The 144,179-nt window shown below is 39.3% G+C and overlaps 1 protein-coding gene across 4 annotated transcripts; it reads left to right on the top strand.

The window, feature by feature from the left end:
• The first annotated feature begins 26,231 nt into the window (after positions 1–26,231).
• RBM33 (RNA binding motif protein 33) lies at positions 26,232–131,080 on the top strand. 4 transcript variants are annotated; one of them, XM_042802284.1, is made up of 19 exons: positions 26,232–26,483; positions 36,812–36,890; positions 41,753–41,801; positions 43,789–43,865; positions 45,891–46,191; positions 47,330–47,440; positions 53,797–53,968; positions 59,525–59,733; positions 61,555–61,711; positions 66,786–66,844; positions 83,581–83,740; positions 84,935–85,275; positions 86,092–86,343; positions 87,161–87,448; positions 94,957–95,595; positions 108,666–108,872; positions 110,279–110,467; positions 124,038–124,126; positions 124,323–131,080. In XM_042802284.1, the coding sequence occupies exons 1-19, from the start codon at positions 26,456–26,458 to the stop codon at positions 124,369–124,371; spliced, it is 3,456 nt and encodes a 1,151-aa protein (XP_042658218.1). In that variant the 5' UTR covers positions 26,232–26,455; the 3' UTR covers positions 124,372–131,080. The 4 variants fall into 4 exon arrangements, with proteins under 4 accessions (XP_042658218.1, XP_042658217.1, XP_042658216.1 ...); XM_042802283.1 differs by having other exon boundaries at positions 61,396–61,711; positions 108,669–108,872; XM_042802282.1 differs by having other exon boundaries at positions 61,396–61,711.
• The last annotated feature ends 13,099 nt before the right edge of the window (positions 131,081–144,179 follow it).

Raw genomic sequence — 144,179 nt, 5'->3', positions numbered from 1 at the left:
AGATCACTATCTGGCAACAGCACTGTGAATCTCAGACACAGAAAAAAATCCAGTCTCAACTGTTGCCTCTGTGGAGATGCTGCAGCTCTCAATGAAAGCTTGGTGTGTGCTTAACCAAATACCACGTCTCTAGTGCTCTAGAGAGAAGGAAACTGCTCTGCTGACTGACCAACTGAGTCCTACAGGAGAAAAAGCAAACACAAAGTGAGAAGCAAGCCCCACAACAGCTATAAGCAGTTATTGACTTAAGCATCAATAATGCTCCTTTTTTTCAGGGGTGATTATCGCACCTTTTAATATTGAACTGACATTTTTCCAGTGTGACCGGGTCCATTCCTGAGCCTGCAAGTTGGAAGTTTTAAAGGGAGGTTTTACAGAAAGGGGGCTGTAACTTGAAGTTTTATTGAATACTGGAAGTTTTATAGAATACTGGAAGTTTTATAGAAAGGTGACATTGGTTAGGAAGGGAAGTTTTACAGAAAGGGGATTTCATTAGAAAAGAAAGTTTTACAGAAGGGGGACTGCAAAGCCAGCCCATTCTGATCACTCTCCTATCCTGGGTTTGAGTGAGTGGTGGGGTTCTTGGTAGCAGGGGAGGGTGCTATAGAGATGGTACCCTGTGAAAAGTTTCTCGAAGCTCCCCCAGTTCCAAACAAGACCCACCTTTGTCCAAGGCTGAGCCAATTAGCTGTGCCTCTGCAATAAAGTATTTAAGAAGGGACCTGGGAGGAGGAGTGGGACTTGTGAGGAGGAGTTGTGACATCTATGTGAACACCAAGGTCAGTGGAGGAACGGAGGAGGAAAGGAGGGGTGAGGTGCACCAGAGCAGAGACCCCCCTGCATCCTGTGATGAGATGGCAGGGTAGCCCCCCATGCCACCCATGGAGGTCTACAGTGGAGCAGATGCCAACATACAGTCTGTGAGGGGCCCCACGACATTTCAGGTGGCTGTATCTTAAGAAGGCTGGGATCCTGTGGAAAGAAACAGCTCCCACTGTTGTAGTTCAGCACTGGGAGGATTGCAGCATGTGAGGGTGTCCCACACTGGAGCATCTTGGGAAGGATTGCAGCCTGTGGAAGGGACTCAAGTTGGAGAAAAGTTGTGGAGGACTGTCTCCTGTGAGAGGGGAACCATGCTGGAGCAGGGGGAAGAAGTTCCAGAGGTTCCCCATCCCTGAGATGGAAGAAGCAGCAGCAGTGACTCCACCCCCATTCCCTGCCCCTGCGCCACTGAGGGGAGGAGGTAGAGATGTTGGGAGTAAAGCAGAGCCCGGGAAGAAGGGAGGCGTGGGAGAAAGTGTTTTCAAGATGTGATAATGCTTCTCACTGTCCTTCTCTGTCTGTTAAGTGTTATTGTTAGTGTCTGTATTAAATTTATGCTCTTTTTTTCTTCCCCTAACAAGTCTGGCTTTTGCCTCTGACTGTCATTGGTGAGACATCCCTCCCTGTCTTTATCTTGAATCCCAAGTGCTTACTTATTTTCTCCTTCTCAGCACTGAGGGCGAAGGAGGGAGTGAGCAGCTGCATGGTGCTCAATTGCCCTCTGAGCTCAAAACACGACACCTTCACTGACTGGTCTCTTTGGGGCAGGTATTTCACCCAAGCAGAATAAGACCCGGTATCAGATTTATTTTCACTGGAAAGCAAATGGTTGCTCCACTCTCATGACACTACTCCCGTCCCACAGGCGGCAGCACTCAGTGCCATTTCACAGTGCTGCTGTCCTCCAGGAACTCCTCCCAGGAGCACCAAAACAGCTCCCTGTGGGCAAGGAAGCACTTCAGAGGCTGGTGGGCATGCCAGAAATTCTGTCTGAAATCAGAACCAAAAAAGTATAAATTTTCCCACTATCGTTAGAAAAATCTTCCCCTTCCACCCCCAGCCCCACTCCTAGCCATGGGCGGTGCTCAGCCCTTCTGCAACCCTGCTTTCAAAGCTCAGACCTGGGATGCTGCCTTGGGAGGCAGCATTTTAAGATACCAGCAGACATCTGCATCCATCACTTCTTACAAAAGCCTGGCTGGCCTCAGTGAACGCAGTGCCCCAACTGAGCCCCTCACTTCTGCAAAGCTCTGCGAGCTCCTGCTCCCTGTGCCCACGCCGGCTGGGCTCCATGGGCCAGCAGATGTAGGTGAGGTGGCCCCAGCTCCAGGGGGATCAGGCAGAAGCCCCAGAAACTACTGGGGACAGTGGGGGACCTGGAGGTGCCAATGACCGGTTCTGAGGCACCAAATGACCAATACTTGCCCATCCTGGATTTTTATAGCCAAATGCAACTTTTGACTGATATCCAGTTCGTGCAGCAGGAAGGCATACGTTCTACACCAAGATTTCACTGGCGCTCAGTCTGGACTTCGGGCTCCTTCCTCCTGTCTCACACTCCAGGACTTGTGCTTAATTTACCCAGTGAGGTAACCAAATAAAAAAGTTAAAGCGCTTTAATATAATACTGTGACTAATGGAAAGGATATCTTAAATTACAGATATCTTCTCTACTTCTTCCATAATTTAAGTTTGCACATGCCCATGGAAAAAAAAACAACTCATAAAACAGTTTTAAAATAAACAAATATCTTATATTATGCATATGTGTCTTTAAGGCATGTAAAGCTCTGTATCCAGCAGAGCTCTGCTTGCCATGAACTCTCAGCAGGGACTGCCTGTGCGTATTTATTCTGAGTGCCCACGTATTGCACCTGAGTCTCTGATGGCATGGCAAGGAGACAGCTGGCAGCATCCCCTGGCTTGGGGATGCTTCAGCCAGGGACCAAGTTCATCAGCACTTATGTGGAGCCCCATGTAGCTGAAATTTTCCTCCATGTCTCTTGCAACTGGGAGACTGCCAGTGCTACATCTGCCTCTACAAGTTACAAGTCCTGTAACAAATATTTGGACTCCAAAAATAGGGCCCCAGGAGAGAAAGGATTAGGCGCAACCCTTAAAAAAAAAATGGTCTTTGTGTTTTTATATCTGCATTCATATCTCAGCCTCTGTCAAGCTTTTCACGCAGTGTTTTGGGTGGGGGGCAGCCAAGAGTCATGGCACCTCAGAGGAGCTGCTGGTTGAGGGACCGTGTCCTTAGATACCAGCAAGGACAGCAACAATGCAGGCCTTCGAGAGGAGAAACACTTGGTCCTTTCTGCACCTGTATAATTCCGCAGATGGACACCCACTGGGGTTGCCAGATTTAAAATCTAAGAATATGAGATGCAGCAGCCACAGCAGCTGGAGGAAGCTGTGAGGAACTATTTTTCCATCATGTCAATGAAAAAAAAATAAAAAATTTGAAATAGAAGAGAAGATGGAGTAGAAATAGAAATAATTAGAAATGGAAGAGTAAAAGCTGTGAGGAAGCCAGGATGGAAAGGAAAGAAGTAAGTGAAATCTTATAAGGAAAAAAACATACCCTTGCAATTCTGAAAATGAGTAAATGTAGAGAGAAATAACAATTGTTCTCTTACAGAAAATTGCAAAAAAAACACCCCAAACAAAACCCCCTGACTGGGCAAAAATGCTGGCCCAAATAAAACCACACGGTCTCCTAAATTTTTTAGGCAAATGACCAGGAACATGGCAACTTCTGTGCATCGATCCTTAGGAATCCTTAGGAGCGCTCTCTCTGAGTCCTGTCAAGACAGACAAGGGATTAGCTCAGGCACCGAGGAGCTGACATAGTTAAACACTGCTGCTGGCAGATACAATCCAGTTTATGACTGAGGTTGTAAAAACACGCATGAAAGCAAATTTGTAAGAAAGATACTCTAATGAAGATGTATAGAAGGGCTGTAATGCCATGTAGCCTCTTGATAGCTAAGGCCCTGATCCTGCAAATTAAGCTAAGCGGCAAAGTTAATCAGATGCATAAGCATTTGCAACATCAGTGGTTTTTTTTCTTCCCCAAATGAGCTAAATTCAAAAAGCCTTGGTTTAAATTACACGAAGATATTAGCAACATTGGTTCTTTATTAGAAGCAGTTTATTCATTCAGGGTGTACGGTACGGAGCAACACGCCTGGCATGGTTAGTGATGCGTGAACCTGAAGGGGAAGAAATCCCTTTGCATTCCCTTCACAGGCAAGTTGCACAACAATTCAGGCTGCTGCCTCAGCAGCCAAATGGGCAATTTTCCAAGCCTAAAAGTCAGCAATGAACCAAAGTGTTAAGGCAGCTTTGTTTACCCTTAAAGCTGACCAGATACCCTTGGAAAGCTCCCTCGGATAATTCTTCTTCCTCCTCATCTTCTCCCTGACAGCCTCTTTCACTAGGACAGTACAACCATCATGTTGCATTTCCCAGCCCTCTGCTCTGAAGTGAGGGGTGAAACCTCACTCAGCTTCACAGGGTCAATGGCAAAACCTTTAGTTTGTATCAAAGCTATAAATTACCTGGTAAGCTTGACAAAATTGGAGTAATGCATCTGAGGGATGAAGAGAAGAAAAAATTCAGGCTCTCCAACAGCTCATCTCCTATCTCAGGGGTAAGTTTAAAGCTGTGGCAAGTGTGTGTTAGCAGCAGGCATGACAGGGTAACCCTCAGGAGCCATCCTGTGCTTGTTGTCATGGCAAGGAATGGAATACTAACTCAAAACAGCAAATCCTGCTTATAATTTGCTCACCTCAAAGACATCATTAAAATAATCTCTTTTGTATGATGCAGGACATCTTGTTCAATAAGAGAGAAAAAGCTGAACAAGCAAAGGAGAGTGAGAAGCCCTCTCCATGACTGTAATATAACACTATCAAGGCTGGGAAGCCAGGGAACCTTGTTGTCCTCTCAACACACCCACCAGTACCTCAGTAAGACTTTTTGCATTAATCAGTTGAATGGTAATGGTTTCTCACCATTTCAGGAAATTTTTAGAGAGGATAACAAAGCACCTGAACATCATCCATCAGGTATGCTCATGAGATATCGGTTTTAGGGAATCAGGGACAACCTCCTCTGCAGTGAAATATAGGTAATGTTGAGGTGGGATGTTTAAGCTATGCTGCAATATGCAGAAATGCTGTATAAAGGTGAAAAAAATGTAAAGACTTTTAGAAAGAAATTACTTGATTCAGGAAAAAATATAACACCAAAGGGATAGAGGAATACAAAAAGAACAAGCAAACAAATGGCTCTTGTTTTTTAAAGAGGCTTAAGTGAAAATTTCTGAACATAGTTTTCAGTTAATTTCCAGTTTTTCTCAATATATATCTTCTCAATTTTCTACTGGCTCTGATAAGATTAATTTCTCATCCAAGCATTCCATCAACCTCCTTGACTAGTATCGCCTATTCAACAAATACTTTCATCCCACACCACAACTGTACTCAGGTCTTTCATAGCCAGTCTATATTGAATGTCCACAACGCATTTAGAAGCCAAAAATGTCTATAAATATTTCACTATGCATAACCTGAAAATTAGGGGACTTCCCCCCCTAAATTCAATGGCCACTTGTGGTCATTCATGACTTCAATTTTGCAGCAGGAGCAAAGGTTTTAACCTTGTCTTTGAACCCTGGTCCCATACCAAGTGAAAAGGAAGGTGGCCATGACAGAAGTGAAATAGTGTAACACTCCAAGGTATCACTTCTAGTCCCCCAGCCACAAATGTCTGGAAAATATTTTGAGTACATGTAACTGTTCTTGCTCCCTTTTTCAGTCTTGGCGCTATGTACCTCTTACTGGTCATTCTTGGAGACAAATACCGTGCCAGATGGACTTTTGTTCTGACCTGGTACACAACTTCTTACGTGGTTGTAAGATCAAGACTTAGCTTTTTAAAATTTCCCAGGTTTGGAAGTGTTTCAAAGGGAAAATAGAAAAGCAAAAGAAATGCCATCAATCTAGTGACATTTTTAAATGTTTGGGGGGGGGTTGTTTTTTGGTTTTGTTTTTTTTAAAACATTCTTCCTTGCACCATTTGTAACAACCAGAAAAGTATTAAATAGTTATAGAGTGGCAAGAGGCAAAGCAGATGGAAAAGGAAAAAGAAAAATCCCTAATATCTCTTGTTATTTCCTACAAGGCTAAAAGAGATGAAGTGAGTATTAAAATCATTTTAAGTGAAAATAAAAACTAAGAATGGTATAAAAACCAAAATGTTGGTTTGTTTCGAATTTGCAAGAGAAAAAACTGCATTTTCTTTTTTTACTTAATTAAAAAAGAATTAAATTAATTCAATTCATTCATGAGGTAACCTCTTCATTCCAGTCTAACCCCTCCACATCAGAGTGCCGGATGAAGGAGACATGGAGGGAAAAGAAGAGGGGGCTTCCTGGAGTGCTTTGTGCCGAGGCTATTTTGGGTTGCATAGCAGCTAGTGGGCAACTGCGGGCAGCAACTACAAGCTATAGCAACGCTTGGGGTGATGGCTGGCAGCTCTGTCAGCCCTTGGATCAGTCCTGAGGCCCAGAAATGCAAAGACATCATGAAGCAGTTTTCTTCCCTCTTGTGTTGAGCCTCCTGGGAAGCATGAGACAAAACCTGGCACTGACGTTCTTCTTGATCTCTATCAGCCAGAGCTCCCACACCCAAAACTCTCAGAGACATAGACCCCATATGCATTTTCAGAATTGGGCCAATGTGCTTCAGAGATCACTTTTTTTCTTACAGTCAGAACGATAACAAACTCTACATGTATGTCAGCTCTTTGGAATAACTGCTGGAACAAGATCAAATTGGAAGGCAGGATGTTTAGTCCAACAAAGCCTGGCATTCAAATCAGAAACATTTGATAATAGCACTCTCTTAGCTTGCTGCAGAAGATCCCTTTTGCTAAATCCAGGCACTAACAAGCACTGCTGACCTGTTCTGTTTATGGGATACCTGGCATGGTCCAAAGGCATGTTCTGAAATAATCTGTTTAACACAACTCCACGGCTTCTGTGCAAATTTAAGGGTTGAACATGAACTGTTACTTGTGAAATCACTAAGACATTTGCTCTTGAGTTGATTCATGTTGACAATATAAATATATGAGAGAGCAGGTTCTGGGAGGTACAATACAATGTCAGCATCATTGGTACAGGAGCAGGCAGCATTGGTTCATGACTGCCAGCAAATGTACATTTCGGCATAGCTCCTGCTGGAAAGGACTGTGACCATCAGTCCCTGGCTTCCGAATAACTACACACAAATTGTTGTCAAAAAAACAAAACAACAAAATTAATCTTTTCTTTAAGTGGCTGCCAAACCTGATGTAGACAAAACATTAAGCAGGTGAAAGATGCTGCAGCTTTCCCTGCAAATCTCTAGCTGCAGAGAGCACTCGGCCATGGCTCTCTCCCAGATTAGTGAGGTCAGCTGCTCCTATCAAAGAGCACCCATCGCTCCACAGCTACAGCCTGGCACCTGTCAGCTTCATCAGCTGGAACTGAAACCGTCCCCAAACCTGCCGGTTCTGCCCCGGAGCAGGCAGCCTGACCTGAGCTCAGGCTGGACTCATTAAGAGCCCAACATCGATCGATAAGCATCCTTCCTCCCATTGGCATCTGCAATCTGACACCTACACTGGAGAGAAACAGCACTTGCTGGCATGTCATGGGTCTGCTCCAAGGGCTCTCTGCTACTGCCAACACCCTGGGACGTGACACCCGGGACCTAAATTAATGGAGAACCAGGGAGCCTTGGTGGCAGAGCCTCCTGCCTTGCCTGCACAAAGCTCCAACCAGGTAGCATCACTGCGAGGCTGGAATTGGAGTTACCATGGCAAACTACCTGGCATGAAATGACCTCATTGGAGACTTCCTTCTTACAGGATTTTTGAGGGGATGTGGTAAAGCTGACTGTAATGCTAATTTTATTACAGGACCTCAGTGCTGTGCTTATGTCAGGTGTTGAGCATCAATGTTGCAGGATTGGTCCCCTCCCCCTCAGGGACTGGCTTGAAATCATGAGTAAAAATAGGGTTTCACTAATCCCCAGTTGACTGCATCACAGTATCTTGCACATGCACACACAGAGCAGTGTTTGCTCTGGAAAGATTCAGAGCAAGGATTTTGGGGCTGTAAGGAGGTTTGGGTTGCAGTTTGCAAGGGCTTCAGCATTGGTGGCTGAAATCAACTCTATGCTTTCAGTCTTACAAGTGCACTCATATTAAGCATAGTCCCTTCATCTCACAGCAGAGGTGAAAGCTTCTTCCAAAATAACCTTAAATGCAACCTGAACGGTTGGATGTGACTGGTCTGCTTGGACAGCAGTTTTGGAAAGTGTTTTATACGTGTGTGTGTGTGTGTGTGTGTGTGAAGGGATGTATGTGGGACATCTCGATATAAACAAATATTGGAAATCTCTGCCTTTGTTTCAAGATTCATCGACATACCTCAAGGTGTAGCTAAGGTTGGGATTTTTGTTATTGTACCAACAGTTGCACCAAGATATTTGGTGACTGAATGATGTCCCTTCCATGACCTTACCCTGCACCAATCTCATTTATGATTTGAATTCCTCTGATCTCATTGTGCTTAAATATACCTTGAGTCCAAGGCAGGCACACCTTTTGGAACCTGGCTGTACTGGTTCCTGGTCTCAGGCAGTCCTGCAAGCGCTGCTAAAGCACACAGCCTTGCAATTAAGAGACAACACACTTGAACAGGACGAAGAGTTCAAGCTCTATGAAGGTGTGTAGTCAGAGGGAAAGCAGCTGCTCCCACATCAGTGGGCAGCCCTAGGGCATTTACACATCCAGAAAAATTGTTCTGATTTCACCCAAATGAAGTGCAAGTTTTTGCTTAAAAGAGCTGTATGACACTTGGTAGCATTTATCTGTTTTAAATTTTCTTGTCTCCTCTCTCTTATGTTGGTTATTTCTCAGCTTCTCTTTCCATAGATCTCCAAGATCAGAAGGGATGGTGGCAAATGTTTTGTCTCATCTCCTGCACCGAACAGGCGACAGAGTTTCATCAAGCCCTCTTCTGAGGCTATTATTTCTGGCAGAGCTAAGAAATATCATTGAGTAAACAACCTACTCCTTATTTAAAGACTTCTATTCATGAGGAAGCCACCACATTTTCAGGTATAAGCACATACGTACATTTATGTGTGCAAACATTTATTTTAGAGATTACAGCATTTACAGATTTACCAACAGGAATGACCCAAAAAGGTCCAATCCAGGAAGGAATTGTGTGATAAGCTTCTGTAGTTAACTGAAATAAATATGTGGAATATGTACTGAAAGCCCAGTTCTCATCTTGCTCATTAAGTAATGGGCATTCTGCAGCAAAGGAGTGTGGTCCCATTTGTTAATGACTGCAAATTAATCTGAGTGGTCTATTTGCACACAGCTATCAGCAGTGTTCCTAGGGCCAGAGGTGGATGCAGAATTGCTTCCTAACATGAAAAAACCCCCACCAATTTAAATGAGCTATCTTGCCCAGAGCAATTTGGAGAGCTACAGAGGAACAAGGAAAGGTGTCACCTATCTAATCTACTAGACATCATTTAGTAATCTAAATTATCTAGTAATCTTCCCAGTAACAAGAACAACAAGATCCATGAGATACACAAAGATATCAAAATTCTTTTTACTTGAAAAGTAAATCATGAGCATCTAGGGAAAGGTTACATGAGTGCTCATACACAGAAGATGAGCTATGCTCTACTTTTACAGACATGCCTAGGTTTGGAGAGAAGGCCAAGCAACCAATTAAGGAAACTAAAATGATGATGAAAGTGTCACCTAAAAGATTTAAACAGCACTATTGTTTGTCCTAGACTGCTAAAAGTTCAAATGAACATCTCTGCAACCCTGGCATGGTCTTTATAATACCTGAAAGCCTTTGGTTGTACTGGGGTGAGGCTGGATGTAGTATCTAAGTGGGTGTGAAATGCTATCTCTTCTAGGGGCTATGGTGATGCCTTAAAACAGTTTTTGCAGATACAGTTAATTTCACTTACTAAATTGCACAAATTGCACTAACTACAGCATTTATTTGATAAAATAAAGTTTAATCTAGCAAGGTGGATTCTGTAGGGAAAAATATTATGCATTTTGACTTCTAGAAAATCTTGAGTTCATGCGACTAGGTTGAGATCTCTGTTAACTTTGGGGTTCACATATTTACATGACTCTGTTAGTTTATTCACAAGGACTACTCATTTAGATCCACACAGCAGACCCTTAAAGCACCCTCACAGTATCTCCAAACATGGCCATACCGTGTCTGTGCCACCTTCAATTTTTCCACAAATCCTCGCAGCATCCATTCTAAGGCACTTTTCCCGCTTGCTCCTCTCCCAGCTCATTTGTATCACTCTCCAGACCTGCTGCTTTGCTCATGTACTTATATTCCCCTGCGGTTCCTTGCCCAGCAGAACATTGCAGAGCTGCAGCTCATCATGGTGAGGGACAGGGTAAGAGTCTCTCAACAGCTTCACACACTGTTTGCAGGATGGTGTTTGCAGAGGAAGCCAGTTAAAGTATTTCTCAGCACTACGACCTGTGCTAGCAAGCCACTCTTCAGGACTCCAAGAGCGTATTTCAACAGGACATGTCTCAAATCTCAAGTACACTTTGGTAAGTCATCCTTCCCCATTTGACACCAGGGGAATGCTGATTTCAGGCTGTAAGATGCCTTCTTTGTTATATAATTTTAGGTGTCAACTTGGTACAAAATGGAAGAGCTCTACTGGCTCAGAACAAACCACCTCCAGATATTCTACACAGTGAAGTGAAAGATTGCTGGATAAATCTGGCTTGCATTTTGTCACAGATGCTAGTGTTAGGCAGCCCTAATTGATTGTTCCCCCAGTTTTTTGCCTTTAATATCTAGGAGACTGCTCAGAACTGGTGAGGCTACACCTGGAGTGCTGTGTGCAGTTCTGGCTGCTCAGCACAAGAGACATGGACATACTGGAGAATCCAATGAAGGGCCACAAAGATGATGAAGGGACTGGAGAATTGTTACAACTCGTACTGGGTAGCCCAGAGAGTTGCAGAGGTTTCATGATCCCCTTGGGTTAAATTAAGGTGAAACAACACCAAACAACCGGTTAAAATGCTTTATTTGTGTTAGAAGCAACTTAAACTTGGAATGAACAGTTTGTGATGTGATATCCTATTGAAAATCTATAAAAAAGGAAATAAAGGAAATAAAAGGAAGGAAGAGAAAGAGAGTCAAGGAATTCGGATCACCACCCTGGGTTACAGCATTGTCTCAGGTCTGGTAATTTTGGATGGTGAGTGCACACCCAGCAATTTTCTTTGTCACTTTTTAAGTTTGTCTTACCAGCTAATTTGCATACTAGACAAAGAGAGGCAGGTTTTCCATGAACTCATTTGCATGAGAGGTGAGGAAAAGGTGGAGCATGGGTCCTGCACATGTTGAGGTGGGGATCAGATGCATTAACCCTTTTGTCCAATTGAGTTGGGACTCACGATCTCCCCCTGCTGCCTTTACCTTTTCCTCAGTTACCACAGACTTCAGCTTCTTGGGCAATCATCCAGCCTTTGGCTCCTTCTGGGGCAGCGTGTTCCCCTCTTATCAATTTTTCAGCTCTTCATCCAGTATATCATTGCTAGCAAGGCCTGCATTGTTTATACAGCTAACAAGTTTACACAATAGAGCCAATGTTCAGCATTCCTCCTTAGAAGATCAGTGCACTACATTCAATAACTTGGCAATACAACCACGAGGGAGTGGAGCCGTTCACCCTTTAATGCACTCTGCACTTCCTCAGGCAAACAGTTCGTTCCCTGGGTGAATGTTTGAGGCATTAACTCCTTCAGTTCTTCACAAGCATCTCTCTTATAAGGAAAGGCTGACATTGATGGGACTGCTTAGCCTGGAGGGGAAAAAGCTCAGGGGGGAACTTATGTGTATCACCTGCAGGGAGGGTGCAAAGAGGACAGAACTGAGTTCCTTTCAGTGGTGCCCAGTGACAGGACCAGAGGGAGTGGGCACAAACTAAAACTACAGGAGGCTCCGTTATCATCAGGAAACACTTTTTTTTTACTGTAAGGTTGACTGAGAACTGGCACAGGTTGCCCAGGGAGGTTGTGGAGTCTCCATTCTTGAAGATATTCAAAAGCTGTCTGGACATGGTCCAGGGTAACTCGCTCTGGGTGGCCCTGCTTGAGCAGGGATGTTGGACAAAATGAGGTCTCTGCCAACCTCAACCATTCTGTGATTCTGTGAAGCTGCTGCCTGAAAATCTATTGCCAGTCTGTGAATTAAACAGGAGGGGGACATGTTATTCTTCACTTCTTATAATCCAGTGTAAACAACTTTGCCTTTTGAGCCTTTATTCTTTTTTCCCATTTTCCCTGTTTTATCTTTCAGACTTTCATTTTGTTGGGACAGGAACTACCTTACCCTGAGTTTGTGCAGTACCTTATGCAACAGGATGATGCTGTCACTAAAGTCTTTATATTGACACTGGGCTATTGAAAACAAAAGGAGAAAATGTAAATCTAATGTTAAGTATCGCTGCTTCATTTTTCCCCCTACTTTTGAAGTAAAAATGAAGACTTTTGTTTCACCCACCTTGGCTTCCCATCAAAGTTGAGTCAAAGGATGTTTCTGAAGCTGTGATTCTGAACACAAACAGCCACCGAGCAAATGGCCATGCATCTGGTTCTGCTCTTGTCCCTGGGACTGCCCAGGAGTTTGGAGCATGGGTGCTTGCCCCCCTAGACCTCAGCTGCCACTGTTCTCCCTGGACAGCAGGGTATGAAGTCAGCATGCTGGACAGCAGGTGCTGCACAGTAGTCTCCATACAACCTTCATATGGACATCTCTAGTCCTCCGGTGCCTCTCAACTCATTCACTTTTCTTGTTTAAGCAGATGAGAAAATGGTGGGGTTTATTTTGTTCTAACAGGCCACAATCAAATTTGTCCCATATCATTAAACGAATTTTTAACTGCCTTGCAGCTATTAGAAGAATTTTCAAGGTATGTTGCTGTTTGAGGTTGAAAAGTGTTCTTGTCTTGAAATATTTTGTCTAAGCTTAGTTTCTTCGACTAAGTAAATCAGTAAACTGATGTGTGAACCAAACATAACGACTGCATTTTCAAATCAGTAAAAACTTCAAATAAGCACATTCATTGAAGACTACAAAATTATCATAGAATATTAACTGAGATACTCTACATCAGGAAACATACACATAGTCATTAGCAGGTTTTATTTATCTTTAAAACACTACAGTTCTGAAAAAGCAAATCAAACAGAAGTACAAAAAGCCTGTGTATTCAGACAAGCCTCATCTCAGGAAATGATTAGTATTACTGCAGTTGTATTGAGTAGACAGGACTATTAATTAAGACATATTGGTTTGCTCTGGTGCGCTCTATCCTCAGCAGAAGATCTGTCAAGGTACTGTGGTTTGTACAAAAGTTTTATCTGCATACCATTTCTCATGTTTTCTAAAATGAAAACTCACTCACGGTCTTCATGCTTTCAAATTTCTCAGGGCTATATTCACTGAAAACAATGGCAAAATTCCAACCAACTACAGTCTTAACAGTCTCAGTCTAGAAATGTATTTGTTACAGATTTAAAAGCATCTTTCTGTTCACCCAATAGATAACCACATAATTTATTTTATGGGTCTTAAAGTCTGGGAACAACTGCCAGCAGTCTGTGTTCTGTGGAACAACGGTCTTCAGGAGACTCGTGTTTGATTTGCCACAGAAATGAAACCTAATCTTCTAAAGAAAGGAACAATGAGTCAACAGTCCTGTATAAGGCTGAGATTTAGGGGAGAGGAATTCAATTTTGCCATAAGGTCAAACTTCGTGTGTAACGTTGGACAACTCCCTTGTGATGGTCTACACTGCACTGTCTGGAAGCAAACTGACTGTGATGGATTGGTGTATCTGGAGCCCCGTGCTATTGTGACTGGCCTATTTCTGGGTCCTGAGCCAGGTCCAAATGAATTATTGCTGGTATCTTCACATTGTAAACCTGAGGGTATATCTGCAGTTGTGGACCTGAGAAGACTGGAAAAATAGCCTAAATTGAGTCCTGTGACCCCAGATTTCTAGCAGTAGTTGAGATAACTCAAATATCTCTATAGATCATTAGTCCTCTTGTATCATTTTATTCTTCATTTTGTAAATGGGGATGGTAGTGCTGACTGGTGAGGTGAGTCTGGCTACCTTGTTTTGGGGGTAATGGAGTTCAGTGAGCTGAGGCACTCATCCCCAGGGCCAGAGTATAATCTCTGATGTCTTCTCTTTATTGATACAGGTGTAGTCACTCTCTTCATTCAAGGACTCATTTGCTTTTTAATTAATGATCCTAAGGTAAATGGTGTGAAGCGAGACTGTGCTGACTGAATAAATGGTGTGTGAATGCATTACAATCTCAACACTTCCTGACAGTATTGATGCCTAACAGAAGGAAATATCTATTTTCTCTGAACAAAACCTGCAAAAAAATATACGGAAATTCGATCCAGACTTCAATAAAAGGCAGTAAACAAGATATTTCTTCTGTTTCTTGAGCCACTTTTCTCAGTAGCCGCTCAGAGTAGAACTGCATACTGATTCTTAACTTTCTTCAAGCTTTGACCAAAGTGATGCTCTTAAGAGGTGTTTGTGTTTTTCATGGTTTAACCTCAGTCAGCAACTAAGCACCACGCAGCCGCTTGCTCACTCCTCCCTCCTCCCAGCAGCATGTGGAGGAGAATCAAAAAAAAGTAAAACTTGTGGGCTGTGGTAAGAATGGTTGAATAACTAAAATAAATTAAATAAATAAATAAACAAATAAATAATTATTAATAATAATAGTAATGAAAAGGAATACAATTTTTAAAAAGAGAGAACTAAACTCTTGAGTGAGGCACAACGCAATTGCTCATCACCTGCTGACCGATGCCTGAGCCATGAGCCCCTCCAGTCAACTCCCCCCAGTTTCCATACTGAGCGTGACGTTCTGTGGTATAGAAAACCCCTTCAGCTAGTTCAGGCCAGCTCTTCTGGCCATGCTGTCTCCTAGCTTCTTGTACCTCTGCTCCCCGGCCAGAGCACAGGAAACTGAAAAATTGTTAATTTAGGATAAGCACTACTTATCACCAACTAAAGCATCAGTGTGTTATCAACATCATTCTCACTCTAAATCCAAACCACAGTACTGTGCCAGTTACTAGGAAGAAAATTAACTCTATCCCAGATGAAACCAGGACAGTGTTTCATTACACCCGGAGACTCTAATTGAGAATGGGATCTGCCTTTTCCTAGCTTTTGTGACTGTCCCTACCTCAGACACTTCACTAAGTAAACATACAAAGCAAGACAACCAATATATTAAAAAAAACAGTCCTGAGGACCATAAAGGAACAGAGGGGCAATTATGAGAAGTGAAATGGACACTGTCACAGCATGCCAACTCCACATAAAGCAAGGTGCATATTTTATGTCATAAAGTAAGCACAGCCACTTCAGCATTGTGTAAAGGTGTTCCTCTGAGATAAGCACAAGTCACAGCAACTCTTCTACCCATCACACACTCAGTGCACAATCCTCAGCATGTTCAAGGCTGCAGACTGCACTAGCACAAACTTCTTCTGCAATTGCCTATTAAAATAGGTCTTTCTTAAAAAGTATTCCATCTGGAAACTTCATAGATAATATTTTGTCTGAAAAATTAGCACTGAATGCCTTTTGGAGTTTTTTTTCATTCTTCCCTCAAAGATAGGAGGAACATTTTGGTCTCAATAGCAAATATCAAAGTGTTTAATAAATATGCTTATCTTTTTTCTGTCAAGTAGATGTTACTGGATTCAGCCCAAATCCCTGTGTTCAGCAAAGCCTGAATTATCATCAACAACCTAACATAACTATTGATGGTTTGAGTTATGTTGTGCTCAGCTGGAACTCTGTCTTTATGTTTTTTATAGATCTTTAGCTTTTTTCTTTTTCCAACTCTCTTTATTCCACAAGTCCTGTAGGCATCTTCTCCTTTGTTTAGGTTCTCCATAAGAGACTCCCCATACCCTGTAGTGGGAGCACATACACAAAACAGTTACACTTTTAGCTCCTCTGAGACTGCTTCTCAGTCTGGACGTTCCCTCTGCAGTACAGGTCATCTCTGAAGAAGTGAAAGCTTAAGACTATATGGATGATGCACAATACTCCACAGAAAATCCTATGACTATTCCAGTTAAGATTGGTAGTCTTCATACACCATCTAGTAGATGGAGTAAGACTTGATCTTTGGCTTTACTGAAAGGTTCTTTGCAAACATTAGAGGCTTGTCTGTTCTGAGGTAATGTAAAACTCTTCTACTTCAGTGCATTTAGGGTCAAGCTGTAAAATCAAAGAGATACCTGCAGCAATGTGGAGCCTAATACAGAGCCTCCCATGGAAAACAGCTGTTGGCTTCTTTGGGACTCCTCTGGGTGATATGCTGTATGGCTAGTGCTAAAAATTTGCACACAGACAAAAAAATAATTGTTTTGAAATAAAGAAAGCATTTAAAAATCCTTTGGATAATATCACAAAGAGTTCACAACATACACATGGACAAGGATGGGAAGGAAATGGAAGCAGAAAAATGTGTGACTTTAGGAAGATCACAGGAAACTTTGGTAGTGAGACTCAGAACAGAAATCAGGTATTCTGGCTGGGGCTTTTGTAATAAGAAAACACTATCTCTCTTCTCATAGGGATCCCTCATCTTAGCATAATGCTGAAGTAATGAAGTAACTGCTGAGGGGACCATGTAAACCCAAGCATCAGCCAGCCACCTTTTCCAGTAAGGAAACTGAGAAATTTTGGCAGGTGTCAAATGATCTCTTCCCCAGAACACAGCACCAACATATGGTTTTGACATGTGCAACATCGCAGCGTTGTATCAGCAATACCTGGCAATGTCCTTTGAAAAAATCACTTGCATTATTAGATGGCACATTCAGATGCACACAACTTCAAAAGCAATAATAACAAAAGCAACAGCTGTGGTGTCACCCCTTATGGAGTGGCCATTTCCCACAAAACTGTTTTACCTGCAGCCAGTGTTTTTTCTTCAATTCTTTAAAGACTAAAGGACTTTTTCCTCATTATTTTCTTGTACTATACAAGGTATTTTAACAGCTTCTGGAAGCTAAATACCATGTTAACAATACATAATTTAGTAAATATATGCTCATATCAACAGCGAAAGAAAACTTGAGATTGCACCACTGTACCGTGTGTTTTTATTATACTGTAAGTACAGTTTCAAACATAATAGGATTTATTCATAGCATATTTACTCCACTGAAGTGAATAAATATGTAAATGTCTAAGGCTTAGACTGGGAATTGCCTACTGCTGCTTTCAAGTCATGCAGCACTCTCCACACTCTAAATGCAGGCTGACAGCAGAAACGGCAGAACTGTACTTCCAAGGAAAGTATTACAAAAGGATCAAGCTTGCATATCATTATCTTACCCCTGACTTCTAATACAGAATGACAGTGGACCTACAGTTGTGGCTTTCACACTACTTTAATGGAACAAGTACACAGAGATCGAGAGAGCAAATGTTGCTGATTGGGGCAGCTCCCACTGGAGTGCAATTTGAAGGAAAAAAAAAAATCCTTTTTTATAAGATACCATTCAGATATACGAAGCAAACTAATTTCATGTTGAAAAACATGTATGTGAAGGGGGTTGATTTTGTTCCCTAATTGTCGAGGAAGAAGAAGACAGCAGAGTACCTACTAGCAGCACTCAGGTAAAATCTTTTTCTGAGCAAAATAAGCATGAGGTATGTTGTGGGAAAGTACTTTGCTGAAGCCAGTGGATGAAGCTCTGTTGGCTTCTCTGGAGTATGAGCCATCAGAGACCTGTTTCAAAGGCTTCCAGGCATGAGAGGTTACACCAAAGTGAAGAAACTCTATATGGGGGTATATTAAGGTGAGGGACCATGCTTATACCTTTCTCTGAGGCAGAAAGCTCCATCAGAGTTGCAAATAAATAAGTAAAAGGACACAGCAGAAAAATTGCTCACCAGGCAATTACTGAAGGGTAGTTGGAGCAAGAGAGAATAATCCCAGCTTCACAGCTGGGATTTCAGGTCTAAGCAAATATCTGAGTAATCATCTTTAGCTGTGTACACATTTTAATTCACACCTTTCCACTCACTTATTGCTTCTGTGCCAGACACTTTTTAAAAAAGTGAATCAATTGCCCATAAAAGGTGTCAGATTGTCAACAATGGAAATGAAATCCCCTGATTACTGAACAAACAGACTCGGAGCAGCACTATAAACTTCCGCTCACCGCTGAGGCAATTTGCCTCTCATGTAACCTGGAGGGTATCTCTCATTAGAATTGCTACTCGGTCCTGGCTTGAATTGCTCCAAGCACTTCTAATACAATCTGATCCCTTCAGACCCTGCTTTACTGCCCCTGTTCAAGCATGAAGAATTCAAGCTGGAACAGGTGCAGAGCAGGATGATTAATACAATCTGGGGAACAGGGAGTCTTTCACAAGCAGAGCTGCCAACGGTATCAATTTATGTGGTAGACAACTGCTTTGGGCAGTAACCTACTGGATTTCCAGTATCTGGCAGCTTAGGTTCTTCGGTGCCTGGAAATTTAGAATTTCACAGAGCACACACAAAGCAGCTTGAGGTGGAACTAACAGCAAGTCTGATACATCCCTGGTCCCCAAAGTGGTACAGAGTCAATTCATGGTTGTCACTCCTGGACCTGTAAGAGCAGAACAGTCCAAGGGGGGGTCGGTGTACATAGCATAGGAAAGGCTGACTGCTGTCTGGGCTTACATGGGGATGGGAAGGAAAAACACTGGGACAAAGAAATGTCACTTATGCTAAAAGATAATATCAGCACATAAGAACAAACAAGTATGGACTGGCCAGGGATACAGTCACACTGTAAACTGGAAGATCTCAGGTAACTACTAGTATAATGATGTTGCACAACAGCCTTCCTCTAAGAGAGGGGGAGGCAACTGCCTAGCTACATCTAAAAAAAAAGCTTGAACTTTTATGAAAGGATTCTATTAAAAAAGTGCCTGTAACATTTGGGATTAAATCTGATAAATCCAAAGATCCTGTCCTGTTTTCAACCACACAATAGCCCTTATGTGTCTTTCTCATAAAAAACATATGATCTTCTCTCCTTTCTCTGGAATTTCCTCTGTGATCTTCTCCACTGAGCATTAGTGGTAGCATTATTTTGTGTTTTCCAGTGTGTTAATCTTATTTTAAGGGGCAGTTCTTTGCATTAGACTTAAATTTTTAAATATCGTTAAATGCCATCATGGAGTCACTGGAAAATCTGCAGATCAGAGGCTAAATTTCTACTTGAGCTGAGAGCTGGTGCATTGTGAATAAAAACTATACAAATCCTATTAATTTCAGCCACTGAAGGCTACTGGTAACATTCTTCCCTGTTACAACCTCCCTTATAAAAGTCCATCTGAATCTTTAATACTAAGCCATGAAGAAAAGACAACCACGTAGAACTTAAAAAATAAGGTCTTTTCAATTAATGATTTAAAAACAGGGGAAGGCACCTTATGTACCTTTTTCTTATCTTTCAGATAAAGACCTCTTGGGTAAGCTTGGTAAATCCTTATCTGCTAGATAAAGGACCACTATGATGGGCCTTATCGCTTAATTAAATCCTAGTACTATGTACAATGAAGTCAATAATTTGTTATACAAGATAGCACTTCAAACCGTGGCTGCATTGGATAACGCATCTCTATCAGTTCCCTGTACCACAGCACACAGTAGCGGGTCATGTTCCATAACCTGCTCCTGGGCTGCAAGGAACTCATTACAGAAAAGGTGCCCAGCTTAATGTGGATGGGCTGTGATAAATAAATCTGTTGGTTGAACTAGATAAACTAAGGTACCCGGATGAAACTGGTTTGACAATGTAGGGCCTAATTCTGTCAGTCTTCCCTGTAAGGAACTTAGTTGAATGTGAAAGATTTGTGGATTTTGGCCCAAATAAAATACTGATGCTGTCTATCACTCTAACAGAAAAAGAGTATAACAAAAGTAATGTTAGAGGACGTTGTGAAAACTGTGGAACAAACACAACTACTGAAAAAAAACATCATAAGGTCTAAATCTTCATCATCCTTCTACTCATTAAGGTTCGCATCATTCATTGCATTTACATCCACACATATGAGGGAGGAAAAAGAAACTGGTCAATAACAGCTATAGCAACTATCACCAGACATCATATTGGCAAGGTCTTCCTGAATCCTAAACCCAGTTCAAATTATTCTCTTTTCTACACAAACGTATTTGCATAAAGTCTAATACTTGCAATGCTTCATTTCACTAATTGGCTTACTGGTACTGTGCTAGAGTGATCTGTTCCTGAGTTTCTTTGGCAATAACACTTTTGTACATATGGATAATCCATAAAATTGGGTGCATTGTACCTCTGAGTCTCTGAAGGACTCCATTACAGCCTAAAGCCATTACACGTTAGACCCAGCAAACACAAAAATGGCTTGATCCGGCAATATGCACCGAAGGTCTACAAGCCTGAAGTCTTTTCCTAGTTAAGTGTGGACAATTTTAGACTTGAGATCTGCTACTGGCTCTAATTTTGCTCAGCCCTATCAAAATAGAGACTCTATGGTTGGGATTTATTTCCCTTCATTTTTATCAATACAGGTCTCCCACAGCTAAGAGCTGACATTCAGCCCATCAGCGTAACCAAATGGAGGAGCTTCACACAACGACCTTAGATTATGCATCTAACTTTTAGCCAACTAGGGCTAGAGAACATTCATTTTTCCCTTAGAAAGAATCCCCAAGGAGTGTCTGAGCCGGCAGCTGTAGCAGTGCTATGACACAGATGTCTGTCCATGAAGGATGTGGCATCCAAGTTCTTGGGTGCTCGGTAAGACAAAAGGTGCAGATGCAGATCTTGTTCATACTGAAGATGCTGATTGCTTTGAAGCATGTTACCTTTACTTATTTATGCTAATGATATGCTCAGAACTACACTCTTGATGTTAAGCAGAGACAACTCTTGGCCACTGGGAGAAACAGGAATAGCCATAGAAGGACCCTAGATTATGCCAATCAAAATCATCCTTGTTAGGGCTATTCTTTAAATTTAGCATCTCCACACATGTAGAGAGTTTGTTACAATCACATTCATGCTTTCATAAAGCTGAGGGCAAAAACTGCTTCCAGGAACCACTGGTATTAAGGCCAGGCTAAATACGCTCTAAGTTGCTAGAGCTGTGTGCGGGAGTTCTTGGATTTCACAGCTGGGTACATCTAGCAAATTGTACTCCTTTCTGTACATAGTCCCGAAGGATTTCCCCATAAATGCATAGGCCTAGTTTTTGCATGTCTGGCAAACTCCTCCTGTATGCTTGCCAAGTTTTAAAGGGCAAGGAATCAACAGCTGATAATTTATGCCAGGAGCCTACAATGATCCAAATTCACCCCTTGTGTAACTCTGGTAAAGCCAGCACAGTTCCAGGGGAGAAGTTGTTGGCTTAGCAAAGTAAATTTTCACTGACATTTGAGGAATACACAGTATCAATTAAAGCAGAGCTAATTATTGCTACTATTATTTCCATTGCAGTAGTTCCCAGAGGCTTTTAACAGGATTATAGCCTTCTGGTGCAAAGAGTTCTTAGGAAGGTAAGCTCCGATCTGGAAGTTCATGTATGAGAGCTGACATTTGGTATCTGTGCACAATGTCTCTACATTCAGTGGGGCTCCACAGAGCACGGAGCTTTGCTCACAGGTATGGGCCACATGAATCTGGGCCACAGAAGTTGCCTGTGTTGCTCTGGGGTTTGCCTAGAGTCATCACATGTCCTCCTGCTCTTTACAGGGTGGAAGGGGCCAGACTGGCCTGTGTCCAGAGAAAGCAAGCCCTTCCCAAAACTCGGCATTTGGGCAAGGCCAACAATGGCATACATTAGCTCCTTGTCAGGGAACCCTGAGCAACACTCCTAAGCTTTACTTATTCTGATATATTTATTATGGGGTTCTACTCCCTTTGACTAAGAATGGGGCATCTTAGACATTTTCCAATAAATTCTGAGTCATTCTTTAAAGAAAGGACTGCCTTACATTTGTCAGCTTCCCCACATTTCCCTGATGTCCCTGTCACCAGATGGGCTTCCTGGTGAAACAAAGCAAAGCTTAGTCAGTAAGACTTTCAGCATCCAGACTGGAAAAAAAAAAAATTACAAATGAAATGCTGTTATATGCTTGACACTTGGATTTCTTTGGTGTTTGATTCTTCCCTAGATCCCTAAAATATATTGCAAACACTGGGGTTCAGCACAATACACAGGCTTCTGCGTGCTGTTCTCAGTTCAGAAACCAAAGCTAGAGCCCAAACCTCCCTGCAGCCAGTTGGAGTTGGTAATAATTTTTATATTTTACACTATACTTCAACAATACATGCATTCTGTTGAGATTTTGATCTTTGTTGGGTGACCAGATTTCAAGGGACTCCACACGTGACACATGAATAACACACTTGACAGACACACTGCTTGTTTAGACCATTTCTCAGCACACAAGCTCTCCTATTCTCCACCCTAGCAGCTGTTTCAGGGGTCCTTAGGTCACATTGCTCTGAAGAAATTACAGCCGAAATAAGATGCATCAAGTGGATTGCAGACAACAAGGCAGATAAGCTGTAACAAGTGAATAAATAAGTAACAAGAATGGGGGAGGAAACCGAAAGAAAACTACAGCAATAACAAAATCTGATACACATGAACACTGCCTGCAGCTCTGAAACTTGGTTAGTCTGAGGGCTGTAATACACTCAGAATTTTTTCTGTTCAAAGTTTATCACACTAGTGGTTTTGGTATATATTAATTGTTTTAATATTCATGCTGTTCCATTTCCTTCAGTAAGATATTTCTTAGTTTTTAAAGTCTTTCCCGTTTCTTACTCTGCCTTTGCCCTTCTGGGGAATACGCTCAAAGAAAAAGCACCTTTCACCTGTATATCTTTTAAGAGATATTCCTGCCTCCTAAGATTACTGCCACTGCCAACAGGTCTTAGATCAGGCCCAGTGGCACCTACAAGAGAGTGAATTTGCTTTTGCACCCCTCATTTGTAGGCTTTAAATCCAGAATTTCCTGACAGCTGTAACAGAACATTTGCTGCATCACAGGATGTTGCTGAAATAAGCCAAGATTTTTAGTGTCCGATTTGGAGAAATTTGTACAAAGACAAGCTTAACTTTGAATGGAGGGCGGTGCCTCAGTGTTAGATGTCACTTTGAGAGGTTTATCACAAGAAGGATATGAGTCAAACCCAGGACTGGACCACCCATCTCAGCCAGCCTGCCATGCTAGGGAAACTCAGTCTGGTTTTGCCAGGCTAGAATGAAAGCTCACAAAGAGGTAGTTGTGGTTAAAAAATAAGCCAGATGTAGATTTTCTCTAGGGAATTAGGAGCCATTTGCTGTTGATAACACTGTTCTTAACATCTTCTTACTAAGTATTTAGTGGAATTAAACTTGGAAGTCTGCTTTACTGGATTTCTGACTGGTGATTTTAACCATCTGAGTGTGCGTGCAAAAATGAATAATGATTTAAATAAAAAACAGGTTAAAAATGAATGTGCCTGCTCCAAAAATAAGCTACTAAGTATTTTGGAAAAAAAAAGTTAACATCCAAAACCAGTGTAAATAAAACTAATAATGACTACTGAAGTGGAAACAGCTTAATACAGAGAAGTCAGGACACAACAATTTTTACAGAAAAGTTTCAAATAATCAGAGAAAAAGAGACGTTTAGCATTATTCTCCACAGTTTAGAGACAGAAATCTGAGGCAGCAGATGCAAGGCAACCTGCCCCAGTAACGCAGCAAGGGAGTGCAGAACCAGGATTACAGGTTTCTTGAGTTCTGGCTTAGTTATTTACTTAATCCCTCTGCAAAACAATCTGTTGCATTCCCAACTGCAGATGGATTTGCTTTGGAAGACACACAGGCAAAAACATGATTTATGCAAAACTTCCAAAAGTATTTAATAAATTGAAGATTATTAGTTCACATAAAGTAACTTTAATTCGTGGATGCTAGAGGTGGCAAATATGTTAACCCCCATTTACAGAAAAGACATAAGCACACTTGCATTTTATAGAACAGGTTAGGTAGAATTGAGAAAATTCAAGGTTTTTATACAGAATCCAGAGCAACTATAGTTCCTGGAATTTGAAAACTCATGGAAATTCCTGAGTGAAGGCAAGTAGAGTCACCATATCTCCCTCTGTCATCATAGTTTAGGTCCCTGTTCTGTACCTGCTGCAATTCAGCCGTCTGGGATTGGCCACTTTTTTGTACCAGCACTGTGCAAAATGGTTCAAGGGTCTGTATATTAGCAAAGAGAGTAATAGTGAACTATCCTGTTATTCCTCTTTAATATTTGATTGGTGTGTTAAGCAAATGGTAATTTGATTTGTGTTTGGACTGTCAGTCATGGGAATCAATTCAGCTATTTAAACACTCTTCTACTTATCTGAATGCCACAAAGATGCTCATTGTGAATACTGCTATTGTTTAATACTTAATTTTCCAGACTCAAGCAGAGGGATACAGAGAATTATGACAAGAGAGCTGTGAATTGTAACAGGATGCTGCTGAAAACTGGCTGAGTCTCACCTCACACATTTCTCCTCCATCCAGCCTTTAAAGTGTCCAGAAAACTCCGTCTCTTTCCAGGGAATCCTTTTGTGTTGTAAAACAGCTACCTAAAAGAGGGATCAATACCAAAGACTGTTGGCTGAAATCTTGGCCCCACTGAAATCATCATGTTTTTTTTACCATCGATAGTGGTAGTATTCACTTCACTTACCAGTCAGTCAATCAGAGGTGGGCTGATGGACTAGGTATTAAATGATCAGCAAGCATTGCTTATTGATGGTGTTTCCTAAATTAAAGTCAGAATGTGGTTGTGAGTTTGGAGGAATACGTAAAGAATCAATCTCTATCTATACAGTTGTGAAGAAAACCTAAAAAATTAGACCAAATCCAATGCACAGTAAGTCTGCAGGGAGCCCAAAACAAAGTGACATGAGAACTTCCCTATTCTCATAGCGACGGTTTAATCAGGTAGTGCCGATAATTTAAATACTAACATTGTTAATTATTTCCATGAGGAATTGTCCACCTGGGAAAGTTTTGCCATTTACTCGAACCAGTCTTGTTATAGTAGGCTCCACTAAACAGTTTTAGATCAGACTTGGCTTCTTCACGAGTAGCGTAACCTGAAAGTTTTGTTCTGTATCAAGGTACAATTTTATACTGTCTTTAACCCGGTCTGTGCAGAATGCCACAGGTTCTGACTCCCCCATTAAAACTAGGAAAAGGTGGGAAGGAAACTCAAAAGGAAAACTCTTTTTGGTGAATTACTCTCCCGTGGGATCAGTGATCTAAACTGACCTACTCCACAGCCACAAGATCAATAGGTCCTTTGGAGAGGGTGAGCACTTGGATAAGCAGCCAGGAGGGCTGCGCTTGGGGAAAGGGCTAACAGAAAAGACTTTTAGCTTGCAGCCAAACAGGATTTAGCCCATTATGACACTCAGCCTATAAAGTACGTACCCAGGCAAAACCTGAGCAGAGAAGCAAGAACCACATGGCCTAACTGTTTTAGTTGTTTATGCAAGCCATAGCTTCCCTGAATATTCAAGCCTTAAATGAAGGAGGATCACAGGTGTAACACAGCCCAAACCATTCCCTTCATGGTGCATTTTAAACCCATTAACTCACTAGGGGTTTTTTGCCCACACAAGAGGCAGCTGAATCTGGGGGTCCAAGCCGGACCTACGACCTACTGAAGCCTCAAAGCAGCCCAACACGAGCAGCCTCCCACTTTGGCAAGAGCCAGCTACAGATGCTCATCAGGGAGGTGTAGGAGCGCTGAAAAGCGGCGCCTCTGCTTCCCGTTCCGCCTGTTTGTCCCGCTCTGGTACCGGCGCCGCAGCCAGGCGGCGGGGAACAGGCCCCCTGAGGGCCGGAGGCCAGCGGGTCGGCTCCGCCGTGAGGCGCAGGCAGGGCGGGAAAGCGTTCAGACACAGCCCCAGCTCCCTTCCCCGCCATGGCGGCCGCCACCGCACACGCGCGGCCCCGCCCCTCGGCACTGGCACATGCGCGCTCCCGCCCAGCCCGGCCGGGCGGCGCACGCGCAGGGAGTGCTGACGCGCGCCGGCGCGCGGTGCGCCCGAACCCTGGCTAACCAATCAGCGGTGCCCGCTGCCCTTCCTCTCCCTCCCTCCCTCCACCCCCCCCCCCCCCGCGGGGGAAGGGCTCGGTCCGCCGCCATCCCATGATGCAGCGCGGGGGCGGCGGCGACGATAGCGACGGCCGCCATGTTGTGGTAGTTTGTTGTTCTCCCGCGGTGGGTGCGTGCGGAGGGGCGGTGGGAGGGCGAGCCGCTGGGCGCTGAATCCGAGCCCTTCCCCGTCCCCCCGCTCCCCGCCGCTCCCGGGGGTGGCGCGAGGTCGCTGCTGCCGGGAGACGCCGCCGCCTGGGCGAGGCGAAGAGCCATGGCTGCTGCCCTGGGAGGAGGCGCAGGTGGGTGCCGCGGCCCCGCAGGGCTTCGCTGGGGGACGGGCGGGGGGGGGCTCGGGGCTCTGGGGCTTGGCTGGGGGCGAGGGGAGCCCTGAGCCGTGGGGCCTTCCTGGGGCTCTGGCGCCTCCGCCGCCTCTGTCTCCCGCGGGGGCGGGGGCGGCGAGTTTTGCCTGTTTAGGGGGTGCCGGTGGGGCGCGGATCGAGTGGGCCCCGTGCTTCTGGGGGGCGAGCAGGAGCTTCTCTGGCACCGCAGGGCCCCAGGGGCTCCTCTTTTGCTAATGGCAGGCGGCGGCGTGCGGCGATGGGAATTGTCTCCCCTTGGCTGGGGCAGGGCTGGGAAGGGGCAACAGCTCCAATACTCACCGCAGGTGCGGGGGTCGTGGGATGGATATGTTTGTTTAGAGACATTCATTGCCATGTTTTTTACAGCTACAGTGTGTGACCTGTCTAAATAATTTAACTCTCATCTGGGGAATAGTTATAATTTATTTTACAGATTGCCCAGAAGCAGAAGGTCTTGCTTGAAAAGTGTAAAATGAAGTCAGTGCTTGACCCCAGGACTCTCAAGAGTGCCACTGTTCTTCTTGACTAAGGATGCTTCTTCCCACACCATTTTAAATGACAACTCAAAACTGTCTGTGGTTTTGATTGGTATATTAAGCAGATTTAAAAATGAGAACACTTCAGGGATTCAAAGAAAGACTTGCAGGGGTCACACTGGAGTGTTCAAGAGAGATACGCTTAAGAGAACATACTGGTTTCTGGTGCTGTGGGCCTTGTTTTCATTAGGAATATAAGTTTTGGTAAAGATTGGTCAGATTTGTCAGTTGACCTACTTGTTCTTGTCAGTGCAAAAGTTTATGATGATTTTAGTCTGTTTTTTTTTGTAAGTAGGTGTCATGGAGAAGTGTGGCTTGTCCTTGTGATCACTTACCTAAGTGGTTGGACTGTTTGCCATTGTTGGCTTAATTGGTAACAAAGTACATAAACACAATTAAATTTCCTACTAAAGGTAAATGCTACAAAGAAATTCCCAAATTTGGGACTTGAGTTTGGGAAGAAGTCTAGGAAAGACAGCACTGCTTGGTAAAAGCGTAAATATTTTAATATCTTAGTCATTGTTTTAATGATGCTAAATACATTGCAATGTTTAAGCTATTTTACATAAATATTTTTACTAGTTTCTGTAATTCACATCAGTTATATGTGATGTGGAAGTAAACTTTGTATGCATGTTCTGTCTCTGGAAGTTTTTTGTAATATGAGGACAGTAATTTAAACAAAGAACGTGTAGCTTCTGAAGCATTTTGGTTCTTGTGTTTACAACTGCTGCAAGTTGAATGATCATGCTTTCATGTACAAAGGTCTGTGCAGCAGACAGCCTTCAACTAAGTGGTGAAACTGCAGTTTCAAGACAGTTTGTGTTGTTGTGGAGTACCATTTGCATATAACCATGAATTAGGATCCCTTTGTACTAAGTGGGCACAATCAGTTGCTTGTTCAGCCTTAACACTGTGCTTATCATGGTGGCCAATTAAATATGATCCTTGCCCCATATAAACAGTGTTTGTTTAGTCTAGTTGATCACTGTTCAGCACTTGCCTGGATGAAGAAACCCAGAGGTATCACATACTTATGTCTGTATGACTAGTCAAGGAAAATTCCTGGCCGAAGTTGTTAAATACACTTTTAAAACCCAGTGAAAAAGCTTACAACTTACAGGAATGGTATATTCAACTCTTTTTGGAAAGGGACTAGTATCCAAAGTCAATAGCGGTAACAAATGGGAAAGAAGCCCAGGACTAAGTGGTTATTTGGCTTAAATGTTTTTGGTCGGTTAAAGTTTTAACAGCAGGAACTAATGTTTTGGATTTAGTTTCTGGATTTTTTGGAGGGAGGAAAAGACTTTAATATATGGAAATAACAGCACCCCAGTGTTTTATTTAAAAAAAAAAAAAGGGCTCTAATGATTGATAAAGTAGTATGAAATAGGTCTTGGAAAAATAAATGGGGTGTTAATTTGATGACACTGCAGGATAGCAGTTGACAAAGTGACATAGTTTTGGCTTTGAAGATGCAGATTAAAGTTTACATCTTCTGTAAGGATATGTAAGGATATGTTGCTGAAGAATGAAACGCAAAATGCTTGTCAGCTGAACTTATATTTGATGAAAGGAAGATGATTTGTCTGTTGGACAGCATGTGTGGATTTATTGGTAATTTATAATTTTTTAGGTTCTTGGGAAATACTGGCTTGATTCATAAGAATAAAATATTCATATGTACTTTTGTGACCAGATACTTGTGTTGGTGTAGCTAAACTTTCTATGAATGAAGGTGAAGGCTCTTCTGATGAGAAATTTCACAAACATAAACTAGAAAGTTTTCAAATGGTGGTCTGTGAGGTCCCTGGGAGTGATTCACAGCTTCATATTACTTAACAAATTCCTTTGCTATGCAGTCTGATTTAACTTAATTCTAATTCTAGAATGGGTGTATTGAAACACAGAAGTTCAAGGTTGGTGTGCTAGTGATGAGGGACTTTGAGGACTTATAGTTGCTCATTAGTTCATTGATCTGGTTAAGACAATGTTTCCCAAACTTTGATTCAAACTTTCCTATAAAACCAGAACCAGAGCAAGCATGTTGAATGTTGAGTAACATAATCTTACCTAAAGGGTGGCTGCAAACAGGACGGAGGCCCTCTCTACACAGGGAGCCACATGGAGAAGACAAGGGGTGATGGCTACAAGTTGCACCAGGAGAGGCCTCACTCAATATAAGAAAGTCTTTTTTTTCGTTCGAGTGAGAACAATCAATCACTGGAAAAACTTCCCCTAGACATGATGGAATCCCCATTGCTGGAGGTTTTCAGGATGTGATTGGACATGGTGCTAGGTAATTTATCACATCTAGGCTCCCTTTCTCACAAAAGTTTGGACCAGATGGTCTTTTGAGGTCCTTTCAAACCTGGGCTGTTCTGTGATTTAGTGATCATCTGCTTATAATGTAATCTGACAACTGTGTTGTATGCATGCTGAATTTTTTTCTTGGTATTTATTGCAATCAATTTACAGCTAGATTTAAATCCCATTTAGGGAGAGATGATTACAGGGTAAACAACAAACCATCACTAGAACAAAGCAAGGAGTGCTTCTTATCTCCATTGTCTGCCATACTGAAGTAAGGGGAAACTTAGAAGTTTTCTTCCTTTCTGATTTATTCACTTCTGATGAACTTCAGTGGTCTAGCAGACCAAGTGTAGATATCCTTGGGGTGTGAATCATGACAGGGGGTGGGGCGTGGGAGAAATTGATGAGGGCCCCTTCTTATGCATGTCTACCCCATATTCCTGCTGGAAGTCCTGTACCAAGAGTAGCTGAATGGGTGTTGCTTTACCTCTGAGCCTGTTAAGTCATTCTTGCAGTTTGAATTTAAGGTGTCATCAATTTAATTTAATTGTAACTAATCTGAGGGCTGCTGTTGTGCTCTCAACAAGGTAGTGGCTGTAAAAACCTCTTGTGAAGCTGTTGATAAAAATGGGAAAAAAGCTTATACTGCTAGCACAGCAAACACCTTGCTCTGTGTTGTAGGTCACTATCCAATTCAAAGATGTAGTCAGAATTCTCCAGTGTGACAAATTCAATTGAATTTGTTGTGCTTCAGGCTATTCGGCAGCAGCGTACAGGGACTGGAAATAGATTCTGTGTTTGTGCGTAGATGAAAGTGGCTGGAGTCCTTGGGTGTATTTTGGTTTCTGTGTGTATTGCATCCTACTTTATTATGTGGACTGATACAACTGGTCACTATAACTTAGAGTTGTATATAATGGAATATGCACGCACTGAAGTTACTCTAAGTGTCAGAACCCTATAGAGTTTACAATTCATGAAACACAAATACACAATCATGGGCTATTGTGCTAGCTAAGGACTAGTGCCAAAATACATTACTACTTGAATGAGCTTGTGGCAGGCAAATTTGCTTTAAAGCATAGCAACTTTTAATCTCTTTATACTTTGACAAGCTTTCACGGAAAGTCATGTTCTTCTGAATGTTTTCTCATTTCAGGTCATCTAAATTAAACGTAGCCTTAGTATCAATTGTTTTTACAGAAGCCAAACCATGCTTTATGGCATCAAATACTAAACCTCAGATTTTAGGTCACATAGAACTTGTCCAGGATAATTTAAGATAATGATTGTCACTGACTTGACCAAAAGACTTCTCAAGTAAGTAATGTGATTGGTCCTGTCTAATGTTCTGCTGTAATGCAGCCTCAGTTTTAACTATAACTTTTGGTGGCTATGAAAGATTCTGGAGAGTTGCAGTTTTTCATCAGTGTCCAAAGCCATTTGGGAACTGAGTTCATGTGAATTTCATTTAAACTCTTGGCCTTCATTCCCTTTTCAGTGTTTATGAGGCAAGGACTATGACACTTGTAAAAATGTTTTTCCAAACAAATACATTTTCAAATCCAAGCAGACTTTGGAACATTTTTTTTGTGGCTTAGTGGTTCTGGTTTTAGATGTAGTGGGTTTTGTTTTTTTTTTTTTTTTAAAGTACTATTTCTTTCAAGTAGTGGTTAGAGAACTTCAGTTCCAGGCAGCATATCATAATTAGTTCTGGTTTTGCTTACTGCTAGTGACTTGTTTTGCATCATGACAAACTCTCTAAAAAAAGTTGATTTTGAGAAGGTAAAAAGAAGTTATCTCATGTAGAAATTAATTTTTCTACTTTATTTCGTTGAGGAAGCTAAACTCTATCCTGTAGGAGTAATTTGGAGAGAAAATACGAAATACACAAGCTGAGGAACATCATCTTATGCAATTGTTATAAACACTTAGTCACTGAATACTTAAGCCTTCTATGAGTAATTGTGTACCAGTGTAAAGATTACATTATGTTTGTTCCTGAAGAAATAAACTAAGTGGTTCATGTTTGAGTGTGTTGTATTTGTGCACGTGTTCTTGTGCATAACGCGGTAGTAGGAGTGAATGTAACCTTTATGGTGGGGTAGAGAGCTTGTTTGTTTGTAATAAATGGGACTGGATTCACAGTGTGCTTCATACCATGTTAGGTTGGTATCACAGACTGGGGTTCAGGAATTCCTGTTGACCTTGTGTTTTTACTGCTAGATGCTGTTGCAATTTGTTACCAAAAGTTTTCATTCAGCTGGTGTTAATAGTGCAGCTACATTGCCAGCCTGTGTTTTAGACATGGCCCTTCCTTGTGAATCCTGTTGTTCTTCTGTATTGCATAGCAAGAGATACAAAAATGCTGATTGCTACTGGACAGAAACATAGGTCTTTTTTTAAATGGTATAATCAGTTCCTGAAAATTGAGGCTTTACAATACCTGTGTGTTGTGTAACCATTTCCAATGAAATGTGAAGAAAAGTACTATGTAGAAATAAACAATTACATACAGATAAGCTGGTAAGCTGTTTTTAATCGGAAGACTTGTGCTTAAAATGCTGTTGAGTTGTCATGTTGAGTGTTCTAAATATGATACCAAGGAATGGGATAGATCAGGATGCGCTTGTTATGGTCAGCATTAAATCTAAGCATAGAGAAGTGATGTTTTTTCATGTGGTAAATGATATTTTTTTTTTCCCCCTAGTTTTCACTTTTTTTTAAGTAGCTGCCTTGGCTGTTCTGCCCAAAAGAAATACAACTTAGTTACCTTATTAAAAGATGTTTGGTAAACAGTGTATGATACTTTTTTTATCCCCTGAACTATTGGATTTTTGTGGCATCTCCATCTTGTTTTGGATAAGGAGAAATCTTTGATGCTTTTTCAATGCCTGAAACTAATAGTATGTTTTATGTTCATTTATGTTATGGTAGTGTAATACTGAAGCGAACCAAAGTACAAATTTTTGAACTGTTAAGGCTTATGAGACAACATATGTGGTTAGTGTTCCCGAAAGCGTGCAGGTGTATTTCTAGGAAGATGAACAATGCAGTCATCAAATTTTTTTTTTCCTAGTCTAGAAGTCTTGGCCATCTCGGTGCAGTAAAATACTCCATCTTAGCAACAGTTGCTATGTAGGACTACCTTTTTAGGCTGTGTTGGTACCATTTTAAGACATTAAGAGCTCTGCAGTGTTCTTGCTGATACACCTCCTACGTTTGTGAGACTTGACTGTGTGGCTTAGGACTTCCATTTTATATAGAAAAATGATTAGTGAAGGTTTTATTGAAAGGTTGTTCACAGAGTTAGAAACTACCATCAGCATAACCAAAGAGGAAATGAGGCTTGTATTTTGTGGATTTCTAGTGTGGATGATCTGTTCTTACTAAGCAGGAAAAGGATAACTGTTCAGGGCATATATCATAAAACCAAAAAATAAGCTGTGTAGAACAGCTTATAACACTGCTGCTGCTACACCAGGGTAAATATAAAGGAAATAGGAACCTTTTAGTATGGGGAACCAAGTGTGTTTGACTGTCTTTGTGCTTATTCTGCTTCAGAGCTGGTCAGAGCCTTGCAAGGTAGGCACATTTAATAAAACAGCCCATGTTAGTCCCTTCAGCATCCTGCAACTTCTCTGTTGCTTAGACAATGGCAGTTTTCCTAGAACTACAGTAGGAAGAGCCAAGAGGTGGATTATTTCTTTTGTTTTCCTCTATAACTGGCCTGTCCTGCTTCCTTACCCAGTTAATGCTTTTTTTGGTATTTGATAGGTCTTGTTTTGTGTGTGTGTGTGGTGGCTTTTTTTTTTATCTTCTAGGGCTGCCTGGAAGTTAGAGGGGCTTAGTGTGTTTAGTGATCATCTGTCAGGATCTTCCAGTTGATACCCACCTAATGTGCATACGTCTTGGTGAGCTTTGCCATGAGAGCCTTGAATTGAGAGGAGCTGTAGCCATTGCGCTGCATGTCTTGGCAACAGTTGCTATGTATGACTGCCTTTCTAGGCTGTGGTGATACTGATGGAAGAAATAAAAAGCCTCTTCCAACTCCTACAACAGACATTTTCCTGCTTAAAAATCTTACGTTCATGAATTCCACCCCTCCACTCCCCTCTGTTTTTTTTTTTCTTCTCACCTCCCACACGGTAGTACTGAAAATTATAGAAAAAACCAAACAAAATAACAACAGCAACAAAACAAACAAACAAACAAAAAAAAAACAAACCAAAAAACCACCTTTGCTGCTCTCGGTGGTTTTGTGCTCTGCTGATGCTGAGTGTTCTTTCTGTACAAGTTAATGCTTTACAGGCACTTAACCACGCTTGACACAAACATTGGCTTACATGTTTCTCAAGGAGAAACATCCATAAATGTTATGCTGATTGTTGTTTAATGGTATTTTCCAATGTTATTGCCTAGACAGATAGAAGGAAAATGAAAATATGTGTAGTTTCAGAAATGGAAAAAAAAATGGTGCCTCGCTGAAATTTGCTAGTTATCACACTGCACTGCAGATGTAAGGCCTGTGTCCATTGCAATGCTTGCTATCTCACAAATGATGAAGCTGGCAATGAATGTTGCTTGTAGATGGGTGACTATTGTGACCTTTGCTAAAGGAGAGCTACAACCTGCTTTGGGCTCTGACAACACTTAATGTCAAAATGGCTTTATTTGTAATGCTCATTGTCAGTGTCAGCTGTCACAGAACAAATAAGCATAAAAAAGAAAATCTGGCTTCCTCTGTCCCAATGATCTTTATATTGTAAGTGTGTGATGAGACAGGGAGACAAGAGATGAGAACAGGGAGGTGGTGGGTGCATATTTCGAGCAGTTCTTAGAAGTTGAGGTCACCACATACAGGTTGACCAGTCATTTTTGAGGCTTTTGTGTGCACCCTGCTAGAGAGGACTTGTGAAAAGGGCTTTGCATGGATGAAATTCAGCTTTGGATTTTGGTAGGAGTTGCTCATAAGTCAGGAATAGGATGTGAGAAATTTTAAGGGGCTGGAAGAGCTGGAGGGTGGAGATTTGTGATGTTGGCTCATTGGGGCTCCAAGTTTACACTAGAAACTTGGCAGGAGCTTGGACCCTCTTTTAGTATTGTTTCTTCACTAGCAGTAATACTAGGTTAAAGCACTTTTATTGCCATGAAACTAAACTGTCTGGACTGGAAAAGTACTGTGAATTATACCGAAGAGTGCTTATTTTTTGCTGTAGAGAGATCTCAACAGAGAAAAAGGGGTTTGGCATGTAACTTAAGTCTAGACTTAAGCCTGGATGATGTGAAGGTCCCTCTGTGTCAGAACTATGTGCTGAAGAGCTAAGATCTTGTCTTCAAGTGGTGGTTTATAATACAGCTCTCTAGATTTAAAAGTTGTGCCTGGCATGAAAAAATTATGTTATCTTGCAACCAAGCAGGCATAACTTAAGAAGTTACTGTCTTCCTGATGGTGGTCATTGTTTTAAGCTGTGGTAGTTAATGTGTGGACAGTTGTCTTTTGGGTTACTGCAAAACCAGTCACATTACCTTAAAAAAAAAAAAAAAAAAAAAAATCTTTGGAGGTGGTTATATCAAGTCAGTGGATTACTGCAATCCAGCTGTAAGAACAATGACAGTGCAGGATATTTTTGCCCTTAAAATGGCAATGCATTAGGATAATCACTGCAGCATGGTTTTGAATTAACATAAGGAGAGCAGGATGGCATTTTTTTCAGAGACCATAAAATTAGATAATTTAGTGTTCAAGAAGAGGATAGTCAATGCTTGTATATGTGTCTGGCTTTCCCCTGGGGGTGAAATAGGAGTCGTAATAGAAAGAGGTTGCAATGTGTAGATGTTCAAGCAGAGAAGTGTAAAACAACTGTTTCAATGGTGTTAGTTCATGAGAATTAGTTTAAATGTAAAAGTATCTATAGACAGTAAACGGGGGAACCTGATCAAGGGGAATTGTTTTTACCTACTGTTTCAAAACAGAAGAGTTGCCACACTTGTGTTGCATCGTAGTACACACCGAGCAGTCTTATTTTCATAGCTATTTATGATTGAATTTTATGTTTGGAAAGCTCTTAATTTAGTGGCTTTGCAAGAACTGAATTTTCTCTTTTTAATGTTTTTGCCTCCTTTTAAACTTCCATCAGACACTTATACCTGTATTGATTATATGAAGTAAGAAGTGAATAGGTTTGTCATCGCAGGTGGGAATATTCACTAAAGGGTGCTAGATTGAGTTTAAAATGCTAGAGACAGATTTGATTTTGAAGGTCCATTTAAAAAAAGCCAAACACATACAAAAATCTGCTTGATCTTTGACATTGTACTTCGTCAAAAAGTTGAGTCTAAATAGTGAGGAGAATGACTGGATATATGGCATCTTGGTGATTGCCAAGTCAGACTGTCAGACTGCAAGGGCTGGATTGCTCAACCTCCTGTATTTTGCAGACCATTAAACTGTAGCTGTTTTCCCCCTGTGCTGAGCACAGCTTTTATTTGTCCATTTGTTTTACTCCTACAAAAGTCATTAAAATGTGTGAAAAGACTAAATCCAGGTGTGTGTTCTCTGTTGGGCTGTAGCCACAGGATGGGAGAGGGAGGGTTGAGTCTTTATGAAGGTATGTGCTTCCAGTTTAGAGATGATGAGGCATTTGGATGTCAGAACAGAGTAGATGAGCTTTGCATTTCTTTTGTAGATAAATGGAAGATTTAATATTTTTAAGTAGCAAAATTGTCATTTGCAAGCTAAACTATGCAAGAGTGATTTGTGATTTGATAAGCTGAAGTGAGGGTACTTTTTGAGGGAATTATATGGAGCACCAGTTTTATCTTGGAAGGCAAGTGCATGCTTAGGTACACAGTGTAACAAGCTTCAATGACTTCTAGTGTTTTTAATGCCCCAGTTGAGATAATTGATGGTGTATTTCACCTGACTTCCCTCTTCTGTTTTGGATTGGTGGTGCTGCCCTGCCTTGTGCTGTCCTGATGTTTACTCCAATTTTCAAAGTGCCTTTGCAGTGTCAGTGTGGGTAGATGAGCTTGTTGGCCCCCTAGGCAAGCAGAGCTCTGGCAGACATGATTCCCTTCACCTTTGTTGCCCCTCAGTTTGATGAATTTCTGGGGAGCTGCTCTCTCTGGAATGACTTTTGTTGGCAAAATTTTCCAGTGATTTATCTCATGCTATATGTTTTCCTCGTGTCATCCTCACCTCAATAGTGAAAAGAGGGAAAGCTGTATAGTACATTGTGTTTTTTATTATTGAAGCATGTTGTTATTTATCTGTTTTCCTCATTAACATGGAAAGGAGAAAAAAAGGTATTTTTGCATCTTCTGAAAAGCAACATCACTCCCATAAAAATCCTGCCTATGTGTTTGCTTTATAAATCTTTCAGTAAGAATTATTTAATGTAGTCACCTTCTTTACAGATGATGACTTTGATCAGTTTGATAAGCCTGGTGCAGAAAGGTCTTGGAGAAGAAGAGCTGGAGATGACGACTGGGACAGGTAAGTAGAATATTTTCATGTTCTGTTTCTGTATGCTGAATTACTTTTCTCTGTTTTCCCATTCTGGCATTTTGTATTCTAACATTTAGAGTAGTGCATGTTTAGATTCTAATGAAGATGTTGGTTGTTATGCATGTGTCAGCCAGTGCTGGATTGTGCCAAACATATACTTGCCTTGAGGAATATAGAGAGCACTGAGAAGAGACACCATTTAAAATTGGATAAATACAAAGTATTTGTGGTGTGTAATTAAACAAGGACATTAATTGCAAAGTTTCCGTTTAAATATGTAGTAGATCTCAGTGGTTTAAATAGATTTATGCTAGTATTTGAATTTGCTCAACTTTTTTTAAACTAGATGTTTAAATTCTTATCATCAAAGTCCTATTTCAGTTTTACATTGGGGAAGGGTAATGGAGCTTAGATATGGGCTTCTGTTGAAAAATATGACTGTTGTAAAGATTTAGAAGTATGTGTGAACTTGGTTATTTTGGGGGAGGATAAGAGCATGTTCTTCTATGCGAAGGCACTCCATCTGGGAAAGATTTGAACTGAGCTACAGGCTAGACTTGTCTTTCTGGGAGATAACTTTTCACTTTTTTTGTGGAGTTTTTTATTATTCCTTTTTAGTAATAGTCTTGTTCAGACTTTGCCAGTGGTTTTCACTGTAAAAAGGAGAAAAAAAATTCCAAATAGATTGTTGTCTTTTCTAATAATCATGCAAGTGATTTTGGTAAACAAATGTTACTAAGTAGTTTTCCACTGAGCTGAACCTGTGGAGTGAATCAGCTACTCTACATTTATTGTCATTCCAGAGGGATCAGTTTCTTCTTCTGTGCTTTTCTGCTGGGTGAAGTGGATAGTTTTCATTGCTCCAGGAGGTGAATAAGAGCAAATAGGAGTTTGGACAATAGCTTCAGTATAGAGGGTGTTCTACTGTATGCTGGTGTGAGGTGTCTGCTCTCTGTTGTGCCAGCACAGCTGTTTGTGGGTTGAATGGTGAACTACATCAAGGAACTGATCTGGTTTGAGAGTGTAATTAAAATAACTAGTTCAGGCTGGGTCACTGTACTGTGCTGCCTCCCAGCCCCAGCTCTGGGTATTCAGAAATACTAAAGCCAATATGATAGGCAAAATGCTTTGCATTGGAATATTTTCTGAACTTTCTGTCTTTGTGGACTTCATGATATGAATATGTGGGCTCTTAGATGATGGCTGGTCACATTTTTTTTTATCTGTCCTACTGTTTCCACTTCAGAAAATTTGGAAGTCAAACAGCTGTTGTGTCAGAAGTCGGAAGTTCATTGCCAATGGTGAACTCCATGCGGCAAAGCTATTTTTATAGGATTTGAGAAAGGTTATTGAGTATTTTCACTAAGCTGAGACTTTGAAGCATACAAGGATTCAGATTTAGAGAAAAGTTATCACTTTGTTTATTATTAGCTCCATATAATTTTAGATGATCAAATATCGTGTTGTTTATTCTTGAGTGAAACTGTAAAGGAAGCAGTTTCAGGTCCAGTGCTGGAGATTCCAGAGTTTCATATCACTGATCATTTCAGAAAATGGTTTTTTTTACAACTGTACTACATAGAATATTTTATGTACATGTGTTGGTATTCATATTATTTTTAAACTATTTTTTTAGATTGCCAAGCTGTCTTTGGAAGTGTTAAGTTCTATGGTTGTCTGGGCAATTACAAATTCTATATGTGAATATGTTGTTGCCTAATGTAATTTCTTGAATGTTTTTACTGGCCTAATTAAATATGGGACACAGTTTCTTGAAGATGGAAAAAAGGCTATATGAACACAGTAGACTTGGGTTTTTGTAATCTTTCATGCTTTGTTTTACAACCGAAGTCACTTTTTGTGGGGGAGGGTGGAGGGGTTATGCTGTTAGTCATACATCTTGTTCAACTGTCAACTCTTACTGTGTTGCTACTTAACTCAGTCCCATCCCCCAGTCATTTAAATAATTCTGAATTTCCAGTTTTCTTTCCTTTCTCAAACACTGGATGGTCATAACTGAGAGTTGTAAGGCCCCTGTTATTTGGGAGTACAAATGTAACATTGTTCTTGGAGAACTTTTCCCATTACATTTTTTACAAATTCTTTTCCTGAAACACTTGTGTCCTTGCTACTGCTCATGTTTAATGAGCCATACTCATGAAATTGGAGGCCAGAAAGGGCCACTCTGACGTCTTTATCACGGGCTGTTAATTTATACATTTATCTCTGTAAGTAGCTGAAAGCTTGGATTTGGGAAAAACATGCAGTTCTGGTGCTGTCCTGTGAGATGACAGGGCTGATTTAGTACTTGACTTTTGCTGAAGTTTGCTTGTTCTGACCCTTCTCTGAGATTATTAATTTCTTTACACTGGCTGAAAACTTTCTATTTTTTGTTGTCTGTCTTTATTATTATTTCCTCTTCCATGTTTGGTGAGCTGAATTTATTCAGTGAGGGGAATGTTGAGGAAGGGGAGGAAATGGTTCCATCTCTTGAGCAGTGAATTAGATTGTTTTAACCCAAATTTCCTAGAATTGTGGTTTTGAAAAGACCCTTATGTATTGATGATGGTGAGGGTGAGTTGCCTTTGTAACTATCACAGCTGTATACGTTTATTCCTGTTTAATTTATTTATGTGACTTTGTGTGGTATCAGATTGCAACTGTTCATTTTTTTTCTGTTTTTCTCAGGTTACTCAGGATCTTTTAGTATCTGATTTTATTTTTTCTTTTTCTTAATACTAAGATCTGGTAATCCTGGTCCCTCTTCTTCCTGATAGATAACTTCAGATTTGTCTATTTTAAAAGAAGCTGGAGATAGGTCTGCTTTACTGTGCAGGCTTTTCACAGTTACTTTGTTTATTCAAGAAGTTAGTAGTGGTGATTTTTCTTCTTTTAATTTATCAATGAAAATACTGAATAACATTCAGTATTTTAATAGGTTTTGAGGGGCATTCTGTGAAACACTTTTGTTTCCGTTATGAGCATCATTTATATGCTAGTGCTAATTTTTTTGACTGTCAAGTAATAAGCCAAAGCTCTTAAAAATCTAGAATACGTATGCCGTTACTTCTTTTGAACAAACGTTTTAATGATCCACATTGAGGATGTGTTTTAGTAATGTGTTCAATAGCCCTAACTATGTTTAGATAATTTAATCTTTTGCTTTCTTTTCTGTTCCTTTTTGATCTGAATTTCTTGCTATCAGAGCTTGCTTTTCATCTTTGAATACTGCTGTAATACATGCTCTTGCTGTTCTTTGGAATTTAGCTAGTACAGTTTTATTAAAAATCTGTCAGTAGTGGACCATAGTACTAGGAAATAGTTTCAAACCTTTTGGTGCATTTGTCAGATTACTGGCATCTGAAGAGATTAGTGACTTTTTCCTACTTCAGTTTTGGCTCTAAATTCTTCTGAAATAATTTTTTATGCGGAGTTTTTTATCTCTGAAATAAAGGGTTTAAATTCTAGTCACTTTTCTCTTTGGAATGTATGATATGTCTTATGTCCCTGTTCCTGTTTAATATTGCAGTGAGCACAAAACAATTGCTATTTAATAATGTTCAGTCATTCCTGGAACTGTTAGAGATCAGTAACTATGGACAAATACTGTGTACTAATGATAATGTCCTATTTAGGGCTGATTTGGAATATCATCTCTTCTAGCCCACAAGATTTTTATTCCCACCCGCATTATCTGTACAGTAACTATCTCTGAAAGATGTAGCCATCTACAAATACATCTTATGGCACTGATTTATGTCTTGGGATTGGCTTCCCCATTTTCTCAAGTATTTACTATATAGTACTAAGGAACTCTTATATTACCATTCTGTTAATGTAGCTCATTCTCACTTCGGGATATTTAATTTTTATGTAGTATCTAAGACATAGTTTTTTGTGTGTGTGTGTTTGTTTTTAATGTGTGGAGGTAGAAATAGGTTCACGTTCTCGAATTACAGCTCATATTTCAAATCACTGTCATCTCAGTATTAGGACATGCGTGTTCTAATACAGGCATTTGCAGTAATAAGTGCTTATTATAGAAGGGGGGATCTGTTTATTCTTGTCACTAGATAATTCCTTCACTGAAGAAAGAATGAGATTAAGAAGTTGTCCTAAAGTTTAACTAATCTGGACTGTAGTTCTTTGTGTTGCATCCTGTTTATGGGACGATGCTATGTGGTAGCAGAAATTTTGTAAGCCAGGTATTTCTACGCTTCCTGAATTCTTAGCCATGCTTACCAAGATGGTGAAACACGTATTTGCTTTTGTCATCCTATAAAAGTCTGTTTGACCTTACCCTCAACTTGAGGAAGAGGGAATAAAGTATTTAGGAAAGATCTAGGTCTAAGTGGCTCCCAGACCAGCTGGCCTCCCAGTGCCTCCTTGCTGAAGTGCAGCTTGGGCGCTACATGTTGGCCTGTAGACCAAGTCTTGCCCACAGGACATTACTGTCTCGCTTCTTCCCTGGCAAGGTGGGAAACAACAGTTTGGATAATATGCCCAAACAGCCTTGAAGTGAAGGAACTAGAGTGGGGACCTACCTTACTGTTTTAAATGCCTGTACTTTGCCTAGGTTTATGTGCTATGTTATAGTTGGAGGGATATGGAAAGGAGAGCATATGAAAATGAAATGACTGCATAACAATGGTCTTACTTAATATGTATGGTCTGTTCTTTAATTTCAAATATATATCCTTTTTAACTTACTGAATCCTTTGCTAAAAGGAAAGCTTTGTGCAGACTCGGTGATAATTCTCCTCAAGTTAGTTTTTTAGGCCATATATTCTACATGGTGTGTGTTTCTGTTTTCTGAAGTTCAGCTTCTTAAATTTGTTAATGTTTTCCAGTGAACTTGATGATGACTTGCTTGGAGAGGATTTGCTACCTGGCAAAAAGGTAAGAGATGTGCACCGAAGTGAATTGTTACAGATATTAAAATGTGAACATTGTTCAACCTACCCACTTCAGTTGTTTGATATGGCCTTCTATGTAATTTATGGTCACCTCCTCAAAGCCTGGCAGCCACAGGTACCCAAGATCTGCCCTACTGCCAGAGCGCTCTGCACCCAGAGCTTTGTTTCCTTTTCTGAAGTATCTCAAAGTGTAGCTTTTTAAAATATAACTTTTAGAAACTTGTTGTTTTTTTTTTTTTTTTTTTCCTCTGAGATATTTCTTCTCATAACGCATGGTTGAAAAAGATGATTATCTCTGTAGCTAATACTGACTTAACGATTAAAAGGCAAAACAAAAAAGTTATGCCTCCTGAGTGCTGATTAGCATTCTGGAGAATTCACTTCAACTGCCAATTTCCTGGCTATTAAAAGTTATTCAAAATACCAGCAGTATTTACCAGAGAGTAAATAAAAAAGCAATTGATGGTGTCTATTAAAAATCCACTCACTGCACTCAATCCACCACTACTTTGAGAAGTAAGCAGCGGATTTCCCCTTCTACAGTGAGGGAAGAATATGGGAGTCCCCCCATGCCTGATACAGACTCTCTACTCTGATACTCATGTCCAAAATCAAACTTTATGAAAAGAACTAAATGTATGTTTGGATTTGCCAGGTATCTGCAGAAGTCAGAGCTTCTGCTTGTGAAATCAAAACTGGCTAGTCACCTCTTTCTCCACTCCATCTGCTAAATGATTTAATTTAGAAAATTGGTTTTAAAGTTCTGGTTGGAGATAGATAGGTTTATTAAGAAACCCAGATCTAGTAAATGTTGAGTTTTAAGTGATGTAGCTTGTTATGATGATAGTCTAAATGTTGGAAGTTAGCTTTTTGAAATTGCTCTCTAAGTAATCTCTACTAAAGATAGTTCTTTTGTGTCATGTAGTGGTTTAAAAAATAAAATAAAATTCCAGGAGGATAGGTATGCACATGTGTGTTATGCAGTTATCAAAAAAATAAGCAGTTAAAATTGCACACATCTTTGTAGTTGAAACATGAGTTGATAAAGCTACTTACTTATCTTAAAAAAAATATTATCTGTCTGAATACTAACCAATACTAGATTTTTCCAATGTATTATGTGTTCTTGTGCTTTTTCTGTTGTTCTCAGTTTGCCATGTTACAGGGCTCTTCTGAGCAGTATCTGTGGATATAGACTCATGGTGGACTAGTAATAGATTTCTCAGGAAGTTTTCTCTGAGCTATTTAGGCTAAAGTTGTTTCTATTTAATCTCATCCCCATACTTTTAGATAAATCTACCCTTGTGTAACCCTTCTGCCCCTGTTACTTTAGGGGATGGAAATAATGCTGCTGAGCAAAACTGCAGTTATCTCTTCCTAATGCGTAATTATTTAAAAAAAACAACCAACCAAAAAACTAAAAGTATGATAGACAAATTTGGAGGAGTTCAGAAAAGGCACAATATTTTCTTCTATGTCTTTTTTCTTCACTTACAAACTAATTATGTTTTTTGAGTGTTCTTCATATCATCATATCTTTTCCTCCAGTCTCCTAAGTACCTCTGTTCTTTAGAAACTCCATTAACTTAGTGGATTTTCTTGACTTGCCTAATGCATCAGTATCACAAGGCAGTGTACTAAAGCTAACCTTTCTTCATGATATTTCTTAAGTGAGTTGTCATCTTTGGCTATATTTGGGAATGCATTGGTGAAAAGTGTTGCTAGCTAGGCAAATCTGAGTTTTGTAAATTTCTGTAAGACTGTCAAACATTTATTTTCAGATTTGTTGTCTTGTGTAGCGTATTTTTTCTCATTGAGTTAGGTAATTTCATTGAAGATACCGTCTTAGTCTGGGATGTACTCTTCATAAAAGTTACTTAGTGTTCAGAAGTTTGAATAGTTTCAGTACTTAGTTATTTAAAAGCTTATATCCTTTTTTATGTTCATGATTCACTTTTTCTGAAACCTAGAATCAGTCAGACTTGTCAGATGAAGAGCTGAATGATGACCTTCTGCAAAGTGACAATGAAGAGGAACAAGAATTCCGGTATCTTTTCTAAATCTTCTGTTTTAGATAATTCAAAGCTATTAATGACTACTACTACTGATAACTAATGACTACTCTGCTGAAGTTATTGGTATATACTGAAAATAATTTTGCTTTTTACCTAGCCAGCTACTTAATGATGTGTATGCAATATGGCATTGTTAGTATTTCAGTAAAATGATTTTTTTGTTTATAAGAATCTAATAAATTTAACCCGAATCTTAGGCTTTTAAAAAAGAAACTGCATTATCTCCTGTGCATTTAGAATTATTTATAAATAGTTACAGAGCTCTTATTCTGTGCATTCTTGGTATAGTTGTAGGCTTCCTTCTCTAATGTCCTTTTCTGCCATCTTCCTTTAAAAAGATATCTTTCCTTCTAAGACCCTGAGGAGGGGAGCTTCATAGTTTGTAAGGCTTGATTTATGGCTTAAATATTTGTGTACAATTACACAGCAAAAATTTTTTTACAGAGTTTGTAGGCTTGAGCAGGTATTTCCGTGATAGTTTACTGACGATCTTTCCCTGTGAACACTCTGTGGTGATACAGCTCCACAACAGGATTATGGGCATTAAAAGTCAAAAATGAGTGTCTTGACATTTTTACTTTTCAGGCTGGACTGGAAAGGGAAGGAAGATGCTTGTGTTGCAGAAGTGATGCAGCAGCCCTGCTGCTTTTAATGGCCTGTGTGTTTTGCTAGCTTTTCCTTTACACACATGTATGTTGCTCTGAGATTTCCTTTCTGCCCATGGCTGGAATTAGTATCAGTCATCCTGTCCCTGTGTTGGATTGATGGGGGTGTGGTGAAGTACCTCAGACCATCAGTCTCTCCCATTGGCTGCTGTGTTCTACCCTGTGGCAGCTGAGGGTTGGACTGTTCCCTTCAAAATGGGAAATCCCAGTTACAGTCCTTGCTGTTTCTTCTCTGGATTTCTTCCTTGTGAGCCCAGGGCAGCAGGGATGGCTGTGTGACTGCATAAATGATGAGAAAGTATCTGAAATGTGATAATATTGCTTAGTGGAAGCAGGATTCTGTACACAAGTCTTGCATTTCTAGCAGTTTTATAGCCAGAGAGTGAGAGCCTTGCTGCACTCCTTTCCCCTCTCTCTCTATTTTCAAACACATTTATACCTCTGTAGTTGGGAGGATAATGATAATCCTGCATAATGTCTTCATTTTCATGCTAAATCTTCTATGTTTTACAGATGCAAATAGGTCAAAGCATCCTGGATCTTGTTCCTCCAAATTTAGGAAAATAGCGAATAATAGGAATGGAATGAAAAAAAATAAAAATAGAAAATCTTTTTTTTCCTTGTACCCAGAGCCCTGACATCAAGAGCAGCTTTCCCCCCCCTGCTTTTCTAACTAGGCTGCAGTTGGGTAGTTTCCCTTTTCTGTGTTGATGGCACTAGCTATTGTAAACAGTGTAATCTGGACGGAAAGCAGAACTCAGATTTTAAACTTGCCAGTTTTTATATTGATTTTTTTTTCAGTGTCTGTGCCAGTGCTGTTACTAAGTTAGAATAAATCTTAAGCATTTTAATGACAGTTCTTGACTATATTTTACATTAAGTAGAACAGTAAATCTGTCATAAAATTGTAAGTTTGAATTCAAGATGAACAAAAAGGAACAGTATTAATACATTTAATAAAAGATAATTTACCAGTGCATTCTGAAAAACTGGGAAAACAGATGCAATTAAAGTAATTTTCTGTATTTTTTTGTTAGTTTTGGAATTAAAATTGAATTCAGTCTTCTTTGGTTACCAAGCAGGACTTTTGCCAGTTTGACATGCTAAACCATCTGGTTGGTTTGATTTCCCTGGTCAAATAGCCTGCAGCTGGTGATAAGCTGCAGTATAGTATGCATTAGGAGAATGTGGCATGGAGTCAGATAGTGTATGAGGTATAATTTTGTCGACCAACTTAGAGAATTTGTATTTGTTGGCTTTGTTTTGCTAAATCTTTGTGAGCAGTTGACTGTTATGCTTCAACCTCTGAATTTCCCCCTCCGTATACCATAGTTCTCAAGGTGTCACAGTTAGCCTCAATGCTACATCTGGCATACTTACATCATACGACCTCTCTGAGACCATCAATGATCCATCAATAGAACATGAGTCTGAATATGACCAAGGTGAAGATGAAATTGTTTATGACAAATCTGAAGCACCTGAAATATATGCCTCAGAATATGCAGAGGAAGGACATTATGAAGGCAATGATCCTGAACTGACAGAAGACCAAATAGAATATGGGGACGAGCCTGGAGAAGATGATGAAGTGCTAGACCTTGAAATCAATGAACCCCTAGATGAATTTCCAGTGAGTTTCTTTCTATTGTATCTTCAAAGATAACATTGCTTCACGTGCATAGGGGTTTAGACTGATTTGAAATCTGTTTACCTCTCTAGGGAGGAGGGGAAATTAGACCTATTATCACTGTCTGCCAGTTTCTTTATCTAGGCTGTGACAAAGTTTGTGTTGACAGCTTGTTTGGCGGTAGGTAATGCTCCTTTGTCATGCTGGAAGGCAGTTGAGAATGGTGACCTTGAGGATTGTATCCTTAAGGAAGAAAACAGCTTTGTGTGGTGGAGATACACTGCCAATTGTTAGAAGTACTTAATGCAAAAGCTTTTATCCAGGCTTTAGACAAGATCTGATAAAGTCCTTCGAAGGTGAAAAGATTATTGACCTGCTAAAGACATCTTTAAGGTGCTAATATCCCAAAGTGATTGATGTCCTGCTCGTTCATCCTTTTTGTAACTGAGAACTGTCTAAATCCGAATAAAGAGATTGGAGGTTAGTTCGGAAAATGTCACCTGCATAATTCAATATAATTTAAGCAGCATATTAGAGAACATGCACTGGCTTTAATTGCTGGTGAAACGATTCAATCATAATTAAAACTGTATGTGATCAGTGATGCGTTTTAAAATACAAGCAAACTTACTTAAGAAAGGTTTTGCTGTCATTTTATGTTCATAATTGTTCAGAATTTAACCCATTCATATGTAAGCACTTGCAGAATGTTTTAAGAATGTTTATATTTTTGATGGGGTAAAATCTGATGTTAATGTATGTGTGCTATAGATGGATGTTTCCTTTGGTAAGAAAGTACTGCAGTGTTTGGTTCGTGAATTTGTAATCAATGGATGTTGAAGTGCAGAATTATATGGGGCTTATAGTAGTAGGTGGGATCTTTATGATGATATTGCTAGGATGTGAATGAAAGCAGTTTTGGTTATGTTTTTGATAGTACTGAAATTATTGTCTAGGTAAAAGCCCTGCTAATTATACCTTATATGATATGTCACTTATGTTTGACAGTTCCGATACAATACTTCTCTTCCAGTTCTGGAAACAGAAACAGTAACAATGCATACAGACTCTGTCTCGTAACAAGTTTGCAATTCTGTAAAGTTGGCCTGTGCCTTTTCACCTTCCTGTATTACTGCTTTAGGATGAAGATTACATGCAATCATATAATGAACAAGCAATGGAAGAACAAGAAGACTATACAGCTGAGGAGGAGCTGGAAGAATCCCAGACAATGACAAATGAATCAGAAGAGGTATGTTGTGAAAATAATCGAAACTTAAAATTAGTTGTTTCAGAACTTGAATTTGTAGAATTGTCCATATTGCTGGGTAAGAACTGATTCAACTTTGCCAATGTTCCATTATTGGTGGTATTACTCTTTCTGTAAGATTAATTGTGATGGCATCTATATTGTCAGATAAATCAGGTCCCCTCTCCCCCTTGGAATGAAAATTGTAAGGGAGAGCTCAAAATGTCCATATTTGATCTTAGCTTCAACATTAGAAACTTCAGGGGCCCTCTTGGGTAGGAGAATTACAGTAATACTGCATGCTGACTGTTAAAGCTCTATCAGCTATGGTGCCTCACTTTCTGATGGATAATTTGCTACTGTTGGGAATGTAGATACTGTTCTTTATCCCACTTTGAGGAGGAGTATGAGCGTGGAAGGTCCTGTATGTTAGAAAGGCAAAGGTCAAGTTGTTTGTTGTTTTGAAATAAGTTGTGTTGGGACTTAAATTTCTGTGAAGTGTAATTTAATTCTTCTGTTAGGTAAAAGGATGAGTTCCTTCATTTGCAAGAAGAAAGCTTATGCCAAAAACTGTCAAGTGTATGTTCACTGATTGTAGCCTGGAACAGTGGTATCATAATGGTTATTAATTTGCAGCAGGCTTTTGACATGGGATTTTTTCCTTTCCCCACCAGAAATCTGCCTTAATGTTACTTTTATTCCAGTTCTTAATTAAATAGGATTGAATGGATTACCTGCTGAGAAGTGTAGTTGGAGTGTGTTTCCTCTTTGGAGCTTTAACTCATCAGGAAATATTTCCTCAAAGACACAGCAGTGTTATTCTATGAAGTTTTAACAAATGGGTGTGTTGTGATACTGTAGTTGTATCAAACTTACTACAATGAAACAGTGTTCTTTGGTAGGTGGAGAGATGCATTGAAAGAGGCCACCTGCATTATTCAGCCTTTGCTGTTTCAAGCATGACATCTCACACCAAATATACCTTGATGTAGTTAATTTTCTACTTACTAAGTATTAAATCTAATGTTCTAGATTACACACTTTCCTTCGTGTGTTTTAAAAGCAGATTCATGCATTTGTGTTGTCTGCAGCCACAGTCTGAGTCGATGAAAGCACTGCACATTGTGTAAAATTAAGTACACAGCTGGGATTCATTGTCAAACTTACTGCTTTAAAAAAGCACAGCTTCATTTTTAGAGTATGAACTAGTGAGAATTCTGTAATAATGTTGTTCAAATTTGTCCAATTCAGAATTCCTTTCATTCGGAAGATAACAATACAGGTTTTTAATTGTTTTGCTAATAGAGCTTTTAGAGAATTTGTTCATCATGTAATGTTAATGTTTTGGCTACATCTTTGTTCAGTTAATCTACATTCTGCCTGATGGTTTGCAGATTGCCACAGGTTTCTTGTTTCCAAAATAGTACCATCTTTTTGTTCCTTTATTTTCATATGCATCTTATTTACGTTTGTCAGTAGGCTCACAATTACACTCTCCAAATGAGAATACCACCAGGAGAGATAAATAGAAGTGTATACTCCACAAAGGTTATTACATGGTTAGATGCCTGCCTTCAGCTTTGAATAGTTTTGTTTTATATGCGAGTGTTATATATCAGCACTCATCCTTAAATCTCATAACACTCACTGCTTGTAAACAAGGGTAATTGTTGGCATACTCCTGTAGAAAGTGCAACACAAGAATGGAGCCGCAGTAGGTGTGGTACAAATAAATAGCATTATTATTTCTTGATTGAAATTTGGCATCCGAATAACCGAGAGCGAGCTGATAGAGAAAAGGTTTGGTAGTGTTGTATTTTAAGCAGTTTCCACATTAAAACCAAATGAAGCCTCTTGTTTGATTGAATGAAGAAATTTTGTGAACCAGAAGAAAAGCTGACTGGCTGGGGAGTTGGAACACGATGAGGGGAAACTGGTGAATAAGGGAAGTGAGACGCCTGTTCAGAGTGGCACTCAGGTGGGAGGTGTGAGGAAGAGGCAGGAAAAGTTTGTGTCCTTGGCCAAATTGGCTTCAAGGCATGCTTTTTCACTTGATATTTGATTTGAAACTCTTAAAACTTGGATTTTGAATAAATAACACTGTGGAACTTCCTTAAAAATTTAGCAATGCTTCAGAAAGTATTTCTGCCTTCCTAAGGTACAAAGCAAAACCCAATACCTGGAAGTTTCAGCAGCAAATAGGTGTGGTAAATCTGTCAGTTACATGAGTTATGTCCGAAATATTTTTAGAGGAATAATATCACTAATTATTTTTGCAAAATGCTCAGAAAAATGTAACCTCCTGAAATTAGAATTAATTTATTTCTTTTGTATTGGAACTAATCTCCTGTGAAGTCTTTGATAGGGGGTTTGTCGTTGCATGAATTTAAACCATGTCTTGGGTTATGATGATAAGAAATGTTGACGACTTTAATCAAGAAAACATTTCATGAAGTGCTGCATACTGCTTTTCTTTTGATAGAATACAGACTTGTGAAAAAAAGGCCAATGTGTCTGTCTGTTGAATTGTTCCATCTGTGTTTAGCCAAAACTTAGCATTTTAGTTCTTCTCTTCAAGTTTGAAGATGCTGCCTGTCAGCCTGGAGGAAAATGGTGAAAAGAGTGCAAATCGAAACAGCCAAGTCTTAAACATTTAGAAGCTTTTACATTTGTTTTTTTTTTTTTAATTCCCATTTTTCATCTGTGAACTGGAGGTGCCCTTAGAATAGGTGTAACATCCTCTTACCTGCTGCCTGTTGTTTCTTGGTCCCTTAAGATTGAGCAATTGATGCTGCTTCAGTGTTAGCCTCTGGTAGAAGCTTCCATTGCTTATTTTCTAGCTAATTAATAAAAGTTCTTTGTTTCACCTTTGTAATGTTTCATGTGGAAGGAATCTTGTTTAGCCTTTACAGCACTTACTTGTTTTGTACATTTTGGCAATCTCTAATTCAGAGCTCTCCAGAACACTTGATAATCCCATGTTTAGGAGGATACTGTGCTAAGATCAGCGTTTATCATGCTGACTGTTGTTTTCTCCTGCTTTCCTTGGGCTTTGTCTGTTATCAGTCCTGCAGCTGCTTGGTAAGCTGTTTGGGGCAGGAGCACTTTCTCCATAGCAAATCATAACCCAGCGTGGGGAGTTCTGGTCAGTGGCTGGGATTTATGGCATAATTACTTAATGAGGATGGCAGAAATCTCTGACCTTGTGTTAGAAAGGTCATTATTTTTCTTCGTAAGGAAGAATCAGCAAAGCTCTTTGGTAGCTTAGTGCAAGGTGTCATAATGGGAAATATTAAGCTCCCTTTGAGGAGAGCTGCTAAGAAGCCTTGGCTGGCTAGTCCAGTCAAGTGACCTCATGTGGCTTGTTCAAGGACTGTTTGTGTATATGCAGAGATATTAATGATTAGCAAGTATTAAATAGAATCCTGTAAGTGCTAGTATATATTAATTCTATGTCTGCACTTGCATCTTTTCCTGCATAGTTTCTTTTGAAACATAGAATCCATTCATACACTGTAATGTTGGCAAAACAACTCATCTTGTTAGGCTGGAAGTTAGAAAAGATGATATAAGGAAGTCTTGCATGCTGCAACTATTGAACAGATTGCGGGGGAAGGGTGTATGCTCCTACATAGCTCAGATAACCTTTCCTGGAGCTGTATGTAGAGAACATATGGCTGGCTGTCAGACATGTTTGTGTCTCCATCGCAACTAATATAAATCCCTCAATAATACGTGTAATCAGACTTGGACATGGGTCAGTTAGCATTCTTGAGCACTGCCTTTCATTGGTGCTGCTTTTTCATTAGCTCCTTTGATTTTTTTTTTTTTTTGTCTTTGATATTTAATGCTTGCATGGCTGATGTTTGTTAATAGGTGGTATGAGCATTATACTGATGAATAAAGTGAGTTAGATCCAGAAGACTACAGAAGCGGTGTAAGTGGTTAAGAATAGAATAGTGCTGGTCCAGAAAAGTTTGAGAAATTATTTTTATTGTTTCATAGAAAAGTAGTTGTCTGGTAGTCTGTTACAGCTTGCTTTTTTTTAGAATGGATATAATTTTTTTTTTTTCCAGAATGAATAATTATCAAAAGGCCACAGAGTTTCTAGAGGTATTTTCTATAGCATTTCATTAAAACATTGCAAAATTTTTCAGGACAATGCAGACTGCATTAACCATTCTAGTCCTGATTCTGCAGTATGAGCCACATGTAGTCTTGCACAAGTAAGTTTTGCACTAACGAATTAGATTACATGGCTGAGACCAATCATTGCTGAATAAAAACTTCAATTCCAATGTAGCTTTTAAGGAACACAGATGTACAGAGTGGATGTGTCTGGGGTTTATCCTCTAAAGTAAAGCAGGAGGCTCAGTGTAGTGAGAGAGCACTGGCAAAACAGCCACTCCAGTTCTGACGTCCAAATCCTGACCGTGAAGGGAAAGTTTTTGAAGACAAGCATTAAGACAGTAAAATTATGGGGATTATGATATTTAAGAACATAGATTTGATAGAGATAGTGCTACTCCTTTCTCTTTTGGGAGTCCCTTTTCTCAAAGTAAAATGATAACCCTGTCTTTCTGCCTTGTTTTTGCTTGTTTTTTTTTTTCTGATTAAATCATGTCAATATCCCTTTCCTTGCTTACATCCCTCCTCTGTTCCATGTCTCAAACGCCTGTCCTCAGAGGTGCTTTGATTATACATGGAAATGTTAATCAGACCAGTTGTGCTCAATTCAGGTTTGCTTTTGATGTTTGGATTTCTTTCAGTCTTGAAGGATATTTTTTTTCCCTGCTCTTCTGTCTGTTGTTTTTAGCTTCATTATTTGATATGATAAAGCTGTTACATAAAAGTAAATACCTTTTAAAATACAAGCCTTAAAGCTTTTTGTAAACTTTGGCTATTCTCTTAGCTATAACTTAAAGCATTTTTGTGAGGTCAGGAAATGTAGTGCTTGTCTGGAATGGGTAAAACACATCCTGAACTAAGGAGTTGATGAAATAACTTGGGATCAGTAGGCCATTAAAGTCCAGTAATGAAGGGTACGGGTCATTTATTCACCAGACCAAAATTGTAGTATCTTTGAGCCTGAGTTCATATTGTGTGCTGGCTTTCAAAGTAGAAACTGTCTTGCCAGATCCTGTCTCCGATATTGCTTCCGGTGTTTCTTTTTGGTTTTGGATGAAGCTGGGCTCCTGGATAAGGCAATTTGCAATCCCTTGCAACATTTTGCCATTAATTCTTTTTCTTGATTTGTGATTTAGTGTCTGTCCATCTGACTGCAACACTTGCTGTGCCTTCTTAATCTAAGTTACTGCACCAATATGGTTAATTAGGAGATTAAACCATTTTTTGCATGTTACATTTCACTTTTTTTTTTTAATCTGTCCTCAAGCAACATAAAAGTTATGATGTATTCAGTGGCTTTGCAAAGAATTAAAATGCATGTGCAGGCTCTAAGAAATTAACAAGTAGGCTTGTACAAGAAATAACCAAATACATGGTAACCAAATATTTTATGGAAAAGCATACTATATTAGAACACTTCTAATTTTCAACTCTAGAAATCAAATATAACTTGTATAATATTCTGAACATTAATTTTATCATGCCAGCACAGGAAAATGAAATTGATTTTTTTTTTTCTTTTTTTAATTTGAAGGAGAAAGGGATCCATTTTCTTCTGGGACATTGTTTCATCTAAATAAATGTTCTCTGTTGTAGAGAGACCTGAAAAGTACATGAGGACAAGGGAGTTGCATTCCAATATACAAATTTATTATATTCAAATTTTATCCAATACTGTTCTCTATTCTCTTTATCAGTTGCTGAATTAAAACTGGGAAGTATTCAAGGAGTAGGAAAAAAGTGGAGACAAGTACAGTTATACATACCTAGAGGAATAAAATTGAGATGTAAAGTTATCTGTTTTTTTTGTTTTGGTTTGGTTTCTTTTAACAACATGCTACTGACAGTTGTTAACAAATGAAAAAAAAAAAATGATGACATTTGTATTACTTGAATCTGGTAGTATCCCAGGTTTGTGTCTTAGTCAATTCAGTGATAGAATGATCAGATGGTGGTTCTAACTGGAGTTTCTATATTCCCTTAAATATTGCAGCAAAATGGGTTTTCTTGATAGATTTTACTATAGAATTTATTATATAATTCATACCGTTATATATTCAAAAAAATCACTGAGCTCTCAAATGTTCACTGAGTTTTATATGAGAATAATGTATAATGCCAGAAAAAATTGTGCAAAGGGACCTTTAAAGAAAACTTTGTCTTTTGACACTCACTGATCATGAGAAAGTAGATTTTTTCAGTTTGCATGTCCTCTGTATTTTGTGATTCAGGCAGCTATTGAATCTCTGGAACTTCACGAAGAGACAAAAGAAGAGTCTGATGAAGAGGAGGATGATGACGAAGAGTCTGGACGACTACGTTTCAAAACTGAACGAAAAGAAGGAACAATAATTAGGCTCTCAGATGTGACAAGAGAAAGGAGAAACATTCCAGAAACTTTGGGTGAGGTTTTGTGGCAATGGACTATTTTGAAGAGTTATCATAAAAGAAAGTAAAAGACAGGCTTGCCAAAACTTCTGGAAAAGAGTTTCATGGCAAAAGATAAAACAGTCGCTTTCTAACTCAAGACTGGTCTGTATTCAAGTTGTCCAAAGTCATGTGTAGTTTGTTGTACTGTGTGTCCTGTCTGTCTCCTTGGAAATAATGTTTAAGCTTATTATGTTTTGAAAATCAGTGCAACATTTGTTCATTGAGACTTTTGTGGTGTCCTTAAACTCTTTCCTGTTTTCAAGCAGCAGCTATCTGATCTGTGCTTCACTACATACTGTGGTGGAATACATTTTAAGGAATTCTTTTGGACTTCCATCCTTGGAAGATTTTCAGTTGTTAACACAAATCTTGTTACTTGTGTTCTGCTGTGAAATGCCTACATGCTCGCTGTTTTCCCCCAGGAGCATGAGTGTGCTGTGAACCTGTTGTGTTCCTGCTGTTGGATTGGCCTAGAGAAATTGTAACTTTCTGGGGAGTGTGTTAGAAAAATATGGAAACCCTGTTTTCTGGGTTCAGCTTTTCTAACATGGAACAGTCTGGATCTTTTATACCACTTTGATTCTTTAGACATTGTCTAAAAGGGTATATTTTCTTTGTATTTGAGTAGCATAGCATGAGTGTATTTGTTTCTAGAACACTGCTCCATGTAGCTAATGAATTTGACACTGTTATTTCAGAAGAAGCAGTAGATTTGCAACTTTCTTGCAGCTGTTCTGTTTTAGTCTATAAATAAAATCGTTGTTTTATGTTTTTGAGAGTTAACTTAAAGACCCTTCATGTGCCCTGGTACTTGAGTATCTGATACTGGTGTTGTGCCCAGCCCACTGGGGATAACTATATTGCCTCTTCATGTTGGCCTTACAGTGGTGGTAAAATTAATAATAAGTCAAATGAAAAAGGTGATATTAGGGAGATGGGCAGAAATGAAATTTTGCTTTCGGAAAGGTGTTCCATTTTCATAGTTTTGCTACTGAACCAAAATTAATTCAAACTATGGAGAAAAAGCTCTGATCCTTTGAAGAGAATCAAGATATGCAAGAGAGGTGAACTGGTAATTAAGGCAAATTGTCAGGTACTGTTGGCTAATTGTCAGATACCACTGGGAGAAGATGTATGTTTTGATGATACTTCTAAGTTTTGCCAGACTGTAGGGATGGATTCTTCACACAGGATTGCTTTAAGATGCATGCCATGCAGTGTGAGCTTGGAAGCTGGGTACTTCTGCTTTCTTCCCAGATGAGTCAGTGTCTTTGGAACAACAGGACATTTTGGAATTATGCTCCCTGAGCACATACCTAGATTGCTGGAACTTGTCCTGATGAAGATTTCCTCTTACCTTAAAGGCCTTGCTTTGCAAAGGATGTTAGTTCTAAGGATTTTTCTCTTGAGTTGCATAGCTTACTAATTCTTTAATTTAGTTGCAAGGAATTGTGATTTTTACTATGCCTGCAAAAATTGGGAAGGCTTAATTCTGTCACAGAGGTGTTGTGGCTAAGAGGTCTTGTTCATGGGCAGCAAGGAGTCCGCTGCAGAGGCTGAACCAGACTTTCACAGCAGTATTCATGTAGGCCATGTCATGCTGTGAAAGAAACATCAATGCATGATTTTGAATCAAGATCTTTCTCTTCTGATGTTGTATTTAGTAAATAACTCTTCTTAATTGCAATTTCAGGCAAGGTGTGTATTAAGGGCCATTATTCAGCATTGTTTCAATAATCAGGAATTGATTCTGATTAGGATAAGACTGAAGGGAACCCTGTAGAAGCACAGAGTTGTCTATAAGCAAGGGATATTTCAGCTGAGTTGCATTATAAATGTGTTTTCAGCCATAAGACCCTAATTCTACATACCACATACAGACCATATCTTATTTATACAAAAGGTGCTGGTGGCTTTACAGAACAGAATATTTTAAAATCAAGAGTGCAGTGGAATAGGAAAATTTCTGCACATAATTTCAAGGTAAATAACAATTGCATGCATTTTCATATATCTGTGGATTTACTCTATAGTTTAACGTAAAGATAAGACCAGCCAATGAAGAGAGAACCTGTAGTGGGGCTTGACTGTTGAAGGAACAGTGATTTGAATTAGACTTATTTTTAAGTGTAATTTTAAGTGATTTGAGATGTAGCTCAAATATAAGGAAAAGACAATGCAAATGTGGATAAATCTTTAAAATAAAGAGCTTTTTTCTTGAAAATAGCCTTTGACAAAAATACAATCTTGCTCTTGTGAAATGGTTTCTATTAATGCTAGTTTTTCATGTTAATTTGTTGCTAAAGAGGCCAAATGATTGACCATGTGGTGGAAAGTTAAACAGCAAAAAATAATTGTTTGCATATAAATGTCTGCTTGCTTTTGAGATAATAGGGCAAATTTTTACAGATGCTACTGGTTTAAAAATGAAACTTCATTGCAGAGCTACATCTCCTTACTTAAAAATCTGAATATAGTTGAGAAAAACCCTTAAAGAAGAATTAACATTTCAGTTGAAGTTACAAACGTAATTTCCATCCTGTCACATTTTGGTGACCTTTTGTGACAGCTTGTCTCTATTGGAAGGAGTGCATTCTTACTTGCTGATTAAAGATGTCATTTGAAACCATTTTATTACCAGTGATAGTGAAATTAATCTTGACACTTAGAGACACTAGAAAAATAATTGCTGATTCACTGCATTAACTGTGTGTGCGAGAACTGTACAGTCAAGATGAGAACAAGCGTGTGCTGGTAGAAAATACGTAAAAATATAGAGTATTCTTATGAACGTAGCTGAGACTTTTCTAAACATTTATTCATCTGAAATAATGTAAATAGTGGTTCTGAAAAGGTTAAAGGAGAGGTATTGTAGGACAACTATGCAACTGATTCCTAGAGATACTGAATTTGTCATCTTTGGTGAGAAATGTATCATTTATTTCAGTGTGTGTAGTTAAAGTCTTCCCAGAGTTGGAATTGTCATTGTGCTCTGGATTTTGTTACCCATTAAGGAATGTGAAGAATTGCTTTGTTTGACATCACCAGAGTAAAGTATTCCCTGTGTACCTCATGTAAAAACCAAAACAAAACCCTACACTTGTGTAGAACCATTGGCAAAGCAGTGACAAAGGTTGTTCGATGTAGTAGTACTTTTTGTTATGTCCTGTTTGCTCTCGTAGCTAGTGGCTGAGACTTTGGGCAAGACTAGGAAATGAAAATGTATGGTTTTGCTGTTGTCCTGTTGCACTGTGTGCAGAAGCACATAGTGTAATCAGGTTGCAAGTCTGGATGATGCGGAGAAAAAGGAGAACATTTGCTTGCTATCTCAATTTAAATTGCATATATCTGTAAATGCATATGTGTATTTTTTTTTTTTATAGCTGTTCTGGCATGTGATCTTATGTTGCAAATCTCTGCATTATTCAAGATAGTAGGGATTTTGGGATTCTCAAACCTGGGGATTTGAAATGCTGTTGCTCACGGAAAACAACCCACAGTAGGTGCAGCCACAGGGCCCTGTGCTCAGTGTTGATGTAGGCATCACCCTGCCCACCCTGTCCAGGGCTCACGGTGACACCAAGCCTGGCTAAGTGTGTTCTGGTCACAACACACACAAGCTCTTAGCCAGCAGTGGGCCTTTTCAGGCGAATACTTGGCTGGGTTTTGTAGGAGTCTAGAGGGCGAAAGAGGATCTCTTCTTCCGCTGCTTGTCACCTCTTTCCTAGTTAGCAGTCTGATCTTGCTTTCAGGGAAGACAGGGACTTCCTTGCTCTACTCCCTGCAAAACCATCTTCCACATGATCTCCTCTCTTGATCTCTATCTGGCACAATGCTCTCAAATTCAGTAAACAGCCCACCTAATAATTGAGCTGACAGTATATTTTGCTGCGTGGTGACTAATAGCAATAGAAAGCACTTGAGGTATTCCTGAATTTAGTTCAGTGCATGAGTCTTCATTTTGCAGTCTGTCTCTGAAGCTCTGACCCTGCAGTTTTGTGTAAGCAGAATTCTTCACAGGTAGAAGTTGCCTTTGGTGCTATGTTGTAGGGGAAGTATGCTTGATGTTAATGTAATCTTACTTTTTTTAAAATCAAAAGGTTATATTGTACTTCTGTGGTCATAGATGTGCTATGAATGTAATGATACTTACTGCAGTGCATTCATGGGAGATTTTGTTTTGGTTGGGATATTCTTTCAAAGATGATGGCTTAAGTAGCTTTGGCTGTTAGACTTACAAGAAATTTTAATAGTTTTTTAATTGCTTTAGTTATGTATTCTTGATGGAGGATATGTCGTGATGTGGAGATGTAGTGTCTCAGCTGCTGGATACAAGCTATTTTTATTCTGATCTTCAGATATAGCCACTATGTGTAGTATTACCAAGTAAAAACACTTTGTCCTGAAGAGTGGTCCCTGTACCCAATCTCCTTTAACATTAAGAGCAGACTTTTAAAATTGAAAACTGCAATTTTTGCACTAATTACCATTTATATGAATTCAAAAAATCTTTTTACTTCAGGAGTATGTTTCTTGTAGAGTGCTTTAATTTTACCCTGTTAGAGGAGGAAGGCAATTTTAGATGTAATAAGGGATCTGCCTGGCACATGTCAAAATCCTCAGCTGCATGTTTGTGTTAAAGTTTATCCCCTTTAAGTAACTGAAGCCTGGTGAGTGGCACTGCTCATACTGTCACAGTGCATTTCCTGAAGTTTGTTTTAGACTTTCTCTGTATTTCCAAGTAATTTGATTACCTGGGCCTGTAACTGCATGGTTTTCTCTTAATGTTATCAACGTTGTCCCAGGTTTCAAGCAAATTTGGCAGTCTTCATTGAGTACCATCTGTTCTCTGGTGTTTACCTGCGATGTGAGTAGGGTGCATGTTATCAGTGTCTATGTATTTGACTTGAGCTGAGCACAGATTTTGAAATGTGCTCTCTCTTAAGTGGAATTATAATTTGTAAAGTACAGCTGGTTCTTAAACAACATGCAATTGAAAAATATTAAGTAGTTACATACTGAAAAAATACTTCAGTGACCAGAAAGTCATCCTTTGGAACAGCCCAACGTGCAGAAGAGTGTGTCACATAAGATCTGTTTATATGGAAGACTCAACCTTTACAGTAAAGTCTAGTTTACTGAGGGTTTCACTGTACTGCCTGTCATCTCTTCAGATAAGTGAGACAGTGTTTAAGATAACACAGATGTAAGAAGAGCCACAGCTGCCTCTTACAGCATAAAGCAAACTTTAATAGCATTTTAAAAAAACCCTGACCAAAGCTTTTGTTCATGTTTGTTTCCTTTATCTGTTGCTTTTTGCTTGTGCAACAGACACAAGTATCTGTGTCCATTTTCCTTTCAAAGATGTCTTTAATGAAATGTTAACATGCCACCTAAAGGAGATCAAAGTGCCTGCAAATTTTATTAGTTGCAGGGGTGTTTCTATAGTTCTAGCAATGTTTTTGCATTATATTTTCCATCTTTTCAGCACAAAGCTAAAATATTTTTTTCCTGTCTCTCTTTTAACAGAACTTTCTGCAGAAGCCAAAGCAGCATTACTTGAATTTGAAGAGAGGGAAAGGCAGCTTAAACAGGGACGGTATGGCTCAAGGAGAGGAGGGCGAAGAGGAGGCTCGGTTATGTGTCATGGAATGGGAGAACAAAGGAGAGACAATACTGATAGGGGAAGAATGAAGGATCACAGGCCTGCACTGCTGCCAAACCAGCCATCAACAATGGTACCTTTTACTACTTAGTATTCTTTGAACATACGTTCAGGAAATTATGGAGAAATGCATTCTAAACTGAATCTTTACAAAGATGGAATTTTCCAACGTACACTTTCTGCTCTTTCAGGACACTGTTAGGCAAGATGGACTTTGCATAACATGGTGAATGTGAAAGTATGTTCTTAGTCCTGTTACCGCCCTCCACTTGAGGAGTCTCAAGGCCTTCAAGTGAAAAGTGGATTTTGAGTCATACAGTGCAGTCAGGCTTACCTACTGGTTTGCATAAAGGTAGAGGAAAAAAAGTTAATTCCTCTAAGAAGTCCTCTACAAGTAACATGGAAACGTGTTCAGTCTCACATTATTGATAGTAATTTAGTTTAAAATTTTTGATTCTGTAAAATAATTACTGTTTTTTGTCAAATTAATATTTTTGCTTGTAGTTCTAAAAAAATCTATTTTTATACCTGCCATGCTGCTATGAACACAAATAAAATCCTAGTAAGATAATCGCCACTAGATAAATTACTGTCTTAGGTTTTCAGATGAAATTTAGCTTTCTTACTCTTCCTGCCCTGCTTTGGATCACAAACTAAAAGATGGTATTTTTTCCATCCCCCACCCCCCCCCCCCAAAAAAAAAGACCCAGCAAGTGTGTGATCAAAAGGTAGCCCACAGTTATTTTTAACTGTCATAAAATGTACTGGAAGCTGAGATTGTCGAACAAAGCCTGTGTATGTCTTTGCAGGACAAGGTCATCTGTATTAAACAAAGGAGATTTTTTCCAACAGCAGTAACTCTAGGTGCTCATCACTAGCAGGAGTCGGTGGATATCTCAGCAGCTGAGAGCCCTGCAGTAGAGTATTTCGTGCTTTTAAAACAGTGAAGGTGGAATAATTTTTTTTCCTGTATTGATGCAGTCTTTGCTACTTATTTTGATCTTAAATGTTGTAAACATTTTTGTGTTCATCACAATATCTTCTTCTTGTGCATACTTTGTAGCTGCTTTGCTTTATGTATATGGCTGCTGAAAATAATGATGTGTCACATCGTTGTTACTAAAAGGTTGCCTGTTTGGGACTCTAAGAGTGTGAGCAGCAAGAGACTTTCTTCTCTGTTACGAAGCATACCTTTTGAAAGTTATCTTTAAAGTAGTTTGTTCTTCAAGCAGTATGGATAGGTGGACTGCACTGATACGTTAAGAATCTAGCTTAATTTGTATTTTGACTTGGTGCTACTACTAGGTCTGTTTTCTTAGGGAGGCTCTCCTATACATGAGACAAAAGTTAGTGGATTTGTTTTGATACTAGGACTCAGATTTCTAGTGATCATCATATATACCTTATTGCAGGCGATGACAGTTTCCAGTGGCATATGCAGAACCCTAACTTATGAAATCAGACAGTTTCACTGTTAAAAATAAGTGAATGGATGTCTGCATTCCTTGTGTGCTTCCTTGCTCGTTGCTGTCCTCTCCTTGGCGTGAATGTCTTCAATGTTCCTTTGCTTTCCTTTGCTGATGGTTCTTAACAGTTCCAGAGCTGATGAAAGGAAGTTTTTTCTGTTCATATTTGGCCTTAATAGTTCTCCAAAAGTGTCTTGGTTTTGTGCTGGTTTATGTCAGGATATTTTAACTTTAAAGCCTATTGACTTTATTCTTTTGTCTGACTTTAGACTCATTCACAGAGGTTAATTCCAACACACCAGCAACCTGTTAGGAGTCTGTTCCAGCACCAACAACAGCAGCAGCAGCACCAACAACAGCAACAGCAGCAACAGCAGCAGCAACAGCAGCAGCAGCAGCAACAGTTACAATCTCTGCTTCCTTTACAGCATCAGCATCATTCTTCTCCTCCTCCAGGGCTACATATGCCCCCTCAGATAGAAACCCCTAGAATAATGATGACTCCACCTCCAGTGACACCTCAGCAACCGAAGAACATACACATAAATCCACATTTCAAGGGGACAGTAGTGACACCTGTACAAGGTGAGCTTTCTGAACATCTTCCCAGTCATGCGAGTTGACTCATCTTTTGCCAGAGATGCAACAATTTCTATATCACTTCATGGAAATGTGCTTCAGCATGATATTTTTTATCTTAAGCTTGAAACAAATGTTTTGCCTGAAGTAACATACAGTGTTGTTGGACTTTGGCTAGCTGAAATAATAAAGCCTTTTCAACTTCTTTATTATCTTTGTTACTCTACTGTAAATCCTGAAAAGAACAGTAAAAATGGAAACTGAAAAGAGAATGTGCTTTTAAGAAGTAGCAAATGTCAATTTTCAGAACTAGGTAAGTATTGCAGTTCATAATTTTCCACATCATTCCAGTTTCAGCCAAGCATTTGCAGAATGACCACCCACCTATTTCAGGGAAAGTACACAGAGACACTCATTGTACTGTAATTGCTCTGTGAAAGGTACTAGCTGCTGTCCTTACTTGACAAGATACATGCCCTCAGTTCTCATTTCAGTGCCACATTTGTGATTGTTTGATTTGCAGCCTGCAGGCACATTTTTTCCGTAATGTAACACAAGCACTCTTTGGGCTACGCTTTTTAGGGCAGTTCTCAGCAGAGCTGTTAACATTACTACTTATTTAGGAAGTATTTAATCCCTAAAAGGATAAAAAAGAAAGATACCTACATAACTCTGACTTGTGATTCTGTTGAGACTAGACCAAGTAAAGAAATACATATATATTTATACATATCTACCATTAGGTTTTCTGTATTTTTCCCCCTTCAAATCAGCAGAACTCCAAGCCAGTGCTATCTTTGCTTCATTTATTTGACCAATGAAAAGCAGGAATTTGGCAGGGTAGGATATTGCCAATGGATAGAGGTCTAATAGGCTTCTCACAGATGGCTTCGTAGTAGCAGTGTTGTAGAGATTATTTTGCTTTTTCCTGTCTAATAAAATCAGTGCTACCCACCAAATTATGCACTGAGACAGATTATCTGGAACTAGTCCAAAAGGTCCTTTAGTCTTGGATTTATGCCTTCTGTGCATTTTCCTAACAATTCCAAAGCAACAGTTACTGTTCTGTGAAAAGCATAAATTGTTTTTAGACTATTCTAGATGCCTCTCTTCTCTCCTTGTGAAACAGTCATCAGGTCTTCTGTATCTTGGTGGACAAGTGTCCTCCTAATGCCAGCAGTGGCTACTGAGGATTTTTGCTTTTGCATAACATTAAAAGTATACCAATGCATATTCTCATGTTCTTTCTTCTGAGTTGCTTCTTTTTTCACATTATCAGGTGGTTTCAGTCTTGTCTCAGCCTTATGCGCTACATTTGTGGCACTGTGGGTATTCCAGGGGCCTTGCTGTATCTTGAGCATAGTCTTTTTTTCAGTCTACGTGCAGATCCTCATTTTAACAAAGCTGTGTACCTCCTGCATGTTAGGACATCTTAAATACTGGATTTATAGTCTTTTTACTTTTAGATCTTATATCTGTTGACTTTGTGTACACATTGATTTCTTAACTGGTAAAAGTCTAGTCGTCCTCTCAGAATGAGCAGCCTTGGAGAATGAGTGATCCATTTTTGAATGGTGCAAGACCTGTATTTCAGTGAGGAAAATCTTTGCTTTGTGGATTGATGGCAGCTGGTTTGCATGAAATACCTCTGCGCTGTCTATTTTACTGAAGGAATCCTTGGCAAGACTTTTGAATATTTCTGCTAATAGGTGTGCAGCATACTATTAAATGCAATCTTTTAAATCACTGTAGAACTTTAACTTTCTTGATTAGAGAGAATTTACGGGAAGCTGTCTGCTGCAGTGGCTGAGTGTAGTGGCCATCTCAGTCTTTTAGTCTGCAGCAGTACAATTACAGTACATGAAAGTATACATTTGCTCACCTAAGGAAAATGTGTAGGAAGTCAGTAGTCTTTGGGGAAGATGAGAATAATTCTAAAACCTGCAATGGCATTTGCATATTAAGATGAATTTTTAAGCAGTCACTGCAGGCAAATTGTAGACAGAAATTCTAGTGTAGGGAGAGCTGTTCTAAACTTCCTCATAAGAAGGCCTCCTCACTTTAATCCATCTGCTTGAGGCCTCAGTAGGCAGAGTCTGGTAGTCGACAACATTAGGATTTATTTCAGGGTAACAGGAAGTATGAAAGATCAGACTGACTTCATGTTTGTGATGAGGTCCTGCCCCTTCTTGGCTGAATATATTTCCAGATACATAAGGGTTTTTACACATTATAGGGTGCAGTCAAATGGGTGCAAAGTTTATTGGGATTTTGTTGTTGAAAATGTGATGCCTGGAAGCTAAAAATGCCATGTCTGGAAGTGCATGATATGCACACTTAGATTCTGGTAATTTTAATAGTGTGCTGTCATGTTTTAGTGTAGACTGGCATTTTTTCCTCTCTAATTTTATGGCAGGATTAAGCTCGCGTAGTTCTAATTGTCAGCATCAGGGACAGTTTTTCTAACTGCAAATCAGAAATATAATTTCTCAACATCTTTTTGGTTTGAGTTAGTCTTGAAATGTGTCGGGTATATCAGTGTTTTCTAAAATAGACTCGAACCTCCTGTAAATTGTTACGAAATTTTCCTGTGAATAAGATTGGATGTATAAGAGCTCTAGTAGCCAGCTACTTCAGCTTGGAAGTGAGTTGAAGCACTCTTGGAAGAACCCTATCATTGGCTTATTCCTTTGATGTCTCAGAGGTAGATCTCTTACAGTGGCCACCATCTCCCTGCCCAGCCTCGAATCTTGGTTCAAAAAAATAGTTACTTTCAAGTCAGTTTTGTTTCAAACACATTTCTACTATTTTTAGTCTTTGAAGCTTGACAAATGATTAAGAAGGACTTAAGTCTATCAAAACCCCTAAAACGGTTATGTGAGCTGCTGCAGGTACTGTTCAGTTGGTGTTCAGTTGTGCCTTTTGTGGCATTTGAATCCCATGTCTTTTAGTTCTTGCTTGTCAAACAGTTTTCTCTTTATGGCCTATTCTGTAAATCACTTTTGAGTTGTAAGCAGCAATTTTTGGCTGAATGCATGCCCAAATTTGAGTATGATTAATTTACAAATACTGGAAGACTGCACATAGATGTACTATGAAGTACTAATTCAGCTTGCGGTAATAGATATTGAGTTTTTTCCCCTTAATGTATTACCACAAATAACTATTTCAAGGATACTACTGTGCTGCCAAAACCGATGTGAACTAATAAGCAGTTTATGGCAGCTTGGTATGTTAGTACGCCCTTTACTTCTAAAAACTGTTTGGTGTCTTGGGAAAAATTACATTATAATTCTTCTAAGTAATCAATATGGGAATTGCTTCTTCATCTTTTCAGTTATAGCATTGGAATTTACAACCGAAAGTAATTTACTCTTAAAATAGTGTCTAACAATATGTTGTTTATTATTTTTGAAGCATGCTTTTCAAACATACAGAAGATTTGACATCAGGAAAATGAATGTTTGTTTGAGACTTATTTGCTGCTTCAGCAAGTGTCCAAGGATTGAAAGGGCACAGTTTGAACTACTATCTTTCATGGCTATTAAATTCATTTACTTAAAATAGATAAATATGTATCTCTATATGCTACTGCCAGAGGCAGGATACAGAAATAGACACGAGTGCCCTGTTCAGTTGACATTCCTCAACATTTCCCACCTTATGTGATTTTTTTCTTAGTGCCTCTCTGACCTGTAATATTTGAGCTATTTTAGTCCTAGGTCTGTCAAGAGCACCCTGTCAATTTTTTCCAGGTGGCTATGGCTGTTTGATATCGACAGATGTTCATTAGAAGCCGAGATGAGAGTATTCAACTAATTTTCTCCTGTAACCTGATACAAAGTTTGCACGCAGTCCTTTTGTGCTGAAAGACTGGCGCAATTTGTTTACTACCTCAGTCCCTGAACTGGTAAACCACATGTACTTAACAAAAGTGGGTAGAAGCCAGACATGGACATGAACTAAAAATAACCACTAATGCATTAGTACTTGTGCCTCCCTTACCAAGACAAAAGAGATTTTTGAGGCATTAGCAAACTCCTGCATTGGGAAATGCACACAACCTCTCCCTTAAACTGTCTGGATTTCTTACCATCTTTCCTGCTCTGAAGTGTAATACGGGTGTGGGAAATGTTTTCTTGTCACTTTCAGAAGTACTGCAAACTGAAGAAAAATAACCTTACCCAAAGCTTTTGGTAAATGAGCAAACACACAGTCAGTGCTGTTTATTTAACTTCTCTAGGCCTCTTGTTTAACATTGAAACATTTGTACTTTTAACTTTAAAATAAAAAGTGCACTGAAAAATAGGAAATTTGTCATTATATGTTGTACTGGGGATTCAAATATAGATTCCGTCCCCAAGGTGATACAGCTTTGTGCATTATGCCATAATAAGTGAATGTTTTGGGAAATATTTTTTTGTGACTAGTCTTTTGAAATGCAGTCGTATGGACAAGTCATCTGTGTTAATCCCCCTGAAATACCTATTCTGGAGGTTACTTTTCAGGAAGAGGGTCTCCTGGTTCTTGGTGTCTCTTTAGAGATAGCAGTTTTTCATCTGAGATCAACAGTTCTGTGATCACAGTTGCATATAGCATTATGGTGGCAAGGCCAGATTAAGTAGTTTTTGCTTGCTGGAGTCTCCCATGCCCATCCTTATTGCAGGAGGTTGGTGGTGAGACTGGGAGATACCTAGGAAAGCTTGAGGGGTGTGAAGTTAAGGCAAGTTAGTCATGTATCCTCTATTTGAAGCACGAAATTATTGTTACAGTCACTGTCAACTTTGTCTGAGATGTCTTTGGCTGAATAAGTATTCTAGTTTTCCTTCGTGCAACAAGGAGCAATTTCATTCTGGAAAATGCAGAATTAAATTATGTAAATTAAGTAGGAGAATCCTAATTGCCCTGTTGCATGTTGCAGGGGAGGGAATGGTTGCTTAAAGTTAATTGTAAGAACTGTGACATGTGAGGGTAAACGTAGCAGATTTTAATCGTGGCTTCTTATTGTAACTGCTTTTGGAAATAACAGCAACAACTGTTAGGTAAAACAAATGGTGTTAAAAGGTGCTTCTTGTTTCAGTGCCCTTGCTGCCAGTTCCAGCCCAGCCAAGACCTGCTGTAGGACCCCAGAGATTTCCTGTGAGTAGCAGCTGTTTCTTCTTCTCTGATATGGATAAGCATACATTTGCAAGGAAATATTAATATAGCAAATAAAAGCTGTTCTAGTGAAATATAATTTTAAGGATTTGTAAATATTGACAATATACTCTGCAGCTGAAAATGTTTGTTAAAAGCTTAAGGTCAATGGATTTTTGAGAGTAGAATTAATTCTGTTTAACTGTAAAATTGTTGAACCAGCCTCTCCAGTGGGAGAGGCATGAATGCATCTTGTCTTAACGAATATGGGCTTCATTTTATTACTTGACTCTTGCTGTATAAATAAAATCCTTGTTTTATTTGGTATAATAAAAGACTATTTGAAATAATCCCTAAGCTTAAAAAGCGGTAATATATATTTATTGTAAAAATCAGCAATCATTTTTATCATTACTTCAGGCATTTAAATGCCCTCATGTTTTTTATATAAAATATTGGAATGGCATTGCATGACCTTGCTTTCTTTTATGTTTCTAACTTCTGAAACAAACAAGGCATTTAGCTGCTTCACTAGGCTAATCTCACTTGGTAATTTTTTTTTAATTCTGTGAAAGGAGAGCACACATGCTTCTAATGCCTTTCCTCATCATTTCACAGTCTTGTCCTAAATTTATAGTTTAAGTGGTTTGAAGAGTATAAAAAAAAAAAGCAAAAATAAAAATAGTTCATGCAATATTACCTTAAATATTTTCAAATAAAGGTCCATATATTATTTTTCCCAAATATATAAACACACAATAATTATCCTCTGTTAATGTGTTCAGTGTTGAAGGAGGAAAGTAGATGTTTATGAACATTGTGTGGTATCACACAGTAAATCTCTTGCATAGAGATCAGATGTATTTGAAAGAAGCAGATTACAGAAGCCTCCTATGACTTTTGCCATGTGCATACCTGCTTGTTTTTGATGCAGATTATTTTTCATACTGGACATTAAGATGAGGAATTGTGATGTCTGTATTTTGTACTGTAACAAAGTTTTGAAACTGCCATGTTTATTCTGTGAAGTATGAAAGGGTTAAGCATTAAAGCCGCAGTTTAATTAAATAAATTCATGTTATGTAATTTTATCAACACTTGAACCAGAGATTTTTTTTTTTTCATTTAAAAAATTGTGGTTTTCAGAGGAAATAGTTTTCTGCAGCAGCCTTTAGTATTATGTGGAGACCTTATAATTTAAAAAGTAATTCTAATTGTTTTTTTTTTTATGAAAACAACTATCTTCCATTTGTTTTCCTTTGACACAAAGTTGCTTTTCCAGTAAACACAATTTGAGATGGAAAAGAAATTGGAGGACAAGGAATATCTAAAGGCATTGTAATTGAAAACTTTGAAGTATGTTTACATCAGTGTAGAAAAATTGGAAATTATTTTTTTTTAAATTGACCATGAAATTAGATTTTAATTTTATACACTTTTGGTTTTGCAAGTTGAGAAGTACTGCAAACCTAGCTAATCTTGTATGCAACAGTTCCTAAAAGGAAACAGAATAGATTGAATATTTTTGGTACAACTATTGCTTCTTTTGCCTGAAGGAAAATACTTGATTCTTTGTTGCCTTTTTATGTAAGCAATGCACTAGCAAAGTGTCAATGTAATTCTTTCTTCATAAAGAGGAGGAGGGCTACCTTAACTAAGAGGAGCTAGTACTGTGATTCAGTTGCCCTGAGGTTTGTTTTTTTTTCCCCTGCTTCAGCTAGTAACCTGCTATGTGACTCTGAGAAAGTTACTTAATCTTTCCATGACTCACTGAGTTATAAAATGGGTATAATATGAACTTCTCTTATGAAGTACTTTATACATTTTGCATAGGTTATCAGTCATATTAGGATTAGGAATTAAGTGTCTCTGTGTACATATCTCATGTTTGTTTTATTAAATGTAGTATGTTAGCTCTTGAGCTAAAGACAAATTTACTTTCTGACTAACGTTTTATCTTGCAGAACTACCTTTTTTTGCTCTGTTACATGTCAGATGCCTTGGTGCCATTATAATTATCTTGTTTATGTATAAATACTGACTTATAGAAGTGTAGAAGAAATGGTTAGATGACTTTGACAAGCCATTTGAAAAACGATCAAAGAAATATTTCAGACTAGTTCATTCTTTTCCTCCTTGTAGAAAGAATCTCTGGATATGTAATAACTTTAATTTGCTCTTGTTTTTAGGATTGCCTAATTGGAGGATGATAGTCAACTGATTTTTCTGGTTGCTCTCTTTCTGAAAAACTGTGGGGTTAGAATTAAATATTTGTAGCCTGCTTTCCCCTTTAGCTTTGAAGTGGATGGTTTATTTTGATTGAATGTAGCAGAAGTGCAAACATTAAAGGTGATTAAGTTCTTGCAAGGGAGACACCTAAAAGTGGCTAGTGTCCTAACTGAAGGAAAAACTGCCTCTGAGTTTGTATGTTACCTAGGAGAGAAACCTCAGCACAGAGCGCCCGTGTGTGCACTGAACATGGGAAGAGCTTCAATCAGACCTAATCAATTGCAAGTCATAAATCCATTGGAAACCAGGTGTTATTAATTTAGGGCTAATGAAGTGACTTGTAACCATGTAATGGTTAATTCTTACAGCCTTCTGCAGGATGTAATTGAAGAGTTCAACAAAGTTGTAATGAGCATGTTAGCATATTGGTGCAAGTTCTAAATTATAAGAAATAATGTAGTACCAAATCAGGCTAATGTTGATCAGGAGTGAACCTGCTTGGAGTTGGGACTGATTAATTCATTTAGCCATGAATCTAAATTTTAATATTTCAGGGTAACTCATTGTTCAGTTATTTCTTAATCAAAGCTTAACTCCTGAAATACGTAGAGTGGAAGTACTAGAAAGGACATAATGGAATGAATCTATGTTCTCTACTTAAAGTAATTTTAACATTGACAATAATTTTGAATCAAGCAAGGAAGTTGTCTATCTCTTACTCTGTAAGCATTCAAGGAGACTTTGAATGATGTTTGAGAGCTAGATTCAACTGATTAGGATTGAATAAATGGATTTGAGGCATGTTACAGCTGAGAAATGTGGTGAACTTGTAACTGAGAGTTAAAGACCTGAGTTCTGCAAAGGCTTCCGTGCTTGTTTAAATTGCACAGTAATCTTCAGGTGGCTGTAGGTGATAGTAATCCAATCTTAAAGCATAGTCTGCTAATATTTTTCCAGATATTTGAACCAACCTGGAACTGTGCAAGTGCCAACTGCATGGTTTTTTAAAACTGTTTCAAGAACAAATTAAGCTAACCTCTTTGGCAGAGTCCTCCTGAAGGTCTTGCTTTATCATCTGCCTTTGCTTTAAAGTGGTTAAGATACCCTTAACTGAGTTCCTGTCTCAGTGTCACAGTTGCAATTTTGCAAATAGCAGTTTGTTTTGAGGACTGATCCATTTAAAGGGAGGTGACGGAAGACTTTTTTCATAGACTAGTTGTATAGGTCTTCTGAACTTTTCACATGTTTTCTGACCAAATTATTAATCCTTGTGGATGCTCCAGTGCAGGTAGGGAGCTTGTGGTTTTTCTTGTTATACAAGAGGGACCACTGCGTTTCCTTTCCTCCTGTGTTTGTTATCTGGGCTAACTTCTCATTCAACTCCTGTGTTCTGTGAAGAAGGATGGGATAAAACAAAGGAAGAAGAAATCAAATAGAAAATGGAAGAGGTGTTTCTAAACACTTTTATATGTAAGCTGATGCTAACTGACTGTTATAGAGGCCAGATCATTACTTAATATGAAATTATGATCTAAGTTCACGATCCATATCTTTTCATCCCTTAGGTGAGTCCACCAGCACATTCTGTGTCTGAAATACTTCAGTGTTTGCCTGAAGAAAAATTTATAAAGATTTTTTGTTTCAAACATTATTTATTTAACTTAATGAACACTGAAGTGTTCATGTGGCACGTGCAGTTTTTTAAAGACATATAAAAGTGTATTGAGTGTTGTCATGCCTGCTTTGGGATAGAGCATGGCAGAGGGAAGGCGTTTTCACTGTCAGCACTCTTCAGCCAGAAATTGTGAGGTATCCCTAGCATCCACATTTGTGGCTGGAGTGGGGAATTTGGAGTGAAGAGGAAATTGGGGAGAACCTGCCTCAATGCACAAGGCAGGAAAGAGGAATTCCTTCGATCTAAGGCCAATCCCCTTCTGTCTCTGCCCTGGATCCTTCTCTGAAACTGCTGCAGAGAGAGCAGAGCCTGTTAATGCAGCTCTAAACCTTTCACCAGGAGAATTTTCAGGAAATTGGGATAAATTCCAGTTTAGCTTCTGTCCTTAGTCTCACACGCTGGGTGTGGTGTGAGCTGGGCAGGTGTCTGTCCCACAGACATGTTTTATTAACTTCGGACAACTTGAGTTTCAGAGCTGAAGTAAGGAATACTCTGAAGTGGCACGAAGCACAGGATGAACAGGCACTAGTGTGTCTGCCTGACTAATTTATGTCAGGAAGGCCTCGTATTTTTTAATGCACAAAGCTTTTAACTTTTGATAGGACACCTTAATTGGTGCACTGAGTGTCTTTCAGATAATTGTTGAATCCGAGTCTGAAAAAGTTGAATTGTGTAACATCAGTTGATGTTTTAGTCAGTTTTGAAAATAAGACTTTATTAATAGCAACTTGTCCTCAGGCTCTATATCATGTATATTTTCAGTTCCCAGGGGGATTTTACATGATATGGTTTTGGTACTCACCTTACAGTTTCTTTGCAAAATCATCTTTATCCCAAAGATGGGATTGATTTTTGGGGTGGGTTTTCTTTGTTTGTTTTTTGTGTTTTTTTTTCATGGGTTTTTGTTGTTTTTTTGGTTGGTTGGTTTTCTTTTGTTTTTTCTTTAAACTGAAATAACCTTAGTAAACTTTCTTTATATTCTCATTCAACGTGCTTCCACTTGATTTCCAGGACATCAGGTGTTGTCTTAAAAGGGATGCTGTGAAAGGCAGTTGAGTAGTTTTGGTTCAGTTTTTTCACCATCTCTCAAAACTCCAGTTTGAATTCTGAGCTTTCAAGTGTTGTTTGTAATTCAGACACTGTTTTTAAACACTTTATGCTTTAATCTGTGAGGAGTTTTTAAACAGGTGCCCAGTCATTGCTCAGAACAGAGGTTATTGTCCTTCATTGCCACTTGTTTGAAACATTTCTTTTAGATAAGCAATATCTGAGTGCTATACAAATTAATTATAAAAGGTACATTAGAATACAGTTTACTACTTTTTTCCCCAAAGTGTTCCTTGGGCTGATTTGGATCAGCCTATGACACCATTTTAGCAAACTTGGCTCAGTTGAATGGATATTACAGCCTACTTGGGTCTGCGGGTGTATGCCTTTTATGTAAACACCTTTTACACTATGTAGAAACAGAAAGTTGTGGTGCATTTGAAAACAAAACTTGTGATAATGTTTGCTGTTTGTTGTGGGAAATGTGTATAGAGAGTAAAACTTTTTTTCCATTGCTTCAGATTTGATTGTGAGTTGCCACATGTGAATAAGCGTTTTGGTAACTAAGGTCGTGGATCATTCTCCAGTACTCACAGTAAGGACAATTTAAGCAGTCCTGCATCTGAGTACAGTCAATCCCTTTAAACTGGTATTCAGTAAGTAGTGGTATTTGGTAACTAGTACATATTCGCAACAGTATGTATGTAGGAGACAAACTGTTAATGGAAATAAAAAGCAGCTTGTGAAAATGATTCTCCTACTTCCTCACAATTATTCTGCTTTAGCTATGGCTTTACTATAATGAGTTACAGTAAATGAAATTTTCACTCTATTACTGTGTAGCATTGGCAGATCACAGGTAGTGTAGAAAGCATTTTGTTTTCATTTAACAGGATACATGGTATCAGGTGGTGTTGATTGACATTTCTTGGATACTGCTTTATACAGCATTTCATGCAAATCATGTTTGAATGAGACTGCTGCATCAAATTACATTTCTTTCAGATTATAGCCCTTGCAGATGTGAGACAGAGCTTGTTCAGCAGCTAGCAAAAGGCTTTTGTTTTTAACACTTACTGTTTTCACAACTTGACTGCAAAGCCCTATAATTACTGCACTTAAGGTAGTGAAGGAATGATGGGCACTTTCTCTTATCAGATCTATAAGTAGTAGCAAGCAGATGCAGCATGAGATCCCTCCAGCTGTCAAATATTGTCAGGCTGGCATAGAGGGAATGCAGTTTAAAATGCAGGTGACATAATACCCAACATTCTCCATTTGCTAGTGGGCTTCTGATTAATCACGATTACCATACATTATCATACCATCAAATTTAATCATATCAATGAATTCCCATCTGCAGGAGGAGCAGCAGCAGCTAAACATGATGGTAACAGCTATTAAATGAGAGAAATAGATGATTTCTAAATGCAGTAACCCTTTAACTTGTCATGCTAGCTCCTGTGTGCACATGCTTCATAGATATTAAAATCAAACAGAAAACTTGTGCATTTACATTCTGCATTTATTGTAATTTACCTTTTTAAGTGATTGCTATTTAGCACTGCTAAGGAAACTAGAGTTGGAGAATTAAATATTATTTTTAATTATGTTAATGACTATTGTTAATTATAATTGTTAATTATATTGTTAAAGATGCTAGAATTACTTCAATCTCAGCTTTAGTACCTGCTAAATACAGAATCACAGAATTGCTGAGGTTGGCAGGGATCTCTGGAGGTCATCTTTTTCACTCCCCAGTTCAGGCAGGGCCACCTAGAGCCGGTTGCCCAGGACCATGTCCAGATGGCTTTTGGGTATCTCCAAGGATGGTGACTCCCCAGCCTCCCTGGACAACTTGTGCCAGCGCTCAGTCACCCTCTGCCCTGGGTGTGAGTGAGTGGTGGGTTTTTTGTGGAAGGGGGGAGTAAGTGGCTGTGTAGTGTTCAGTTGCCCTCTGAGCTCAAAACACGACACCCTCACAGTAAAAAAGTTTTTATTTAGATATATATTTTTTATATATAGGTGTATACATTGATTTTGATACACTTGTATGAATGAAATTTTAAATTTTTTAGGCCTTGTGAGCAAAGCACAAATTTTAATCAAGGCAAAGAGGAAAAAGTATTACACATATACCTATGTAGCCATTAATTAGGCACTGTTAAAGAGCTACTTTGCAGAAGTCAAGACTTGTAAAGCAATCCAATTAAAATATACAATTGACTTCCTTCTACAATGCAGTAAGAGTAATCTAGTGCTTAAACACTGAATGGAGAACTAAAATACATTTATTATAAAATTGTAGAGTTCTAGATGATAGTATAGTACCCTTAAGCTATTCTCACTGAGATGAGAAGATGTCCTTTTAAAAGATAATTCAGTATATTTGTGTCATCACAATACCAAAAAAACCCCAAACTATAATCTGGTATGTATTTACCTTCTGCACCTTTGGTTCTTGCTAATTCTTTACAATGTGAAAGGAAAAAATGCTTTATACATTATAAAACAGTAAATTGTACTATTGTTTACAATAAAATTAGATACTTTAGAGGAACGTTATGGGTTGATTGTAGGATACCCAAAAAGGAAAAAAATGTTTAGGCCTTCATACATATGTGAGTAGTACCTGCAGGCACATTGGAAACTCTGGGTATGTAAAAATTCTTGCATCAATGTGTTTGCAAGGTCAGAGATGTGTAAAATATCTCAAAAATTAGATTTCCTTACAGAATTAAAAATCAGGAGTCAGGTAATTTAACTACTAAATAATTAGGTATGAAATGTCATTTTCTAATACAGGTGAAAGTCCAAGTTAGCAGCAGTTCTAATATTTGTCTTCTATAAAGCTGGCCGCTTCTGGACTTTTTTTTGTACAAATCTAAGCATTTTTTTGTTGGAGGGAGAAGCATCATCCACAAGTCACATGTATATGTCTTTGAGGTTCTCGGATTGTTTTTAAATTAACTGTAACTGTACCTTCAGGCTTGGAGTGTAATGTAGAAATCCTGACTTTGATATTCATGACCGAGTTTAGTTCTGACCTCAGAGCTGTTTCTAATAGTCAGTGAGTTGGAGGTCAACAAGATACACTAGGTCAATAAACACTGTAATATTTCCATGGAATAGTCTCTGGTAAATCCAAGGATCGGGTATGAATTTTGTTCGATGTTTTATCTCACTAGTTCTGAAAGCAGAGGGGGTCCAAAACTTTTGGGTGTCTCATTTTTTTACACATCCCTAAAACTGGGATTATGGGCCATTCTGCTTTGTTGCATCTCTTACAGAAGCACACTGAAGTTAGCAGTATTTTTGTCTTCTTTTTGCAACATGAATATGTCTCTGCTTGATGTATTAGGGGAGTTACCCTGAATCTTGCTGAAAAGGAATACAAGGACTCTAGTTTACAGCTTTGATCTCTGGAACTGTTTGTGATTGTTTTAGTATGCTGGGAATATCCTTCTTCTGTATTGCCTGTGTCCTTATTTTAGCTATTTGATCATGAGTTGGCTTAAATAACAAGGGATTCCATGCCTTTCTGTCCTTGCTTGTACTGGTTTTTCATGGTGGCTGAATTCTATTTTGGGACCTTAAACAGTGAAATAGGGCATTGATGGTTTCTCTCACAGATGACCTGGACTTGAGCTCAAACCTTCCAACATACTTTCTTATCTCTTGGAGTTGTGTAGTATCAAAGAGAACCTTGTACAAGTTATGTGGTACATTTTAATATTAAAAAATACTTTCAGCTCAGTTGAGGAAAATATCAACCCATTCTCTCAGACTCAGTCTGCCTGTAGTGCAGTCCACATACTTGAACCAGCATTTACTATGTCCTTGCATTTTCCTCTCAGAAAGTATGTTCCAGAAGCTTTGAAGAGACTCATGTATGGGTAGCATACAGTCATTGTCTTGAGTTCTATGTTCACTCTGAACTTTAATTTTTGTCCTTGATTGAAATGTATTTAAGGCATGAAATTTTTATATAAGGTCTTCTTATTAATCCATTGGGAAAATCATGGTGCTTGCTAGGTTTTATTTCACCTTGATAGAATTACATGATTGTCATAGACATCACAGGGACAACTACTGAGTCATTTAGACTGTAAGGAAATAGCAAAATAAGTTTTATTATAAAATTTCAGTGAATCATTCTCTTTCTGCACGCTGTGCACAGTAAATAAGGATACTATGAAACTTGAATGTAAAGAGCCATGGTTTGCGGGATATACATACTTCTACTTGAAAATTTTTGAATCAATTCCAAGATACATGAAGCAGGGCTTCCTACGCAAGAGGATGAAAAGTCAGTTCCTTGCCCTGGAAGGTAGGCATTTTAGGAAAGCTTTTCAAAAACTCTAGTAGCTGCTGAAATAAGAAGATTAACAGCTTGTGACAGCTGGCTATAGTTTTAATTGTCATAGGTTATAGTGGTCATTATTCTTTGCATTTAAACCGTATAAGAAGAATTAACTGAGTGGCCCTGCTTAACTGTCAATGGGGTTCTCCTAGCTCTTTGCATTTTAAGTGAGATTAATAAACGAAAACATGTTGTAGAAGCAGGGTGTATTTTATTGAAAGATTCATGAAGTTTCAATGACATTGTTAAGGTATTTAATTAGTCTCATGAAAAAAAAAAATAGTGACCCCTTTAGAGAAGCTGATAAGTCATATAATAGCTGTTAGATCCTCTTTATTCCTTGCTTTATAAGATTAACTTTGTGCTAAGCAATTTATGCTAAGTTTTCCCTTTTATTGGTAACCAAAGTTATCTGTGCTTCATGAATAGATTATTGGAGATAACATCATGTAATTAACAAGAGATGCAGAAAAGTAAAAGTACAATTTGTGTAAGAATTGTATGAGAGAGAATGTTAATTTCTTAACTAGGAAGGATATTTAAAGGGATAAAAGGAAGGCAAAATAGTGCAGTTCTTTGAAAGGATTAAAGTAACCTTATCTCATGCTCTTTCAGAAGGTGGGATTGCCTGAGTGTATGGAAGTCATGTTCAATGAGCTATTCACAACTCTGATGAATTGTAGATGCAAGTTTGCATTCAGTTTTTTTTTTTTTTTTTTCAGGAATGATTGATAAGGTTTAAGTTATACCTTAGCTATATTGAATAATGGAAGTTAGTAAAAGGGGAGATTTTACAACCTGCAGGCATGTGGAATTGTATAAAAATGTCAATCTGAAGTGCCCTAAATTATAGTGTCTAGGGGAGGAAGAGTGGGTACATTTTTTTTGTCAGTAAATTTTGCAAAATCAAAGATTTAAGACAATAAAATAACTGTCAATAGCACTTTGGTGTGCAGTTATCTTCCCCTTTGAAGTATTTCTGAAATGTCTGTTACTGGTCTCTGGAAATCTATGCAGAACCCTATTTACAGTGCAATTTTCTTCTAGACATCAGTTCCTATATTCAAAAAAAGATGGTACATAAGAATTTTCAAATAGAAGTTGCGTAAGGATTACAGTTAATCATATTCCTTAAAAACAGGAAAAAGTACAGATCAAAAATTACTTTCTTCAGTAGTTTAAGGAAAATCTTGGTATTCAGTACCTTGCTTTCAGTGTTTAGGCATTGACATGTTTTGGTTTTCACAGAAGATAATAAAGACTGGCCAGAGCTGTGTGTCTCTGCAGCCCATGAATCCTTGCTAAGAGGCTGATCAAGAGCTCTCCAGATTTCCAAAATGACAATTTCTCACTCAGGTCTTTGAAATATTTGTCAACATCAGGGCTGCAGGTAGTGCTTTAGAAGGAACTACAGAGCTGAAGTAGTTGCAGTTTTGTGAAGAGGAGTATGTATCGGTTGGTTAAGGACTTCTAGGCTGGACTGACATTACGGGTACCTCTGCTTCAGGTCTCGTTCTGTTTCCCAATTCTTTGCTCTTTGTGCAACCAGCTTTAAATATAGCTAAAAATTTCATTTGAGGTGTCTTTCCTTGCAATTGGGTGCACTTTTACTAAGCAATCAATCTGATAATGATAGTAAATCAGTAATAATGATACTTTATAATCCAGTGAGATGGGAAGAAGACTCCAAAAAGTTACTGCATGTGCATTGCTGGGTCTTTCTCATGGACATTTGGAAGCTCGGTCTTCGTAACCATTTCTGTATGAATGTGAACCAGCCTTGTGGGATCTCACTGGAAAGGCACATATTTTTTATTTTCCTCCAGTGTCAGAGTGGCCCCAATGTTGGACTGAAATGTAGAACCTTGCAGCGTTGGCTGATAGTGAATTTGCATTTCTCTCTTTTGTTAGGTTGAAACTTAACTTGAAAATGAGTGTTTTGAATACTGTGAGATTTAAGTAGGAAAGTTTCCTAAAATGTTTAATAATGGTGAAGTAATAGTTAAAATTATTTTTTTAATAAGGAGTTTTAGTTGATGTGTGTACTGAATAGCTAGTTGTAATTTGAAACTGTCCGGATAGCAAAACCATGAAAAATGGGAGTAACTACTATGCATGTAAAGATTTATTATGCATCTATGTTACAGTATGCTTATTTTATCAAAAATAGACCTTTATGAAAACTAGCTTTTGCACCTGCTCTTCATTAATTTTTGAAATTAAATAGCTCTGCGTGGTCTTTTCTACAAAATACCAGAGGGCGCTTGGGGGTTATTAGCAAATACTTGCTGAATGTAGAGTTTAACACTAATGGTAAAATAATTCACTCATAGTATTATAGTTTAACTACTGTTAAAAAACGGTAAAAAAAACAGCAAAAAAACCCAAACAAACAGCAACAAAAAAAAGGCAAAAAACAAACAAACCACAACCCCACCCTGAAAAACTTTTAAGTGATTGAGTACTGTTATATTACTTCGTACTATTTTTAGGGCAGTTAGAATTTGGCATAAGTAAAAGCTGAAGTTGTAGTATTAATGTATTCCTATTAAATTGGGGAAAAAATGTAATGGTATTTCAGAATAATAGACAAGCACCTCATAACTTAAAAAAATATCCACCCTAGTTTACATATTTTCTTAAAAAAAAGTAAAGTTCATTTGTGTCTGGAAGTCGTAGCTCTAGTTGAAACTTAGAGTTTTAGTTTCACATGTAGTGGGTGAAATTAATCCATCACACAATCAAATCCCTGTTGGAATTGTCCTGAAATCCTTTTCAGAAGAGAAATCTCAGCAATGTAAAATCTGAAAATACAAGCCTCCCCTTACCTATGTTACTGTGATTTAGGGCAGAATTTGATTTCACTCTTTAGGAATAGTAGCAGTAGATCTGGTCTAGGAAAAAAGTAGAAGTCAGTCTTCTTTTCATGGATATCAAAAGGAAAAGAATCAAACTATTTTTTTTTTTTTTAAGTAAATATTGGTAATCTTTTTTGTTGGCAAATAACAGATGTCTTTGCAATTAATTTTGCATGATTGGCCTTTGGTTGTCAACCAAGAATTGTGATCAGTCATATTTTAGTAGTTCTTCAAAATGTCATGTACAAAGTTAAAATCTGTTCAGTGATCAAGTAGGTATTTCTTAGCAATACTTAGTTGTCTGTATAGCATGCAGCTTTACTGTGGTGTGACTTAGATATACTTCTGTAGTTTTGCCATTTTTGAAACTTTTAGATTTCAAAAAAACCAACCCCTTCTTCCACTGTGTGTGGATTGAGTACTGTGGCAGGGAAGGCTCATTGTTTTGGCACTAATGAACCCTGAACAGACTCGTGTTTGTTGCAGGATAAGAAAAGGATCTTCATGTAACTTTAAACACAAAATGGAGAAGGAGAGTTGGCTTTAAGACTGGAAAATACTTGTTATCTTTAAAAACTTCTCAGCTTCAAAGTTTAACTGGTACCTTACTTAAAAAGTTGAAAAACCCCCAGAATTCTTCACTGTGAGGGATGGAAAAGAGAGAGGCCAATAGGAAGAGTTCCAAACTTCAAATATTTCCCTCTTGCTCTGATTTTGTTGGACTGTTTTGGAGCTATTGTGACCCAAACTTGTGTTGTGGGATATACTTGTATGAAATATACCACTAATAAAACTAAAGCAAGAAAAATATTTTCTCAGTGTATCTTGGTGGGCATTTGTTGGGATTTTTGAATACTAGCTTTCTGATAACAGTTCGATAACTGTTAGTTTGTCTTAAAATCAGTGAAAATATTTGGCAGACAGTAAATATTTGCTGCTTAAATTAAGCTGGATGGACACTTTGGTACTGAATTTCATTATTGCTTATATTTTTAACATATTTATAACTTACATTGCATATATTTTTAACAGTGAAATATCTTGCTGGTTATAGTTTTCTGTAATTTTTTTGTAAATAAACTATAGTCTCAGTTTTTTAATTGTGACCTTTCTTAGATCTAAAATGACCTTGTATTCCTTGGTTCTAAAACTTAACTAAAGCTTATTTCATAAGGGTTTAAAGTTTCCTTATAATGGGAAATATAAAGCCGCTCTTGGTGTGTGTAGTACTACTAGACTTCTGTGGTTTGAACCAAGATGTTGTGCTGTCTGTCTGCCTCATTTTGAAGGGTTCTGGTTGAAATTTTCCAAATATTTTAATTCCAAGATTGAAAAGGTGAAAAAATAATTGTTATGGTCAAGTGACTTGAAAAATTGAGGAAAAATGAAATATTTCTAAGGAAGAAAATTAAGTTTGGCTGCACTGAGGATGTTTTGGTACATAAGAGCTGTGTGAAATTCAACAGGACTTTCCATGCATTTGCAATTCACGGCTGCTTTGGGATGAGGTAGATCCATGCATAATAACAAGGGGTACAACTTGGCAGGAGAGGGAAAGCTAGTATGAAGAAGTGTTTATTTAAAATAAAAGTAGAGAATGTTTCCCAACCTGTGCTCTCATTTTCTTCTCCTTCCCTGGCAGGAAAATGAGTGGGAATTGCCTGGACTGAGTGCACAGAGAAGAAAGGCTGGGTCTGGGTGGGGTAAATGGGAGCTCTTGACCAGCTGGTACAAGACAAGACCACCAGCTTGGAGTCAGGGCACTGGGAAGCTGCATCCATGCTGGGATTAGCAGCCAGAGGGCAGAGTGAGAGATGTGATGGGGATGAGAGGGTGTATCTGAAGAGCAAGCAGGACCAGGAGAACAGTAAGACTAATTGGACAAAGAATTAATATTGGGGAAGATGCTTGAGACAGGGTTACAAATTTGGTCATAGAAGCAGAGATGCCTGCTTATTTTGTAGTCTAAGCCTGCTTTTGTAGCCTAGCCCTAAAACTAAAATTTGAAAGTGAGGGAAGAGACTGATAAGGATCTGTTACCTTGACCAGGGCAGAATACATCGAGTTTGGAAGAAGCAGGTAGAGGAGAGTGGTCACTGCAGTGCCATTTGGTGCTTGGAAACAAGACCAGCCAGATCATTACTGCTGCCAGTTCTTCAGCTTGGATGGGAAATATGTGATACTTATGCTTTATTAGCCCAAGTTTCAGTAAGTTTATATAATCTGGTTTTCACTGGCTACTTTAGAAGTAACTGAGATATATGTAGACATATTGTGTCTAGAGAAAAATACAGGGAGAAGTTCAGAGCTTTCAAGTTGAGCTCTCAGAAAATAGGAAAAAGCAGCTTGTCTGTTGAGACTGCTTTCTCTCCCCAGGTTCAATATGTTCATGTGACTACGTGTGGTAAATAACATGCAAAATAAAAACCTTCTTGTGTGAAACTGCCCCGATGAACTGGTTTCTCCCCTGCCTCTGTTGCAATGTCCTTATGCATTATGCAGTGATAAACTAATAACTAAATAGCTAAGTATCAGTTGGTTTGCTGGGTGCCTCCCTCAAGGCTGCACGGCTTGCAGAAGCGCTGTGTATTCCCCTAGGATGTCTGTTAGAGCAATGCTTTAAGAAGTAGGCTCTTATAACCAAGGTTTCCAAGATGAGGGAATGCGTTTAACCTTTCTTTGAAAGTACCTCTGGCAGCTCCTCCGTGTGGCGATGGTAGAGATGTGTTTCAGGAATGAAGGGTCAGGATCCTCAAGGTTTGTGTTCAGTTGGTCTTTTGGCAGGCAGCCAGCTCTGTCCTGCTCTACATGAGGGAAGGGCAGTGCAGTTCAACAGCTTCGTTCAGCTAAACCTGAATGGATTTTGATGGGAGAAAAAAAATATCCCTTTCTCCATCCCAAGTAGCTCCCTCTTCCTCCAGCTGCTGTTGTTCGGAGACAGCCTGTGAAATTCAAAGGTGTTAGTCTCTTCTGAGGTGGTAAGAATATTTTGTGTTAGTAACTGTTCACTTGCAGAAGCTTAGCATTTCTTCCTACAAACAGTAATTATGTTATGAGGACTGTCACGCTTGAATGTAGTCTAATGTCTTTCCACTAAATGAAATACCCACATACCTTGGCTGACTAGGAGCACTGTCAGTGGGATATAGACCCTTTAATCTCTAGAAATGATAAAATATTTACAGTTGATGGCTGTATAATGAGATAAAATAAGCAGTCACAGTCTCATGTCCAAATAAGAGGTCTAGTATTTCACGTATCCCTGTTTAGGTGTTTTAAAGAAGGCCAGAGATTTAGTAATGGCCGTGATCCTCAGTGCCTCTCATTTACTTGTTTGGACCTTGCCAATCCCAGTTGTATTGTGCTGGTAGAAGGGTGTGAAGAAGCTTTGTCTTGTGCTGCTTTAGTAATGAGTAGACTTCAGTTTCCAGGGCAAGTACCCCTTTTTGCTGTGTGAGAAATTCTTTTCCTAAAATGCTAGTATTTTTGCAGTATGAATAGGATATAGTGAGATTGTGCATACTGCATGGTGAGGGCAGCTCAATAGATGAATAAGCTGCTGCGACTTAGTTGTTTGCTGATGACCATGTTTCGGTCTAGCAGGGAGCGTTTGGTCTGAAATCTGTTTTATAAAGCTTGTCTTCAGCAATGGCAAGTTTTAAGCTTTAAGGTGACCATCAGATATAGACAGAACAGATGCCAGCACTGATTTCAGAATCCGTGTAATGAGGAAAAAAAGGATGTTCATAGGTTATTTTCATTACTTATTTGATTTTACTTACACATAATAAAGAAATGCTGGTGAATATAATGTCTTAATGTGAAGCAAAGCTGCTTCTGTTTATCAGAGTTTGCCAACATATTTTGTCAACTTTTTATATAAAAGAAAAAAATAGTGTGACTTACTCGATTAAATGTGTCTTCTGCAAAGGTCTGCTTTTGGAATAACATTCCACTTTCTACAATACGTAAAGGTTCACTTTACATTAAAAAAAAAAATATTACTAGAGGAAGGATGATTTTGCAGTCTTTCTTATAATGCTTCAGATGGAAAGTTGTGAGTAGACAGCGGTGTTATTCTCCTGTTACTTTTTTTGAAAGATGATTTTTTAAATTTTCTGGATACCATAAATTGTCCTTTCCCCCCTTTCTTTAAAGTAAGACTGTTTCACTTCTGTAACTTACATTGTACTAAATTGATGTTGAATAATAGCATGGTTTAAGAGGGTAAATGTCAGGAATGTCTTTTAAAGTAGACATTCAGATTGTTTTGGATTAATGGGAAAAAAAAGGTCAATAATTGCATGGATTTCAATAAGCTTGAGAAGAAATGGCATTCTTGTGGTGCTAGTAATTATTAAAACATTGAGAATTCATTTCAAGATACTGTACCGGGGTTCAGTATCTCTTCCATTGTGAAAGAATGACTCAGTAAGGGCTGCCAATTTGTACAGATCATAGGAGGTAACTCATAAAGCAATCGTATTTTTAAGAGAAAAAAGTCATAGCAGGCAATAGATACATTTCTGGATGGTAGTTCTAATCTTAGTTCTGTCTTATTAAATAGGGCCCTCCAGACTTTCAGCAGCATACGCCTGGACCAGTTCCTACCAACTTCTCCCAAGCCCCAAGGCTGCCAATCCAGGACCAGTGGAGAGGGCCACCACCACCGCCACCACCCCTCCCGCCTCCACCTCCTCAGGAAAGAGATCCCTTCTTCATAGCAGGTAAGCATTTTCATTTCCATTAACATACAAAATCCACTTAACAAAAAGTGCCTGTGTGGTGTAAGTGTGTGTTGTGGTTTAACCCCAGCTGGCAAATAAGCTTGTTCACTCCTCCCCTCCACCCCAGTGGGATGGGGAGGAGAATCAGGGAAAAAAAAAGGTAAAATTTGTGGTTTGAGATAAGAACAGTTTAATGACTAAAATAAAATACAAGAATAATAGTAATAGTAGTAATGAAATGGCAAAAAGAGAGTAAAACGCAAGACCAGTATTGCATGGTTCGGTTGCTCACCACCCACTGACCAATGCCCAAGCAGCGATCCGCACCTCCTGTCCAGCAATCCTCTCTGCCACTGCTCCCCTACCCCCCGGATTTATATACTGAGCATGATGTTCTATGGTATAGAACGCCCCTGTAGCTGGTTTGGGTCAGCTCTCCTGACCAGGCTCTCTCCCCACTTCTTGTACACCCGCTTGCTGTCAGAGCACAGCAAACTGAAAAATTGTTAACTTGGAATAAGGGCTACTTACCAATGCCTAAGATATCAGTGTGTTACCAACATTATTCTCACACTAAATCCAAAACACTGCTAATAGGAAGAAAATTAACTCTATCCCAGCCAAAACCAGGACAGTGTGTATCATATGACTTGAAGTGTTTGGAAGAACATGCAGGCTGGAAGCTCCTGTATGTAGCCAGACTAGTGCCAAAAATGCTGGTTGTCTGGTATCTTTCAACTTTTTTAGATGTAATTGTACGTCTCCATCTGTAACTACCATCAATCTGGATATTTATACAGATACAAAATGAAATTAATATCTAAGTGATTGTTTCAGCAACGTTTGTTGGATTTTAGCTAACTAGTACTTGCCCCATACGGTTTGGTTTCCGTTAGTAACACGTGAACTATGTGCATACTGTAAGAAATCTGTTCAGGTTAGCTAAAATGGTACAGCATAGCAAACAAAATAGATAGTAAGTGCATGTCTATGTATATAGATATATAAATACATGTACATACCACAGATATGTAATGTGCAGATATATAATGTATATGTATTAAGACATGTCCTACAATTTTGCTTTCGATAAATTTCAGGTTACTTTTCCAAATCAAAATAGAGCTGTGTGTTTTGAAAGTGTATTTGCGTCCCAGGGAGGTTGTCATTTAATCACTTGTCTGATTCCCACAGATCCAAGGTTTCCGAGTCATCACTTGTTTGAGCAGCGAAGCCCCCCCCCACCGCCACCTCCCCCGCTTCTTAACAGCGCGCATCCTGTCCCTACCCAAAATCCGATGCCGTTCAGCCAGCCCGGGCCGGCGTTCAATCAACAAGGACAACAACCAGTGTTTCCCAGAGAGCGGCCGGTACGGCCGAACATGCAGCCTCAAGGTCCGGTGGGGATTCTCCACTTCAACCAGCCGGGCTCAGCGAATCCACGGCCGTTCATCCCTCCGAGGCAGCAGTTCCTGCAGGCTCCCGGCCAGCCCTTCCTCGCCACGCACGCAGCGCACACGCAGCCCAGCATGCAGGTACGGCTCTGCAGCGTGAAGGGACCCGGTGCTGCCTTGTAGGCTTACAGGAGTGGGGTAACTGGAGTTACTTGAATTTACAGGTATGAGGCAGATGGACCTGTCACACTTTTTATTGCTGTGCCTGAAAAAGTGATTAATTTTCTCCCCAGTTGCCAGCACTAACGTATTTCCAAGACTGAGCTGGCAGCTTGGCCCTGGCTCCTTAAGTTGCTTTAGCTCCGCAGAGATAGGGAGACCAGCTCCCCTGGGCTCCCCCCGCCCCGGCTTTCCCGGCCCCCCCCCGCCTCGGCTCTCCCGGGCCAGCGGCAGGGCGGGAGCGCCCTCTGCCGCTCAGCTGCGGAGCCCGGCCGGGAACCCTGCGGCCTCCCGCAAACCGGGAGGAAGCGGAGTTACTGCTTGAAGTGGGGTAAAGGTTTTGGGGATGTGCAGGGAGGGGATGTGGAGGGCCCCGCGTGTTCGGTAGGCTTTGTGCAGGATCTTTTTCATGGTGTCTGCATGGTGAATGTGGGGAAATCCCGAGGTTTGGTGATGTTGTCGGGGAAAAAACACACCAAAAAACAAACCGTTTAAAAGTAGAAAAGGGGGCGAAGGGCAAAAATGCTCGCATTTGTCTTTTTCCACTTCAGCTGGTGACTTACACGAAGAACTAGCTTGTACAACTTCTGTTAGTCTGGTTTTTTACTCAGTATATTTTTGGTTTAGCCTGGTCCATAGCTACTTACAGATGTTTTAAGAACTTGGGAGGTTGGAGCTACTTTTCAGGAGTTTATTACCTTGAAACTAAAAACAAATAATCTTTTTCTTCATGCAAAGGGTCCCTTGCATCCTCCGTTACAGCCTCAGCCACAACCTCAGCCTCAGCAGCACCATCACCAGCAGCAGCAGCAGCAGCACCATCACCAGCAGCAGCAACAGCAGCACCATCATCATCTCCAAGGGCCACCACAGCCCCTGATGCCCATGAACCAGCCACAATTCAGGCCTCATATGCAGGCCACGCAGCAGCAGCCAAATAACAACAGGATGCAGTGTCAGCCACGACAGGGTCCAATGAAGCCAAGACATGTAAGTACCACATACACCAATGTTGCTTTGCGTCGTTCTGCATGGGTAGCAGGCATGTAAGCGCAGGTTTCAAAACTCATCAGTGTGGTTTTTCAGTCCTGTTTATTCCCTTTCTTCTCTGTCTCTTTCTTTCACCATTTGTTGCTCCTTTTCTGCCTTAATCGTTTTACAACCTGTATCCAGAAATATCACGTCTATCTTTCCCTTTTTTTTAAATTTTTCTTCCAGTGTTCAGTGTTGTTCATGATATGAGTCCAATAAGAGATGATGCAGTTGCCCATAAACTGGCAATAGAGTGGGTTTTGGAGGATAGGTTTGCTTAATAAGATTTTTAAACTGCTGGTAGCCTGTGATTGTGTGGGAGCCCAGTTCTCTGACACTCTTTCAAGTTGAAGGCCTCTCTGTACCACTGCTAATAAGCTTTCTGGTTCAGATAGTGCCACTTAATGTTTTGAGAGTTTGTTCCCGTGCAGCATATTCTGTTGCTCGGTAGGTTGGGGTAGCACAATGGTCTGTAGCAGAGCTCAGGACAACATGACTGTAGTTCAGAATAATTGCTTTGATTGGAAGTCAGTCACACAGTGAAGCCAATTTCTGAGAAGGATGTTAAACAGATGAGATTCAGTTTTCCTTTCAATTAAAAAAAATGCTGAAATGTTCTCATTTCTATAATTTTTCTTCTCACATTGAAATGATTGTGCTTATTCAAAAAGCTTTTTTTCCCCAACTCCACTAAATCATGAAGACATGAAACGGGAAGCACTTTACTCTGGTTTGTAGTGGAATTCTGCAGGTTTTCTTCCTTTCTGCTTTTCAGAATACACCATCACAAAATATTGTCAAGCGTCCAAATCAGCAGCTACAGTCAACAGCTCCAAGAAATAGTAACTTGCGTGAGTTGCCGATAGCGCCATCACATGCTATGGAAATGAGCAACAACAGGCGAAGTTCTACCCCAGCTGCTCAGGTCAAACCCATCACCAGCACAATGTCTGCCACCAAATCTGTAGCTGGTGTTGGAAACTCACAAGGCAGACCTGAGATGAAAGCTAAAGCAATCACACCAGTGGGCCAAGGAAAATCAGAAGTAAAACCTGAACCAGAGGTAAGGTGCTTTTTTTTTTGTTTGTTTGTTTTAAAAAAAAGAAATGAACTCCCATCTTTTAAAAAGTTGTTTAGTCTGACTTGTGAACTGTAACCACACTTAATGTATTAATCACCTAGTATTTTTTGATGCCACTAGAGGCCTCCCTTCTGAGTCACACTTCTCTCTCTAATGTGATAGCAAAACCAATCTCCACTAGCAAAAAAGTCTGGATGTTGGCAAGGTTGTGGTGAATCTGTTTTGCAGGAGGAGCAACCATTTCTATTATGAAAAGGCAGAGGTTGAGTAAAGGTCATCAATGATACAAGCCTCTCAAATAGCCATTGTGCCCTTTTTTTATCTTCCAGGATTATGATCCCTTTGTTTTTTCCAGGTAATCATATTCTTTTAAGTCAGAAAGCCTCTTCCGTTTCCTAAGATGCTGTATGGCTTTAAAAAAAAAAAAAGAAAAGAAAAAAGGAAAAAAGTCCACAAAATGCTATTTGGAGAGTTGTCTTCATCATACTGTTTTCTTTTAAGCTGTTCAGTCTCCTCTAGGGTCTTGAGCACTCGTGCAGAAGGTTGCAGCTACATTGTCCATGAACTTCTTGCTCTTGAAGAAGAAAGTACCTCTTTTATGAAACCTTTTGGCTTGAGGGAAAAAAGCAAATACTCTTAAGTTTTCCATTTTGGAGAGAATGATGCTGTTTGCTCTGCTAGTGCTGTGCACAATCAGAAAATGAGATGCCAGTGTTTTGGGCTCCACTGGATCATGTGGTGTTGACCATTTTCCTGCACAGATTCTCGTGGAAGCTAGAGAAGACTCTTCATGAAACTGTTAGTTGGAGACAGTAGGTAGGAGTGTGCTAATCGTGCTGTTAATCCTGAACATTGGGAGGTACCAGTGGAACATGATGGCTAAATTTCTGTGTAATTTCTGAGTGTCATGTTGGTCTGAGCAGAACTGTAATTCTTTATAGTTCAGCTGACTAGGGATCTTGTCTCAAAGACCAGGTTTTCTTCAACAACTGTTGAAAGCTTTAATTATGATAATACTGAAGCTGCTCATGATTAGCTTTTCATCTTGTTCTTGAATTAGGGATGGTTATAACTAATTTTCACAAATGAGGCACAAAAGAAATAGAGTTAGCAGTGTTTGACCTCCTGTGCAGTTGCTTTTCAATGGAAAAAAAAAAAACCAAACCAAACATAAATGCTTTTTTCAACTTTTAATTCTAATCTTTTTTGAAAAAATTCCTTCACCTCAATTCAGTTTCTTGGACTAATCTAAGTCACAGAAAATGCAATGCCTCTTAGAGAAGCCTCTGTTTTTCAGGATATTACTAAGGTAAGTTCTGAACCAAATCAGCTACAGGCCTCCCCATTTAAAACATTTTAAAAGTTCTTCCACAGGACAGTCGTATGAAAATTAAGACATTAGTTCCAAAATATCTCTGGCAGTGTTTAGAAAAATGAATGAATATTTTTTTACTCCTCTTAAGTGAATTAAAAAAAAAACCAAAATCCAAAACAACAAAGTTGTCCTTTTGTCCTCTCCATTTTAAGTTTTCAACATATCCTATCAGACCTATGGTTATAAGACTAACTAATCTTACTTGTGTGAATCCTTGGTGTTTTACAAATAAAACTTTATTTCTATGTCAATGCTATTTTTGAAAACACTTTGATACCTGTTTTATGTGAGGTTTTGCAAAACAGGATTATAAAAAAAGTTGCCGTGGAAAAAATTATGTCTCCTAGTATTTCTTATTAACTGTAAAAATAAAGGCAAGGTAGCAAGTACTAGGAAAGTGTGTGAATGTATGTGCACACAGAACCCTTCTGCTTTCAGAGTCGACTTGAAATAGAGCCTTGTGCTGCAAACAGTGTAGGAGCAGTTGTTCCTTTCAGCTGTGCCACTCCAGTAGTCTTATTCACTGATGCTTCTTATTGTCACTTCTACAAACAGGATTGCTGCACTAGTAATGTTCATTTCCAAGCATTTAATCAAATTCTTCACTGTTGTTGTAATGTAGATTATTACGTTTCTCTCCTTAGGCATATTGTAATGTTTTCCAGTCTTTTTTGTGCGTTTTTCTGGAAATTAGCTAATTTCGTCCTGTTCTTTTGCTTTCTATGAAGATGAGAAAGAGTTAAGTTCTGTCATCTTTTCTAGCTGTATTGCTCATAACTGAATCAGGCAGGTTATTTTGCAAGTGTCTTCAACTGGAAAATTATTAAGACTTTTCTTTGCATCCTTCTTCCTGAAGAGTCAGTGGCCATATTTATGAGTGCCCCATCATTCAGGAAGCACCAGAAAAAATAGCAATATTGGCTATTAAAGGTTTTGCTCACCTTCAAAATAGGTATTTGAAAGGTTTGAAACATGAGTGACTAGAAGATTAAAAACTGTATTTCAACTTTATTAATGGTATGCTTATGTTCCCGTTCCTGTGAGGCTGCAAAATACTGACTTTAAATGCCTTTGTTTAGAATAGCTGTTACTCTCCAATATTTCAACTTGCATATCTTCAGTCTGGAAAATATTTTGTCAATGAAATTGCAAAGTATGAGTGATGACTGTGGACCTAATTCTGCTCATGTTGAGGTCAGTTTAGGATAAGAGTAATTAAGGCAATATTAAGCATTTTTGAGTTTAAAGAAGGGGGAGAATGTTGTAAGGTGATATGAATCTCTTTAGAAGAAATGGATATTGGAGCTGAAAACAGGAGAGAAATTAGTAGAACACTGCATAATTGTAGGTGTACTGATATTATTACTTATATTGCAGTTAATCTTCCTGATGTATGGGGAAAAAACTTTCATATTCCATTGTCCCAAATCCAGTAAATTTTGAAGTTGGGTTGTTGGATTTTATGTTGCTGTCTTCTTTTAACAAGGCTCACAATATGGAAAACAGTTGCTGCATTATTAGACCAAGTGTATTAAATCTTCATCGTTTTGGAAATTAACTACTTGAAAAATTGTACATGTCTGAGTTTTTGTCCAGTTTAAATAGGCTTGATTTCCAAATTTTGGTAATGATGCTCCCTTTCTTGTGCTTTGAAGGTTCTTCCTATCACAGTCCTTTTCCAGTTGGAAGATCGCAAGAGGGCAGTGTGCTTCTCGGAGTGACTTGTAACGTTGTTGTTCTTTCTCTTCTTGTTTGTCCAAGACGTACAGCACCTGTGTTTTGAAGGATGCCTCGTACCTTTGTAGGGTTCAGGAGGTGATGTTATCAGCAATGTGAAATGTGTAGTGTGTGTGTAGGTGCCTTTATTTTGTGGGTTTGAACACAAGCAGCCAAATGATGTAGTTTGGAGCTGGTCTTACCTTTTATGAAGACTTGTGAATTTTTGGACAAATTATGCTAGCCTCTTTTGTTTCTAGTGTTAAAACTGAAAAAATAAACCAGATGAGTAGATTTGTGGTTATGCCACAGATCAGACTATTTTGATTGCTCTGTCCTTGTACACATTCTTCTGAGGAACACAAATGAGCCTGGTTGCATGATTCCTTTTTTGTTAGCAAACCAGAGTGCTTACAGTGTCTGATTCTTATGACTCTGCATTTAGTTGCATTAACTAGTAATAACATCTGCAGACTTCTGAAAAGGCGTGGGTTTCTTTTTAAATTTTTAAGAAAAGCATGCTACTGATACTAGAAAATAAATTTCAGTAGAAAGTTTAATCCCTTGTTTCAGAGGATGTCTTTGCTGTCTTTTCCTGAGTCAGCAGTGCCATTCTTAGTTCTCCTGGAGAATGATGTAGGACTGCTACTTCTTTTACTGCTGCTCTTCAGCTAGACTTAGAAAAGTAGCCTGTAACATTTTCTTTTGGCGCTTACCATCAAAGCTGCTTTGGACTTTAAGGCTGAAGAAAAACCTGTAACTAAGGCTTGGTCTTCCCTTCAAACCACAGTGAAATACATTGTGTTCAAGAACTGTTCAAAGATGAATGAGAGTCTCCACATAAGTTCCCCCCAAAAAACCCCAAAACCAACCAAAACAAAACCAAAACTTCTAAAACCCAACAAAACCCCCCCCCAAAACCTCCACAAAACCAAGGCATCTCTGACCTTTTGTATGCTTTAGCCTCCTGTAAAAGGAGGAGCCATATGCAATGTACCATTTCTTCATGTTGAAGGGTTTTTTTACAGAAAGTGTGAAACATCAATAGTTTATCCAAGGAAAAGGCTGCTTTTAAGCTTTTCTGCTGTTTCACCTACAGATAATGTTGCTTTTGGCAGCAAACTTCCAAACACAATCTGACTATTGTAACAGCTTCAAAGGATGTCTACTATCTTCCAGTTGCTTTTTTTTGTACAAAAACCTTGCCTTTTTTGGTGTGGTTTGTGTTGTTTTTGGTTTTGGTTTTTTTTTTTTTTTTTTTTTTTTTTTTTTTTTTTGGCAGTGCTGCTGCTTGGAGAAATCTGTACTGGGCTTATTAAACTAATGGGATGAAAAACATTAGCAATAGGCATCATGTACTGTTTCCATCTTGATGCGATATTCTGTCTTCTCTGTTCTGTATGATGAAGCATCTTACTACATACTAGAAGTCATTTATATATACTGTAGGTCACATATATATATGCACACACCCACTCTCTATAGTATAGCATATATAAGGTGCTCTTCAAGCTGAGCAGCAGAAGATTTAACTGTCACTGTTTTAATCCTAGTAAGGAATTTGCTGCCATTCTGAATCTGTACTGTTGGGTCACGGCACAACTAATTTCAGCTAAACCTGACTCCTGATGCAAGTACTTTGTTAATCATTACAGGGCCTTTATATTGTTTGGTCTTCCTCTGGCTGCAAGGGTATTTTACTGAGAACTTAACAGTAGTAGCAACTTGCTTAGGAAGATGAAGGATTTAGGTCTACTTATAGCCTATTAACAGGCTGATCTGCAGTTGTCATATAACCTCAGTGCTCTTGGCCCTTGACTTTGAAGCTTACCCTTTAAGAAGGGGTGAACTGCATGGGATCATTACTGATTTCTGAAGTTTTGAGTTGAGTTCCTGAAAGGTAAATTTCAGATTACATTTGAGATCAACTTGCCTGAATATTCTACTAAGCATTCAACTAACTTAACATGTGTTAATAATATAGTTTGTCAGTCATCTGTTTTTAATGCTAGTATAGTTGAAATCAGTGTATCTGTCCAAGGGATGTTGCACAAATGTATTGGTTTCAGTCCCTTGGGTTGGTTGTTCCTTGTCTGCTAGCAAGACTCATTTAAGTGTGCCGCAAAGTACACTTCTCTGTGCTGCTATATATAACCTTTGAGTTAGAGTTTTGAACTTGCCATGTTGTGATCTACATCTTCCAAGGCCTTCAGAACTCATTAGATGATAAAATGAGCAGACAAGTCCCTGATAATAAAGGACAACTGATAAAAGAGCTGGTCTCATGTAGACTCGTGCTGGTATTGACACCTTTGAACATAAGGAAAAAAAAAATAAAGTGCTACCTCCAAAGGTAAATTTGGTACTGGCTCACTGGCATCTAACAACCTGGTTTATGTAAGATGTCAAATATTCTGATCTAAAGCAAAACAAGTGAATAAACTAATTCATTAAGTGAAATAAGATTTCTTTTTGGATGAGTTCAATAACTGAGATATTTACTGTCTCTGAAAGTGACTGAAAATCTTATTCATTGCATCAGGATCTGCATAACAGCACATCTTCCTCCTGTCTGGAGCTTATTTGTATTTTCTTATCCTATGCAAACTATGTTTAAGGGCTTTATCCTTTTATAAGGGTTGTATTCTTTTTTACTCCAATCCAACATCTCCAGTTTTTGATACAAGATGAAATATTTGAATTTCCTCTGGTAGAAGCACATTCCTGTTACCAGCTATTAACAAAGACCCATAATCCAGTTGTTACAGTGATTAGTCATTAATCACCACCACCATAGTTTGAAAAAATATAAAGGTCAGTACCTTTTGGAATATGAAGCAGTCTCATAAAAAGGACAGTGTTAGACCTCATCCCTGAACTATAGCTCATACTCTAAAAAGTAAACGCAAATGTTAAAATTCCAGTTGTGTTGAAGTCTTGTGTTAGCCATTGTTTAGGCTGGACTTCTAGTGTGAGACATGCAGCTATTTTTTTAGTAACTGTGGGAATAATCCCTATCAATACATGCTCAGGGAAGAAGCAGTTGCAGCTGAAGGAAACAAGCATTCAGCATTTGTGCATCTGGATTCTATGAGTACAACTATAACTCTACTGGGCCTTTATATCTGTGAACCAACTTTATGGTTGAATCTGATCTACTTTTTTTATTTCCTTGGGTTGGGGAGGATTCTGGGGCATACTGAGAATAAAATCAGTTGAATTTAAAAAACAAACAAACAAAAAAAAACAACCCAAGGCCCCAAACCAGAAATGTTGCATATCTGGGTCATATATGTGCAAAAAATGGTGTTTGTGTTGACAAGAGTTTGCACCCAAATTGCTGCAGAGTAAATAACTGTTTGTCACAGACTCCCAGTTTCTGAGAAATATTTTAATGTTCTTTATGCACTAATTTACCAACATGCAGAGCCTGTTTTTATTAGGGGTGATTAATAGATCTTGAGTGGAATGTTATGCTCATTACCACTTGGAAGCAGTTTCTACAAGTCTCTAAATATTTCAAATGGTTGAAAAGAAAAAATAATATAATTAAAAAATATGCTTTGTAATTTTGAAAAATACATGTGACTTTATTGCAAGATGAATTTGATTTCCAGGATGAATGAGAATCTGTATTTCCTTGACTCTTGTCCGTTTTTATACAGCTTTTCATAAGAACCCATTCTGCCAAAGTTGAAGAATCTTTAGAAAGGTTATTTGATCGTGTGTAATACTTTCAGAATGGCCCAGGGCTGGAATATTAAAGGCATTCTCTATATACCATTAATATTCCAACACTGCATTTGGCAACATTTTGATTCTGAAGAGGGTGCATGAGTTCAAGGTCAGAGAGATTGACTGGTGCTGTTCATTATAACCAATTATTGTGTGACAAATGAGTTTGAGATCAGGCTGAAAATTCTGTGAGAAAAATCAATAGTTCTAATCAGAGCCTTTCAGGTCATTTACCACCCTACCTTTTGTTACTTTGTCAGAAAAGAGCAAGATAAAACCTGGGTGACAGTGCGTTGCCTCCGTATTGTTACTTTCCATTTGAAACATATTTTGATATCTTGAATTATATTAATAGTTTAATTGGTTTTAGAAACTTCTAAATGAGTTCCAATTTGTAAAACTTCATATTTTTTTTTATAAGTATTCTGATAAGATTCTTCAGCTGGTATTAAACCTTTTCTGCCTAGTAAATAGTATATCTAAGTCCTAAACCAGATTTGAACTGTTTGTCTGTAATGAATAGCAAATAAACTTTGCCAGCAGATATACTCCACTAAATAGCCTTAGTTTGGTATCAAGGATAATTTAAAAAGCTCTTCAGAGTTATAGCTTTACAACATCTGAAACAACAATTTTATAAATTCATTTGTATTTTCCTTTGTAGTATCCAGACGAAGATGAAGAAACTAGATTGTATCGTTTGAAGATAGAAGAGCAGAAGCGTCTAAGAGAAGAAATTCTGAAACAAAAGGAGCTGAGACGGCAGCAGCAGGCTGGTGCTAGGAAGAGAGAATTGCTCGAAAGACTTGCGCAGCAGCAGCAGCAGCAACCTTCTACGCAGCAGTCCTACATGCAGCAGGAGGATGACTCCTCCGAGTTCCCCACCAATGGCAGCCCTTACATACCCCACTCGGGCTTACAGACCAGGCAAAATGTGAAAAACAGACTCCTTGTTAAAAAGCAAGATACAGTAGTTCCAAATATCCAACCCAAACCCACAGACTTCCCACAGGTCGGGGTGAATATGCAGTATCAAGGACAGCAGATGAAGCCAGTGAAGCAGCTGAGGCAGACTAGAACAGTACCTCTGAATCCGCCTCAGGCGCCGCAGAAAGTGTTACAGACAAAACCTGCTGCAGCATCACTACCCACGACACAGACTGCTCGAGTGGCTTCGGTACAAGCAAGGCCCCAGGAACTGAAACCTGGTGTGAAAAGGACTGTCATGCAGCGGACAAACAGTGGTAGTGGAGATGTGCCCCATGTCGGCAGCAAAGTCAGGGTGATTAAGTTGTCAGGAGGGGTAAGTTTCCAAGGCTCATCTTGTGTGTGTGTGTTGTCATGGTTTGGTTTTGTGCGTTTCATTCTGTGTAATCCCAAAATAAAAGACGGGCCTAAGTTGATGAGGGAAGTAGCAGGTTTAGCAGACCTTATACTCCATATTTTATATTTTCAGAACTATAAGTTATTAGCAGTTATTCAGAAATTAATGTTTCTTGTAACAGCTTACTGCCAGGCAGTTATCACTGAAATCGCACTGAAATAATACTAATTTATTCTACGTTTTAAATTGTAACTTGAGCCTGAAAGACCCCTCAACTGAGCTCCTTTTTCTTAAGTTTGATAGGTCTGATAATTGGTCAGAGAAAAGTATTTGGATGATTGTATTTAAGGTTCAGTTAAAAAGCTAGGCTCTGATTATTTGGTAGTTGAAGCCACCTGACTTATTTGTGTGCAGCTGCTGGTGTTACTGTGGTTTCTGTACTCAAGATTGTTTTTTTTTTTCTTGGGAAGCATGTTGTGAAACTAATTTAAGCAGTATATTGGAAGGGGATATTTTCTGTTAGAGGCTGTGTTTAAAACGTTACCATTTCACTTCTGCATTTAAATGAGATTTCCTTATCTTTTGATGAGGGGCCTATTATCTGCAGAGTGTCCCCTGAGCACTGGTGTTGTGGAGGACTCACAATGCTGGTCTCATGGCAGTGTGCATATTTAAGATCTGGGGCTTAATACTTAGAGATGCTTAGAAAGTATCTCGACCAAATTTCTTCTGTCTTAATGAAAAGACAAGTTAATTTATTAGATCTCTGAAGAAACTGAACTGGGGGGATATTGTGAGATCATGTTGTCAGGGTGAAGTCTGTCCTCGGGTTTATGCTGAGGAGGAAAGAATGATGTGATGTGGTTTAATGCTGTGGTACATTGGAGGTGTTTTTTGGGGAAGAATGCTTCTTAAATTATTCAGAGCATTAATTAGTGGAACTTGCAGTACTGCTGTAAGTCTGTAATGAAGTGAACAATGTTAACAGGGACTGAACAAGGCCTTGGAGGCTAGTCTTTACTCTGTAGAAATGGGGAGGAAGTAGAAATGTTAAAGTCTTAACTACTTTTTATAAATGTTTTTCTACAGCTCATAAAAATTAAATACACTTAAAATTGTGAGCTGCATAATGGCATTGTGGTCTTTCAAAATATTAACATAAAGGATCTTACTAACTACGTAGAGCTGAAAACAAACTGACTTGGAGGATGTCTAATTCCTCAGACACAGTAACTTAAGTACAGAAGAATAAGGTACAAGAAGTTGAAAGTAAGTGATTCTGTTGGGCTCCAAATGTTTATATATAAATATGTCTGCAGGAATCCCAGTGGCCTGCAAGAGATATGACAGGTTTGTTACTCATGAATAATTGAATAAAGCAATCATGCACAAATTCTTTTATTATGTGGTGAAACAAAACAAGCCAGTTGCCACTGTATACAGCTCTTTGTAACAAATTGTTATCAATGCCCACATTAGCATTCACAATGAAATAGGTTTTTATCATAATGCTCTATTTCAGAAAACCATAAATTATTTGTTTCAGATAAGTCTTACAGAAAGTGGGAGCAATTAGCTTCATTAAATGCATGTGTAACCTCACGTTCATTGTATACAGAAGCAATTTGCTCTGTCCTTCTAAACTTTTAGATACCAAGGTTTTAGCAAGGTAAAGTAGGTTCTTTACATGTAGCCTTTGTTACTTTTTTTCATATTGCAGTGGACATTTTAAGTTGTCCCTCCAACTGTGGAAGAATAAAAGCAAGAATTGCAATTAGCTGTTTAACACTGATCAAGATAGTTGATTAATTTTTAATCAGTTAGTGACAAGCTGAATCTATGACTTTGTTTCTTTGACCACACAGGAAAGAGAAAAAACTGAGCAGCAGGGAGGCCAATCTTGTCTATTTTGACAGGATTTTAAAGAAGAATTAAAAGCTGCTTGGACTCTGAATGCTATAAAGATCGCATTTATTTTCCACTTCTTGTGTGTAGTCGTGCCACATGCTTTATTTATTTTCACAACTTTTGCCTCAACCCGAAACAAAAAAAAAGCTAAATCTCATTTTTTCCTAACCATTCTCATTAGCATGTAATGGTGCTTCCTCCAATTACCTGCCTTTGGCCAAAGGGCTGGCTGGTATCTTTTATTTATATGTACTGACTTGATCCTGCAGTTAAGCAGCCCTGCTGTTAGTCTAATCACTTCTGCCCTTTTCCTTTCTAGAGATCTTTTGTGCAGAGATGTTTTGAATATCCATGTACAGTGAGATGGCTTGTGATTAGACACATGCAGGTTCCTCTTTGAAGCTCTCTTGACTCCTCTTGGCAATGACTTGGAAAGTCCCTTCTCTTTCAGCCTGACTGTGGCACAGCATGATAGTAGAGCCATCAGTTGAAGCAGCTCACTGAAGCCAGACCCATATTAACTCTAGACCAAATTGACCTAAAACAGGAGCTAGTAGCAAGGACTGTTATAAATTTAGTAGGACCATCCGTAGAACTGAGATTAAATGGTGGTGTGTTGATGGTGATTTTTTTTTTTGTTTAACAGTTAAGGAGATGTACTTAGAGTATTGGTGAGATTTATGGTGTATATAGTCAGAACAGAATGGTTTATTCTTTTCAGGGCAGTCTTTCCCAGTCTAAGCTTCTGTTTGTGTTGCTGGGCACTGCAGTACTACTGAAGATCTCTGGCCAACAAGTGGAAATATCCCTTGTTAATTAGGAATGTAAAATGTCCTTTCATCTGTTTCCACAGTATTCTCTCTTGAGAGGATTTTACTTTTTAAGTCTTTTTATGGAATTTTAATGATTACTAAACAAATTTCAAGAAATATTTTAACTTTTCCAGTTTACCTGATGCATACGATGCTTTAATTTATAGCTTCTTAAAGAAAAGGGAAGTAGAAAATGATTCACCATTTACTGTATGTCAGACTAAGTCTGCGTATCAAAGTGACGTGTTAGGTGCTGTCATTAGTGATTTTGTCTGATGCTTTTTTAAACAAATCTGCCCTCTCCCTCCCAATATGCCCAGCCCTTTCTAATACTCCTGTAATTTATGCAGGAGTGGTATTACAGTTAATAGTTTTCCATTTTAATTACTCCTTTAAATGTTATATTCCTTGGAAATGAGGCAGTGCCTAGTGTTGAGCAGGTGAACTTTGATTTTTTTGGGGGGTTTTCTTAATGGAGGCCCAAGTATCTTTTGATAGATCCATTATGCTTTATGGCTTGGCATGTTTTCAGTCATCCTTTCCAGATATAGGAGTTCAATGTATTTACTGAGTATTCATACTAGTATATTTTTCTAAGAAAACATCTGAGATTTGCCTGGCTTGGTGAGGAGCCTGAAGTCAATTCTAAAGATACTTCTAAGAATAAACTCAGTTGTAAGAATAAACTCAGTGAGATTGTAGAGTGATTCTTGAGAAGAAACACCGTAATAAATCACTTAAAAATGGGCTCATAAAACTATAAAAAATAGAGGTGAAAGGACCATAGAAATCATTTATTCTGTCTCAAAGGGAGGGTGAACTCAGTAGCATTCGTGACAGATTTGTCCAGCCTTCTTCTGAGATCTCATTATTGGAGATTTCTTTGGCGATCTGTTCCAGTGTCCAACATGTACATTTAGGAGAATTTTCTTAGTGACCAAACCACATTTTTCACTGCAATTTGAATCTGTGACTTTTTGTATTGTATTTCAAGAGAGATGGGAACAAATTTATATCCCTCTTTGTGTCTGTCTCTCTCTAAAGATCTCTTTACTATTTCTGAGTGCTAATATCCTTCAATCCCTCGTGATGGGCCATACTTTCTAACACCTTCTAGTTTGTGGTGGTCATCTTTGGGCTTTGTGATCAGTCTATCGGTAAATAGTTCTAGTACCAAGTGCAATGAACGCCAGAAAATGGCCTTCTGTGCTCAGAGAGATGTGTGTCTGTCCCAAAGGCCTGAAAACGCTGGTTCTTATGCTCCATCAAGAGCACACCAATCTTTGTCTCTGTGGAAAGCTGCACAATGAGCTTTTTTTATAAGTACATATATATAAAAATACACAAAAATCTCAGTGTTCCCTGCTGGACTAGAAGCAGTATTTTATTAGTGACCATGATTCCTGAAAACCCGCGTTGATGCCTCATCTGAAAAGCTAGAAGAAAGATTTAGCAAGTTCTTTTGTTTGGAAAGTCTGTCACAAAAAAATGTCCTTGGATTGTAAAAAGAAAAAGGGAATTTGAATGGAAGATAAGCAACTTTATTTATATTTAGAGTAACTGAGAAGTGTAAGAGTTGAATATGGAAAAAGATACGGATTGAGATGATTATTGTTCGATAATGTAATCTTATCAACCAACTTTGCTTAATGTTTGTACTTGTTTCTACTTGCATGTGTATGTTCAAGTTTAATTAAAAATATTTGACTTGAAAGCTCTATAGCGCCTTTCATCTAAATATGCCAGGAATTACGAACACTAAGATTTTTGGCATTTGCATGACATGTTCTTGAGGGATCCCGTCACCCAGCTCTGCAGTGCTACCAACTGCGAGCAGCAGCACAGGCAGTCTTGCTGCATACTCTCATTACTTTTTCAGAAGCAGGAGAATGTTGTGGTTTATTCGTATCCCACTAGTTGAAGGAGACATGGATACTGTCCATATTATATCAGCAGCAGAATGAAGGAGCTGCAGAAGCCGTGATATCTGAATGACCAGATGCCGTATATGTAATTTAGTGTCAAAATGGGCAAGACCTTTTAAGCAGTACTAATGTAAATGCTGTTGAAAAAGGATTCTGCCTGATACAACATCCAAGATTTCACTCTGGAAATATTTCACAAGTAGACAGTAATTTGTTAATTCCACCTCAAAAAAAAAAAAAAAAAAAAAAAACCAAACCAACAGATAAAAAAAGGAAGTCAGGAAGCTCTGTGGTATTCTGGTTATGAAAAAAGGCACAGTATTTTCATGTAACATTTGAAAATGAACAATAAATCCTGTCCTCCCAGATCTCCAGTGAGGGTGGTCCCTGTGGAGACAGAATATTTCAGGGCTTGGGGGTAGTGAGGCAGGCTGTGCTGTACTGTTTGGGGCATGTTTGGCTACTGGGAAAATGAAATACAAGGGCATGAGTGGACACAGCAACTAGAGGGACTGACAAACACACTAGACACAAACAGTACTTCTTATGGGTTTGTAATAAAATTCTCAAAAGAGTGAGAGATATCTACCTAAATTGAATTTAACTTTGCTGTAGATACCGTGGAACTGAAGTGCAATAAAGTATTTTCTGTTGTAGACTGCAGAACAGGTTTCTCCTTTTCCTCAGGAGACTTTTAAATTGTATGTTGAAGAGTACTGCTTCCTCCTGAACACCCTGAAAGCAAGGCATTTGGTATTGCTTGTTGCTCTTCTTAAGTCTCAAAGGAGAGGTTTTCTGCCATTGTGTTACAGGGCAAAATTCATACTGATGTCATGTTGGTGTTACAGAGTATCTAGTAGCCCAGTTTTCTGCTTGGAAATGACTAAAGGCAACAGTAACACTGTTAAAGTGCATTACAAAGAGAAAAAAGTAGTTTTCAAATGCAAAGTAACTGAATGCAATCTCTGAATTCGGGGGTGGGGGAGGGAGAAATGTGCAGATTTGTCCAATTTCAATTCAGTTTTTTGAGAAGTCACAAACACCTTTGTTAAATGGTACTTCAGGTTGGCCCAGTGGGAGCAGACCTTTCATACAGAGGTGTGGCGCTGAGTTGGGAGAGTCCTGACACTTGAAGTGCTTGGGGAGGGAGGTAATGTGGGTTGTCTGTGTCAAGACTGTGTGAGGAGCTTAGGGCAGCACACCAGAGGGATTCAACTTGCCATTAGTTTTAAGCTTCAAGGGACATGAACTAGGAAAAACTAGACATGACACAAGAAGGGAAGCTCCAGTTGTAGTGGTTCTGATATTCAGTACTGGTTTTCTGTGCCATAGCTGGTGTCTGACTGAGAAGTGCTCCTTCAGGAGCTTTGGGCTGTCAGCAGTTTTGAATTGCTGATATTTTCCAAGAGGAGCCTTTTTTCTTGGTGATTTCTCTGTGTGTCCAATCTTCCCAAAAATTCTCTGTACAAAAAAATTATCCTGGAGACCAGCAACTGAAAAGGGAACCAGGAAACTTGGCTCAAAAATGTGTTTATTGACATCTACATTATGTGTTTTCCAGACAGCAAAGAGTAAAAAGGAAGGTGCTTCTGAGAGTACTGTATATATCCAGTCCTTGATTCGTCCTTGATACAACCTTGATTTTGCTGTAGCTTTGTCACAGAATTTATATATTTTTTTTTTTTAATAATGAAAAGGTGAGTGGTTGTACTAGAAAAACATGTAGTCGTGATGACAGCTGATCAGCTGTGTTTCTGTCACTCATGGTGAAACTTCAGTGTAGCATGAGTATGGCTAGGATTCTCTAATGTCTTTTTGGCTAGTCCTTCTCCATGCCTTAGTTCTCCTCTCAGACAGATGAGGAGATACATAAGGTAAATATTCTGTTAGTACATGGGATTAAATGGAATTAGCCACTTCTTTTTAAAAGACATTTTCATCTTGCTGTTGTGACTTTTCATACACCATTAGGCACAGAAGAGAAGATAGTCATTGCATCGTGGCTCTCTGAAGCAGCTTAGCATTGTCTTTTTATCACAGGAAGGGAACTGTTACTTCATTTTATTTAGTTACTGCTTAGTTTGGGTGCTCTTACTTCAGGTAGGTTTGCTCCATGCAAAAGTTTTAGACTGGGAAAAATAACCCATCATTCACTGGCCAGCACCAGAAGTGTATCTTTTTTCTGCTGTGGTTGTTCTATCACTTCTGTGCCTGATGTGGCTTATTTCTGAGTCAAAATTAGACCGCTAGTATGTCTTAAACCAGTTGTTAATGATGAGTTATCTACTGATAGAGTAGTGTATTCTAGCCTGACTGCAGGGTAGGAGTTCAAGTACTGCTATTCTTGAATTTAAAAAAAGAGACTTCTAAATGTCTTGAGAGGCCTTTACAAAAGGGTCTCCAGGTGTTTCTCACTAGCATTTGACAGATTGGAAACAGATCTTCAGCTGTTCAGGAGTGGTGCTTGGTCATGTCACTTGGTTGTGGGATATTTGGTAAGTGATTAGGCTTCCTGTTCCCAAGTCCCCAGTCTGTCAACTGGTCATATCAAAGTGGTAAAGCATTTAGAGCACCAGTCGAAGAGAAAGAGCTGATTATTAGGGGTTTGCCTTGAATATGTGTTTCTGATAATTGTAGTGAGAAAGTACTTCTGTATATTAGAATAAAGTCTTTCTTGCTCTACATGGATTTTTCTTTACTGTTTTTATCTCTTTGTTACATGGGCATCACAGCTGTTGGTGTAGATGTCTGTCTTTTTTACTGTAGTCAGTCACAGTATCGGTAGAATACAAGTTTACATATGAAAACCTATATAGCTGATGAATGGTAATTGCTCTTGTCCTTGAAGTGAAGATTAATCTAGTAACCTAAAAGATGGGGATTTTTCCCCCCTCTTAACTACTGTGATACTGTAGAAGGTACTCATTTCTAAAAATATTGACTTAAACTGGTAACAGATGAGGGGTTTCTCCTTTCTTAAAGGAAATCAATTACAAGACATTTCTGGATTGAGATTTCCCTGCAAGATTTAAGCCTCCATCATGCTACAGAGAATTTGAGTTATAGTGCATCTAAGAAAAGTTGAAAACATTTTGCTTCTCTGTGTTATTTTTACACAAATCAACCCAAGTGTATTTCCTCTAAGTGCTTTATCCAGCATGCGCATCCCTTTGCTATTGGGTGATTTTGAATTAGCTTTATAAAGATTACATGGATAGACACAGCATTGTCGTAGTTAATAGAAACCTGTGCAGTGAGGTCTATGGGCTGCAAGATCACTAACAGTGCCAATGACAGTGAAGTATGGCCTTATCGAAAGGAGAATTCATAAGAGGCTGCCCTGGGACACTGCACCACTGTCCTTCTGTGTATCCTGACAATGTTATCTGTCCTCTCAGTACGGAGTATCAAATGTCTGTCACGAGTACAGAAATTAATTTAATGTCACCTGAAGACATGCAATTAATCTTTTAGAGGTTTTCATAATACCTTTACAGAAAGAGTTGCCAGTTTGGCGGATTTGGATTTTGGGGTTTAGCAGAAGATAAGGAAAATTAATTTTTCATCAGGGTTAATACAAGCTAGCAGGGCCACAAAGGCTGAGAAAAATGGTTTGGGAATTTGTCAAGTGTTGTCACTCTAGAATAATGCTGCTTAACGTCTGATAGGTGTAATCAAGAGTTGAGATTTCTATAGAGGAGGATTAATCAATTTGCTCGCTACAGAATGCAAGTTGGTGATACCATTCCTTCATGGGGTTTAAGAATGAAAATAAGATTTGATCTGTCAAATTGCAAGCAGCTTTGACAGTATCAATAGGCATTTTTATCAGTACATTTTAAAGCATTTGTTATAAATAAATTTGTCCTGCTAATGTTGGTGGCAAATAAACCTCATCTTCATTGTAAAATTGTCATAATGATTATGATAGCTTCAACTTGCTAAATTCAAGCAGTCCCTCATAAAATTCAGCTTTTAGAATTTGTGATCTCATATTTGACAGAATGGTCTTTATGTTTCTCAAAACACAACACTGGCTGTATATATATACATGTATGTATAGTGAAAGAGTCTTACTGTTGAAAAAAAGCCTTGATAAGTATCAGGGAATTGGTTCTAAAATTCACAGCCATTGAATGGCGTAATTTCTCTTTTTTAGTCCAGTTTCCAATCCAACTCTGCAGGCTCTTCCACAGTAGAAGTCTGAAAACTTTTCACATGTAGATCAAATACTTCTGCTTCAATCTTCTGAGTTTTGTTTAATTATACACAGTATTTGAAATTAACTTGTTTTGGCATTGCTAACAGTCTTGCAGTACTTGAAATTTCAGAGATAGTTTTTATGCTTTCCCCTGAACAGAACTCCTGCCACTTAAAAAAAGGTATTTTCATTACTCCAGAATAAACCAAATAATGATAAAGTTTTCATTCAAGAGAACTCTTTCCTGGCTGTATATTAGGATGGTAGACCTCTTATAAAACTTGAAAATTCAGAGCTTGAAGCTAGGAATGATTTGTAATATAGAAATTAAGCAGTAGATATAACAGAAGATCATTCTTCCTTTGTTGATTTGCAGATAAAGAACAGAAATTCACTTTTCTGATGAGGACTTTAGAGGAAATTTGCAGTATAAAATCAGAGCTTGTATCAATCTCAGGTCTCTATGGTGGACTGAGAATTACTCTACCTGGTTTCAGCCCTTTGTGCATCAAATTGTATGAGACAGGCCATGATGATGAATAGATGCATCTCTGAAAAATTTAGTGGTATCCTGTGCATCCCAAAATGCTATAGAAAAAAAAAAAAGATAATGTATTTTGACAAGACTTAACACTTCAATACCACCTTCTGTTGCTACGTGTTTAAATTTGGGGAGGGCAGTGATGTAAGCTAATGACAAATCAGCAATACAGAAATTGCCTTTAGGAAAAGCAAAAGTTGATTTCAAATGAGTTAGAACTGAGCCATTTTAAGTAGAAGAGATGCTAGCAATTTAGCTTCTATGATTTAGACGTCATTTTGGGCAGCTCCTGCAGTACAGCTTCAGTTCACTTACCTGCTTGCCTGTAGCTTTGCTCTGTGTTTTGATTTACCTTCTGGCTGCCAGCTTATTGTATACCTCAAGAGTTAAAATCAGGACTCAACATATGTACAGTAATCTTTACAATCATACATCTTTTTCTCCAAAATGTTAATGTTCTTATATGAGCATGTGACCTGTAATGTTCTGAAGTTTTATAGCTTTAAGTCCAGATGTTAAAAGCTCTTTGTGGAAGTTTTGCATGACTTAGTTCTTCACTGAAGTGCCTGAAGAAGCCACTAATTGTCTTGCATAGAAGTATAAAAGATGATGTTGCTGGCGAGTCTAATTTGCCACTAACTAGTACTACATAGGTTGTTCAATTTGGCTTGGACAATGCTTGTCCTTGCACTGTCATGTCTTTAACCCGTGAAAAATTAATTGGTGCTAAAACTTGTTATCTGAGCCTGTGTTGTTTTACTTGTTAGGCACATAGTGACCCAGGAGTCATGTTTGGTTTTTATTTTCTTAAAAAAATCACCAGATTTTGTCTTCAGTTGAAGCCAGGGCTACCTGTAATAGGAAACAATGTCTTGCTGAGTTTCAGGGAGCACTGTTAGTCCTTGAGCACCAAGCTGCTCGCTCATGGACCTCTCAGAGTGGTGCTGCAGGTTCATCTCTGCTTCCCCTCTTCGGGTCATCTTAAAAAGAAGTAAATGGTCAAAGTAGTAGTATAAAGAAAGGGTTTGGCCCGATTGCCCTTTCTTCCTTCTTGTTGCAGGAACAAGCAGATCTTGTTCCATCCCCCTTTTCTTGCCCTATAGACTTATTGTTTTGTATAGGTTTTCTTATTTCTGAAATGTATTAATTCATTAAAAAGTCTGAAGAAGTTTGTACCTTTTAAGATTTCTGCAGGAGCATCATGCTAGCAGTGAAGCCCAAAGGTGTTATTTGAGACCTCAGCAGGGAACAAACCCCATCAAATTTTTCATCAGTGTGAACCAATGTTGTGAGTTTATGGCTTTGACTCTGCTATAGTTGTGTGTTTTAGTTTATACAGTTTTATTTGGTGATAATTAGGCTTGATAGTTAAATATTTTGTGATTGTTGGTCATACTAGCCTTTTATGGGAAATGGTTGCTTGATTTTCAGGTTTCAGTTATGAACGTGTTCGATGTGTTTTCTGCCTGAGGGCTTCACTCTCAGATGCTCTTGCGATGTGCTGGGATTTCTTTTTGGTTCAGAAAGAAATTGTTGCAAATATTTATGGTTGTTTTCCACAACAGGCAGTTAGCAGAGATTAGATATTAACTCCTGATTATTGCCTTTAAATTCCACCTAGAATTTTTTTGTTCCTTTTAGTTTCATCATCTTCAGCTGCTTTAGGTTTGAATAAAAGAAATTATCTGATCAGGGCATAGGGCTTATGGTGGCACTGATATGGGAACTAATACCAAAATGAGGATGATTTAATGCTGTTTCCTGGTAAGGATTTGTTTGTGTGCGTATGTTTGGGTTTTTCAGGAGAGGAGAGGAGCTGTTGCTTTTATATTTTTGAGCAGAAGTTGAAGAAAGAGACTCAGAAGGGAAAGCTTTATAATTCCTCACTGGCTACTGTTCTCAAAGGTTTATATACAGAATTTTCTGTAAATCCACAGAGCCATTCAGTTTAGCACAGCAAAAACCCATTTGATTAAAAGTGAAAAAAACAGATGCAGTTTTCCGTGGCTTTCTTGCTTTGGACACTGTAGATGGAAGCCCTTAAGTGGCAAGAACTTCAAGATCTTCCCTATGATGGATTGTGCTTTTTAAGCATAGATGGTGCAAGGGGATGATGAACCTGATTTTGGGGGGATTTCAGTTGTCTATGATTGAAGTAGTTGAGTTCTTGAGAAGCTGTTGCTTACATATATTTGGCAGTACAGAGGATTTAGGGGTGTGAATTCTGCACTAGTAAACTTGCAAATGTGAGATAATCCTAGATATCACCAGACTATCTTCAAATGATAGTGAAGAGACTTGGTAATCAGTCCTCAGTAGGGGGTTTCTTCTGATTTTTATGTAATCCTGGTAGAGACATAATGATTTATACTCTCAGTAAAAACAATCTTGCTCTTAGACCATAAACCTATTCCTTCTGCAGCCTTGTATTTTGTCTCCTTATCCACAAGAAACATGAAGTCATCTGGTTTGTGATGTGTTACAGATGCAGAAGGAGTTTTGACTTGTGAATATTTAAGGAAAGTGAATACAACTTATGTAAATAAAGATGCTTTCACAATTTAAATATTTTTTTTGTCTTCAGACATGCCTTTTACTTAAGAGCTTTTGAAGGGTTACCTGACGTGGGTTACGGGCTTTAATGATGTCTTCCATGTGCAGATATAATGCTCATTAGCATTTGAGTTCTAAAGTTAAGAGTCCAGTCAAGGTATAGATACTGCCATGGAAACCATGCAGTAATGTGATGTGCTTTATAGATGCAAAAGTACCTGATCATTTGTTGGGCTCTGCTGTCTCTTGCTCAGTGGAGTGTTTTTAAGTGACTGAGCTGATCTGGATAGCGGGACGCAAGTTCAAGAATCGTCTTTCTGTACGTAGGAAAAGCTGAACTGTTTGGGTACAGGCAGTGGAAGGGAATCATACTGCTCTCTTAGTTCTTGCAGCTTATGCTTTTACTGTGCTTGATTATGCTGAGAGATGCAGTGGAAAGAGCTATGTCGGATGAGAGAGGCGTTGAGGTGGTGTTTCATTGTGCTTGTGATTATAAATATCTGTAATAAGAGTTTTATAAAATAAACAAAAAACCAAATCCTTGAGGAAGTTGCCAGTATGGAGAGTGTTTGAGAAAGGAGGCTGCTTAAAAGGCTGCTGGTATAGAAGTTGGCAAAATAAGTATGCACTTCAAAATAAATACCAGCTTTTAACTAAAAAGAGGTTGAAGTTTTAAAGATGAGCAGAATATTTGCCTGGTTCTTCCAGCCTTCATGGTTCTTTGCTGCTTCTTCTGCAGTGTGTATGGAAAAAGTAATACAAAAATAATGCACAGCATAGTTCACATGTAACCGGGGAAGGAAGAATGATGTGGAAAGAGAAGTGAAAACACCTTGCTGCTTTGTATATGTAAAGACATTTTTGAGCATTGTAATTATAATAAAGTCTGAACAAAGTCAACTGTTCTTCAGATACAGTGGATTTATTTTAGGCTGAAGCACAATTTCCAGGCTGAGCCCTTGCACACACCTGCCGTGGCCGCCGGTTTGCTTTAGTGGGCAAACCGCTGGGCACCCTGCGCTGGGCGAGCGGGATGTGGCAGGAGGCTGTGCAGGGCAAGGGTTTGCAGTGCCTGGACATTGAGCTGCCTGTTGTGTTGTTGATTTCAGCAGGGGGGAGAGGATGCTGGCTTTTTTCACCCAGAGGGCCAGCCCCAGAGGCCTCAACAACCCCCGGAGCCGAAACAGCAGCCAGTGCGGAAGGTCACATTGACAAAGGGAATGCAACAGCAGCACCAACAGCAGCAGCAGGCTCAGATCCATTCACCAGCTCCTCAAGGAGTCAAAAACATCCAGGGAATCCATCAACCTAAAAAGGTGATTTTCAGATGCATATTGCTGCTAAAAGTTTGACTGTCTAGCTGTGTTGCTCTATTAATAACTAGCATTCTGTTTGTCAATTGCTAGCGCAGGGCTGCATGACCCAGGACATGCATAATTGCATATAAAGCTTTTAATCTAGAGAGACCTGTTTGTGCCCAGCACAGACTGGCGATGCCTGCAGGTCGTTTCATCTGCTGACTTTCTGGCCAGCACAGTACTCCCTGGGGGAAATGCTTGTGTCCTGAGAATAGCTACTGTAGGAGGTGGTATCCACGGTGCTTTCTGGCTTTAAAACTAAGAGTTTTTCTGAAGTTGTGCATAAGCTTTTATTTTGGCTGCTTCCTGCATACGTGGAAGTACACAGCAACTATTTCAGCATGCTCTTCGGTATCACTCAAAACAGTTGGTGATCTTGTAATTTGATTTTTGCACTGATCATGCACTGGGAGGAGGCAGGGGAGAGGGTTCGGGGGGGGCAGTGGCATGTGCCTTCTCTGCATTTTCAAACTGGCACGCTCCCTGAAAATAGGTGGTATTTTGTCTTTTAAGTTATTTCTTGGTTTTTAACTGTTGGCCATAATCTTCCAGTTTCCTGTAAGGATAAAGTTTCCTTGCTGATGCGGAGGGGTGAAAGTCATTACCCTCCATAGGCTTTGCAAGTATGAATTGAGAAACCGTGTTGAGTGTTAACTCAATGTGAAGTGTTAACTCTGTTTAATGTTTGTTACTCTGTTTCATTGTTGTTTTTGCCTCTCTCCAACTGTTCAACCTTTAATTTGTAAGAATTAAATCCATGTTTCCTGTTCTAGCAGATACAGTAGTGCCAGATCCTACAGGATTTGGTGGAAAGGAACTTTTAAAAAAGTAATTTTAAAGTTACTCAGCATATTCAAGTACTCCGTGCTGATAATGGACCAAGAGTTGGTAGAAATAGACTGGAGGTGCTTGAAGCACTTTGCTGGTCTTGTGGATACATTAAATTTACCCGTGGGTTGAGAAGATAAAAAAAGAGGGGGGGATCTCTGGTCTGTTTTTTTCTGGCCAGATTCAAAATACAGGAGGCTGAACACATGCTGCTAGTGTGATCAGTGTTGAAAACTAGGTTATATATTTTGGTCTGAGATCCTCCACTGCTTGGTCAGTCTGTGCTAAAGCTGAGGCTTTTAGCCTCAATGCAATATATAATTCACTATCCTTCTAAAAGAGGTTTGTATAAGCAGTGGATGAATATGTTAATAAGTAGCCTTTCAAATGGGCAAACAGCAACAAGCTGTTTTAAATCAGTGCATACTTTAATCAAGTCTTTCAGAAAATCACCAACTTTTGTATCATCTGTCAAATGCAGCGAGAAGAAGCACTAGGTAAGTAAATCAAAATACTGTTACTTTTGTTGTTGGCAGGTCATTATGCACGGCAGAGGCAGAGGAGTAGCAGGCCAGATGGGCCGAGGACGCTTGATGCCAAATAAACAGAACCTGCGAGTGGTGGAGTGCAAACCTCAGCCCTGTATTGTGTCAGTTGAAGGGCTTTCTTCATCAACTACTGATGTCCAACTGAAAAACCTGCTGATGTCAGTGGGACCCATTCAGGTAGGTCAACCTCGGTTTATCATTTTTGTGCCAAAAGGCTTTCATTCCGGAAAGCTCAATTAATTCCCTGACACTAAATACAATGTGTGTTTATTGGTAATTTATGTTTGAAGGCACCCCTACCCTCACACGCTACACCTGGTAGCAAAGACAAGCACATGATGATATTGCAGCACAGGAGATACGGGAGGATTTTGCTAACCATCATATTCCTGCTGCAAGAGTCTCCTTCATTTTGGAGTTCCTGTGCTATCTCAGTTATTTTCTTAGACATTACAAGCCTGTCCATTCTGCGAGGTTGTTAAAGCTGAATGATCATATCAGAGCAAATGTGGTTTTGGTTGTTGTCCTTGTTTTTATTCTTGCAAATACCCTCATTTTTGACATGTACCTTTTCCCATCATTGCAGTCTTGGGGTAAGAGCACTTAATGACCGCTACCCAGTGGAGGTTTTGTACCATGTAGCACCATCTAGTTTTTCAGATTAAAACACACTCTCCTCTGAAGGATTTTATTTATCCTTTATTTTTTATAAGGTTCCCTAGGAGGGCCCTGTGAGCAAGGTTATCTCACACACACACACGCAGTGGTATATCTACTATGAAGCTTCTGTTTGTAAACTGCCTCCTGAAACTGATGTTTCAGTTAAACTGACTTTAGGAAAACAGGAGGTTTTCATAGCACTGAAGGGCTTAGGAGGTTCTGTCTGACTCATTGTTAGTACGTTTGAAAATACTAGTTAATGAATAATGAAACATACAGAGGAGGAGAATTTTGTTCCTTTATTTTTTTTTCAGTTTTGAGTGCTCCTCTAGACAGGATGAACATTTTCAGACAAATGCAATGCATGAATTAGAGCTATTCTGTGAGACTTTTTTATTGGTGGGATCATATCTCTGTTGCAAAACACATTGCTCTCCTAAAGACGTACACTCTGCCTCACTTCTTCCCAATTTAGTAAATGGAATAATACTGAATTATTTACATCGTCAATTCAGAGAGGTTTAATTTGTTTGTGAAAGCAAAAATACTCTCACAAAATACTTTGTACGTTCATGTTCTGTAGTACTCTAGGAAATTATTCATACAGTTCCGAAGCATATTTATTCATTGTTTACTTGCTAAATCTTGCATGAGAATATTAGGAGGAGATCAATAGAAACTCTGCTAGGAAGTACTCACAGTTGAGAGAAGTTATTGAGAATGTGCTAAAAAATTTATTTAGTACTTGCTGTTTCATAGCAGACTCCAAACTCTGGTCACTCAATTCAGTGTCACAGACCAATTTAAAAAGATGTACTTATAGGAAAAAAAAAAATATAACTAATTTTCTAGTGGGATTTGATACATCCCTGTGCCCTACAGAATTTGTATTCTTGCAGCAGCATCAGCTGTACCTTTGGAAATTATGGCTTCTAAATCATCACCTGTTTTCACCTTATCAGAAATCTAGAAGTAGTACTTGAAAGAGATGCTTGAATTTAGCTAATGATGCAGAAGGCTTTTGTGCTAATTCTGCACCTGAATTTCCAGTCGGACTTGTAGAAGGCTAGAAATTTCCTGGCTTGTTTGAGACTGATGTTTCACAAGTGTGGGTAGTGAGATATGCAGAGGAGAAGTGATCCTTCTGTAGGAAGAATATGAGGCTGTACCACCATATGCAACATTTAGCTTTGGGTTTGTGGTTGGTTGTTTTTTATGTTTTTGTTTTTTTTTTTTTTTTTTTTTTTATGGTACCACAGAAGTGTTACCAAATGAGCAAGAGGCAGCAGCAATTTTAAGTGCCTTGTAAGACAAGAACTGAAAGCAAAATGTTTGAAAATCTGTGCTGTCCCTGTTCACAGCAATCACTTACACAGATGGTGCTAGATTTTCAAATATCCTGAAGTAAGAGTGAATTTTCTTGTGGATGTAAATTAATGTTTTTACTAGTGTTTGTGCTCAGGGCTATACAAAAGCCCCTGCAATTGGAAATGGTCCAGAGGGTCTGACAGTGAGGGAGATTCGATTATTTCCTCATTCTTCTTTCGTGTACATGGTTTGCAATGCAGAAGTGAGCCAGTGAAGAGCAGCGAGTAGTGAATGGAAGGATTCCCTGCCACGTGGGCTTTGGGGCTTTAGTGCATGAGGATGGTATGTGTTGGAGGCAAGGGCAGGTCATGGCCATGACCAGAGCAAAGAGATCTCGGGTAGTGCAAAGCTCTGGTCTTCTAAGATGAAGCATTGCAGCTTAATGAACTGAAATAGGAGGGATTTGGGGAGATGGCTATTGTAAGAAAACAGGAAGGTGAGAAATTCTAGCTGTTGCTTTGGAAATTTAGCAAGGTGCCCTGGTTTTTAGCTGGTTCAGATGGAGTTCAAGAGGTAGTAAGAGGAGGGAAAGGTGAGTCAGTTGTAGCTGACTCCATCTTTAAGATGTAGAATTTCCTGGTTTTAGTGATTAACTGTATTCAGCAGAACGTTCCGTAATGAACTGAACTCCCAGATAGCGGTTCTTGAAATTTTATCTTGGGGAGGAAATGTGTCTGTCAAACTTATGCTTATTTTTTGCAATTGCAAAAGAAATTTAAAATCTGAATTAGAACTGAAGGAGTTATCTTCCTGCCTGGATAGCATCTTGAAATGACACATGCCAATTATCCAACACCCAAATCCCTGGCTAAAGGTAAAGATTCCCAGACGGTATGATGCATGCCTCTAGTGGTAAGCAAGTATCTTGCTTCAAAGTGACGTGTGAACGCAGCTAATAAATCTGAATATCACCTCTTGTGTATCAATTTCTGCTGCAGTCAAGACATGAATGTGAGAATGGCTGCACTGAGGCATAGCTCCCAGAGAAGGGAAAGAAATATTTCCCAATAATCTCTTTGCTCTTTGACAACAAGAATAAATCACGAGTGTTTGTCCCACCCGGTACAGGATCTCTGCCTAACCTGCACCTTCCATACTGGTGCACCCGTAGAACAATTGATCCCACACCTGCTACTATTTTCAAATAATGTAGTTCAGCTCCTGATTTTGTTGCAGTGTGTTAACCTGCATGTGTTTGCTGGCATAACAGAAATTTTTAATGTATTTGATAAATTATAGACTTTTTCCATAATGGAATGAATGGGGAGGAAAAGATTACTTTTATTTTCTGGGTACAAAAGGCTTGGATTTTTATTTTTAGCTCTTTCATGTTTATCTCATTATTGACGTACAAGTACCTTGCACAAACCTTGGGAAGGGAAATTGGAAACTTTCCTCAGTTTATGATGTTCAGTGCTCCTAGCTTTGCCATCAGCTTGCACTGAGGTGGTGGTTCTGTGAGTCAGGGCTTGCAGATAGCTGGGTATGCATCAGAGAAGATGGAGACTTACAGTTGAAATTGGAAATTCAGCATTTTTTCCTTTCCATACCCTAGAAGTGGAGAAAATTACCTTTTCCCATATATGAGCTTTGAAATACCCTCTGTTACTTAATCACTGAAGATTCCTAATTCTCATCCTTGCTTCATTAAAACTGCTCTGTTATTAACATAGGAGAATAAAATACCATTAAGGTTCTCAAGATACTGAATGGAAGAAAGTCTTTGGGGCTTCCAGGAACAGCCCCTTAGTCATAGCTGCATCTTACAACTCAAACATGATTGAGTTAGCAGGAAGAGTGCTTCCTTTCAACATATGGTTTGCTGTCAGACTCTTTCTGGAGAGGATAAGCTTTCAGATACAAATCATGTATCTGTAGTAAAATCTGAGTGCTGAATCTAATTACATGCTATAAATAAAATTATGCATTCCAAAGTGTTGGAAAGTACAGAAGATTTCTGAGCACACCACCAAAATAAAGCCTCCTGGGGACCATGCTGGAGCAGTGACATTCAGTACACATCCATCCAGAACCACTTGCTAAAGTAGATTACTAATAAGTTGCAAAGGTCATGAAGAATCCAGTGTATTTTTTTGGTGCTCTTGAATCTGCATTTAATGTTTATACTATCTAAAGCAGCTTGTGTTCAGCTAATTATTGCCACCTTCAGTTTATATCTTTTTTTTTAGCAAGGTGGCAGATAGAGAGGATCATTTGCTACAACTCCAAATAATTTGAGTACTGAATGATTGTTCTGTGGAGCTGTTCCATCGTCATCTTTAATCATATTTTCTTACAGCAAATGGTTGCAAACAAAACATCACTTCAAAATCTCAGTATTGCTTTGTGAAGATGTAAGATCATAAATTCTGATGTTAAGGAAAAAAAAAAGGAAAAAAACACTTGAAAAACTCCATTGTTGTATATCAGAGGTGATGAGAATGTTACAATAATAGCTGTATTTTGAGTAGTTTTACAAAAACTAGTTTTACTCTGATAATGTAATTTATTTTCTGGTCTCAGAAGGGAAAAACAATTGCCATGTTGATGTGCTTCACTTTCTTAGAGCGACAGTGCTACCTAGTGCTCAGTTAGGGTAGAGGCAGCTCTCTGCACTGACACTGTATTCAAAATTGCTGAATATATTTTTAGTTTAAAGACGTGTTGTTGGAAATGACAGGCACACATGGATGAGCGCGCCCAGAACATGAGTGCTCTTGCAGATCAGCAGGGCCGTCCCCTGTGTGACGCGGCTGGCGTGGTGACCTGTGTGATCTTCCTACCTGTGGAAACATTTTTAGCTATTGCAGAAGCTGTGGGAGAAGACATGGGCAGTTCTGCTCCATCCTTGGGGCTGTGGGAAGAGAAGAGAAGCTCCATCATGAGCCCGTCCAGTTCAGCCCTGCTGTAAAGCAGTATGTGAGCTACAGATGCCCATCTCAATGACAGGAGATGATCCTTTCTTCTCATCTCATCTTGCATACGGAGGTGGAAAGCTGAGCACTTGTTAAGGCAGATAGAAGAGCAGTAAGGAGGGACAACATGTGGAAGAGATCAGTTGCAACAGCTGAGGATAAAATAAATACATTCTATCTCGACCTCTATGCCTGTTGGTAATGTCTAGGGAGTGTTGCTCCCAGGAAAGATGCCTCAGGTGTCAGGAGACTGTGAAGATAAAAATGTGTCTGTATTTATTGATGGGAGGGAAGAATAAATAGAATCCGCTTTCTTTTTAGAAAATGCCTGCTGTGCTACTATTCGACTTGTTGCAGAGCAGGTTGGATCACTCACTGGAGATGATGTTGGTTAGGAAAGTTTATGCTTTCTTTTCGCGTAGACCCTTTTTTAGCAGCTTCATATGGACTGCCACTCTTAATCCCAAACTCACTGATGAGCTGCACGTGTGGCCTATTAGGTAGACCATTTACTTAACTGGAAGAAATTAAGTAAAGGAGGAAACTTTTATTTCCCATGTGTCTCCTATAATTGAAATGAGTACTTGCTCCAGTCTCACTCCTACCTGCTTGGTTTCCATCTGCCGGTGCTCTGTTATCTCCTTTTTAACTTCTTCCTCTCAGTTTAACCTCTTGAGAGTTTTGGTGTCAAAGATGTTCGCTTTCTGCAAGCAATCTCTTGCTTTCTGCTCATTGATGTCCTGCTGCTTGTCTCAAGGATCTTTGCTTTGCAGTGAAGTCTAACTAGAGATTATTGGGCTGCTGCTATCATGCGGGCTATTTCAATATTATTTTCACTGATATTGTAAAAGTGTAGATTCAATTACAGAGTGTGTTTAAAGGATAAATTTGACAGCAGTGTAGGTCTGTGGGGCTAAAGAAATGGCTGCAAAGGGAATGATCCTTTTATGATATTCATGCTTTAGTCATTGGTAATAGTTGAATTGCAGAAAAAGCCAGAGCTGCTGATTTATTTTTTTTTTAGGTTATTGAAATAAATAGTACGCTTTAAAACAGTTTGTAGGCAAACTCTCAATCAAAAGCATGAGTGATCATGAAATACTGGTTTTGTTGCATTTTCCATTCAACACAAGATCTACATCTTCCTGTGGCAGTGCCTGAGGAAGCAGAAAAAGGAGATAAGATCAGTATGAGCTCTGTGCTGCCGAAATCCTTTCTATATAAAATATTCTTCCTCAGCCTAAAACAGATTTTTATTTTTAATGCTGGAAATATGTCAGAATGTAATCTCTGTTCTCCAGAGTCAAATGGGAACATGCCCAGAATACCTCTGGTCTCAAGTTGGTCTCAGGAAGTGCTCTTCGGTAGATCTGTATACCCGAATCCATAAAGTAACCAGTCACTTGAAATCCCTTGGAAGTTATTGTGTGTATTGTCAGTCCTTTACACCTGAGTGGATCCGGGAAGGGGTTTTCATCCTCTGGTGAACGTCTGACTAGTTCAACTTAAAGAATGTGAATGAAGCTGTTTTCTCTGAGCTGTGACATTTGGGAGGATTGTGATATTCCAGTTTAGGAATTCACAATAGAAGGAGAATTACAGTAGAGTGTGGTGTGGCAACAGGGAAATCTCCTGTGGAGGAAGTGACTGTCCTCCCATTAAATGGGAAGTCCGCCTCCAGAGGCAGTTCTGTGTGGCCAGTCGTTCCTTGCCTCCCCTGAGTGGCCTTTCAAAATCAGTATGTTACAGAATAATACTAAATTCAGATCAAATTCTTAGTGAGACATGATACTATGGAAATGATAGACTCATATTTTTATCATTATAATAGAGATCATAAGACTGAGGATTATTTTAGTATTATGTGCTCTTTGAAAAAGAGAGAACAGCTGTCATTAGTACTATATGAAGACCTGTCTGATACTCTTAGCTTCTTTGTGATACTACTTCAGGTCTAAAACCAGCACTCCGAATTACTTTTTCAGAAATGTGTATTGGATTTGCATGGCGAGGTTTTGGTAGCTGGGCAGGCTATTGGGGTGGCTTTTGTGAGAAGCTGCTAGAAGCTTCCCCCATGTCCGATAGACTTGATGCCAGCTGGCTCCAAGGCCAAGCCCATTAGTGAAGGTAGTAGCACCTCTGTGATAACATATTTAAGAAGAGGGGAAGAAATCCTGCTGCGGACCAGCAGCTGGAGAGAGAAGTGAGAAGATGGAATAGAAACAGCCCTGCAGACACCAAGGTCAGTGAAGGAGGAGGTGCTCCAGACACCAGCGATTCCCCTGCAGCCCATGTTGAAGACCATAGTGAGGCAGGCTGACCCCTCCTGCCCGTGGAGGTCCACAGTAGAGCAGATACCCACCTGCAACACGTGGAGGACCCCATGCCAGAGCAGGTGGATGCCTGAAGGAGGCTGTGACCCAGTGGGAAGCCCACACTGGATTAGGCTCCTGGCAGAACCTGTGGACCCGTGGAGAGCGGAGCCCACGCTGGAGCAGGTTTGCTGGCAGGACTTGTGACCCCGTGGGGGACCCACGCTGGAGAAGTTTGTGAAGATCTGCAGCCTGTGGGAAAGACTCATGTGGGAGAAGTTCGTGGGGGACTGTCTCATATGGGAGGGGCCCCATGCTGGAGCAGGGCAAGAGTGTGAGGAGTCTTCCCCATGAGGAGGAAGGAGCGGCTGAGACAGTGGGTGATGAATTGACCACAGCCCCATTCCCCATCGCCCTGCGCTGCTCAGGAGGGAGGAGGTAGAGAACTCAGGAGTAAAGTTGAGCCTGGGAAGAAGGGAGGGATGTGGGGAAGGTGTTTTTAATATTTGGGTTTATTCCTCATTATCCTACTGATATGATTGACAATAAATTAATTTCCCTGAGTTGAGTCTGTTGTACCTATGACAGTAATAGGTGAGTGATCTCCCTGTCGTTATCTCAACCCAAGAGCCTTTTGTCATATTTTCTCTGCCTTGTCCGGCTGCGAAGGAGAGTGATAGAGCAGCTTTGGTGGGCACCTGGCATCCAGCCAGGGTCAACCCATCACAAAATGCCATTAATCTGTGGTGCTTACTGTATCTGAACATTATTGAAAGTATTTAATAGAGATTTGAAGGGGTCTGTCTTAAAGTAACATACTGTTATGCATTTAGTAGGGTACTACTCAAGCCTTAGAGTATAAATCAGAAGTCATCTAGATTTTGTAAAGAAAATAAACAACTCTACCACCAATAGTGTGCAAGGCATTTGTGTTGTAGCACTTGGGTATCAGCCATAGCACTAGCTGTTAAGGACTTGACCCTGGAACAGGTCACTGACACGGTCATCTATAGGAATCCTTGGTATTTTTGGAAATGTGGTGTTGCAGAGGGGCTAACACTTACCGCGAAGGACTGATATTTTTACAGAGACTTGCTGTAGGTCCATTGGCTTTGGCTCAAGTGACGGACAAACCTTTTCTGAGCAAACTAGAATCTTATAAATCTTGCCCATATTACACATTGTCAAGCAGAAATATTTTCTCAAGGATCAATTTTTGTGCTTCCTACTAATTGTCATACACTGAGGATCTTTTTTTTTTTGCCTCCTCAGATCTGTAGGTTTTCTCACCTTACTTTGGCAATGAACTTCCCAGCCTCTTGCTGTTTTAGTTAACTCATGCTTTAAGGCTTCTCATACGGTAATCTTTGAGACATATCCATAATTTCATGCTTCATATGGAAGTTTTAGCAGCCACTGAGGTCAGCAGTCCAAAAATGAGACTGAACCTGCTTCCTTTAAAATCATGTGGTTTCTCTTCATGATATTAGATATTAACTAAAAAAAAAAAAAAAGAAAAGCATTATCTCTGTGTAATAATTTCAAATAAATGAATAAATGTCATTAACTTCAAAAGTAAACAAGGTCAGTAGATAAAAATGTACAAATACTAGATTAGTTGATTTAGTTATAGAGAATCATGCAAGAAGAGCTTTTATTCAGTAAAGCTTTTGTTTAACTTGTAACATCTTCTCCGGAAGTAGTTAGACAATATGAAAAGAAATCAAAAAAGTTTAAATCTAACTTGATGTATACAGTATTGTTTTGGAAATACAAGTTAGATATATTATGGGTAAACAAAAATGCTACCGAAAACATTATAGATGAGCATCTATTTTTGTGCAAGCGCTTTGTACCATAGCTAATGCAGTACCTCATATTTTACTTTAAAAATGGAAGATGAATGCACGTGTTTGGGTTTTTACATTAATGAAATACATTAGACAGTGGTACCAATAATTTTGAAAACTTCTTAGTGCATATTTTACAAGTAAGCTGGCTAATACAGTGAATAGTCTGGTGAAAGATCATAATTAAAAATAACAGCTTTCTAGGAGGTTATTTCAAGACCACCTTGTGAATGTGTGAGCACTCAAACTATTTGCGAATGTTACAGATGCTAGAAATACTGAATGCTATCACTGAAAAATGGCTGCCAAATTATTCAAAAAAAGTGAGAAAATTTAAGTGTGTTAAACTAGCAAGGTAGCATGATTAAGATATGCAAAATTAATTTATTTCGTATGTATTTTCCTAGCATGTGTATTTGGAATCAACAAAAGCAGAAGCTGGTGAAGTAAGTCTTTAAGATAATGCCTTGAACAACATTTTGAGCTAATAAAATTCCACAGGTTACACAAAAAAATGTGTTTACTTCAGACTATCTCTGTTTACATCATTTAAGTGCAGGATCATCTCTAAACCGCATATCATCCCAAATTCAAGATGACAGAAATAATGCAGTAGGATGGGTATGCAGTTATTTTACTTCAGGTTTCCACTTAGCTGGAACATTAGTTTGCCTGTTCATACTTGCAAGTCATGGTAGATGAGATTTTGTTTGAAAATACAACGTAGATTGTGATTTATGTCGAGATAGTAAAAATCTTTGTCAGAAAACATATTTACGGTGGTATTTCAGGCCATGGTGGTCATATCATCAAAGAAGCTTAGTAATTTTCTTTTTTCATGTTAAAACAAAACCAGAATATTTTTTTATACTTCATTTGTTTATACCTAAATAAGGTGTATATACCTAACATAACTAAACAAACATGAAGATGATTCTGCATCATTTTTACTACCATAGTTTGAGTGCAGTGGATGCTGAGAATTTGTATTAAAATCACTTGAATTAAAATTTTTCAGACAGTTTCCAACTGGAGAAGTATCATTTGTGTGGCGTTAGTTTATTCTTTTGTTTTGCAGTCCTTAATTCTGTCTCTCGTTAAAGCACAAGCACACGTGGCTTCAGTAGTTGAGGAGACCCTGGTGCTGGAAGTTACCGCCTCATTCCTGGGCTGTTTAATGGATGGTGTTTAGGCAGTTCAGTGAAGGATCCGATGGGTTGGCTTTTTGTTTCCACAGTTGTCTGTATTGACAAGCAAAATTAAATCTGATAAAGATGCTTTTCAATACACCTATCCAAGAATTGATGCCTTGTCGTCAAAGCAATTGAATATTAAAATGTATTGTTTTGATTGCATTTTTTTACTTTGGAAAATAAGGCAGTAATACAACATAAGAACAGCCTGTGACATAATACCCAAACTAGTCAGTCAATAAACTTTAGTAATTCATATGAAAGCATAAGTTGTATATAATAATATTTAGATACTTTGCCTAATATTGCTGATAAATCCGCACTATACCAGAATGTCTTCCTTTAGTCAATTTTCTATATGCTAATTACTGAGCAGTTTCTTAATAATTTATCATTATGGTGTATAAACTGCAAAATCACATTTTGGTTTTGTGCATCTACAGAATATTAATGCAATAATAGCTCAATTCTTGTGGAAAAAGTTGCTAAATGCAGCTTCTTTTCCTCCGTTGATCACAACAGGGGTCTGGAGCATAAAGCATTGGAAGAATCCCCTGCAGTAGAGACCTGATGTTGTAGTGAGGCTCAGTTGTCATCAGAAGAGCAGGAGATGGTTGAGGAGAGGGGAGAGCAGTGGGTGACAGCAGGACATGCAGGGTACCGCTGAAGGGATGTGTCCCAGGCTCTTTTCCAGCTCCTCTTCTCCAACTGTTTTCTGAAATACTTGTCCCTTCAGTGATTCAAACAGGTTTTTCTCATATTAAGTGTCCAGTTCTTTGAAAGGCACAGATTTTACTTCTCTTTTTTTTTTTTTTTTTTAATTACAATTCAGAGATTTTTTTCTTTCCCACTTTTACAAGTCTCTTTTTTCTAAATCTTATTTAATGGCTGTGATTAATTGTTAGTCTTCCAAACTTAGTCCTTAATGATAGGACGTACCTAGTCCTTAGTTCTTTTCTAGCTAGAAAAGTGATGTCAAAGCATGTGTATTAAATACAGTTCTATAAATCATAATAAAGTCACATCAGTAAAGGAGGAGAACACAAACTTCAGCATCTCCATTACCCACTCCAGCAGATAACCTCCAGGAGAACTGAGCTTTGTCCAAGGTCTTTCACTGGCACTTTCTGCCACGTGACTGTATTCTTATCAGTAAAATGTGCTTGTCAAGAGCTTTCTGATTAAGAAAACAAAAATCATCTGTCGAGTGTTTTCTTTTTTTAAAGCTAAATCCCATTCCTACCAGCTCAGAAATGGTGAAGTTGCAGTGACTTAGCTAAACCTTTCCATCGTAGCAGCTTTCCAAAAACTATACAGTGCAAATTAACCTGCTGTGCTTACCAGGTTTGCTGAATCCTTCAACTTTTTCTCAGCTTTCACTTTGAAGTCACAGGAATGACAGAAGTATTAAACTTCTGTGATTTTCCTGGTGAGAGGGAAGTTTCCTGCCAATTCCAAGGTAGCTACTGCCAAAATTTCTTAGTTCAAAATCACAGGTAGGTGTTACAGAAAGAGCCTAGAGCTGAATTGTCAGGCTTAAATATGAAGAAAAATGACTATCAGGTACCATGGCTCTTGTTAAATAGCATCTTTATCAACATGAGTCTTACCTGTTCAAAAAAAAAAAATAAGTAGGCAATTTTAATAGCAAATTTCATCCAGGCATGTGACATCTTGCTTAAAATGCTGCATTAGATTGAATGAACGGGGAACATATTAGTTGGATTAAAAATTCTCAAAGTATGTCACCCTTTAAATGTATGTATGTGGGCTTGTATGTGGTTTGCCAAGTAGTTGTTTGTCTGAAGTGGTACCTTTTTGATAGTCTAGATGATGATACAGAGTTTTTGCGGGTGAAGTTTAAAATCCTGGAGACTGACCACCAGAGTGCTGGAATCATCCAGATGTGGGGGATGCTGCTGAGTTCCAGGCAAGGTGCAGGAGCAGAGAATTATGTGTATACTTAACCATCAGGAGGTTATAATGAAATATACAATATTTTTCTATATAGAAATGTTTAATATCTGTATAGAAATATATAAAAGTTTTCAGGTGTCTATATACATAAGTATGTGTTTGTATATATAGGTGTGTGTACATACATATGTGTCTGTATATATATAAAATACATATATAAAGCTCAGTACAAAGCTGGATTGACTTTATGTAGAAACTTACGCAGAGAGAAGAATGTTAGTAATTCTTTAATTCTGCATCCAAAGTTGTAAGAACAATGGAAAACTGGAAGCTGAATCAGAACAATTCTGTCTTGAATGTGCTGTAACATACGCCCTTGAACATCCAAAACTTGTTGTGAGATACTAGAATCACTGTGGCATGGAGCTTTAAAATTATGATTGAAGCCTTCAGAAGATCTGTTTTAACCTAGTTCCTGTGAAATCTGTGGCCTGTGCTCACAGGCAGTGAGGATGACAGGATTATATTTCCATCCCAAATATTCTCTGATGCTGAATACTTGTTGCGTGTTCTCACTGATTGTTGGGTGTGTACCTACTTAATGTGTAAAATTTCATCTTCTTGAATTTCTCAAGTGTCTTTTTAAAAAATATGCTATTACAACTGAAGTGCTAACTCAAAGCATCAACTTTAATCTTAATAAGTCTGGTGACTTTGCATTACCAAGGCCCCAGGACTGCTCTCTGGGATCATCTTGACATTGCCTGTACTTCCTGCTGCAACAGGGAACAAGGACAGGAGTTCTCCAAAACCCTGACTGAGGTGTACTGTAGTTATAGAGACTTCAATACTACATAGGGCGTTTTTGATAGCTACAGCATTGTGAAATGCTGCTCTCATGGTATGGGAAGCATGTATCAGATGGATTTGTCTGGGTAAATGTGTTGCATGGTTTCCCATTACTAGGAGGACTTCGAAGTGGTGACCTGAGCCGTCTCCTCGGGTTTGTGTGGTGGTTAGTGTCTGTCAAAAGCTAGCCACTTGTATTTGTTAAACTGTATGAGGATATGTGAGATCACCTACCACTTCTTTTCCCTGTTTCTGTTCTGTTTAACTTGTGCAAAGCCCATATCCTTTGAATGTACATCAGGGTGAATGACTCCAGGTGCTTGTGTGTGAAATTGAGCTCTGCCTAGTTGAATGTTTCTTATTTGGTTGGTGGGAGTTTGGCTGCAGTGTTTGGTTCATATGTATGGGTTGAATTGAAGATCTGTTGCATTTGCTTAACGAGTGATGGTCTGAGTCTTCCAGTTAATACAGTTGCTTAATGCACCAGCATAAACATCTTCAGCTGGGTCCCTGACTGCAGTCTCAGAAGTCTCTTTCCATTCCCTGTACACTGATAAGAGAAAAGAAATATGTTTGAGAAGAGAAATATGTCAAAGTTTCAATTGGTTTGGTGCAAAATGAGGGGTCTTAAGTGGAACTTTGAGTGAATATTAAAACTATGTTTTGAATTTTTGTCTCTGCAGAGTTTACAGATGCTTCCTCAACAACGGAAAGCCATAGCAAAATTTAAGGAGCCAGCACATGCTTTAGCATTTCAACAGAAATTCCACAGGTAAATAATTAAGTTCTGCTGACACCTCTGTTCCTTCCCTCCCTTCAAAAGATTAAATCAGTCTCCTCTGCTCGCTGTTTCTCTTAATCCAATCAGGCATCTGTGTATTAGTGACCTTCATAGAACCTTATTGTCTGTTCTCCACCCCTAGAATCAGTTTGAGTACCAGGTTTAAATTTCTTTTAACTTTTAACAGGCACATGATAGATCTGTCCCACATAAACGTGGCACTGATAGTTGAGTGATATCTGCTGAGAGAAACCCTGACACTAACAGAAGCGTACTGTGGAGCTACATGAGGCACAGTGGCAAAACCATCGGGTTATGAAACCTTTCAGCTTAGTCTTTAATTGCTGTGTTGAACTACAGAAAGCATCAAGATGTTCTCCAGATGAGCAGAACTTGCGAGGACCTGCAAAGGTGGAATTTCTGTTTGGGTTATTCATGTTCTGTTGTAACCACGTGGAACTACAGATTTTTTTTTTTTTTTTCAAAATTCTTTCAATGCATGTAGACACTGTTCTTCAAGATCCCACTGTGTGACCACAGTGACTTGAGAGAGAACGTTTACATCGAAAGATTTAAAAACTTTCTTCATAGCAAAGAATATTTGATAATGGTTGCTCTTATCTTCAGTGCAAGGTATTTGAATGAAAACTCACTTTTCTAAACAAAACACATTAGTTATGTTGTATATCTGAGAGCAAAGAAGGTATGCTTGTGTAGATTTAAATGTGGTCTACTTCACTGAATAGCAGTATGCTGAGAAGTTTTGGAGGTGACACTGGAAAATTGTAGTTTTTATCTTTGTAAATAAGCTAAGTCTGTCTTTGCATTTTTCTATTCCAACACAGACTTCCATTTTCTCCCAACTTCACAAAACCCTGTGTAGGAATAACATTGCTGTATTTTCCCTTGGTTTTTAAAAACAGGATCTTTACCCTTCAGTAGCATCATGGGGTAGTGAACTCCCAGGTTGTAACTAGGTCGTTTTAAATGACACTTCCCGATACAAGGAAAAAGAAATTTTGGTGGCTCACTTCAAAAATGTTACACAGGAAGAGTGGCGCATTCCTAATAGTTCTTTTGGGCTAGTGTTTCATGATTGCCTTATGCTTTGTTTTTGATTAGTTTTTTTTCTTTGAGATTTATTTTGTGACTAATGCTGAACCATAAGAAACCCGTAACCGAAAGGACTTGGTTTGATGTGTTATTCCCGATAAATACAGGATTATAAGGACATTGTGAATCTGCTGGTGAACGTGACAGTTCCCAAAAATTACGTGCAAACATTAAGGAGCTTATGTTTTATTCAAAGTAAAATCCGTAATATTTCCTTTTGGTTAGAACCATCTAGATGGTGTTGCAAAAGGAACAACTTTTTTTCAGTTACTTCTGAATAAACTTATTAAAATGTCATCTTTATATCGGATTCCGGTTTTTATGAATATTTCCTTAGTTTTTAGGCTGTGAAGCTTTTGCTTCATCCTTTATTTTAAGCACTCCAGCTACTATTTGAAGGGGGGAACTTACAGAAACCTTACGAGGTTTGTTACCTGAGTGACTGCAGAAGAACACTATTGGTATGTAAGGAAACGGCTGCGAATGGGGTCCAAAATAGGCATGTCAAGCGTGGAAGGATGAACTAAGCAAGTTTATAGTACCATAGATTTTGTTTTTTTAAGATTTAATGGTAACCAAGTCACAAAGACCTAATTGGCTTTCTTACAGTTTTGGTCTAGATTTTCAATTAAGTAGAAGTTAATAAAATTAAAGATTGAATAATAAATACTGTCAAAAGTCTTCTAGGTAAAACTGCTCTTTGTTCATTGAAATAATAAAAAGTAATGTGGTACTTTGGAAATACTGCACTGGAAAAAAAATTGAAAGAATACTTTGAACCCGTTCACAACTTAGTGACAAGTACAGTAACATCGTGAGAACTTTTGCATGGAAGTGAGTTTCACACCCATCTGTGTAGTTCCCCATTTATGCATAAAGCTTAATAACATCCGGTACAATTACATAAGGTGCTTTTAGTGCTTCAGCGTAGACCTAAGCCCAGCAGAGAGAGGATGAGCCGCAGGTAGGAGGGACCCGGTGGGAGCTGACCCTGAAGACTCACACGAGGTGATCTACCCTGTGCTGTTTAACCCCTCACACCCTGAGCACTAGGACCCCTATGCTGCCTCCTCAGTTTATGTAATATTTAGTTTTAAGAAGTAAATGCTTATCTTTAAAACAAGTCATTAAACAGTTATTCATCCTGCTGTTAGGAGCAGCTTCTCTGTGTTGAGAAGGATGGGAAGATATGTGAGTGGAGCAATAATAGTGCGTGTCTGGAAATCTGGGTTAGATGGAAACGCCAGACAGGCCAGCAGCTGAGTTCAGCAGTAGGAACATCTGCAGTTGATCAGCTGTCCTGTCAGAAGCAAACGTTATTGGGGTTAGAGGGTTTCTTGGAGCCTAAGAATATGGGTTTGATTCAAAAGTCAAAGAAGTTTGCAGAAACGCTCCTGCTTTGGGTTTTGAATCCATCCCAAAGAGGCTGAGGTTCAGCCAACTTAAGTTTTAAGAATTTTTATTCAGTTGGGTTTTTTAAAAAAAATTTTTTTGAGACAAATGTGTGGCTTTGGAATAAAGACATGAAATTGCCTCGGATCTATTTAAACATAGGAGGCAACGTAAGCAATGCCTGTTTAATGACTAGATGCATCCTCTTTAAAGGCGGATGCAGTAGATTATTGCTTGTGCATAGACAGGGTATGGGCAGATTGCTGCTGGTGATTTTAGCTGCTTATTGCAGTACCTGGGTATCTTACTATATGTAAACGTACTATATGTATGTATGTCTATATGCATTTTATTATACACATACATACTCACACCCTGTGTTGTCACCATATCTAATATCTTAAAAAACTCAGTAGCAAAAGTAGCAGTTAGGTGAGTCATTTGTTAAAATGTTTGTGTTTTTTTAGTTCTCAAATCCTAACTTAAAAGTGGATCTCTTGGCAATGATCAGTTTGAATGATACAGCTCTTTTAGATCCATTTGTTATCTCCTCCCAAAAAAACCCAAAGGAAGTAGAGGTAAAGCTAGACGGATGTGTTCTTGCCATGTTCTCTTTCAGGACACAGTTAAATCTGAGCACCTTAAGTTAACTTTCTTAGAAGATCTGTTGCAACCATTATCTTGTTCTTTCTTTATCATGCATTCAAAATACAACGCAAAATGAAAAAAAGAAAAAAAAAAGGCATTTAATGTAGTATGTAAATATTGACCTTTTAAAATTAAAATGTTACTCAAAATGCTTACAGTCAACAACATCTTAGCTACTTGTTAGTTTTTTGTGTTGTCTTATCTAAGTTTAATGGATACAGTTCCATAAATGTTGATGTGTTTTTGTGTATATCTTCAAATTTTTATAAAGATGCTAGTAAGTCAATACATATATCCTGATCTGTGTATTATTTGTTCACAGCTTTTATTAGTATAATTTTATAATTATTTTAATAGGCAACTCCAGTAGGTGATTAGATGGAGCCAACTTTTTTTTCAAGTTATTTTGTTTTCATCTTGTAGCACTGGGGAATTCATTTTATAACTAATCATATTTTGCCTTGACTAAAAAGATTGGATTGGCCGTATGATCTGTGGTATTTTAGTAGAATGTTCTACTTTTTTTAATTAAAAAAAAAAAGAAAAAAATCTCTGTCCTTTAACTTTTGAGGGGAAATACAGTGCACTGTCAGACCAAGGCATGGGGTTTCTAGCTTTCTTCCATTGTGCTGTACAGGTACCAGTTAGGTCTGTTGTGTAATATTGTTCTCAAAAGTTTGGGATATTTTGGTTTTACACGTAATTCAAGTTGGTCATGTAACACGTTGGTTCATCACAATGTTAGCAGCTGATGTGGCACATATACTGTATGACGGATTGATGTGCAGTGATTGAGAAGCTCGGTGTAATTGATGCTAGGCAGGAGGAGGACAGGTCCGTAGTATCTTCATAGCTGGAGGAGCTGCCATGAAAATATTTATCTCTAAGTAGTGGTAGAGAATAAATTTAGACAGGGATATTGTTCTTGGCCCACATATATCTCCAATATGACTTCAGGAAAGAAGAGTAAATACTGGCACCCACTCTGTAAAGTATCTTCAGATACCTAGTTTATTCCCTGGTTTAAATCTGAAAATTCACTTCAGATTCCCAAATTTCTGTTAAAAAAGTCCTTCTAGCCATTAAAATGCCAAGCAGACTGAGCATTTTAGTTTTTTGATGTTAGGTTTCCACTGTGAGGATATAGATGAGAGATTTTCTTTATAGAACTGTAGGTTATTTCAGAATAACCTTGAAGGTCTTCATCATTTTTTCTTAATGTTATCTAGCTATTTGGAATAAGGAAAAAGCTTTTACTTGGTGTTGAATTTTTTATATTTTTTTTAAATACAGTGTCTTTTATCTGTTTAGCTTGAAATTGTGCAATTCTCCCAGAAGCTGCTGTAGGCACTTCTACCATTGCACACAGTAACTGCGTTGTCTGTATGTGTGTGTGGGTGCATTACCCTCATAGCTGGGGTGAGAGGGTGGGTGGGAGGGTGTGGAGTTTCATTCCTTGGGGGTTTTTTTGCCTGTGTTTTGTCTAACTCTGGAGATACCCTGGATTTGTTCTCCAGTGTATTATTCTGTTGTTCATGTCCTTTGCGTAGTATTGTGTTTGTGGGTTGTGATACTCGAAGGTGGAAATCTGGGTTCCACCTGTTCACTGTCAAAAAGGCATTTTTATTGAGACACGAACTTTTTTTTTTTTATTTATATTTTTTGTGAGTTTATTTTTTTTAGCAGCATGTTGGATGATAAATTAAATGTGAAGGAAACAAATACTGAACAGATTGCAGAAAGTTAGCTATATTATAAAGGCTATTTAGGGTAACATAGGGCTTTTGTTTCGGTGTTACCTTAAATCATGCTTTAACCTCTAATTAATTCATAAACATAATACTTTAAAGTATTTTATCTTTAATTAGTATCAAATCCTAAGGATTTTATGTGAGGGTTTTTGTAACCTGATTTTTAATCATTGAGATGGCTTATCCACATGAGCACAGGGTCTTGTGTACAAAACCACTGATTCATATTGGATCCTTACGTATACCAACTTCTGGTATAATATGGTTGGGAAGGATCATTTTGTTCTTTATAACACTGCTTTTTGCAGGGTTGGGTTTTTTTATTAAAAAAACACCTCTGTTTTCTACTTATGTGCTTATTTTGGTGGAAAGTATGGTCCTTATTGCACTAAGGAAAACCTCAAGGGGGAAGTTAACCTTACTGGGTCTTTTAGGTGCCTGTGTTGCTTTCTCACTTCTTGGTTGGATGCGCTGATTTTTCTAACTAACTGGAAATGGGCTTGATATATACACTGTTTTTCAACAGGTGACATTGGTTTTATTTAGTGTAACAGCAGTTGGGTTAAGTGATTTTTACCATTTAAATAATATAAAATGGCATTACAGATTAAGAATATTATTGTAAAAGAACCTGTATATAGCTAAATGTGGCTGTATTGCAATGTTGTGTGTAGTTGCTTGGAAGACCACAATTTAAAATACTGCTGTATTAATGTTATGTTAGTGATGCAGGATTTTCTTTGTGTGCATCTAATGTTTTTAATATGCATCATATTTTTTCTTGCTGTCTGTCAGGCTGACTTTGGAACCTTACAGTTTTATTTCTATTTATATAATAAAACAGTAATTTTTTTGCAGGATTTCTTTTCCAGACAGTGAAACGTCTTTCAGCGGTTTCCCTTCTAACTAATACACATTTTCACTTACAGATACAGCAAAGACAAAATGCTAACACTCATTTATTCACAGCTGCTCTTCCATACCATTGCATACAACTCTTATTGATACAAAGTGCCCTTAGAATAAGTCAACTTTACTTTTTCCTGTGGTACTCTTTGCCTTTGCCCTGTGCTCATTTCCATTTCATTTGCCCCCAGTTTTCCATTTCCAGAAGGATATTTGTATCCTTGTTATGTTCCAGCTCTCGTCACTCCCTGTTCAACTCTCTGGACCTTTCCCTATCTGAGTGCATTGCATTCAATCTTTTACTCTATTTTTTGTTTTTACAGCTCTTTTTGAGGATACCTGAAGCCTAGATCTCCCACCCTGAAAACACATCGTACTGTACTTCTCTTTGCAGACTTTGATATATAAAGTTGAGATTGCTTTTACAGGTGTCACACAGTAGGAGATGCTGGCCATCCCAAAGCACTGGAGAAGCATCGCTTAATGGTTTTGCTTTGCAGTTTTACCTGTATTGGAGACGTAAAACATTTTGTTTACATTCTCTCTAGCATTTGTGGCAAACCAGGCAAAACAGGATTAACAACTCTTTTATCCTTTTCACATTTCAGGAGTTCTGTTCTTGAATTCAGTGATAGTAATAGCACTTTATTTTTTATTGCCACGTAGAAATACGAGCACTGTCGACGCAATCCTACCTCCTATTACTATTACTGAATGTGATCCTTCCTAACCTGTAAAGTCTTAAATACTGTATATATTTGGGTGTTTTGAGAATCACTTCAAATGTATTGCTCTAATCTGGATTACAGAGTTTGTTTATTAGCAGTTCAGGATATAAATTCAACAGCCGACTGTATCATACTGACTCCACTGGGGGTTCGTCTGCCTCATGTTTTCTACAGCATCATCTGCACGAGGTGTTTACTACTAATTTCTTGAGTGTAATACTGAATTATACCAAATCCTTCTCTTGCATAAGAGATCTTTGTCGTACCTATTTAAGTGAATGTAAAAATGGAAACAAAGATGATTTCATGTACAAGTCTTTTTACATGTAATTCCATGTTTCAAATGTCAACATGTAAATATATTTATTGTACCTAAAATATGTCAATAAAACTTGATCTTTATCATATTTCCTTCGTTGTTGCTTGATGTACGACTTGGAACTTCAAACTTGACAGAAAAAGCTTCACATACCATATTCTTTTACCATTTTTATTACTGTAACATCTGTGGAACTCTACTTTTACATTAGCATCATAGCATGGGGTTCTTTCAGTGCTGTGTAAAGGTGCCCCAGGTGGAAAAACAAGTGATCAAGGATGGGTGATGGTAAAAGGGGCTTGTGTGGTGAGTTCAAAGGGTCTGGAGTCTAACAAGGATCTCATAACATAGGAGGAGAAAAGCTTCTGAGTATAAAAACTTTTCTGCTTCTTTTCAACGGTACTGATATGTTTGTTACAAGATCTTTACTTTCAAGTATTGCCTGTCTTAAATATATGACATAAAGAGGAGCTGTCAGTATGTTTACCATCAATTATATTCTGAACACAATTGTATCAGCACAAATGGAGGTTAATTCCACTGATGTATCAAGAAAAGAGGTCAGAATCAGCTGCCTTGCACTTTGCAGGGGCTTTTAATAGTTGTTAAAATTATTTGCTAAGTTAAATGTAAAAAATCACCCTGGTATCACTGGAAGCGGCTACCTGTGATCCAGCATGGACATTTTCAATGAAGCATTACTAGTGTGTCACGTTGTTACTGGGGGGAGATGTCAAGAGAACATCTATTGGAGGGCAGGCTAGTGATACCCCAAGTTTGTTTTGGCTTGCACCCTGCTGGAGAGGGCATATTAGTGACCAGCAACACAGTTACCTTAGAAAGCTCACTGAGGTAAAAAAAAAAAATGCCTCTGATGCATGCAGTGATTTTTATAGTGATTAGTGTAGGAATAACCATCGTTGCTTACAAAGTTCCGACTTAGTTTTCAACTTGTGATTTTGTTTTGAATTAACAGTAAAAGCACACTGTAAATATCCATCCAACTGCAGCATCACCTCTTCCACCTCTTCTCTACAGAAAACTCCAAGTAGAAGTACACCTCTTCAGAAGCCAAACCTGATGAGTTGTATCCCCTCTGTTCTTTGTACCTTCTTTCCCTGCCTCTATTCATCCACAGTCTTGGGGCATGAATTTGTGTTTTAATGAAGTTGATGCACCACTGAACATCAACTCATCGGTCCACTCTTGCAATAAACTGCACAGGTTAACCATTGCACAGCACAAGGGTAAAACAAGCTCTCTTTTCGAGACCACAGATTAGGATCAGGCATGTGAGTCCATGTGGTCTTTAGAAGTTAAAATGTCCTGCTGATGAACTTGTAATTTTGAAAGATTTCAGGATTTTTTCAGGGCTGTGCTTGGAGACTTTGAAGGCTTGGAGAATTTGAAAGCTGACAGCTGCAAAGTGGTGGAGGAAATCAGCGGGGCGAAAAATTAGTTATTGAAGGGGATGGAAAGGGAGTGGCCAAGGGAGGAACAAATAAACCTTCAAAATAAAATTTTGAGGTGACTAGTGAGGTGCTTCAAAAATTGGGTTTGATTGACCTTAATTAATTTGTAATGATTTGGTCAGGAAGCATGTTGGAAGATGTGTCAGGGAGGGCTCAGATGAGGAGGAGGATCGAAGTATCCTGGAGGAATTGAATGCGCTAGAATAATAGAAGTGAGATTAAATTTAATCTTATGAAGTGCAAGAGCATGCACTCTGGTATTAATAAACAAGGATCTTTGCTGTAAGAATCCCTGGGAAAAGAGAAGGAGCAGTGAATTAATTGTAGATGGCTGATCTACAGGTGTGGTGAACTATGAAAAAAAGACACAACTGCCTTTTTAGGGTGGATGGGTCAGGCACTTCCAGAATTGAGTTATTAGCATGTGTATGTGTATGAAGATCTACTGCTGGACTTAAAACATTAGCACAATCAACTAACTCCCTACTGCCCTAAGTAGAACTGCTTCCCTGTGAATATTTTAGGGAGCTTTCTTGAATGGTTCAGCTATCAAAGATTTTCTCTGCTTTTGCTCTACACATTCAGCCTTTCAAAGTCCAGGGCTTAAGCTATAGAAAACATCCTCAGATCAGTTCAATGAGAATTGGCTGGTCACACAGTGCCACTGCTCCTTGGTTTCAAATGTCAATTCTGGTAACTGCCAAATATACATGAAATATTTTCACCTATCTGTGCTGCTTTGAAAAGATCGTGGGGGAAGGTGCACCTTCAACTGGTAAAAAAATTAAAGATGCTGACTTGGGAAAATCATCCTGTGCAGATGTGGTCAGCTTTGGGGATGCTTTGGAGAGGACTTGGGAGCTCAGCATTTCCATTTCTTCTGATTCTAGTCCCATATTCCACTAGTTGTTAGCTACTTAACAACTGTGTTTCATTACATTACTGATGAAAGGATTTAAATTACTGATGAGAGGGTTCTACTTCCATAAGAAGGATTTTAAGGCAACGGCGAGATGATGAACTAAATAGCCACAAGGAGACTTTTCCAATCCTATTTTCTTGGGTCACAAACACATTAGGCTGTGTCTTCTGAAACTTAGATATTCCTATACAGCATCACACAATCTTTCCTTGCAGCAAAGCTGGTAAGAACAGAGGGAGAGGGGTTTTGGAGACTTTATTCCTTCATGCATCTATGCAGTGAGTCAGGTGCATGACACAGTGCTCTGTGCCTTCCACGGCCTTAGTTAACATGGATCCCACTCTGCACGGCTTGAGGGCTGTGGAAATAGCTAAAAGCTTCAAAGAAAATCTAAAAAGCAGCTATTCCATTTGTTTTGATAGCAGTGAAAAGGTACTTGGGGGTTGGGATGTCTGGCTGCTGTCACAGCCCTCAGCGCAGAGGAGACTGGGGTCTTCAAGCTGTTTTTTCCAAGATACATCATAGGGAGTTTGGGTACTTTCTCATGTATGAAGTGTCTATTTGGTGCTGTGCAGAGCAAAATGGTCCCAGGTCAGGTACTCATGAGCATAGGGTGCTCTTCGGGTAACATCTCTGTTAGTAGTGGTGGCTGGCATCAAGTATTCTACATGGGCAACACCTAGTTCATTAGCATGGTCCAATTATTAAAAAATTATCTTTCTGAAATCTAACACCTTAAGAAAAGTTGATAGCAAATCAAATCACAAATAACACTCTGAACACTCGTCATCTGAATCCTCACTACTTCGTGTTTAGATAGGCTTTTAATGAAATAGAGGGGCTGCTGCGAATTTGCTCTGGGATGTATTTAAGATTTCTCTGCAGATATTCAGTGGCCCTTATATCTGTCTATTCTTTGTCACTTTCTGTAATTGCTTCCTATGATTATGATTATTGTTGTTATTAACCTTATTACTGAAACTGGGACTTCTGCAAATAATACCTGGTTGCAAAATCCAGGCCCCAGGAAAATAATTGGGATTTGGTCGATGGAGCCCAGGGTACTGTTTGAGAACCCCTGCATTGTAAATGGGTCCTTTTCTATTTCTAGCCTGGATTTTTGTGAGACAAAACATGTCCTGGAAGCTAAACCCCTTTCATCTGAATAAGGAGATAATTTCTTTATATATTCTCCGTCTTAAAGACTGCTACAAACCAGCCTCTGCAAAGCGAGCTCCTACTGCTGTAAACCTTTCAGACTGCTTAAAGCTGCTAGCTTATTGGAAAGGGCTTGTTTTCATTCACTAAGGTCAGGAAAATTCATGGATTGCATCAAAACAGGGAAGATGTGGTTGTTCCCAGGTCTTGCCTGTGTTACTGTTAATCAGCCATATCCAGAGGGAGGATGCACGTCGCCTTTAATGGGGGTGAGAAGAGGAGGAATGTAATCATCCCTCATCAGTGAGACCCTCAATCACTGCACTTCAAACAGCTGGGGGTACATAACCTCATCTTCATTTGGAAATTTTAGTACCTTTTCTCTTAGCTGCCTCCATTTTATGCCTTTTTTTTTTTTCCTCATAAATTTTTATGATTTTTTTTTAAAGGAGAATTTATGGACGAAATGGCAGAGACCGTGTGAAATGTGGAAGAGCTAAAAGGCTATCACGGTGGTAAATGAGGCTAAATGGTTCTCTACCACCAGCTGTTCAGAGTTCAGTGATTGAGTCTAACTGACAAGAAATAATTACCCCCTCTCAGAGAGGTGAAATGGGTCCTCACACTGAATGCTGCTGATGAAGGGGCTGTCCCAGGAGAAGGCAGGATCCTTTCCGACAGTTTCTATGCCTACATCTTGGTTGCTTAAACCCCCCGTGAGCATCTTGCACTAAGGTTTTTCTTGCATAGGGTGATGTCCTTCAGTGACTCAGCGTCTCTCTCCTGTTCTTCTGGTCCCAGGGAGGTTCAAAACCTTGACACAACATCTTTCAGGGATAAGCCCTGTGCCAAAATATTCCCTGCATTATTGATTAAAACTGGTGAGTGTCTCTTAGCCCTTTTATTTCAAAGCAAGAGCCCTTGTGTTTCTTGTTGCAAAGATGTCCATTAAGATCTAAAAGCACCTTTCTTTTTTCTTTTTCTTTTCTAATCAATTGCAGGGAACAAATATGATGAGTGCATTTGTTTGCAGACTGGAATGGGGGAATACCTTGACTTAGATAGGGGAAGGAATGGCTTTGCAGTGCTCCAGTGTGAAACCTGTATCCTCAAAGATCACAGTGAAGCCAAAGACTTAAAAACAAACAAACAAACAAAAAAAGAACCACAACAAACAAACAAAAGCGACAACAACAACAAAAACAAACAAACCACAAATCAAACCTTAATATTTGAACATACAAGAAACATGAAATGAGACACAAAAACAAGCATGATGGTAATGGCTTGAATGCCACTATGTTTCTCTGGCTTTATTATTGATGAGGATTCAAACACTTTGGATGCATTGAAACAGATGACTAAATTAACAGTTATTGTGCAAGAGCCCACCCAGGTCTGTGCTGTGTACTGCACAAGCAAAACCAAATACTACAGATACTATCTCAGGTCAGCTCAGGAGGGCGGGAGGATGCTCTGGTCGCAGCCTGACAATGTTCTGTTGCCATCACTCACCTAGTTTCTTTAGAAGATGATGACCGTGATCAACAGAGGCTGCCATGAGCCACCATGGTGCAAACAGCTTGGTGGAGCCTCAGCAGTGAAGGAACAACTCAGTGAGGCTCTGCATCACTCCCTGTTTCATTGCTCCTCTTTTAAGTGGCTGTTTTGGATGAGTCGCCGCATTTTGAGACAAGAATTTCACCCATGAATTGGTTGATGTACTGTGGGTTGTAACAGGCCATTTAGTGTGCATGCAGCATGTCACCAGTTTGACCTCCTGATGTGAACTGCTGCCTTCTTAGCTTCTTCCCCTGCGGTTTGGTCTCAGAAGGAGATGAGCTGGACACCAGTGACAGCCCCTGGCTGACACTGGTGATTTTCATCGGAGGGTGCATCTCCCCCAAGCTGGGGGAGAAAAACTGCGGCATCCACCGAGCACCTTCTCTCTGCTGCACTGGCAGTATCTCTTTTGGTAGGCAAGGAGCCACTTGTTTTTATTTGCTGGGAAAGGGAAGGGTTAATAAATGTGTCTGGGAGCTGCTACATCCTCACGTTTCCCTCTCCTCCCATGGGAACAGTTAAACAAAGAGGGTGGTTTACTAAGCACAGAAATTCTTGGTTTATGAAGACAGTATAAATAAATAGCCCCCAAAGAACCCCAAAATCCCACCCACAAAACCAGCCAACCCACCAAATGAAAAGACCCAAAGAGGAAAGGCCTCTGTCCTCCCATCCACTATCAGTGCCTCACAAGCACGTGCTCCTGGTCACCAGTGGCTGCCCAGCAGTGCTCCCAGCTTCTCATGTCTGCTAAAAAATAAACATTGAGGACAGGACTTGCCCTTTGTGAACCCACGTTGACTGTGCCTGAAGATTTGCACTATTGTTTAAATGCCTTTCAATAGTACTCAGTGTAATCTAATTGGTAATTTTTCCAGGAACTGAGGTTAGACTAACAGGTCTGGAGTTCCCTGGGTCTTCCCTCTCACCCTTTTTGTAGATTGGGGTAACACTGGCTAGCTTCCAGTCAGCAGGGACTTCCCCAGGCTCCCAGGACCTTTGTTAGATGATTGAGGGGGTTCCTGCCGCAACATCTTCCAGCTCCTTCAGTATTCTGAGATTAATCTCATCAGCCCCATGGACTTGTGAACATTCAGCTGATATAGCTGGTTCTTTACAGTGGAGGAGATGAATCTGACCCAGGATCTCCAGCCAAGGGGGTTTGGCAGCAGGATGAGGAGTCAGGTGGTGATGCTCACCCCAGGGATCAGGAGGAGACCTGAGGGAAGGTGAGAAGAAGAAACCTTCAATGCTGAAGCATGGTCCAGGTAACCAAACACTCTGGTGCAGACACAACCAGAAAGAAATGAGTTTTCCTTCCTTCTGGAAAAAGCGAGTGGTTCAGGCTTCTTCCTTTGTACTCAGCTGCTTCTGTCCTGCCTAAAAATCTCTTTGCAAAGCAGAGGAAGCGGTTGGGGTGACAGGAGTCCCCGGCGCACAGCCCCAGTCAGAGTTTGGGTCACGATGCACCAGTGTGGCTTAACTGATGGGGAAACACAGGTCTCATTCTCACCATCCTCCAGAGTGTCCTTAAATCCCCACCTCCAGGAGCCATGGCATCAACACCCACCCCCTTACAGGTTCCTGTCCATGGGGTCAAGGTCTTGAAGGTGGACATTTTTGAAACATCAAAAACCTGAAAACAAATGAAAAAATGCTGGTATGCTCTGTTCAAATGTCCTGGGTGTTTAAAAGTGCAGAGCAGACAACAGAAGGAATGGGAACCTTCTCTGCAAAGGTGATATTTAGTTACATGATATTCAGGTTTGTTTCCTGAATGAAGGTGTGGTTACCTATGACAGGAAACATGAAACCCAAGCTTCACAGAAGTCCTCAGATTTTTTTTAGGTTGTCTTATGTTGGTGAGTGTATCTTGAGGGAGGATGTGCCAGTATAAGAGACAGAGCAAATGGCTGCTGCCAGCTCTCTAGAAGGTAATAAGAAAGGTGATTTTTGGCCATGGTTGCAAGGACTCATGCTGGGCATGATGGTACACGGGCTTTTCTTCTTCCTCAGCCTCATAAAGTTAATTATTTAAGTCTGGTATATGTCCTTTAACCACACCTTTGCCCATCCCCAGGCCAGCGATTCATGACGCAATTCCCACAGGCACAGAGAGAAATTCTTCCCCTAGGACAGCACCTCCTTCTCCCCTCCTGAACTCTCTGCCCTGTTTGTTCTGCCTCTTCTAGAACAGGCGGTGGGATGAGGGGAGCCCTGGCCCACCTGGGAAGGGGTCCCTCCATCCCGAGAAGAGCCTGAGCCCATCTCTAATCCATTTTGTGGATTAGAAATCCATTTTAAGTGCTTACCTTCCTCTTCCTCCTCCTGCCTCTACAATAAGATTTCACAATGGAGGGACATGGACCCACGTGGAGCAATGGGGCGGGCGGAAGAGATGTCGGGCCAATGGGTTGGAGTGATGCTGATCATGGTGCTGGTCCTGCCAGAGTTTTGCCTGCTCATGCCAAGCCCAGAGGTGCTGGGAGGGGGGTCTGGGCAGGCACTGGTGTGCAGCTGGGTGTGTGGTGGGTGGACAGGCTGCCCAGCCAGATGCTGCCGAGCTCCCTGGGGGGCTGGCAGCGGGCAGGAAAAGGGACGCTGTGTTTCCCACAGGGATATGGTCCTTGTGCTGTTATTAGACACACCCCAGGGAAACACAAAAAAGACCAAAGAACCCCTTGTTGCAGTTTTATACCAGCATTGTTTATACCAAATGTCCCAGAATATTCTCAGAGAACCAGGTTTAACACATGATTTTGGAAAGGGTGTGAAAAAATCTGAGGCCAGACTGAGGCAGAGAAGTAACCAGACTTGAAATCCATTTAGAGGAACTAATTACAAGGTGGGTTTGGTGTGTTTTTTTTTCTTTCTTTTCTTTTTTTTTTTTTTTTCCTGGCATCCCCAGCAAAGTCTTTAGACAGAAGCTTAATGAACAGGCAAGGAAGCAACCAGCTCTGGAAGTGCAGCACGCTGCAGCATGGAGTGGTGGAGAGGATGCTCCTTGCAGGACACATTTCCATGCCGTGGGGTGGCCATGAGCTGGCCACGCTCATGCTCCATGCCAGGAGCCAGGCAGCTGCGACCTGTGACCAGGCAAAGCACCCAGGGAAGCCCGTCACTCTGCTGCTGGCACCGGAGGGGGTGACCTGTGCATGGGAGGTGGCCAGCTTGAGGTGCTCATCTAAAGTAATCTTGAAAGAAAACATTAAATTTGTCCAAAAATTAAGTATTGCACCAAGGCATGTAATTCCAGGTACGCCATGCATGCCACCTCACGATAGCAGAGGAGCTCAAACCCCTCCCAGCACGGGGGCATCCAGACTCAACCTCATCCCCCGTGCTGCCCTCACTGCCCACTGCTGAGGGGCTGCAGTCCATCGTTGGTGTTTGGCCCTCTCTGTCACCATTGTTGATCTGGCTGAAGGAGGCCATGGCAAGATTTGTATGTCCTCAGTCCTTTTACTGGGTTTTAGCATTAGAGGAGAAGGTTCCCCAAACTCTAGTGTCATCTTTGCTGATGGAAGCAAGGACTTTACTGGAGGACTCAGTGGGAACACTGTCCAGCTCACAGCCTTCCTCCAGGTAAGAAACCAAAGTATCATAGAATCATTTAGTTTGGAAAAGACCTTTAAGATCATTGAGTCCAACTGTTAACCTAACACCGCCAAATCCACCACTAAACCATGTCCCTAAGCGCCACATCTACACCTCTGTTAAATACCTCCAGTGATGGTGACTCAACCACTTCCCCAGGCAGACTTTTTCAATGCTTGACAACCCTTTCAGTGAAGAAATTTTATCTAATATCCAATCTAAACCTCCCCTAGAGCAACTTGAGGCCATTCTTCTAGTCCTGTGGCTTGTTACTTGAGTGAAGAGAGTGACACTCACCTCACTACAACCTCCTTTCAGGTAGTTGTAGAGAGCACTAAGGTCTCCTCTCAGCCTCCTTTCCTCCAGATTTATAAAGGAGATCAGATAAAAAACAATAGTTTAAGTCAATTTTGTTGCTCAGTTACAATGTTTGAGGGATGCAGGAGCCTGGCTGATGTGTGGCAGAGGGGAAGGTTAATGCAGGGGAAGGTGGGAAGAATAAGAAGCGATTGCTGCCAGTGGATCCTCTTTACCCACTGGTGAATGGCAGGAAAAACTGTAACACACCATGACCTGAGTTCATCAAGGCCATTTCTTCTCTGTGTTTTTCAGAGCTGAAAATCCCCAGGCCCTGCTGCTGTGTGAAGCTGGTTTTAGGACCAGTGTCAGTAGGTGGTGCTGAGAGGTTGGGCAGGGTGGCAGAGCATCCCCATGCTGCCAGCACGGCCGCATCCAGGGCAGGGGAGCGAGGTCCTGAGTGTCAGCCTAACCTGGAAACAGTGATTTGAACGGTAGCGGGAAAGAGGCATAAAGCCTGCAATGTGATCTCCATCCTGCTGGCTGCTTTCTAAATGAGCTTCATTATACACATAATTAAAGGAAGAGATTTTAATTCTATTTAGCAGTGGTTTAGGGGTATTAATTTCAAGACTAAAGGTACCTGGAGATTAAATGAATTAACTCACAACCAAACCAGGTTAATTGTCATTTTCTTTACCTGGAGTGAAGCTGAAAAAGGGAAGGTTTTGATTCAATAATAACTGTGGATATGTTAAAGAAAACCAAGTTCTTGAACAGAAGGAAGTTCACTATGAGAAATAGTGAATTGGGAACCAAAGTGGACGTGAGCAGAGCTGGGCAGCAGCGGGGGCTCCGGGGGGATGGAGTGGGCATCCCCGGTGGGAAGTGGGGCTGTGACTCAGCCACCCACATTCCTGAGGAGGAAAGGGCCCCAGCTGCTCCCCTGCCCTGCCTGCTTCATTTTGGCTGCCTTTAAATGGATGTCTGTTGTGTAGTTGGATTGGAAGCTTCCAGTTCCTCCCAGGAAGGGCTTAGGGAGCCCGTTAATGTGGGGCTCAGACCCTCTGCCAGGCACATTGGTCCTTGCAAGGATACAGAGATGGGGAAAAGCAAACAGGGAGCCTGGTATTATGTGTTCAATACAGAGCCTGTGCTCGCCCTGGAAGCATCCTGCCCTCTGATCCAAGCACCAACCCAGCAAATTTAACAGAAAATGAAGTGCCAGCATGACAGGCAAATTCATCTTAAATAATTACGGGTTTACAGTTCCAGCTCTCTCTGTCAGCTGCTTCGGAGCATTGCCCGGGCTCGGCGTGTCTGCGGCAGGCTGTGCTGCTGAGCACAGAGACCTGCTCAGGGCTGGGGACAGGTATTTGGGGTGGGGTTTTCGCACTTGCAGGTTTGGTCAGGCAAAGGTCTCTTCATCATACTGGGGAGAAACTGGGCTCTGCTCTGACCAGTGCTCTCTGTATCTCCACACAGGAACAGCCCAAAATTGGACTCTCCACCGGGCAATGACCTGTGCAACCTTCTGGGGTGGGGGTGATGCTCCTGGGCACAAGCAGAGCTGGCCGGTGTCCACAGTGCAGAGGTCAAAACTTCACTTCCTAACCCACATCACGCCAGCCCTTCCACTGCAGTCACCTAAAATAATGTTAGCCATAAGCAAGACCTCCCAGGCATCTCATCTGGACATCCCATCCAGGCATCCCGTGCAGGGCTGTGGCTCTGCACATCAGCCCCACAGCTGAGTCTGGAGCTCTCTCCTGCCAAACACCTAACCTCTGGGTTTGGCATGACTGATTTACAGGGCTTGAATCTGGCTTGATATATTCAGTGTGACTCTGTCTCTTAACAGCTGCTCCAACACTTATAGGTTAGACTTCTCAGTCCTGATATATAAGTGCAAGCTAAACACTGCTTTAAATCATGATTAATTAGCTATAGAGATATCTGTGAAACCTGATAAAATTCCTGCAGAGACATGATGGATTGTTGAGTTTTTATTTTTCCATGACTGGTGTGACTGACCATTGTTAATGAACATGTAGGCCTTTTAGGAGAGGACCCATCTCTAAGCCTTCATCTTTCAGAGTTCACAACCCTCTCAGTTTCTTCCTACATCTCTGTCATCATCAGGCTCACTCTAATCCTAAGCAAAAAATTCAACTTCTAACCCCCTTCCTTACTATGCATATGTGCTGCTTCCCAAAGCTTTTCTCCTAACTCTAGTGGAAATACCTTACCTGATACTTCCTAGCATCACATTAGCTTTTTGCATGGGCATGACACATTCATGACCATTACATGGAGGTGGATAATGCCTGACTCATTTCTCCCCTCTTACCTCCAGTTTCTAATAGGAATAACAGTTTTTTTACTCCTTATGTGCACAAGGAGCACTTTTGATTATTCATTTTCACATTGTTTCTGTTACACAGTCAAGGTCATTTTGTGCCTCCTGACCAGAATTTTGTCACCTTTATTGACCATGGTAGCTCTTGTCTTGACACCTGCCACAACATACTCCTAAATTTCTTCCATATATATTAGAATAGATGAATAGATGATCAATGCTTGAGGAAATCCATTTGTCTCCTTCCATTTTCACAGTGAGCCCTTCACAGCCCCTCGTTGCCAAGCCTTCAGCTCACACACTTGTTTTTTCTCAGTCTTAGGTAGCATATACTAATGTAACATCATTGCAAATTCTTCTTAGATCAATTGTTCTGTCTAAAAATAAAATAAAATTGCTGACTTTATCAAAGAACAATTCTACATTAACCAGCCCAATCAATCCACTACTATATATCCCATTTTCTGTTTGACTCTCTATCTTTGATCATTCTTTCATCTAAAACCTGTTCTGTTTTCTTGTGCAATGCTGGGGTCAAGATATTTCGCATGTGGTTGCTCAGGCCTCCTCCTCCTCCCTACCACAAATTAGAGTTTCTACCTTTGCAGTTGTCCAGTCACCAGCCAACACAGCCAATTTGATGGATGTATTTAACATCATCCTTCCTGGACACATCATTTTACATGTTGGTTTTCTCCTACTCTTGAATGGAGAGCAGCAAGGCTTCTGAATTCTAAGAGCATAAAATGACAAGTTTCATTTCCATGGTGGACGCAGTCATTTTTCATGCATACCCTTGTTACCATGAGCTATTTTTCTGTTCCTCCCATGTTCAATATCAGCATCCTGCTATAAACCATGGCAAGGTATTTTTTAAGCCATACCTCAAATTATCTTTGACTCCCTCCTCTCTGCAGGGTGAACAAAGTTATACTTGCACAGCTTTGTCTTTATCCAGATTTTTCAAGAACCTTTAGCTTTTTCTTATGCAAAGCCAAGCTACAAAACCTGACTTTTGGCAATTTCCCTTGTAAACCTTCAAAAAGATTGGTTTTGCTCCTCAGTGGCTTTCCAGCTTGTCTCCAGGAGTACTGTTTGCCTGCAGTCATGTTAGTGTCCTGTTCTGCTTTGTGCAAGAGTGCCTACAGAGGGCTAGAAATGCATTTTCAACACTTTATTGGTATCACAAAATTGGCTAAAACACAGACATGGCCCAGGAAGATGCAGGGAGAATAGCCGTTAGCTTTGATACCTCCAAAGGTCTTCATGATGCATTCAAGCAGCACATCAGGATATTGTCATTTTAGTTAACATAAGGTTTTGTTGGCAAACTCTGGGTTTTTTTGCAGTTGGCCCAAAAATGTGCTCAGCAGCTTGCACAGCCCTGCCAGAGCCAGGGAGCCTTGTGCTGTTACCATTTTATGACTTGCTCCCCTCTGGTATGAGGGAAGTCGGGGAGGTTAGCTCCATTTGGAATTGGAAACCCATGTCAGGAGATGCTGAGGAGGTGGGTGCAGAACGGACCTCCCCAGCCCCGATATTTGCTCCTCCTCTTATTTGCTCCCTCCTCTGGCATTTCTAAATCCACTCTTGGGTGCCAGGGTAGAAAAAACAAAACTCCACACATAGTTGTGAAGGGTCTACAGGAGTGTATTACGCACCACTTATTTCTCCAGGCTGTTTGAGTAGTCTCTGTTCTGTGCTCCACCATTGCTTTCATTCCAAATAAATTCAATGAGATCTTTTCTAAGGAAAAGGTTATGAAACCTACTTTCCTTAGGAAAACTTTCCTTCAGACAGCAGTGAACCTTTTATAAAA

The sequence above is a fragment of the Tyto alba genome, unplaced genomic scaffold (genome assembly GCF_018691265.1).
Source record: "Tyto alba isolate M040663 unplaced genomic scaffold, T.alba_DEE_v4.0 Super-Scaffold_38, whole genome shotgun sequence".
Lineage (NCBI taxonomy): Eukaryota > Metazoa > Chordata > Aves > Strigiformes > Tytonidae > Tyto > Tyto alba.
Note: the sequence above shows the minus strand (reverse complement) of the source record. Positions and strands in the feature narration are given on the sequence as shown.

Excerpts from the sequence above, each read along its gene's own strand:
- RBM33 (XM_042802282.1), top strand. The coding sequence starts at position 26,456 with ATGGCTGCTGCCCTGGGAGGAGGCGCAG. Across the intron at positions 26,484-36,811 it reads TGCCCTGGGAGGAGGCGCAG|ATGATGACTTTGATCAGTTT; the intron begins GTGGGTGCCGCG and ends CCTTCTTTACAG. Across the intron at positions 66,845-83,580 it reads TAGGACCCCAGAGATTTCCT|GGCCCTCCAGACTTTCAGCA; the intron begins GTGAGTAGCAGC and ends CTTATTAAATAG.